Below are 140,762 nucleotides of genomic sequence, written 5' to 3'. Positions count from 1 at the left end.
GGAGGACAGGGATGAAGTTCAGTGACAGAACACATGCTTTGCATGTGTGAGACCCTGGATTCCATCCATGGCACTGCATGGCCCTCCCTGACCCAGTGGGTATGTCTCTGGTCTGTCTCTACCCACATGTCACAGGCTGAAGCATGGAACCTTGAAGCATGCACAGCTGTGCCAAGCTGGGAGTGGCACAGGCCACCCCTCACCCCCAGCAACACAGGATGAGGCCGCTACATAAAAATTGAGTGTAAGCCAGGGGATGAGATACATAGACTGACTCCAGGAGAAAACCCTACATGAAATGTCCAATTTCCTCTCATGAGGCAAATGAGAGGACAGCATTGTGTCCCCAGTGTCAAAGTATGACAATGTATTAGGGGTATGTACAGGGATGCACATGGGACCTTGTGTCCAGAGTCTTTACTGGCTTTCTGTCACGGTCTGCCTGGTTGCCTGTGTGGCCCATCTCAGTCTCTAGCCCATCCTGACGTCTATGACTCCTGACTGTCCTTAAAGACCCCACACAAAAATCACATTGTTGGTCTTTCCAGTCAGGCCCACCTGCATACTCTTTGATGTAGCTAGCTCCCACCCTAAATCATGCTGTTAAACTATCTGGTTAGTTCAGGCTTCAAGGCAAACACATATTCCTATTAGTGATGACATTTTGGAGCTTATCTCCCCAAAGCTAAGGCTAAAGGCCAGATCTCTGTTGGGGGAAGGTTAAATTCTTTACTACAGAGACTTGAAAGCACGAAGAGAGTGGAAGAAGCCAGTGGCAAAAGGCCAGATACTATATGATTCCATTTCTATAAAACTTTCAGAAGAGACAAATCCACAGAGAGAAAAATACATTAACATTTATCTAGGGTTTGGTTGGTTGGGGATGAGAGAGCTGAAAGCTTGCTAATGGGCACAGGGATTCTTTTGAAATGTTGATTTTTAGGTATTTCATTCCTTTGGTGTCAGAAATGCAATCTTTTTTTATATTATTGTTGAATATCACGAATCACAAAATTCCGTTAATCACCAATTTCTCGGGCGGGCTCAGTAACATCTCATTTTGTCCTTTCCCTGAGATCTTAGAAGTCTCTCTCGACTTGGCCCTCCTAACAATGTTGCACTGGGGGCTCTTCAGGGTCAGGGGAATGAGATCCAGCTTGTTACTGGATTTTGCATATGAATACACCATGGGAAGCTTGCAAGGCTGTCCCATGTGGGCAGGAAACTCTCAGAAGACTGCCAGTTTCTCCCAGAGGGAGAAGTAGGCTAAAGATATTGCATCTGGGAGCTTGCTTTTAAGTCTCTCTCTGGATGTTGGCCGTTGATGGGATTACACAAACCTGGGTTCCTCTGCCAGTACCTTCATGCATGAGGCCTGTCTGAATGTGTGGAGAGGGGCCTCCAGCATGGCTGTAGCTAGGTTCCAGTGGTTTTCGGCTGCTGGGAGCTCTGCCTGGGGTGGGGAGGGAAGCTGGAGCCCATCCCTCCGAGGGGCCCTGGGGAAGACAGCCAGGCATGCGGGCAAGAGACTGTCTGCTATTGTTGAATATAATAGTAATATTTGTTATTTATTTGTTTGGTTGGGGGCCACAGCTGGCTCTGCTCAGGAGCTACTCCTGGTCTGGTGCTCAAGCTCTAGCCTTTTGGGCTATTGCCTGGTCAATGACAGTACTTTTAATTTAAGCATGTAAAACTTGTTTGGAAATGTGTTATCATTTGTTGTTTGATCACCGTCCAGCAATTACCAGGACCCCTTGTGTATTTGGAACTGATAGCCAACTCCCCTGGCTAATGAATGAAGGAACAAGTCCATAGGCTGGTGACCAGTTTGACTTTATTCAAACCAATCAGGATTATTATAGAGAAATCGTGAAGACCTGTCAGCAACTACAAAAAGGTGTGACTGAACATTAACATAAACATGAACTGAATGCAGAGACAGGAGTAACCCCTGAACATTGCCGAATATAGCCTAAAATGTAGGATAAAATAAAACCCCACAAAAGCCAAAAACTAAAAAACCAAAACAAGAACAAAAAACAATTAAGAGGGGCCGGAGTGATAGCACAGTGGGCAGGGCATTTGTCTTGCATGCAGCCGACCTGGGTTAAATCCCCCCGGTATCCCATATGGTCACCCAAGCACCACCAGGGATAATTCCTGAGTGCAGAGCCAGGAGTAACCCCTGAGCAACATGGGGTGTGACCTAAAAAGCAAAAATAAAACAACAACAACAACAACAAAAAATAAAAACAAACAATTACGAGAGTTGCTGTCGGTCATTATTGTCAGTAGCAACTGTGGCTGACCTCATCCAAGGATGCAGCCTCACGGTGCGTATAAGGCTCCCAAGCTATTAAGGTTACTGTGCATGTTTTTTCTTAGGTTTCGAGAATCATGATGCTTCATGTATCTAGGATGTTCCACCACCAAAAATCCCAGCATACCCCCCTCCCACTCCCCCTCTGCCTGTGTGGCAGATGATTTTCACTTTACTGTTTCCTTACTTTGATTACATTCAATTTTCAACAGGAAACTCACTCTCATTATTTGGAGTTTTTCCTCCAACAGTCAGACCTGTCAGAACGGCATCATTAGATTGTATGTTTTCTATTTCAGGAAAGGTCGTGCGCAACTGTGTAAGTGCGGGTTGGAGATGTCCCAGTCACACATAGGGGAGCCGTGTTAGTAGAAGCTCAGTGTCGCCAGGGCTCCATCTGGAGAAGGCATCCAGCCCTGAGATTTTAGCAGCCTCTTCTTACTCGTCTTTCCCAACAACTGGAGACTCTTTCAGGGCCAGGGGAATGAAACCTATTGTTATTGTTTTTGGCATCTCAAATACACCATGGGTAGCTTGCCAGGCTCTGCCCGTGTGGCGGGATACTCTCGGTAGCTTGCTGGGCTCTCTGAGAGGTGTGTGTGTATATATATAATATACATATGTATAATATATGTGTGTATGTATATATGTATATGATTTTTGGTTATTGTCTGAACTCCGTCAAATATAGTGTGGTAATTGGGTAGGAAGTGTCTTATAAAGGAGCAGTTTTGTATTTTTGTTTAAAGGCCACATGAATCTCACGTCTGACCACCTCTCTTGTTGCTTTTCTCTTCCTGGCTTCCACAGATACTTGACTTTGCAGTCTTGGTGTAAAAGGCAACCTTGGGTTGGAGAAATAATATAGATGGCAGGGTGCTTGCCTTGCACACAGCCAACCTGGGTTTGATACCCCACATGGCCCCCCAAGCCCTGCCAGGAGTTATTCCTGAGTACAGAACCAGGAATAAGCTCTGAGCATTGTCAGGTGTGGCTCAATTTTTTTTTTTAAGAAAATGGCAATCCCATCTTGATGAATAAGTGCCATTCTGGGTGGAGGTAATCCTGAGAAGCTTTGGCTGTCCCAAGGTGTGGCACTCAGTCACACCGAAGGAGTCAGAGGATGCTTCCTGCACTGGTCCCTGACTTCAGTCTGGGAGGCCCAGGCAATGGCAGAAGTTTGGGTGGGGGATGCAGTGACATGTTTAAGCACAGGGAACAGAATGAACAAGTGTTCAGAGGCAGCGGCTGTCAGTCTCTTCTTGGATCTATTGACCCAGAAGGAAAAGGAAACTGTTGGACTAGGCAGAACCAGGCTCCTCTCACAGGAAAAGTCACTTTCCTCAGAGTTGACAGACTCTGAAGTCTTCATTTCTTCTGTAAATCGAGGGCATCCAGCAAGGGAGCTAGATGGCTGAGCTGTGACTGGTGGAAAGGTCAACTGTGAAGTGAGGGACTGACGCTTGCTCTTACTCATAGGCAGGAGTCCCTCTGTGCCAGGGCTCTGAGAGACTTGGCAGAGACAGGGTGGAGACCAACGACAGAAGAGGCTTCCCCATGGAGTTCAAGGTCAAGTCCAATGCACAGCCAAGAAACTCTTTTCCAAACCGCAGTGTGAGACCACATCACATCGCTGGGATGGCTATAATAACCAAGACAGGAGTAAGAGTCAGTGAGGAAATAGAGACATCGGAACCCTTGCACACTGCTGGCGGGAAAGGAAAATGCAGGCATTGTGGAAAATAGCTTGGCACTGTCACAAAAATACTAAACTTAGTTACCATATGGCTCAGAAATTTCACTCCTGGATATACACCCTAGAGAAATAAGACATTTTCCACATAGAAATGTGTACACATTGTTTGCAGAAGCATTATTCATAATAATGTGAAAACAACCCAAGTGTGACATAATGGAATTAATTCAGAAATAGGAAAAAATTCAATCCCAGTGCATGACACAACACACATGAAGTTTGAAAATATCATGCTAAGTGAAAGAAGACAGTAAGAAAGTCTGCATGTTATATGAGTTGTGTATATGAAATGTCCATAAGTGATATTGATAGTGTACCATTATCGATACAGAATGATGCTGCTTACAACAGTACCTGGTACTCAATAAATCCTGTAATAGCACTATAATGATTACTTAAACTCCCTCTTGGAGAACCTGGCAAGGTACTGAGAGCATCCTGCCCACACGGCAGAGCCTGGCGAGCTCTCCGTGGTGTATTCGAGATGCCAAATCCAGTAACAATGATGGGTCTCATTCCCCTTACCCTGAAAGGGCCTTCAATGTGGTACCACTGGGAAGAATGAGTAAAGAGAGGCTGCTAAAATCTCAAGGCTAGGATGAATGGAGATGTTACTGGCGCCTGCTCGAGCAAATCGATGATCAATGAGATTACAGTGATAACAGTGATACTTAAACTCTTGGGATTGTTGCTTTTATTTTTTGTCACACTTGGAAGTGCTCGGAGATTACTCCTGGTTCTATGCTCAAGGATCACTCCTAGCAGTGCCTGAGGGAGCATGTATGATACTCAGAATCATACCAGGGTTGGCTATCTACAAGGCAAGTGCCTTAACTCCTGTAATATCTCTTCTCCTGCCCTGAAAGTTTTTTATTTGTTTGTTTGTTTTTGGGTCACACCTGGCTACTTCTGGCTTTGCACTCAGGAATTACTCCTGGTGGTGCTCTGGGGACCATATGAGATGCTGAGGATTGAATTCAGGTCGGCCAGCCACATGCAAGGCAAAAACACCCTACCTGCTATACGATCACTCCGGCCCAGCCCTACAACAAATTTTAAGACCCACTAAGAACCCTGTATTTGTCAGTTTATAATAACTAGTATTATTGCTATAATTTTTATTGGGGAGATAATGCTTAACTTGTCTGAGACTCCAGCTGTTCTGCTGTTGAACATTTGAGCTGTTTCATTTTGGGGTTATTATAAATAACACAGTGTTAAAATTTGTGTGTCAATTTCCCAAGGGTTTACACATAGGAGTGGATTGCTGAGGCCTGGGTAGGTGGCTCTTCCCATTTCCAGATAATGCCATACCATTTTCCAAAGTGGTTGATTTAGTTTATTTTTCCACTTCAACTCTTGACCTGCCCATCTTTCAGATGTTTGCATTTGCATGTAATGATGACCTTCACTTTAAGACGTATTTCTTTGCTTACTAAGGAGGGGCGCGCCTTGAGTTCTGTTTTGGTGAAGTTCCTGTTCATGTCTCTTGTCCATTTCTTACTGGGTTTTATGTCCTCCCCCTGTCTACTTGTGAGAAATCTTCCTTCTATTTGGATACTTGTCCTTCGTGAGTTGCAAGTACTTTCCGCTAACATGCTTCTCTTTTTGTTCTAAATAATGGTACTCTTTTGACAAACATAAAAATTTTAATTATTAAATTTATTATGGCCATATAAATTTATTTTGGTTATAAATCAAGTGCTCTTTTATGTCTGTGGGAAATTCTTCCCTAGCTTAAGGTCTCGAGCACATTTTTTTGTATTGCAAAAGCTTTATAGTTGATGTCAGAATTTCTCAACCAGTTGTTATCTGGCTTTCTGTGGTCCCTTGGCGTATTTCAAGGGGGTCACACGTAAAAATCTCATAAACGGGGGGCATGAGGCTAGGGGACCGACCACTAGGACAGGGAGTTCATAGAGAATAAAACAAGGTTGGCCGGGGGCCACGTTTGGAAAAAGATCAAGAAATCCTGGCTTACATCAGTTTCTCATGGAACCTGCTATCATGAATGATGTGAAATGAAAGTACGGTTTTGGGGGTGTATTCACAGTACTTTGTAAATATTATTAGCACTGTTTATTAAAAAGTTTGCTCTTCTCTCAACTCTCTGTAGGCTAGAGAGATCTCTGTCATGTTGCAAGGATCCATCCCTATGTATCAATTTAGGAGTCTTTATTCTGTTCCTGTTTCCACAAGCCCTCTGGGTTTGATCTTGTACGACAGTATTTCATTTGATCCTTCATCTCCAGAATCAGCTTATCAAGTTCTACCAAATAAACACAGCAAAAACAATTAACAAAACCAAACCATTTTTTCTAGTCACTATATGCAATAAGTTGGGTGGTTGTGAACAGGAACCACAAACCAACCAACCTTCCTTCCTCCCTTCCTTCTTTCCTCCCTTCTTTCTTCCTTTCCTTCCACCCATTCTCCTTCCTTCCTTCCCTCCCTCCTTCCTTCCTAGGTCCATGCTAGGCAAGCTCCTTAACCTCTCTGTTATCTCTCTGGCCCAGGAGTACAGCAGGTAGGGCGTTTGCCTTGCACGAAGCCCACCCGGGTTCGATTCCTCTGTCCCTCTCAGAGAGCCTGGCAAACTACTGAGTGGAGTATTCGATATGCCAAAAGCAGTTACAAGTCTCACAATGAGACATTATTGGTGGCCCCTCGAGCAAATTGATGAACAACGGGACTACAGTGTTACAGGGCTACCTATAAACAAACCATTCGTTCAAGACCCTGAAGGAATGGTGACCTTCCCTTCATCATTGTCTCTAGTTTTCCATCTATCCCCTGAGCCTGTCCATTTAGCAGGCACAAAATAATTTATTTTATATTGCTTATTACAACAAAATAGCTAATGGAATTATAAAAGAGTATTCCAGAAAGAAAAAGTATTCCAGAAAGAAATTTTGTGAAAATTTTTATATCACACTCCTCCTCCTCCTCATCATCCTGTTGATCATTGAATTTCTCGAGTGGTCTCAGTAATGTCTCCATTTGTCCTAGCTCTTAGACTTTAGAACCCTCTCTTTACTCGTCCTTCCCAATGATGCCGCATTGGAGGCTCTTTCAGGGTCAGGGGAATGAGACCCAGCATTGTTATATCACACTACGGGGTCATTTAAGCTCATTGTCTGAGGGTTTACTTAAGCTATTTGTTGCTAGGTGAGCCTTCTGTATTATTGTGAGCTTTTTTTTTTTTTTTTTTTTTTTTTTTTAGTTTCTTTGGAGTCAATGCTACTTTCTCACTAAATTTGGTGTTACCGGGCTGTCAGTATTGTGGGATCTGGAGGTGTCTGGGAACTCCAGAATCTGTAGAACTGGGCAGATCAGATGAGCTCCAGAGGTTTGGCTTGTCTTGCATCTCTTCTGAGATGAGCGGCAAGACAGAGGAGCTGGGTGGCTGTTTATGTGGAAGCAACTGTGGGATGTGGGAGTGGTTGCTGGGGCTTCTGGCAGCAGAGTGGGGTGGGGTGTGATGGCGTGGGGTGGAGGAGGTTGCCCGCCCCCATTCTGAGAAGACAGATTTGGGGGTTCTTTTGGCAACCAAGAGCATCCTGACTTATCCAAAGGCTGTAATAAACACAGAGCTGACTGCAAATGCAGCTGAAAAGGTTATTTGTGAAAAAAAAATTAGCCATCTCATAAACTATGCATTTTATTCTTTAGGAAAGCAATAGAAAATAATAATAATGATGATAAGGAGGATAGTTAGAGCGGACGTTTGCTGAGCTGGACACTGTGCTTAGAGTGTCTTAGACAGCCTTACATTTATGATCTTGAATACCCAGTGTCTCTCCTGTCCAGTGTTCGTCTTTCTTCATACCTGAGTGTGTGGTGACTGTCACAGTGGCATGTCAACTGGGATTTAAAGGTGTGTCTCTGTGGCTGCAGCAAACTTGCAAATAGTTTTATTTTTTTCTTTTTTAACTAAGAAGTCTTTGTAAAATAAGGGGAAAAAATGCACTAGAAGAATAAGCTGTTCGGGAAAAGGGGAATTATTGTCCCCAGCACTATTGCTGGGGACAAAAATGGGTATACCCTACATCAAGAACAGTTTGACAGACTTCTTAGAAACTCAAAAGAATTAGATAATCTAAACTGCAAGCTTCTACTTCTTTGGGGTGAGGTTTGGCTTTGGGACTCATCTTGCAGTGCTCAGGGGCTACTCCAGGTTCGTGCTTGGGGCTCACTCCTGGTGGTACTGGGGTGCTGGTGATCAAACCCAGGGTTCGAGCTGATAAAGCCTGTGCTTTATCCCTATGAACCATCTCCCCAGTCTTGATTTTAGTTTCTTGAAACAGTGGCATCAGGGGCCAGAGAGATAGTACAGTGGGTAGGCTGCTTGCCTTGCACACAGATGACCTGGGTTCTATCCCCAGCACCACATAGGGTTCTCCTAGCCTGCCAGGAGTGACCCCTGAGTGTGGAGTCAGGAGTAATCCCTGAGCACTGCTGGGTATGATCTCCAAATAGAAAACATTAAAAACCAAAAAATAATAATATTGGTCAAAAACCTCAGTGAGGGGCTGGAGCAATAGCACAGTGGGTAGGGCATTTGCCTTGCACGAGGCCAACCCGGGTTCGAATCCCAGCATCCCATATGGTCCCCTGAGCACCGCCAGGGTTAATTCCTGAGTGCAGAGCCAGGAGTAACCCCTGTGCATTGCCGGGTGTGACCCAAAAAGCAAAAAACAAAACAAAACAAAACAAACAAACAAACAAACAAAACCTCAGTGAGATTCACAGTCAAGTACTGTGAGCACCATAGGCTGATGTACACCCCCTGGGGAGCACTGAGCTAACAACGTGCGGGCTCTTCAGCCAGGCGGGTGTCAGATCCCTGTCACCACCACTGTAACGAAGGAAAGGGTGGGGAGGGATAGAATAAGTACGTAAACAGACGATAAATATTAAAAACAGACTGATATCTCGAAAGAAAGATTCTCAAAGGTGATCCCAGCATCACAAAGAGAGTTCTGATTAAATTAATATGGGGAACTAAAAATTGCTACTGTTGAGAGTAATGTTTTGGAATTTTTAATAACAAGGAAAACATATGATCTTAAATTAAAAAGCAGAATCCAAAATAATATTCACAGCAGGGGTTCTGTGATATGTATTTTTTTTTAAAGGCTAGAACAATATACTGTAAAATGATAGTGGTGATTATCTCCGCAGGGTAAGATTATGGATAATTAAATTTTTCTTTCTTTTCTGAAAATTTCAACTTTCAACCATGAACTTGCAGATCATCTTGTTTCTAAAAATTTCAAAGCTATTCAAGAGCAGGGAAAAAAGAAAAAGAAACCGACTTACTGATTTAACCCACTCCCTCTCAGATCATTTAAAGTAAATATCCAACTTTATAGTACATTTGTAAGGATTTGTGCATGTTTTTCTTTTTTTTTTTTCAAAGAACTCCTATTTAAAAACCAAGCAATGATATTACCACACAAAGTTAAACAAGTTCCCCTCCCTCAGATACCCTCCTTTGGGATATCCTTCAGATATTCTTTTGGTATTGATATTTTATTTTCTTTATTGTCTTGACATTTTCATACATAGATTTTTTTTCTTTTTGGGTCACACCCGGTGATGCACAGGAGTTACTCCTGGCTCTGCACTCAGGAATTACCCCTGGCGGTGCTTGGGGGACCATATGGGATGCTGGGAATTGAACCCAGGTGGGTCGTGTGCAAGGCAAATGCCCTACCCGCTTTGCTATCGCTCCAGCCCCAACATTTTTAATTTTTTAAATTTATTTATATGTCAATAAATGTGAATATTTTATTGCATGTTTAAATATTTTAGTGGGGGGGGCACACCTGACTGTACTCAGGGCTTACTCCAGGCAGGGTTTGGGGACAATATGCAGTGCCGGAATAGAATCCTGGGGGTCTGAAAACAAGGCAAATGGCTTACCTCCTGTTATCTCCCTGGCCTGGAATATATATTTTTATCTTATTTTAATTAAGTCAAATAAAGTTTATCCATTTGACTGGTTGATATGTCTCATACTTCTTTTATTTATAGGTCCCTTCTCTAAGCCCATCATTCCCTTTTAATTTCTTAAGCTGGAATACCTCTCTGAGAATTTTTTTTTTATCTTATCCACTCTATGATTACCCTTTGGAATAGATATCAACGGTATGAGTAGCCTTTGATAATTTCCACTTTTTATGGTATGACAAGATATCCAAGGATCAACACTTTTCATTCAAAAATGTTTAAAATTTTAATTTTATAAAATTTTAATTGAATTCAAGAATTAAATTTACTGTTATTGGTAGATGAGTTTTAGGCATATAATGTTCGAGCACCAAACCCACCACTGTAGTCTGGGATATATAGTGAGATGTTCCTTAAAGAGCCACTCTTTAAGCTAAATATATCTCTTATAGTGTTCATACAAAATGACTAGAAAGGTTAGTAAGAAGTAAATATTTTTAAATTTGCTTTTTGGGTCACACCCAGCAATGATCAAGGGTGTCTTCTGGCTCTGCACTCAGGCATCACTCCTGGCAGTACTCAGGGCAACATATGGGATGCCAAGAATTGAACTCAGGTTGGCCACATGCAAGGCAAACATCCTACCTGCTGTACTATCGTGCTGGCCCAGTAAGAAGTAAACTTATGATTGTTGTTTAAACGGATTATTAGCTAAGCAAAGGAGAAAGCAACACGTCCTAGATGGGATCCCTTGAGCAGACCTCCTGTTAATCTGGAGTGCTGAACCCGTAGATGAGATTATGTCTTTGAGTTAATCTCCTAGAAGAACTTCCCCTGAAGAAGGGGCTTTATATCTGTTTGTTGTTATGATAATGTTCAACCCCACCTATGTGTACCCCCTCCCTTCATGATTTCTACATAACTATGCTATAAGAGAGAAGTAGGGGGAAGAGGAGGAAAAAGAAATAATTACGCTGTAAGAGAGAAGTAGAGAGAATGAAGCTTTAAGGATGAGGATGAAAATGAAATAAATGGTCACTGACTACCAACCAGACTGGGGACCGGTTCCTCCATTTCCCCATTCCTCCGTTTCTTCATCCATCCATCACTGTCGGCTGGCCTCGGGAGGGGACTCTCGGCCACTGAATGCACGTGTCCTGCATGCCTACGCTTTTTGAACTCACACTTGTTATCTGGAAAATTAATGCAAATATAATGATTATTTACCATAGTAGTAAATCTCAGACTTATGGTGCTCAAAAGAATCATTTGAGGATCTTGTCTAATACAACCCTATGGCACTATGGAACTAACTCAGATGATTAGAGCACCTGTCTAGAATTTATGAGACCCCAAATTCCATCTCTGGCACCACATAGCTCCCCAAGAAATGCACGATGGTTCTGATGTAGGCAGGTAGACAGGGAAGGGCCCTTGGCTATAAAACTTAGGTCAACAGAACTTCTGGGAGGAAAATCCTAAAACCGATCCACCCTGTGGATACAGAAAACAGTCCTGATAAGATAGACCTTCAGCAGACCCTGAGGATGATTGGACCCCTCTCCGTGAAGTTCCTCTCCTCGAAAACCCTTGGACCTCTTCCTTAATCTGATTAAAATGCGATCCAGCCCCGAGAAGACTCCATAACTTCCGGATCTAGACATCCCGAGAAGAGCCTATAAAAGACACCTTGAACAAAGGGAGGGTGTGCATATGCTGCCCGAGCCCGGGTGCTGCTTGCGCCCACCCACATGGTGGTGCCTGAGCACATGTGTCATCCGCACATGTAACCCTGGGTCCCAGTGGCAGAGGCGGATGGGGAGAAAATGACGGTCTTTCTCCTCCCAACTCAGGTGAGCCACCCGTAGGTCCACCAACATCAGTTCCCTGAACCACCATTGAGCACCACTGGTGGAGAAATGGCCCTTATTAAAAAACAGACATGCTGGACCCCATTTCTGGTGCTCTAAATTTGGGTGTAGGGCTTGGTATTTATATTTTAGGAAGCCTTTGGAGCGATTTGAAGCAGGTGGTAATCGAGATGACCCTGGGAAGATCACTGCCATGTGACAGACAAAGCAGGGTTGGGGAGAGGAGGGGGGAGCGAACAGTCTCCAGAGTATACCTTGGAGCATACTTCTGAAAATTAACCCACGCTTTAAATTTTAGTGATTATCTTCTTCTGATTTCTAAAGGCTTCTATAATTTTTTTCCTGTGGAAAATTAAACAAATAGAAAAGCAAACAGAAGATAATTAAAACCACCTGCAAGCAATCCTGTTCTCCAGAAAAAAAAAAAAAAGTCCAAATTGCCAGAAACAGAATCTCTTCCAAAAAGCAGTTGTGGAAATGTGCAAGGGTGTTGCCTTCCAGATGTTTCCAGGTGAGGTGACCTCCAGCAACTCCATGCCCTTCCCAGACTAGGGGAGCTGTGAGCAACTAGCCTCTTCGGGGAAGCTGCTGGATGTGGGTTCTGGCCCCGGGAAGGGGACGGAGGAGGGACACAGCCCCCGTGACCTAATCCACCACCAGCGGCACTTACCACAGCTCCCAAGTCCCTGTGTAGCATGGCATTGAGAGTGGAGAGTGTCAGGTGGGGCTAGAGGAAATGTCTGTGAGGGGAGGAGACCCAACAAGAGACCTGACAGAACACTGGACATCCATGCCGGGGTGCTGGACTGGACTATGGGGCGGGAAGAGGATACAGAGGAGGACAGCCTCTGCATCAAATCTCCGGGGAAGTGCCCATAAACTGAATGATGTGGGATTGAGGAGAAAAAAGAAAAGACAGTGGCCTGGGAATGGAACTGGAGCCTGGGATAAAGCATTTGGGCAAGCACTGAGATTTGGGGGAGGAAGTTGGTTTGGTCTTGCGATCAGGACTGAAGTCGGTGGGCCCTGAGGCTAGTGACAGGTATGAGGTGGAGAGGAGAGAGACGGTCACTTTCTCCCAATTCACCTCTGCCACCCTGAGACTGGCTGGGAAGACTAGGACTGGTAAAGTCCACCATTAGCCCCAGTGCGGCATCGACCTTGAGTTCTGACAGCCCCATGTGGCAGCTATCAAGTCACACCTGATAAAGTGTGCTCAGCATGGGAGTTAACCCCCACTAACTGCTCAGCATGGGAGTTAACCCCCACTAACTCAATTTCTTGGGAAGCCATGGACTCAGGCTGAAGCAAGGACTTGCTCTGTGCAGGAAAAGAAAGCCAGTCCGAGGCCTTACACAGGGCTTCCAGGTCCTTGTCCTTGTTACAGAAAAGAATTTCAGGAGGGGCTGGAGTGATAGCACAGCGGGTAGGGCGTTTGCCTTGTACTCGGCCAACCCGGGTTCAATTCCCAGCATCCTATATGGTCCCCTGAGCATGGCCAGGGGTAATTCCTGAGTGCAGAGCCAGGAGTTACCCCTGAGCATCACTGGGTGTGACCCAAAAAGCAAAAAAAAAAAAAATTTTAGGAGGAGACGAGCAGTGAAGTAAAAACAGATTTTATTTGGAGGTTTTTAAGGAAGGGGATGGAGGGAGGGAAAGAGAGAGCAACATACTCAAGGAGAATGCAGGCTACTCCACAGGCAGAGTCCTGAATGCCTTTTAAGATCAGGTTCTGGTGTCGGTGGATCCCACGGGTGGCTTACATAAGTCAAGAGGAGAAAGACGGTGACTTTCTCCCAATTCGCCTCTGCCACCCGGGACCTGGGGTTACTGGGTTCTTGTCTTGCTTACAGAAAAGAATTTCAGGAGTAGACAAGCAGTGAAGTAAAACAGATTTTATTTGGAGGGTTTTTTGAAAGTGTCAAGGGGCAGAGAATGAGATAGATAGATAGATAGATAGATAGATAGATAGATAGATAGATAGATAGATATAGAGAGAGATAGAGAGAGAGAGAGTAACGTGCTTAAAAGAGAATATGGGATTCTCCAAGCATGGAGAGAGAGCCGTTACACACATCCCAGCATTTGATGGGAAAGCATGAAAGTACATATCTCAAGAGGGGAGATGTGAGTGACACAAGTGCTCAGGCACCGCCATGTACTTAGCCACATGGGCACAAGCAGCACATGGGCTTGGACCACATATGTGTGCTGTTCTTTTGTTCAATGTGTCTTTTATAGGCTTTTCTCGGGTTGTCTTGATCCGGAACATTTATGGAGTTTTCTTGGGGCTGAATCACTAAAATTAATTAAGGGAGAGGTCTGAGGGTTTGAGGAACTTCATGAGAAGGGGTACAATCTCCTCAGAGTCCACTGCTGAAGGTCTTATCAGGTCTGTTTTCCTATCCATCGGGTGGATCAGTCTCAGAATTTTCCTCCCAGAAGTTCTGTTGACCTAAGTTTTATCGTCAAGGGCCTTTCCCTGTATACCTGCCTACATCATATTTCACTGTTTCACTGTATCACTGTCATCCCATTGTTTATCGATTTACTCGAGTGGGCACCTGTAACGTCTCCATTAGTCCCAGTCCTGAGATTTTAGCAGCCTCTCCTTACTCATCTTTTGAAACGATTGGAGGCTTCTTGCAGGGTCAGGGGGATGAGACCTGTTATTGTTACTGTTTCTGGCATATCGAATACACCACGGGAAGCTTGCTAGGCTCTGCCGTGCGGGTGGGATACTCTCAGTAGCTTGCCGGGCTCTCTGATAGGTATATATATCTATTTCCCTCTATGATGATGTATCGTGGCTGCGTGGTCCGGAATATGTTTGTGTGTGAGGCTCACTCATGTGTGCGGTCCGGAATATGTTTGTGTGTGAGCCTCAGCCTGAGCGTGTGGAAAGTGGCCTGGAGCATGGCAGTGGTTGGGTAGTGGAGGTTGGCTGCTGGGGCTGGGTCCCTTGGGGCGGGAGGGCTCTTACCTGCCCCCCTCTGGGGCGCCCCGAGTGAAAACAGCCTGGTGCGGAGTCCAGTTGCGTGTTATGAGAGCCTCATTTTATGCTCTCTTCTGGAAGAAGCAGCCGTGAGTTCTGGAGGGTGTTGGATGAGCCTGTGGGTCACACCCATAAGCCACCTCCTGCCGAAGCCAGATAATCTCCTCAATGGCCACATCATATATATATGAATAGACTCTTCAGGTTGCCTCAGCCTAGAGTTATTTGCAGGCTGGGCTGGGAAGGTTTATTCAATTAAGGAAAATAATTGGGAGCTCTGGAGAAATTTCCTTCAGGCCCTTCTTCAGGTCCTTCTCAAAGTTTTTTGTCTCCTCTGGTTTGTCCTTTCTGTAGGAAGGACTCCAGCCTCCTCAGGGTCTGGTGCTGGTGAAGGTCTTATGAGGTCTTGATTCCTGTATCCACAAGGTGGTCCGGACAGCCTTAGGATCAAGGCTTTATTACTTCCCAGGAATTCCATTGTCACGGGGGCCCTTCCCTGTCTACATCAAAGACCAAAAGTCTGACAATAATGTTTTGGTAGAAAACAACACACTCTGCATTTTTTTTGTGGAAGTTTCATGTCCCCCTCCCCTCCCGGGGGGTGGGGTCACATCTGGCAATGCTCAGGGGTTACTCCTAACTCTGTGTTCAGAAATGACTTCTGGCGCCGTTCAAGGGATGCTGGAGATTGAACCCAGGTTGACTGCGTGCAAGGTAAGTGCCTTACTTGTGGTGCTATTGCTTCAGCCTGGAAGCTTCCTTGTTAAAGATATTCTTTGCTCAGATGTTAGCAAAAGGGATCTGACCAGTGATACCAATGCGCACTGCTTCCTCTTCCTACAGAAATGCTAACCACCCACCAGCCTCTCATCAGGTGTCGGCCTAAAAATGTCAGTAGGCTCCCTAGGGAAGCTGGGAGACCCGCTTGTCTTTGGGGGAGTCCATTGATCCCTATGAGTCGCATTTCCAGTTGCCTTTCTTTTTGGGTGAGAGGGCTCTCTCCGCCGCCTTTGTCCCCCTTCCCTGGCAACAGTAGGGTGGGGTAAGATTTAATTTCTCAAGAAAATTAAAAAAGACAAAAGCTCTCAGTCTCCATCTCACGTTGAGCCAAGTTCTCCTTCGGGTGCTGAGGGTCAGCGCAGACAAAGCCTCCCTGATCACTCGAAATGGTTCTCGCTCTAATTATAGAGACTATTGAGCTATTGTTCCCTAATTGCCTGCTGCAGTTGGGCCTGAGCATTGTGGGTGTTTTTCTTTCTTTTTTTTTTTTTTTTTTGGTTTGTTTGCTTTTTTCTTTTTGACAAAAGCCTTGGTTTCTGAGGAATTGTTCTTTTCTTTTCTGCCTGCCTTGGTCTGATGCCATACCAGCCCATGGCTGTTCCACGGAAGAGCTGAAGGAGGCGCTATGGCATTTCAAGGGAAGCCTTTTACCATCTCCAGCCTTCCCAGTGGCCTAAAAGAGGAAGGGAATTAATGTGGATTTACTGAGCACCTATTTAACACATGTTAAACTTTTTACCAGCCCTCACCTGGTTGTTTTCCTTGATCTCTGCTGCACTGTGCCCCAGAGGCAGATGGTATCCTCACATAACAGCTAGAAGATGATCCCCAAGGACAGGTGAGAAGTCCAAGGCACAGGAAGCCCTTTTACAGATTTCCTGTGCCTGAACCAGGATCCCCAAACCAGGATCCAAACCCTTCTAACTCCTGGATTCAAACTCCACTTAAATCCTTGTCGGTTCTCCCAGAAGAGCTATAAGAGTTGGTTTGTTTGCTTAAAATAGAAGTTTGGCTCAGAGAACATGGGCATTGCTAGCCTTCATATAGGAGGATTCTGGACTCCTGCTCCCGCACTGGCAAGCGCCTCCTTGTACATTCCCTGCTAGTCTAGGACTGGGTGGGTTGCCCCAGGGAACTCTGAAAGGAGGGGAGGGTTTCTGTGTTGACTCCGGGCATGTGGAGGGGTTTCCAGTGCCCAGCAGCAGGGGCAGGAGGAGGGGGACCCTGCCACCAGAGAACTGAATCAGGCAGGTTACACAGGAAGCTGCAGACATGGGGGCTGGAGAGATAGTACAGCAGGTAGAGTGTTTGTCTTGCACATGGCCTACCCAGGTCCGATCCCTGGTACCCCCCCTTATGGTTTCCCAAGTCCTGCCAGGAGTGATCCCTGAGCACAGAGCCAGGAGTAAGCCCTGAACACTGCTGGGTGGGCTCAAAAACTACACACACACACACACACACACACACACATGCACGCGCGCACATATGGAAACTGAGGTGGTAAAGCCCTGGGTTGTAATGCAGAGTGTTGAACGGGCCACTGCTTAGAAGAGTTAGGGCCATTCGTTGAGCTGAAATGAGTGCAAGTTCCCAGGCATGGGCACAGCCGAAAGCATCCTCAACTCTACTTCTTAAAGAAAACCTGGTTTCAGGGTGATGGACCCGCAGCCCACTGGGAGCTGGTGGCAGGACAAAGGGATCCAGCAGAGACCAGGGAGGTGGTGCAAAGGGCTGGGCTGTAAATCGTCTATGGGAGCTCTGGATTTGGTTTCTGGCTCCACATGGTTCCTTAACACCGCCAGATGTGGCTCCAGAGCACCTCCAAGTACAAATCCTCCCCGTTCCTCCCTCGAAAGTGCCCCACGGGAGCTTCGGCCACAGAGGCACCGAGCCTCGCTTCCCACGGGACAGGCAGGCACACACAGGGCGAAGTCTGTGCCTGTCTCTTCTGCCTCCCCACCTGCTTTTTCTTTCTTCTTTGTTGTTATGACCAGAGCTCACACACCCTGGGTGGGTCACTGGAGATACCAAATGACAGTGCCAACAAATAGCACCTGGCATGTGGGGGTGTACCAGGGACCAAATGACCAGCCTCATGCCTACAGGGCAGTCGCTGGACCACTGGCCATATCCTGGCTCCTGGTTCCTGGCACCCATCTTCAACTCATACCGGTCACAGAGACAGGGGCCCGGGGAGTGCTGGACAGGCTTTTGGATCTTGGGTGATAGGAGACCCCTCAAAAGGAGTAATTTGTGGGCGCTCCCTCAGTCTATGGGATGGTGCCAACAGATCTGGGAACCACAGACTGAGAATGCCCAACGTCTATGCCTTTACTTACCAGTTCTGCCCACACTGTAGCTTTACTTTGCAAAAGGGGATCCCTGAGGTGGGAGAATGATCCAAGTTCCAAGTGCAGCCACGTGTATGGGGGTGTGTGATGGGGTGGGGGTTCCCGGGGGCTCAGAATGGCAGAAGGAGGCAGGCCCAGCTGTACCCTCTTCAGACTCTTTTTGCTGAAAAGAATTTCTAGAGAAGATGGACAGAGAAGTAAAACCCTTTAGTTAAGGAAATGTGAGAGAGGAGAGAGAAAGAAGAGAGACCCCCCCTGTGCCCCTCCCCCGCCCTCCACATAAAGACACATCTGCAAGAAGGATGTGGGAAACTCCAGAGGAAAATGTGGTTAAGGAGATATTCACTGCCAGAGTTGGGTGTGGGTTTCTCCACCGCCAACTGTTCATGTAGCTTGGTAAGTAGATTTTATGCTCTTTCATTTTCTTTTCTTTTTTTTTTTTATGGGACACACCCAGCGATGCTCAGGGGTTACTCCTGGCTCTGCACTTAGGACTTACTCCTGCTCGGGGACTATATATGGGGTCCAGGGATCAAACCTGGGTAGGCCGCATGCAAGGCCAGTGCCTTACTCACTGTGCTATCGCTCCAGCTCCAATACCCTTCTTGGTTCCTCCTATATCAAAGTGCCTCCGTTTAGGCTGAGAGTTGTCAAGAGGATGCGTCACATTGGATCTCTCTTTGCTCTCCTCAGCCTTAAGAGAACCATCAGGGATTTCAGGACAGGGAACACACTGGCCATAGCTGAATCTCAGAATCTTTTACCTCGCTCTTCAAGAATTCTTTGGTTTTTTTTTTTTTTTTTTTTTTTTGCTTTTTGGGTCACACCCGGCGATGCACAGGGGTTACTCCTGGCTCCTGGCTCTGCACTCAGGAATCACCCCTGGCAGGGGACCATATGGGATGCTGGGTCAGCCACGTGCAAGGCAAATGTCCTACCCGCTGTGCTATTCCTCCAGCCCCTCTTTGGTTGTTTTGTGGCCTGATGTTTCTTGCCGAAATTCACTCCTTCAGGGCCCCTACCTGGCCGCCTCCCTCCATGCACAGCCAGTCCTTCCAAACCAGAACCTGTCTTGGAAGTGCCTGGGCCCTGGCCTAGCCCTAGCGCTGGGTTGGCTGCCTTCTCCAGCTGGGTCAGTCTGCCTTGCACTGGTGCTAACAAAGACTCTCCCTTGGCAGCCTTTCAGCCTGTGCTTTCTTGTACCCTTGCCTCTGTGGCCCAGTCGGGCCTCACCCACCCTGGAATAACGCTGGTACCAGATAGGTTTTTCTGTCTCTCTTGCCATTGGTCTTCTGGCTGCTCTTTTTTTTTTTTTTTTTGCTTTTTGGGTCACACCTGGAGATGCTCAGGGGTTACTCCTGGCTTTGGAATGACTGTAATTTGGTAACTACTTTGGAATAACTCAGGAATTACTCCTGGTAGTGCTCAGGGGACCATATGGGATGCTGGGAATCAAACCCGGGTTGGCCGTGTGCAAGGCAAACGCCCTACCCGTTGTGCTATCGCTCCAGCCCCATCTTCTAATGTTTTTATTTTGGCCACACCTAGTGGTGTTCACGGCTTACTTTGGGCTCTATTCTCAGGAATCACTCCGGGTGGGGCCGGGGAGGAGGCATATACTAGGGATCAAACCCAGGTTGGCTGCACGCAAGACAAGTGCCCTGCCTGCTGTACTATAGCTCTGGCCTTTGTCTTATCATATTAACTCTTCATCAGCACAAAAAATTCCGTCAAGTTAAAACATTTGTTGTAAGTCATACCATTCGAATCTGGTTCCTAAGATGTTAAATCAGACATTTTTACCTTCACTGTGCATTGGATACCCTGGAGAGTTCTACCAAAAACCACTGTGTGGGGCTGGAGCGATAGCACAGTGGGTAGGACGTTTGCCTTGTACTCGGCCGACCAGGGCTCGATTCCCAGCATCCCATATGGTCCCCTGAGCACCGCCAGGAGTAATTCCTGAGTGCAGAGCCAGGAGGAACCCCTGTGCATCACCAGGTGTGACCCCCCCCCCAAAAAAAAGCAAAAAAAAATACCCAAAAAAACAAAAACCACTGTGTGGGAAACCCAGAAAGAGGATCTGGAAGGTCCAGGTGTGGCCCAGGAGGCTTGTCAAAGTCCAGCAGGTGATTCTGACAGAACCTGGGCTTGCTATGAACAGCTTCCTTGTGCTAACCGTTAAACCGCCAGGGCACCTGTGGAACGAGGGAGGTCAGACCCCCCCCCACTAGACTCTGAGATCAGACTTTGTGGCACTGGGGCACAGGCACTGACTTCACTGGTCTCTCTTGGAGCATCCCACAGTTACCTTTTGATTCTTCCCATAGACTGTTATCTACTCTTCTGCCCTTTGGATTATATCTCCTTTTTCATTTCTTTTCTGTGATTTTCTTCAGATTTCTGGAGAGAGTGGATTTATATGAGTCTATTCAACACAGAGAGCCTGGCAAGCTACCGAGAGTATCCCACCTGCACGGAAGAGTCTGACAAGCTCCCCGTGGCATATTCGATATGCCAAATACAGTAACAATAACAGGTCTCATTTCCCTGACCCTGAAAAGAGCCTCCAATCATTGGGAAAAACGAGTAAGGAGAGACTGCTAAAATCTCAGGGCTGGGATGAATGGAGACATTACTGGTACCCTCTCACGTAAACTGATGAACAATGGGATGACAGTAATACGGTGATATTCAACATACCATGTAAACCCCAAAGTCTGCAAAATTGAGGTTTTTAAAGGATTACTTTTTTTTTTTTTTTGCTTTTTGGGTCATACCCAACGATGCTCAGGGGTTCCTCCTGGCTTTGCACTCAGGAATTACTTGGGGTGTGCTTGGGGGACCATATGGGATGCCGGGGATCGAACCCGGGTCGGCCGCGTGCAAGGCAAATGCCCTACCCGCTGTGCTATGGCTCCGGCCCCTACTTTAATATTATAAAATGATATATATTTATCGTAAAAGATCAAATACTACACCAGGGCATTAGGTGTAGAGTAAAATACTCTGACCATACCCCACCCTCTTCCTAGTAAATTTATAGTTTAATTTAAGGTTCAATTGTGAAAAAGATACTATGTTTTTAATATATTCATTATTTTTTTTTGCTTTTTGGGTCACAGCTGGCAATGCTCAGGAGTTACTCCTGGCTTTGCACTCAGGAATTACTCCTGGCGGTGCTCAGGGGACTATATGGGTTCCTGTGACTGAACGCAGGTCATGCAGGAAAACACCTTACCCACTGTATTATCATCACTCCAGCCCCTCTTTCTGGCATTTCTCTGTGGTTTTATACTGTTCATTTTGGGGGGTGCTGTGGGACCACACCTGATGGTGCACAGGGGCTGTTCCTGGCTCTATGTACAGAAGTAATCTCTGACAGTGCTCAGGGGAACCACACGTGGTGCTGCTGGGATTTGAACCAGGTTGACTGCAATCAAGACAAGCACTTTACCTCCTGTACTCTCTCCAGCCCCATTTCCCAGTTTTAACCAGTCCGTCTTTATCTGCTACTGTCTTCTCACACAACTTTAAGTTGGTTTTTTTTTTTTTTTATGATGTTCCCTATGTCCGGGCTATTCCCCAACATTGTTCTGAAGATCCCTAATATAGTCTTGAATTATTTGCATGCAAGTCAGTTTCTAGTTAACACAGCATCTCAAAATCTGTGCAAAATTAATATTCCATTATTTGTGTTTCTATGCCTTCTCTGTTCAGATCTCTTGTAATGCTCCTCACACTACTTGGAAGTTGTCCAATCTTTACAAATCTTGACAACTATATGTTGTAAATTAGAGATGGTGAAGGCTGTGATTAAACTCTGGACAACTGTTTTCTTTGTCCTGCCTTAGGAATCCTAGTTTGTCTTTGTTTTAAACAGTTTTTAGTGAAAATAAACTTAAATTTAATATTGCCCAATTTTTTCAAAGTTTTTTCCAGATTTACCAAAGTGTGAAAATTAATTTTAAAATTTAATTTAATTAAAAAAAAATCTTAGGTTACACCTGGCAGTACTCAGAGCCGACTTTTGACTTTGTGCTCAGGGACTATTCCTGGTGGTGCCAGGGGACCACATGTGGAGCTGGATCTAGTCCACATCTGCTGTGTGCAAGGTAAGCGCCTTACACACTATACACACTATGCTGTCTCTCTGGCTCCTTTTTATGAGTTTTTACACAGTTTTTTAAGTGTCATTTGGCAAGACCTAATCTGCGATCAAAAGGTCAACGAATGAATGTAAAAGACAAGAAAGACTAACACTTCAGCACATTTGATCTTGCTTTGGGGGAGACAGAGGGACATGGGACGTGTCCAGGGCTTATTCCTGATGCTCAGGTATCACTTCTTGTAGTCTTTGGAGGATCTCATACAGTGCTAAGAATCAAACGTGGATCAGCGATGTGGAAGCCAAGCAACTCACCTGCTGTACTATCTCTTTGACTCCAAATTAGTACACTTTTACTGTTACTGGAGAACAGACTGTACTGGGAGACCCGAGAAAATTACATGAGCTAGTCAATATTTTATGATATTAATATATTAATTAATTAACATATCAATACTAATATATTATGATTAGCATATTAATGTCAATATATTAGGATATTAAATAAAGCTTTATGTTACATGCTTTCTTCTAGCTGTAGGCTGATACAAGGATTCTGTAATTACACATTTAATGAAGGTAAGGCTGAAGCTACCCTGTTCAGTAGTTCTGTCACTGTCATCCCGTTGTTCATCGATTTGCTTGAGCAGGCACCAGTAAAGTCTCCATTGTGAAACCTGTTGCTACTGTTTTTGGCATATCGAATACGCCACAGGTAGCTTGCCAGGCTCTGCTGTGCCAGCGAGATACTCTCGGTAGCTTGCCAGGCTCTCCGAGAGGGACAGAGGAATCGAACCCCGCTCGGCTGTGTGCAAGGCAAACGCCCTACCCGCTGTGCTGTCGCTCCGTGTTCAGTAGTTGAGGTCTATTTAATGTGTTTTCAACTTAAGATATTTTAAATTCACGCTGTATTTACTGGTATTCCATTATAAGATGAAGCCAACCTGCGTGTCCTTTGCACACATACATTTTTCACGATGTCGCTTCGCACATTTCTCCTCCTCCTAATCACAATATATGTCCAATTAGTTTTTATTTATTTATTTATTTATTTAAATAAATAAATTTATTTGTTCCGTCGAGTGGTTCTTGCCGTTATTGTTGTTCTGGGCCACACCGGGCAGTAGCAACGCACAAGGGCCATTCCTGGCTCTGCACTCAGGGGCCATATGGGATGCCAGGGATGGAGCCCGGGTCTGGGGCGTGCAAGGCAAACGCCCTACCCACGTACTCGTCTATGACCCCCGCCACTCCTTCAGCACTATTCCTCTCCTGCAACAGGACCCAGAGCCGTCGGCAAGTTTTCTTCCTCCCTTCTCTGTGCCAGTGCTTCCCCCAAAGCACGCAAACCTACCACTCTCCCACCGACCCGACCCGTTTGGAAAGCCTCTTGGAATCAACGTCATGGAAAGCCCGGGTATCCGCCGTCCCTGCAGAGAAACAAGCCCCCGCCCCGGGACAAGGCAAAAGGGGCGCCAGCGGGTGGGAGGTGGTGGTGCTGGGGCGGGGGTGGGGGTGGGGGGGAAAGTGTCAGCGTCCGCTCTAACGGCCGCCGGCGGACCCACAGCAACCCAGCCCGGGGGTGGGGGCGGGGAGCCCGGCCGGACTACAAGTCCCGGCAGCCCCCGCGGCGCCCGGCCCCGCCCCGGCCTCGCGGGTGGCGACGAGCCGAGTTCCCGGCGAATCCCCGGCTGCCCGGCCGGCCTCGGGGTGAGTAGGGGGGCCGCGGCGCGGAGGGAGCCGGCGTGGTCGCTCCGTGTAGACGCCGGGGATCCCCGCCGGCCCCTGCCCCCTGGCCGGCCTGTGACCGACCGACCTTGTCACCCCGCACGTGTTCCGCCCGCGGGCGGCGCCCCGCCCCCTCCGCGCGCCCTCCGGCCGGCCTCCCCCGGGCCCACGCGTGCCGGCCGGTGCGGCGGGACCTAGAGGAGGGCGGCAGGGGAGCTGCCCAGAAGCGCCCCCGAGGGAAGGCCGGGGCGGGGTCGTGGTCTGGGCCAGGGCAGGGGGCCACCGATCACCTTTCTTGTCCTCTGCCTACGCACCTGCTCGCTCTCTCTCTCTCTCTCTCTCTCTCTCTCTCTCTCTCTCTCTCTGTGTCTCTCTGTGTCTCTCTGTGTCTCTCTGTCTCTCTCTCTCTGTCTCTCTCTCTCTGTCTCTGTCTCTGTCTCTCTCTCTCTCTCTCTCTCTCTCTCTCTCTCTCTCCCCCTCTCCCCGGCAGCCCTCAGGTCGCACCTGTCCCAGATCCTCTCCCCAGGTTCAGTGGCATTTCCCTTTCTAATGAGGTGGGTACCCCTTCCACCTGCAGGATTTCTTTGCCCACCTCCCCGATGTTTGGCGCTTTGGTGGGTGCATGAGACATCGCTGCCTTGTTTGAAGTGAATCCCACTTCACGTGTGCTTTCACACATTCTCTTAATCGTGTTTTTTTTTTTTTTTTTTTTTTTTTGCTTTTTGGGTCACACCTGGCAATGCTCAGGGCTGACTCCTGGCTCTGCACTCAGGAATTACTCCTGGCGGTGCTCTGGGTACCATATGGGATGTTGGGACTCGAACCCTGGTCGGCTGCGTGCAAGGCAAATGCCCTACCTGCTGTGCTATCGCTCCAGCCCCTCTCTTAGCCTTTTTGCATTTTGGGCTTCTGCAGTGGGAACTGGGGCACGCCCAAACTATACCTGGCAGTGCTTAAGAGACCATATGATGCCAGGGATTGAATCTCCCGTGCGTGCTCTCTCTCCCTCTCTCTGGCCCTTTACACGCGATCTTTAAGCAGTTTCTCACTGCAGTAGCTCTCAAACTTTTTCAGAGGCAGCTCCAACAGCAGGCGCTTTATCCCCTCCTCGGACCCCACTCCCCAAGCTTGCTAGTCAGGAGGGATGTGGTGGGGAGCAAGGCTGCGTTTTTCTGCCTCGCTCCTAGGCCTTATGATAGCTGCTGGCCAGTTGCAGAGAGTTGACTGTTAACTGTTTCACAGGAAAACATTCTGTGAACTTAAAGCACCCACTCGTCCCTGGTTGTGTGTCGTCCCTGGTTGTGTGTTGGCTTGTTTGTTTCGTGGTTTGGTTCAGCCTGTGCCTTCCTGGCGCTCATGCTGGTCTGTAGGTCTGTGCGTTGCCTACGCAAAACCCTTTGCTTGGGTTAGGACACATTCTATGTTGGGTCATATTCACTCGACCATTTCTCAGATCGGATCTGTTGGGAGGGTTGGCTTTTTGTCTTTCGTTTTTTTTTTTTTTTTTTGATTCACACTGATTTTCTTGTTGGACAGGGGACTCATAAGCTAATAGTTTCTGCTTTGGACGCTTCCTCCTGGGACTCTAACCTCCTGGGACTCCGGTGACCCAGCTGAGGGCCCAGTGAATCCGATGTTTTTTGCTGTGTGTTCTCTAGATTCGTTTCTAGTCCAGGTGGGGGGTGCGGTCTATACCTGGTGGTGCTCAGGGCTTACTCCTGGCTCTATGCTAAGGGGTCATCACTCCTGGCACCATAGGTAGTGCTCCAGATCGAACCTGATGGCCGCATGCAAGGCACGTGCCTTTTATTGTCTCTAAGGCCCTTTTCTGTGGCTTTTGTTAAATCCATGTCAGTCACCAGGTTTCCCTGAAAACCCGATCACTGTCTCCATGGGGATTTTTTTTTTAATTTAATTTTTATTGTTTGGAACACATGTTTACAATAATGTTGGCTCTTGTAGGCTTATTTTATTTTATTATTTTTTTATATTCTGATTTCTGGGTTACTCCTGGCTCTGCACTCAGGAATTACTCCTGGCAGTGTTCAGGGGACCATGTGGGGTGCTGGGAATTGAACCCGGGTCGGCTGTGTGCAAGGCAAACACCCAACCCGCTGTGCTATCACTCCAGCCCCCTCCATGGGACTTGTTGAGTCTGTGCTAGTTTTATTTATTTATTTATTTATTGCTTTTTGGGTCACACCTGGCGATGCACAGGGGTTACTCCTGGCTGTGCACTCAGGAATTATTCCTGGTGGTGCTCAGGGGACCATATGGGATGCTGGGAATTGAACCCGGGTCGGCCGCAAGCAAGGCAAACGCCCTACCCGCTGTGCTATCGCTCCAGCCTCTTTATTTATTTATTTATTATTTTTTTATTTGCATTTTATTGAATCACAGGGAGGTACAATTACAAAGTTGTTCATGATTGGGCTTCAGTCGCATAATGTTCCAAGAGTGTGCTAGTTTTAGGAGAAGGAGCAGCCATGCCCGTTTTTCTAATAGTCTGGAGGAGCAGGGCGGTGTTTGTGCTCACTCTGCCGCTTAGGGGACTCCCAGCTCAGTGGAATCAGCTGGGGGAGCGGGGATGGACAGGCGGCAGGTGAAGGGTACCTGCCAAGGCTGTGCATTAGCAGTGATTAGCAGTGAGGGCTTGCCTCCCTCCCGCCCTCCAACCCAGCCCTGTGCGTGGGATGGATGCATCACTTGACCGTCATCTCCCTGTGGGTAGAACTCCCAGACTCCCCTGGCACCTTGTTTCATGACCCGCTGTGCTTTCTCTTTGGTCGAGGGCGACCATTCCAGCCTTCTCAGTAACTTGACAGTCAGAACCCTCCTGCCTGGCTCACTCAGTCGAGCCTCTTGTTTCTGGAACCTTGGGACACGTGGCTGCCTTGCTCTGAGCAGGGTCTTCGTGCCTGGGACTGTTTGGACATGCCGGAGGGTCATCCCTGCCGACAGACACTGCTGCGGGTCCTTGAGAACAGTAGGCAGAGAGCTGGGAGCCCCTGTTCAGGAGGGCTGGGTTCAAGTCCTTCCTCTGTCCTGTGCAGGCTCAGCGGCCGGGGTTAGATGACTCACGCTCTCCCTTCCTTGCTGGGGAAACGCGCGCCTCTCCCTGGGCTGCGTGGACTCAGGCTCTGAGGGCAAAGTGCTTTTGACCTAGTGATCCTGTTGCTGGGTGCTGGTGGCCTGAACTCTGCTCCCGTCCCCGAGGTCCTTGCAGTGGGCTGTGTGGACCGCCGGAGAGGCGGGAACAGTGGTGGGGGTTCATTAGGGAAGCGGTGGCAGTGGATGGTGTTTTTCATCGACAGCCATATTTCACAGCTGCCAGGGTCTCTTAAAATACCCCCAGGGAAGCGCCTCATTTGCATGTTAAAGACGCCCGGACACCTAACGGACAGCTCCAGCTCTGTTCAGACACAGTTTGGCTCCTCTGTCATCGACTTGAGGTCCTTTAGCATCTTCAGCGCTTTCAGTGCTGAGGACCGTCACTGTCACTGTCATCCCATTGCTCATCGATTCGTTCGAGCGGGCACCAGTAACGTCTCTCATTGAGACTTATTGTTACTGTTTTTGGCATATCCAATACGCACGGGTAGCTTGCCAGGCTCTGCCGCACGGGCTCGATATTCTCAGTAGCTTAGAGGGGCGGAGGAATCGAACATGGGTCGGCCGCGTGAAAGGCAAATGCCCAACCGCTGTGCTATCTCTCCAGCCCTAGTGCTGAGGACATTTGCGTGAAATACCCAGACTGGGAGATGCCTGCCTAGCCGGGCCACTTTCGCCCTTGGGGTGGCCTGGAGGGGGAGGGGCTGGGTGGCCTCAGAGCTTCCAGGGAAGGGTCTGGGGCAGCTTTTCTCCCAGAGTGGCTGGTCCCTCCCTTGCTCGGGGGCTAGAATAGTCCAGGGGTGCAGGAGTGGCCTCAGGTGCAATTGGCCCAGGGCAGTTTCTGTTTGTCCACTTACGGTAGGTTTCCAGGGGAGCTGAGTGATTTTCTGAGAATGGGGCCATAGTTTGGGGACCTCTGGTCTTGAAGATGGTGCCTTGGGAGGATGGGGTTCGGGGACAGTGGGACTGGGAGGTGGTGATGGGGTGAGGATGGCCAGAAGACCGCCGGCCTGGGCATGTGATTCCCTCCTGGGCACTAGAGGTAGAGTTTACATAATTCAGTAAATTCCTGAGGAGCACCTGCCTGTGGTCAGCTGGGGCTCAGCCAAATGTGGCCCAAACATTCACTTTCTGAATTTATTTTTGTTTCTGGGCCATACCAGGGTTACTCCTGGTGGTGCCCGGGGGGGACCACGTGGGATGCTGGGGATTGAACCTGGGTGAGCTATGTGCAGGAAAGGTCTTGCCCACTGTACTATCTCTCTGACCCCCCCACCCTTCACTTAAGGTGTCATCTGTGGGTGCCTCTGACCTTGTCTGTGATGGTGAGTGATCACAACAGTTGTGGGCAATCCCCTCCCCCAAAACAAATCCTGGATTAGGGAAGAAAGGGAAAGAATGTACCAAGTCCAGAAAGAAAGGGAGAAAGAAGCAGAACAGTGGGAAGAATACAAAGTATAGAGGACGGTAAAATAGAATCTAAGCTAGTACGTCACTTAAATGCATGCTTCACAGGTGACGGTCACTGGGCTCGAACCTGCACCCCCCCTCCAGCACTGTTGTGATTTGTCTGTTTGCTTGTGACCTGTCTTGTCTCCTGGAGTGTAAGTAGGGTTCGGCATGGACCTGGTTCCGTTCCCTTTCTTCCCCGTGCCTAGAACAGTGCCTGGCACTGTTGGAGAATGAATCCCCTGGAGAGCGGGCGTGTGCTAAGCGTTCTGTAAAACTGATCTCATTTGATCCCAGCAGCGTTTGAAGAATCATCTAGTTTTCCAAAGGAGGAAACTGAGGCACACGAGGGTCAGAAGACAGCCCAGGATCAGGCAGTTTATTAAGCGGCAGAATTGGGGTCTGAAGCCCTCTTTATTGTTCTAACGAGGAAACTGTTTTGGGGGTGGGGATGCGGGTCACATTTGCTGCTGCTCAGTGGCTGTCGCTGGCTCTGTGTTCGGAGTGACCCTGGTGGGGCTCAGGGGACCATATGGTACAAGGCGGGCAGGGTCTGCGGGATCCAAGGCCCATGCCATAGCCCCTGTACTGTCTCTCCAGCCTGGGCAGCTCTTGTGAAAGTGAATTTTCTCTGGGCCTGGCCAGCAGTTCCGTGCTTGGGCTCACTGCACAGGGTCCCACTCGGATCACCTGCAGCGGTGCTGACGGGCTGGGCGTCAGACTCAGGCACCTTAGACACAGGCTCCTTCCTGGACCCTGACAGGAAGTTAGTTCTTTAACTGTTGTTTATGTTTGGGGCTGCTGCTGGCAGTGCTCTGGGTTACTCCTTACTCAGTGCTCAGGGGTCACTCTGGTGGTGCTTCGGGGCTGAGGGGGACCCTGCAGTGCTCACGATCCCACCCAGGCCTCCTTCCCGGGAGACAGGTGCTCCTTTGGACACTCCTAACCACTCCTCTCTCCTGTCCTGCCGCAGGGGCTGGGGTCATGGCCAGAAGGGCCGTCAAGCTCGCTTCGTGGACCGGCGTGGCTCTTGCCACCTCTGGCTTCTACTACTACGGCAACAAGTACTTGGACCCTAACGACTTCGGCGCCGTCAGGGTGGGCAGGGCCATCGCCACGGTAGGTGTCTCTCGTCTGGGGGTGGCAGAGAAACTGCTGGTCGTGTGTTCAGACACCTGGTGGCCGGATGGGCCACGGCCCCACGTGGCCTGCACCACAGACCCATGTGCACCCTTTCCGTTGGGGCGTCTCTGGTGGAGATGGTGGGGATGCCGTGCGCAGGCTCCCTGTGCCGTCGGGTGTCAGGGTCCACCTCAGACTCCAGCAGCAGACCCCAGCCCCGGGCGCCAAGCAAGAGGCCTTGATGCAGCTTGGCTTGATTCTGCCCCAGTCCCCGGACTCTGCCCTGGGAACTGGGGGGGAACTGTTTCTGCCTGGCCCATACTCACACCATCAGGGGCTTCGAGAACTTTGGGAATTGCTTCAGCCTCCCCCGAACTGAGAATCTGAGCTGAATATTTGACCATTTGAGTTTTCCTTTTCCCCCTGTGACTCATGAACATTGTTGGGTGTGATCGTTTCTCTTTCTCTTTGGTTGTTATGTGTGGGGGTGTCACACCGGTTGGTCCTTGGGGGGCGACCTGGACAGTACCTGGGGAGGGGCGGCGAGGGGCTTGCAGTGCCGGGGACGGAACCTGGAGCTTGGCACATATTTTGCCACTAGAGTCACATCCCATATCCTAGCCCACTCCTTTAATTTTGCTGACAGTGATAACCCCAGACATTCCCATGTAATGGCCTTCGGGTGGCTAGATGGTCACAGGCTTCCCCTCTGCTTTTTATTTATTTATTTATTTATTTATTTATTTATTTATTTATTTATTTATTTATTTATTTATTTCCTTTTGGGTCACACCTGGCAATGCACAGGGGTTACCTCCTGGCTTTGCACTCAGGAGTTACTCCTGGCAGTGCTCAGGGGACCATATGGGATGCTGGGAATTGAACCTGGGTCGGCCGCGTGCAAGGCAAACGCTCTACCCGCTGTGCTATTGCTCTAGCCCCGCCTCTGCCTTTTATTTTATTTATTTATTTGTTTATTTCGATCACACCTGCTGTACTTGGGGGCCCATGCAGTGCCGGAGATTGAACCCGGGCCTCCTGCCTGCAAAGCACGGGCTTAGCTCTTGACCTGTCTCTCTGGCCCCTTGGCCTCACCTTTGTGTTCAGGATGAGCTCATCCGTCCTTCCCCCCAGTGGAGGTACTCAGATGCACAGTCCGTTGGGTGGTTCCCTAACCCTTTCCTTGGTATTGTCAAGTCTTCCTCCAATTCTGACCCGGAGGGGAGGCCTGTGCCATGTTACCTGAACCTTTAGGGTAAGCTGAGTAGAGGCCCACGAGGACAAATAGGTAAACAGGTATCAGTGTAGGATTCTCAAGTATTGACTGAGGACTTTCGGGAGGTCCGGTATGGCCCTGTGGTCTTCTGTGATACGAGAGTAGAGATGATTCGACTCACCTGAACTCAGCGTTAATGGAGTCGTGCCTGCTCGACTTGGTCAGAAAGCAATCTATTATTCTTCTGATTAAATTTTTTTTTTTGAGTTTTGGGGCCATTACCCAGTGGTGCTCAGGCCTTCTTCCTGGCTCTGTGCTCAGAGATGTCTCCTGGCGGGGCTCCGGAGACCATCTGGGGTACCAGGGTTTGGTCTGGGATCAGCCACGTGCAAGGCCAGCACCTTACCTGCTGTTCTCTCCAGCTCCCGAAGAACAGTCCAAGTGGGCGATTGTGTGGCTCAGGTGACGGGGGACCCTCAGCAGGAGAAGCCCTGTGAGAAGTGGCCAGGTGTCGTGTGGAGTTGGGAAGGAAGGAGGGAGTCGTAACCACTGCTTCCCAGTGAGCACTGGGCTCGTGTTCTTCCGGGGCGGGCACTGCTCAGTGGCCAGGCCTTGCTGTGGCAGGGCCCGGACCCACGGTCTGTGAATGGAGGCCGGCAAGAATCTTTCAGGTGGAAGGAAGCTCTCGGGCAGAGGTTGGGAAGGGCCGTCTCTCCCTCTTCATCTGTTGGTCTTAACGTACCCTCAACTTTCAGGGGCCTCAGTTGTTCGGTTATTAACAAAGCGAGGTTGGGACTAGGTCACCCCCGAGGGTCCTCCAAGGAAAGGACCAGAACATACGCTCTTAGAGCAAACAGGCCTGTCCCACGTTCACGGTGATATGGGAGGGGGCTTGGGTTCACCCTCAGCGTCCCTCCCGGCACTGCGTGTCTGCTGTGAGGAGGATCAGGAAGGACGGTCCTGCGGAGATTCCAGCCTAGACCCTCAGCGAATGAACGAGGCGGTGTCCTGCTTGTCTCGACAACTGAGTTTTGGACGTGGGTCAACTTGAGAGGGACTGTCTTCTGTGGCATTTCCAAAACCCTGATGGGCAGGGAGAAGCCAGCCAGGCCGAGAACGGGGCAGAGTCCCCTCGGGATGGGCCCTCCCCTCAGGAGACATGTCCCGGGCAGGAGGGATTCCCTTATCTGGTGCTAACCACCGTCTTCCTTGGCTCACAGACAGCTGTCATCAGTTACGACTACCTCACCTCCCTGAGGAGCGTCCCCTATGGCTCTGAGGAGTACGAGCAGCTGCGATCTCAGGTAAGGGACCGGTGGGAACCAGCTGGGCCAGTGCTTGCGAATGTGTGTGTGTGTGTGTGTGTGAGTGTGTGTGTGAGTGTGTGTATGTGTGTGCACATGCCATGTGCTCCTCCACTACCATGTGCTGGGAACCAGCTTGGCTGTGTGTGTGTATGTGTGTTCCATGTGTCTCTCCTCTACTGTTTGCCGTGTGTGTGTGTGCGTGTGTGTGTGTGTGTGTGTGTGTATGTGTATGTTCCATGTGTCTCTCCTCTACTGTTAGCCGTGTGTGTGTGCTGGGCCGGGCATGTGGAGAGTGTATATGTGTGTGCGTGCACGCACACACGCCATGTGCCTCTCCTCTATCATTTGCCGGGAACCAGCTGGGCCGGGCTTGTGTGTGTGTGTATGTGTGTGTGTGTGCCTCACCTCTACCATTTGCAGTTTTCCTGCGGGAGGGCTGGGCTGTGAGACTGACATCTTGCTGGATCTGGGGCCCTGAGGTCCTGGGCCTCTGCAGGACTGGGCTGGGGAGGCCGCTGTGTTGTGTGCATGGGGGTTGCAAGTGTCTGGGGGGCCTCAGGAGAGGAGATTGTGTCCCTGAGGAATGAGGCCGGCTCCCAGGCTGCCGTGTCCGGCTGAACCCCACAGACAGCCCAGCAGGAAGAGGCTTATTGCTTTCCTGTCCCGAAGGCCGAGCAGGGCCTTGCACAGGGCTGCCGGCCCCACACCCCGGCCTCACCCTCCACACGGTGCCTGATTCCAATGCCCTGATCCCGGAGAACGGACACATCCACAGGAGAGTTTTGTTCCATGCAAGTGGTGAGGAGTCTGGCGACCTTGGCTATCTCCGTAGAGACATCTAAGGTGTTTGTGCTCAGTTTGGAATGCTCTTGGCCTCTGAGATTATTCCCAGCCCTAGGGCGGTGGGAGATAGCTCAGATAGCTCAAGTGTTAGAACTCGTACCCGAGGTCTCGTCCAGACACTGCGTGACCCCTGTCCTCGCGCTGCCCAGTGCAGCCCTGCTGGCCCCCAGGTGCAGCAGAGCGGTGCTCTGCCAGCTCACATCGGGCCCAGTCCTGCCAGGGACGAGCCCGCAACAAAAGCAACGGAAGGAAGAAAACTCCCGGTTGCCTTCTCGCCGTCAGCCCACACATCTCCCCCCATCCTGTGGGTAATGTTCTCCTCCACTGTCCTCTGCAGGTGGGATAATTAATTTCCAAACTCTTACTTAAACTTTCCATGATTGAAATCTTGCCCATTAGCAGGGAGAGAGAATAGTCTGACGAACCCCTCTGGAACTGTCACGCAGCTTTGGAAATGTATCCAGACCGCCATCCTTGCTTCCTCTGCTCCTCCGTTTCCTTCCTTCCTTCCTTCCTTCATTTTATCTTAATTTACTGGGTGCCAGAATACTTCAAAAGCAAATCTCATGCATCACAGCAAAGACCTGAGTCTGTGTCACTAACAAGTATTGACCCTTAAAAGGAATGTAACTACAATACTGTGCTGCTTCTCCCCCCTCCTCTTTTGTGGGGGGACCACTCCTGGTGATTCTCGGGGATCCCCAGGGCCACACTTTCTGGGGATAAAACCAGGGTCTTGGACATGTGTGGCATGTACTTGACTACTTGGCCCATACCCCCAGCTCTGATTTTTGGATTTCATGTTTTTTTTTTGTTGTTGTTTTGTTTTGGGGCCACAGCTGCTGGTGCTTGGGGGCTACTCCTGGCTCTGTGTGTCCTGGGACATGTGTGTTCCTGGGAATTGAACCTGGGTTTCCATCATGCAACGCATGGGTTCAGCCCATTCAGCTTTCTCTCTGTCAGTCTACTGTGATGATTCTTTGCCAAACTAGCTAAAATTCCTTAGTCATCTCTAATAGCAACTCCAATATCCAGATTTTCTTTACTATCTCAAAAATGGGCTGGAGCGATATCACAGCAGGTAGGGCATTCGTTTGCCTTGCACGCGGCCGACCCGGGTTCGATTCCTCCATCCCTCTCAGAGAGCCCGGCAAGCTACTGAGAGTATCCCGCCCGCACGGCAGAGCCTGGCAAGCTCCCCGGGGCGTATTCGATATGCCAACCACAGTCACAACAAGTCTCACCGTGGAGACGTGATTGGTGCCTGCTCTAGCAAATCTCAAAAATACCTTTTTACAGTTACTTGTTCAAATATGGATCCAAGTAGAGCACAAACCCTGTGTTTAGTTGACATGTCCTAAATCTTTGAAAAATATCTCATACTTCCCCCTACTTCCCTCTGTTTTTTTTTTCCTCTCAAAGCTGTTTGCTTGTTGAAGAAACTGGCTCATTTATCCTGTAGAATTTACCACGTTCAAGATTTGGCTGATTGCATCCTCAGAGTGTCATTTAATGGGAAATTGATTCACATGGTCCACAATTCAAAATATGTAATATCTGAACATACAGCTGGGACCTCCCCTCTCTGTCTTGCAGGCACCCAATTTTCCTGCCTGGAGGAGATCATTATTTCTTGTTTGCTTCTAGAGATAGCTTCCTATTTGATTTAATCACTCATCTTTATTCCTGCCATAAATGATAGTTGGATGCATGTCTTTCTCTCTCTGTAGACTGTCGATGCCATTAGATCAGGATTGGGTTTGCTGTGGATTCTCCCCCGCCCCCCACCCCACTTTCGTCTATCTTGAGTGCAGTGCGGGCTCCAGGGGGAAGGAGTGCATTCTAGGGTCCCACTGGCACTTGGCTGGGCTATTGAGGGGGTGGGGTGGTCAGATGGTTTGGACAACAGACCAAACCCTGGTACCCAGGATACTTATACACAGGCAGGCATGAACTGGCTTGTCCATAATGTGTAAAGGAGTCTTGGCTAGTGCTCAGTCTTGGCTACTGCTCATCGGGCAGTGCTCAGCACTGACTCCCACGGAGAATCAACTAGTAGTAGACACACACGAGCTTTCTGGTTTTTTTTTTTTTTGCTTTTTGGGTCACACCCGGCGATGCACAGGGGCTACTCCTGGCTCTTCACTCAGGAATTACCCCTGGCGGTGCTCAGGGGACCATATGGGATGCTGGGATTAGAACCCCGGGTCGGCCGCGTGCAAGGCAAATGCCCTACCCGCTGTACTATCGCTCCAGCCCCTGTTTTTTTTTTTTTTTAAGCTAACCTCAGGTCAGGACTCCAGGTCACTCCTCACAGGTGCTCAGGGGCCAGGGATGGAACCTGGGCCTCCAGCATGCACTCAGTCCCCTGAGCACTCTCTCAGGAGAGTCCATACATTTTGCAGCGCAGACGCCAGTCTTGCTTTGGGGTGCAGCGTCCCAAGCTGGCCTTTTTGGGAAGCACCCCTACCTTAACATGCACACCATGGCGTCTGAGCGGGGCTCACCCCCAGTCCCCTCAGCTTGGAGGGCGAACATGGTACTGGGACCCTCACTGGAGTTCCTTATTCTGGCCCTTGAGATCAATTCAGGGGTGGTTGAGCTCCTGCCGGCCGAGTAAGTATCACACCCAGGACTTCTGGGGGGGTGTTGGCAGCTTTGTCTTTTCTGCCGCAATAACTGACAGTGTGGGATGATGGCTTTGCGCAGTTGGCAGCCGTCTTGCCATCCCGAGGGGGATCCCATCTGTGAACAGAGTCAGCAGCGTGGAGGGACGTATCGTTCGAGGGCCCTGATGGAGCCGGGCCTGAAGCTCAGCCACCTCCAGGCTTTTCAGTTATGTGAGCAGGAGCGCCTCTGTTTTTTTCTCTCTTTTTTTTTTTGCCCCAGATGGGTTTCAGTCCAGTTCTCTCTTCCTTGTGATCAAATGAGCACCGACACTCGGGGCTCCGGATCTTGAAGCGAAATTGGAATTTTGATAATTCATTCGAGGGCCCTGGTCACTGGGTGGAAGAATCGAAACCCAGAAGTTCTAAAGCACAGTGAGAACGAGGAGCACTGTGAATGGTTCAGGATCGAGTTGGGTTCTCTCTGCCCCGGGAGCCAGGTCCCGAGCCACCCGCACACCCCCGAGCTCCTCCTCTTCCGGTCTGGGAAGCGGCTGCGGCCTTTGCCCCAGTAGCGTCTGCGTCAGCGGAGAGGAGCAGCTTTATTTAGTTGGGCGCTGCCGGTTCTTTCGTGCAGCCGAGACCTGCAAGCACGGGGCTTGCCCAGGCGACCCCTTATCCTTTTCGAGAGCTGGGCATTGACCTCGGGCCGCGTATGCTTGAGGCTTGCCCTCTGCCGCTGACCCACGTTGTCGGCCAGCTTTTAGCGTTTGAACAAACAAGTTAGTATTTTCTGTTTCCCTTATTTCTGCTTTTACTAGTTGGAACACTTCGGTAAGAACTAGCTGTACCAGAGCCAAAGAGATAGCACGGCGGGTGAGAGTTGCACTTAGCTGACCCTGGCGGGATCCCAGGCACTGCGGATGATTCCCGTCCCCGCCCCCTCCCCTCCCGAGTGAACCCTGAGGCCAGAGCCAGGAGCAAGCCCCGAGGACTGCTGGATGTGACCCAAGCACCTCCCCCTTCCACCCCCTCCAAATAAGTCAAAAAAACTATTTTCACTTGGTTATTTATTTTATGAGTCTGAACTCCGTGGATTTGTATTTTAGCCAATCATTATTCTTTTTTTAAAAAATAATTTTTAATTAATTTTTAAAAATGGAATCACCGTAAGATACACAGCTACCAAGTTGTTCATGATTGGATTTCAGTCTTACAGTGTTCAAATACCTGTCCCTTCACCGGTGTACATTTCCCACCACCAGTGTCCTCAGTTTCCCTCCCCACCCCTGCCTCTAGTAGTCAATCATTATCCATTCTTTGGGGACCTCCCAAGCAGTGTATTAGCGGGGGAGGCAGCCACTCCTGGTGATGCTTGGCCAACTGGACCAGATGGTTCCATGCTGGGGTCCAAGGAAGTGGTGCTCCTTGGGCCTTCAGTTGCCTGGGACCCCTAGAGCCATCCCTGGCAGTAGTTGGGGCCTCCCGCACTACACCCAGTGCTGTTGAGGGAGCCACACAGTGCTGGCCACCACACTGGGGTTCCACGCATGCAGGACACGCGTGGAACAGGGAGAGAATACATGTCAGAATACCCTGACATGTATTCTCTCCCCGCTCCACTGTTCTTTTTTTCCTGTTCCTTAAATTCTTCCCACCATGGCCATTGGGAATGCCTTCAGGTTGATTCCTTGTGACCCTTTGACATCTCCCTCCCAGTTTTTGAGTCTATTTTAACTTTACGGAACCATAAAATGATTCACATTCATTTGTGTTTCTTTTGCCCATGACCTTGGAGTCAGTCTCTTCTCCTAGGAATCCTGATTCTTGGTATTTAAAAACCAAGATGGAGGTACTGGATATGCCCCTTGCTCCGGGGATGCCTTGGTTATTTATTTATTTATTTATTTGCTGTTTTTTTAAATTTTTGGGTCACACCCAGCATTGCTTAGTGGTTACTCCTGGCTCTGCTTTCAGGAATTACTTCTGGAGGTGCTTGGGGGACCATATGGGATGCCGGGGATTGAATTCAGGTCTGCCGCTTGCAAGGCAAACGCCCTACCCGCTGTGCTATCACTCCGGCCCTTTACTGTTTATTCTATTTATTTATTTAATTTTTTTGGGGGGGTCATACCTGGCGGTGCACAGGGGTTACTCCTGGCTCTGCACTCAGGAATCACCCCTGGCGGTGCTCAGGGGACCATATGGGATGCTGGGAATTGAACCCAGATTGGTTGCATGCAAGGCAAACGCCCTACCCGCTGTGCTATTGCTCCAGCCCCTATTTATTTAATTTGATGCATTGGTTCTAGGCCCTTGCAGGAGAGTGCAGGGGAAATTCTGCATGTCTTGTTATTCATTTCCACTTTTCTACCCATTAAAAATCCATGACTTCATACTGCGCTCTCTGATTCCAATCTAATGTAACAGTTTGCTCTTGCCTTTCTCTCATTCCTTAGAGGTAACATCCCTAACAGTGAGAAACCTGCCTCATGGGGCTGGAGCGATAGCACAGTGGGGAAGGCGTTTGCTTTGCATGCGGCCGACCTGGGTTCGATTCCCAGCATCCCACAGTGTCCCCCGAGCACCGCCATGAGTCATTCCTGAGTACATGAGCCAGGAGGAACCCCTGTGCATTGCCGGGTGTGACCCAAAAAGGAAAAAAAAAAAAGAAACCTGCCTCATATATTTATTTGTTCAACCTTGGTGGACCTCCCCTCCTCCCCCCACTCCCCACCATTCCCCCCCGCCCCCCCCACACACACCCAATTGTGATTCCCTCAGCTGGTTAGGAGCAGAGAGTGTGGCCTGGGATGGTCTGGATTGGATTTGGATGTCTGGGTCAGATGGAAACATGGAGTGGTGGGCTCAGGTGATTTTGGCTAAGGTCAGTGGGTAAAATTCCGAGGCTGGTTCATTCTGTGTTGTTAGAGACTCAGGTGTGGGCACGTGAAGGGGAGCGGTGGCAGACAGAATGAGAGCTGGGTCACGTTTCCAATCAGCGGCAGCAGGGAGCCACAGAAGGTTTCCGTAAGCCCTCGACGATGAGAATGCTGCCACACGGGTTGGGGTGGGGTGGGGGACGGGGGCAGGGGGGCGTTTCCTTCCTGGCTCTGGTGGAGATCTCCCAGGGGCCGGGTTGCTGCTGCTCTGGCGCACGAGCTAGGGGCTTGTGGCTCTTCCCCTCTGGATCTGAGAGCTGCCCAGGCAGACACGCACCGGGGCTCTCTCCACGGGGGGCACATCTCTCCCGGCGAGGAGAAACTGAGTCCAGTCTGCTGCGGGCGCGCAGGTCCCGGAGGGAGCAGTGCTGAAGGGGTGAGCTGAGTGTGCTAACTTTCTCTCTTCCTTGTTTTTTCTTTTCCATTCGGGGTGGGTGGGCGTAGGTTTGGGTCACGCCCTGTGGAGCTCAGGCGCTGTTAAGGGCCTTCAGTGCTCCGGGGGTGGCGGGGGGGGGGGCATCCTGCCGGGCAAGCACCTCCACCCCTCCAGACAGGAGCAGAGAGAGGCCCAGGTCTCTGTCTGAACCCCACCAGCCAGCTGGCAGTTCCCTCTCCCACAGGCGGTCGTGGAGGGAAGGGAGATGTTGCATCAGGGCCCGTGGACCCCTGATGGGGCCCTCCGCTGGGGGCCCCGGGATTGCAGGGCGGGCTGCTCACCTGCAGTGCTGACGCTCAGGTGGATGGGGGCTAACTGTGCCTCGGGAGCTTCCTGTGCCCAGTTGGGGCTCCTGCCCTTTGTCTCCAGTTCCATCGAGGATTCGCCTGATCCTTCCCACCCTCCCGTGTAGCGTTGGAAATGTGGCAGGGACACAGGCCGCTCCAGACAAGATGACAGGGTGCCAGTCGGGCTTCTTTCCCTGAAGCGTGCTTCGAGGGAGGCGGTGTCACATACTGCCAAACTTTCGAACCAGGGCCTGTGGTGAGGCGTTTTGGTGGGGCAGGGGCTTTGCGTTTGCTTGCTGGATGTTGGTTAGTGAGAGAAAGGGGTGAAGGTCGGGTCATGACTACGTTAACCTGCTGCCCCTGGATCTGAGAAAGACGTCCTGGGCAGCACCTGGCCAGGCCCCCACGCAGAGCTTTGGCCCCAGGAGTGCGGGCGAGGAAGGCGGCGTGCTCAGCCGCTCCTCCCACTATGCGCAGGTCGGCGACTTGGTCCCCGAGACCCACCAGTTACCCTGTCTCATGCTCTGGGCACTCTGCACCCGCTGGTCTCAATGCCAGGAATACCAGGTGGTTCCCAAGGTGCCAGCTGCTGCCCGGCTCCCGGTGCTCCTCCTGCTGGTGCGATCATCCTCCCCGAGCTTGTGGCATGGCCTGGAGCAGGGGTGGGAGGCCAGGGGAGGAGGGGCAGGAAGGAAACAGACTTGTCCCTGGAATTCCTTTACTCATGTCACCAACAGACCAGACAGCAGCAGCAGCAGCAGCAAACTCAACAGCTGTTGGGAACTTGTGCCCCTTCTCGGAGGGACCTGGAGACCCTCCAAGGGAATTGGAGATGTAGCTGTTGATTTTGGGAAAGGGTTTCAACTCCTCTGTCTCTCTCTCCCCCTCTCCCTCTCTCTCCTCTCTTTCTCCCTCTCTCTCCGCTCTTTCTCCCTTCCCTCCCTCCCTCCCTCCCTCCCTCCCTCCCTCCCTCCCTCCCTCCCTCCCTCCCTCCCTCCCTCCCTCCCTCCTTCTCTTTCTCTCTGTCCTCTCTGTTTGGGGCCACACCCAGTGGTCCTCAGGGCTTACTCTTGACTCTGTGCTCAGGGATCACTCCTGATGCTAGCGTTGAAGCTAGACTCGACCTCTGCCCTCCAGCCGCTCACAGTCCAGCGAAGGGCGGCGGGGGGGGGGGGGGGTGTGGTGTGTGGGCGGGAATGGATGGGGTCGACAGTGGCAGAAGGATCGGTTTGTCCAGCCGTGAGGAGACAGGGCGACTCCTAACTCAGCCCAGACAGAGCCTGAGTAGTGGGTTCTGACAGCGATGGGGCCTGACTGCCCTTCAGGCACGGAGCCCCCCCGCTGGTGGTTTCCCCAGACCCCCTTTACTGCTTTCCTTTGTTCTCCCAGAACATTTGTCTGAGTGTGAGTGCAGAGACAAACTCAGGTGTGCCCCCCCACCCCCAAAAAAAAGTTAAAAGGAAAGAAAATAATTTCAGGACAGGGGCTGGAGATGTGGCTCAGGTGGTAACCACAGGCCTCACTGTGGGGACCCAGGGCCACTCCTGGCTCTGTGCTCCGGGGGTGACGTGTGGTGCCAGGGATCCAACCTGGGGCCACTGCTTCCAAGGCAAGTGCTGTGCCGGCTGGACTCTCTCTCTGGCCCTTCAGACTACTGGGAATAAATGTTTTGGTGTTTAGGCCACACTTGCTGGTGCTCAGGGATCCCTCCTGGTGTGACTTGGGGGATTTGGTGCGGGGATTGAACCCGTGTCAGCTGTATGCAGGGCAAGCCTCTTACCTGCGGTACTCTCTCCCCAACCCCTAATTCTTAATCATCTTGATTTTTTTTTTTTTTTTGGTATTGCTGGGGGTGGGAGCATTGCAGCCTCGCCTGGCAGTGCTCAAGGCAGCTCCTGGCGCTCAGCAGTGGTGCTCCATTGCTGGTCCTCAGGCCAGTGCTGGTCTGTGGAAATTTCCAGCCGGTCCGAGAAAAAGTTCAGCTGTGTGGCTCTTGGCCGCCGACTTCCAGGTGTCGGAAGGCTGAAAGCCAGCGTTCCCGTGGGCTCTACTGCAGGGAGGCCCACACTCTCCGTCTCCAGGTGGCTCCGCTGCCCGATTTCAGTCTGCAGCTGGACTCTCGGGTGTAGCCAGGCTCAGGTTGCAGGGGGGAGGTGCAGGGGGCATCCTCTCGGGCAGGGCAGGGCACATTATTCTGTTTCCCACATGAGGCCGGGAGTGTCTGACCCCACAAAGTGACCACACTGGACGCAGGCCCACCGGTTGGGTCTGGGAGGAGGAAAGGCTGAACTGCCTGAGATGGGGAAGCCCGTGCTGTGAGAGGAGGCCCAGCCCACATGGTGCAGCCCAGGGGATCGTAACAGCCAGGCGTGTGGCACAGAGTGTGGCCAGAGAGGCTGGGGGAGGCTTGGGAGCAGCAGGCTGGACCTTTGCATCTTTTTTTCTTCTTCTTCCGGTGTGTGTGTATGTGTGTGTGGATATCACGCCATACTTCTCTGGGCTTATTTCTGGCTCTGCACTTGTGGATCACTCTCAGCAGGGCTCAGGGGACCATAAGGGGTGCCGGGGATCGAACCTAGGTGGGCCGTGTGCAAGACAGGCACCCTACCTGCTGGGTATCTCTCTCGACCCTGGGCCTTTGAATGTTTGAGGAAAGCTCCAGTCTAAAATATCCCTCAGTGATGGAGCTCTTGCTTGGCAAGCGTGAGACGCTGGTTTGATTCCCGGCACCACCCCCCCCTTAATAAAATAAAAAATAAAAGCTATGCAATATCAAAAATCTCTAGGGCAGTGAAAAAGTAGACTGAGCTGATGAATCTTCTATACCTGGCACCTCCAACTGAACTATGTTGCCAAAATTCTTTTGTTTGCTTTTTGGGTCACACCCGGTGATGCACAGGGGTTACTCCTGGCTCTGCACTCAGGAATTACCTCTGGCAGTGCTCGAGGGACCATATGGGATGCTGGGAATCAAACCCAGGTCGGCTGTGTGCAAGCAAATGCCCTACCTGCTGTGCTATCGCTCCAGCCCCACCATAATTCTTTCTTTCGTGTCTTTTTTCTGCTGAAGAATCCAAGATGAGGGGCACCATGGCCTTCCACCTGTCGCTACAGCGTGCATCTTCCAGAACTAACACAAGTGGCGTTAGCCTGAGTCCTTCTTGGTCTGCTTCCTTCCTGGGGCCCATAGTTCCCCCAAGTCCCTTCCTGCCGACTGTCCTTTTGCCGCTGAACTTTACGGCTACCATAGTTCACTGCATAATCATCACAGATTTCATGCCAGCCTTTTTTTAGGGGGGCAAAAACCTAGGGTGTGACCATTATGGGAACCTCTAAGAAAATCGTGCTGGTTTTACTGCAAGAAAATCAAAACAAAATGGGGCGTGTCGATGTGGTGGAAGATGCTTTTCTCTCTGAGGGAAGTAGGTGCCCCTCATCTCTGAAGCTTGCACCCCTTTTCATATTCCCTTCAGCTGCCCCCCCACCACCCCCAGATCCCAGGGCAGGGAGAGAAGGGAAAGGGCTCCGTTCCACACCCAGCTGGAGGGTGGCCACCCCCTCGGAGCGGGGCTGCGCGTGGCGGCCTGACCGTGGCGTTCCGTCCCCATCATTATCATTCCGGAACTGCCCTCCCTCCCGCAGCCACAGAGCAACTGTTGAGAACAAATTAATTACGCGTCTTCCCAGCGTGTGTGATTACGGGGCAGATGGAGGGAAGGGGTCTCTTCGGTCTTTCTGGCGACGAGCTCCCCGAATGGACGCTTTCCAGACCCAAGGCTGCACGTCCCCGGCCACTTCGGGCATCTGGGCTCACGTGCGTGATGGCCGTGAGCATAGGAATAGGAGGAGCCCTCACACTGGCACCGTCCTGACCGTTTGCTGGGGGCCTGTGCATGCATATTAGCTCCCGTGCTGGGATTTCAGGGACGCTGAAATGACTTGCTTGACTTTAATTGATTAATTAGTTATTCTTCTAATAAAGTTGTTCCTGATGATTTGTCACATGCAGTATTCCAGCGCCACTCCCACCGCCATGATTTCCAGGCTCCCCCACCCTCCCCCTGAGCCTGCCCCTACTCTTGCTTGTCTTTAATACCTTCTTCAGTCATTGCTGGTGCTTGTGATTCCACCATTAGCCGCGAGTTCCCTTGGCCCGAAACCCTGTGCCCTATTAAAATGCAAGTATCCTTGGCAGCTGCACAGCATGTTTTATTCAGACGCTTTCTCAGCCACCAGCAGCTGCCCTCCCCGAATGCCCTCTCTTGCAGCTTTCTTTGTCGGACGGCCTGCTCCGAAACAGACCCCGTATTTGGAACCCATCCCATTCCACAGAATTCGCCTCTCAGCTAACGACCGAGGCTAGAAAAAACAGCTCAAGAAAATCCTGGCCAGGTGTCAATGACCGACGATTATTTCCTGTGTTCCCGCTTCTGGGAAGAACGTGCATCTTAACTGGAACTTTCTGGAAACACCCCTGGTTCTTGCGAAGGAATTTCCTTCCTTCCTTCCTTCCTTCCTTCCTTCCTTCCTTCCTTCCTTCCTTCCTTCCTTCCTTCCTTCCTTCCTTCCTTCCTTCCTTCCTTCCTCCCTCCCTCCCTCCCTCCCTCCCTCCCTCCCTCCCTCCTCCCTCCCTGCCAGTGTCTTTGGCCTTAGCTCTCTGTGTTGGGTTCCCTTTGCCATCTCACAGAAGACAGGACCCAGCAGGGCTGTCTGCGGGGGGAGCAGATCCAGTTTGAACATCTCAGATTGGGCTTGGGTTTGAGTGTGGCTTCTCGTGGTGCTGACCTCAAGGGGCGCTGACCTCGAGGGGCCTAATGCCCACGTCGTGGAAGGAGTGTTGAGGTGTGAGGACACAGGTTCAGCCGTTGTGGGATTGACAGCTCTGTGTGCCGAGCCTCAGGGGCACAGCGTTGCACTTGGAGAATCAGATGCGGTGGCTGCGCTCTGGGAGGGCGGGTGCACTGTTGGGTCTCAGTTCCAGCGGGTAAGTGGAGACTGTCCTAGTGCAGGGGAGAGAAGAGAAAGGGGTGGTTGCCCTGGTACGGGCGGGGCAAGTTGTGGTTGAGTTGCGAAGCCAGATGGGGCCTGGTGTTGGAAGCTCGCGTGCGCGCGCGCGTGCACACACACACACACACACACACACACACTTTCAGCCTTTCCTGAGTCTTGAGTAGTGAGGGGAGGGCAGGCACATGCATGCATTCTCTCTCTCTCTCTCTTACACACACACACACACACACACACACAGGTGTGCGTAGACACACACAACACACACACACTCGCTCTTTCTGAGTCTTGAGTAGTGAGGGGAGGGCAGGGACACATATTCTCTCTCTCTCTCTCTTCTCTTTCTTTCTTTCTTTCTTTCTTTCTTTCTTTCTTTCTTTCTTTCTTTCTTTCTTTCTTTCTTTCTTTCTTTCTTTCTTTCTTTCTTTCTTTCTTTCTTTCTCTCTTTCTCTCTCTCACACACGTACACACAGGTGCTTGCAGACACACGTACACACGGCTTTTCATGAGTCTTGAATAGGGAGAGGAGGGCAGGCACATACATGCATTCTCTCTCCCTCCTTTCCTCCCTCCCTCCCTTCCTCCCTCCCTCCCCCCCCCCCTCTCTCTCTCTCTCACACACACACACACACACACACACACACACACACACACACACACACACTTTCTCTGTCTTCCTGTGTCTGCCCAGCCCCTTGAGGTTTGGAGGGTTCAGACGATTTGCTCGGGATCTCACGAGGCAGGAAGTTTGGGCTGACCTGGCCCGGAATCTTGGTCTCTCAAGCCCTGTGGGCTCGCTGCCTTAGCTTTGGGCCATACAGGTCTTCTAAGAAGCATCCACTCACTGGGTGCTGTGTCAGGAGCTCAGCCCTCGGCCAAGCTATTGAACCGCTCTAAGCCACGCTTTCTTCATCTGTCAAATAGGAGGAAGGACCGCGTCTCCCCGCGAGGGTGGCCAGGGAGTGGGCATGGGGATATCGTTCTGCGGGCTTCTGTGGGGGCCCGACAGTAAGCATTTGATAGTCGTACTTCAGCTAACTGTGACTTAGGCTTTCTTAGAGGCCACATCTAAGAAAATGGGAGGGGATCCCCAAGGCCCTTCCTGGCAGAGCTCGGCCGGGCCAGCTGGCCGTGATGGGCACTGCTGAGGTATCCCGGGGAGGACTCAGGCCTGGGCTCAGCCACTTGCGCGCTCTCCTGCCCATGAACATGCTCCATTTTATTATTTCATTTCCTCATATGCATATTTTTAACGGAGGCATCGTGATTTAGAAAGTTACTTGTCATTTCATCAATGTTTCAACCCCAGTCCCACCACTAGTGTTCACTTCCCTCCTCCAGTGTCCCCACTTTCCCTCTCACACCTAAAATGATCCGTTTAATCTCCCCCTCCTAGATGCTCTCTGGACACAAAACCATCCCACCCGGATGCCCGGAGGCCCTTCCTGTACCTCCCCCCCCCCCGCCCCCACTCCTCTCTTCCTTCTCTGGCGAGAGTCTCTGGTGTCTCTGGGCTTTGAAGTGCCCTGGAATGTGTGACGTGGGAGGGAAGCCCCCAGCATTTGATGACCCAGTGATGTGGTTCTGTCTCTGGGGGTGCTTCTGGTTCCTTTTGTTTAGGGGCCTGGGCCCTGGGTCTCAGCCCTGGTGCCCTGTGGGGCCACAGGGCCTGCACTGTGTCTGACCGTGCACGGCGGTTCCCCCGCTAGCCCGGTTGCTCCCAGCCAGTGTCTCCCCTGCACCCCCGCACCCCCGCCAGCCCCTCTTGTGTGCAGAGTCCCTGTCCCTGTGCCCGACCCTTCCAGCCTGCCCATCTCCTCTCCCCTGGGCGGGGCCTGCCAGAACCCAAGCCCTAGCCCCGGCCTTCCCCCTCTTCCTGCAGCCAGGTGGCCTTGGCAGGTGACAGGTCAGGAGGGGGCCACTCTCCCCAGCCCTCCCCTAGAGAGGCCTTCTTCTGGAAGACATTTGCACCTTTGTCCCTAGTATTTGGGAGTTCTGTGGTCTGGACCTTTTGCATGGAGGGTGGTTGCATCCTACGGCAGGGGTCGCATGCCTGCTCCTCGCCCCTGGGCTTGGAGTAGAGGGAGGGAAGCTCAGAGCAGCATCCGGGGCTGGAGCTCTGGGTAAGTTCAGTGCTTACCGAGGTGAGCGCCTTGCTTCCTGCTGACCCTCCTTTGGTCCCTGGCACCATGTGCTCCCCAGAGCACGGGTGGCGTGTCCCCAGAGGCCCCGAGCACTGCCAGGGAACCCCGGGGGAATCCTGGCATGCCAGGGCCCAGGTGGCACGGCATCCTCGGCCCTGCCTTGAGTCACAGAATTACCAGGAGGGGCCCTGGGTCCTCCCGAGCACCAGCTGGAGGCCCCCACCGAAGCGTCTCACCTAACAGAGCAAGGTGGAGAGTCAAGAAAAATCACCTTATAATTTCCGCAACTTAAACGCATTGTGATTTTGATAGCGCTCTTTGAAGACCGCCTTTCCTGTTTTACCTGTGATAGTCTATCAGTCTAATGAGTTGTTTTCCTCACTTGAGATCTTGAGCATTTTTCACTGTTGGTGCACCATTGTCACTTAAAATGATTACTTAATGCTCTGCTTGTGTGCCTTTCCTCCTGATTCATTAACTCCTTCCTCTCTCCGCTTCTGGGGTGCAGCTCCACATCTGTTTTTCCGTTACAGCCGAAACTGGGTCAAACACAGGGTTTATTTCACATCTCTCTTTCTTTATAGATAGGGCTTTTGCAAGACTTTTAAGTTTTTTTTCCTTAGGAGCCATTTCTAAAGTGGCTTATACATCTGAACAAAACATTGCTGTGAGAAATTAAAGAAGACCCCAGTCAGCGGAGAGATCTCCCATGTTCATAGATTCAGAAACTCAATATTGCTCAGATGTTTGTTCTTCCCAAATAGATAGCTAGATTCATGGCAATCCCAATCAAATTCCCAGCAGGCTCTTTTGTAGAAATTGACATGCTGATTCTAAAATTCATTTGGGAATGCAGAAGGCCTAGAAAATAACACTTAAAATGGGGGAAAAAAAAAGTTGTAGAAATAGTAAGTACTGGGTTTCAAGATTTATTATAAAGCAAGTAATTAGAAAATTATTATAATTACTAAATAAAACTGGTATCAAGACAGTGTGATATTGGCATAAAGAGAGACAAACTGATCTCTGAGTGGATTAGAAATTCCAGAAATAGACCCCAGGCGCCTGGGCAGTTAATTTTTAACAGTAAAAAGGATTTCAAGACAGGAAGGTTTATGTTTTCAGAAAAAGTGCTGGAACAATTCAGTTCATAGGTTGTTAACCGTAAAAACTTTGAGGAAAAAAATGGTTGTGGCCACAACTGGTGATGCCTGGACCCCACCCGTGCTTGCCCGGAGCCCAGGGACTGGCGGTGCTGGGGACTGAAACCTGGGCTGGCCCGGGGAGGGAATGCTGAGGCTCCACCCCTGGAACCACATCTCTGACCTCTGAGTCGATTATTTTGATGACTCATTTGACCGCTACTGCTGACTTAGGAACTACCATTCGTTTTATTTTTGTCATTGCTTCAGTTCCTGGTGTCCATATTTACTTTGTTACAGTATGTGTTCAGGTGACAATATACCACTTCAGTTTAAGGAATTTGAGAGTATTTTCACTTTTACAGTTGTTATAAACTCTACATTATTTTTGTTTAAGCAGCCACTTTTTTTTTTCTGCAAATGCATGGGGTTTATTTAAGCCAATATAGCTATATTGGGACCTTCAATTGTGCCTCAATAGCGTAAGCAGCCACTTTTTAAAAAAAAATTCTTTTATTGAATTACCGTGAGAACAGCTAAAAAGGTTTCAGGATTAAGTCTCAGTCATACAATGATCCAACACCCATCCCTTCACCAGTGCACGTGTTCCACCACCAAGAACCCCAGTATACCCCCATCCCACTCCCCACCCTGCCTGTGTGGCAGATGATTTTCACTTTACTCTCTCTTTACTTTGATTACAGTCGGTTTTCGCCAGAAAACCCACTATTATTATTTGGAGTTTCCCCCCCAATAATCAGACCTGCCTAAAAGGCATCATTAGATCATTTGTTTTCTATTGCTGATAATGAAGAGCATATGATGTTGCATGGCTGCACGGCTTTGGAATTCTGGTATTTTAGTAATTAAGTCCAGAGGTATTTCTGCCAGCAGCTGCTGCGTTCTGAGATTGGTTTGTGTGCCTCTGGGATCATGGCTGTTAGGAGTGGAGGAGCTATTCGTGGGCAGCTGCTCAGGGTCTCATTTGTGCGGGGAGCAGGGCTGGTTCTGCCCCCCCGCCACCCCCACACATAGTGAGATTTCCTGTGCGCCCCATCACTACAAGTCCTACCTCTCTGTCCAATTGGTTCTGAACGGTGGCAGTTGCCATGCTGCTGCAAAGGGGAAAAAGCCGAGGGACAAAAACCCTTCCCCTCCCGGGGCTGCACAGGGCCATAGCTTAGTCCACAGTCCAGGAGTATATCTGCCAGCAGCCGCTGCGTTCCGAGATTGGTTTGTGTGCCTCTGGGATCATGGCCACTCAGGGGCGGAGGAGCCGTTCCTGAGTGTTTTTTTTTTGTATATCAGGAAAGGATGTGCGGCCGCATAAGTGGCCGCACGATTTGGAGAAATAGTCCCGGTCCCACATACCGGAGCCGTGTTAGTAGAAGCTCAGTGTTGCCGGAATTCCATCTGGAGAAGGTGGGGACTCTGCACCTTCTCCATCTGGGGCACCCCGGTGTTTTTTGCCTGGTCTGGGGTCCGGAGCATTCTCCGGCTTGCTTGCAGTGCCTGCTGGCCTGGATTCTTCACTCTTAAACAGCCACTTTCAAAGAGGTACAGGACAGAAAAAACATTTTTTGTTTACTGTAGTTACTCCATCTCATTTCTTCATTTCTGAGTATCCACATTTTCATCCGGTTTTGTCTGACTTCTGCCCCAAAGCGTCCTCCAACAATTCTTCTTCTTGTTCTTCTTCTCCTTCTTCTGCTTCTTTTGTTCTTCTTCTTGTTCTTCTTCCTCCTCCTCGTCCTCGTCCTCCTCCTCCTTTTTGGGTCACACCCAGCGATGCTCAGGGGTTACTCCTGGCTCTGCACTCAGGAATCACTCCTGGCGGTGTTTGGGGGACCGTATGGGATGCTGGGAATTGAACCCGGATTGGCCGTGTGCAAGACAAATGCCCTCCCCGCTGTGCTATTGCTCCAGCCCCCTTCAGCAATTCTTGATATCGAATTGCCCCATACCCTATTGCAGTGCTGGCCTTGCTGGGAGCATCATGCCATACCTGGGCGTAGTGGCCAAGGCTCCACCTGACCTCGGTTACGGGCCAGGTATGGGCTCTGCCACCTCAGCGTCTCTTGGCCCTAGCCGTTGATAAAGAGCTAGTGATTTTTCCTTTCTCTGTTTTTTTTTTTTGAAAGCTCTTTTGCTGGGTGTAGGTTTTCATTTGGTGATTTTTGAGATGTCCTTCCCTCCTTTCCTTTCCCCTCCCTCCCTCCTTACCTCCTCCCTACCTTTTCTTTCCTTCTCTCCCTTTTCCTTCCTTCCAACCTTCCCTTTCTTTCCCTCCCCCTTCTCTCTCCCTTCTCTTTTCTTTATTCCTCCCTTTCTCCTTCCTCCCATCTTCTTCCCTCCCTCCACCTTCCCTCCCTCCCTTTCCTTACATCCCCCCTTTCCCTTCCTTCCATCCTTCCCTCTCTTTCTCCCTCCCCTTCTCCTTCCCTTATTCTTCTCTTCTCCTCCCTCCCTTCTCTCTCCTGTTTCCCTCCCTCTCGTTTCCTTCCCTCTTCCTCCCTCCCTTCCTTCTCCCTCCTTCCATCTTCCCTTCCTCTCTCCTCCCCCCTCCCCTGCCTCCCTTCCTGGCAGTGCTTAGGGGCCCCTGCTGGGTGGTGCCTCAGGGCCACTTCCAGTGGGCTCTCAACCGTCATTCTTTTCTTTATTCTTCTGTCCATAAAGTGTCTTTCCCCCCCCTCTGAGTAGTGTAAAGATTTCTCTCTCTCTCTCTCTCTCTCTCTCTTCCTCCCTCCATCCCCCCACATCCACCCCCCTTCTCCTGCCCAGGTAAGGTGTAAGCAGTTCTATGCTCAGAAATCACTTCTGATGGGCTCAGGGTCTATATGGGGTGTCAGGATTGAACCCGAATTGGCCCCGTGCAGGGCTAGCACCCTCCCTATATCCTATCTCTGCCCCCCACTCATTTTTCTCTTTATAACTGATTTTGAATAATTTTTTTGGGGGGTGGAGCTGATCCCTTGGGGTAGGGGGGGCGTCCCGCCATCCTGTGTCTGCAGAGGAAACCCCCAGGGCTGGGCCCCAGTGGACTGTGCAGGTGGGAGGGGGTAGTCCCGTCTGGGCTCAGAGTTTTGCGTGCTTCAGAGGGGGGAGCAAACCCACTGCATGGCCCCATTTCCCGGAGACAGTAAAGGAAGTATGAAAGTTCCCCCACAGTCATCAATGTCGCTCTCTGCTGTGCTCTCTTGGACTTGTGTTCCTGATTCTTCTCTTTCCCTTCCCTTCTCTCTCACTCCTCCTAAATTTCCTTCACTGTCACTGTCATCCTGTTGCTCATCGATTTGCTCGAGTGGGCACCAGTAATGTCTCCATTTTTGAGACTTTTTGTTACTGTTTTTGGCATATTGAATACGCCACGGGTAGCTTGCCAGACTCTGCTATGTGGGTGAGATACTCTCGGTAGCTTGCTGGGCTCTCGAGAGGGGCAGAGGAATTGAACCCGGGTCGGCCAAGTGCAAGGCAAATGCCCTACCCGCTGTGCTATAGCTCTTTTAAGTGAACCACATTTTTTCAGGAAATGAAGAGAAGAAAGGCGGGAGGCAGAGAGAGAACACGGGCTTCTCAGGAGTGGGAAAAGGCACAAACGGTACATCACAAGCACAGATGTGCGGGCCATTTCTCGAGGGTGGGGAAGTGTCCCTGAAGTAGGGCAGCGAGTGGCACAGGCAGTATGGCCGAGGGGCAAGGCCTAGAGGGGTTTTCTGCTTTTGTGTGTTTTTATTTTAGGGCCATACCCGTCTGGGCTCAAGGCTCTCTCTGGGCTCAGGGGATCACGTGTGGTGCCAGGGACTGAACCTAGGCGGGCTGCACGCAAGACAAGCTCCTGCTTTGCTCCAGCCCTATAGGAAAATGCTTTTTTAAGCTTTTCTTTTTGTTTTTTGGGCCACACCCGGTGATGCACAGGGGTTACTCCTGGCTCTTCACTCAGGAATTAATTCCGGTGATGCTCAGGGGACCATAAGGGATGCTGGGAATGGATCCCGGGCTGACCCCATGCAAGGCAAATGCCCTCCCCGCTGTGCTATCACTCAAGCCCCCAAATCTGAAAAAATTCAGAAACACTAAAAAGAGGAAGGAATACTTCACACCTGACAGACCAGAGAGCTGCGTCTCCGTGGGGGCCTGAGGCTCTGGCTAGTAGAGTCTGGCGGGGACTGAGGGAGGTGGCATTGGTGTCTCCCTGGGGGCTGGGGAGATGGGGCAGGGGGGCCTGGCATTCTGTGGACAGAGTTTCCATCCCTGGAACCCCGGCCCTGCCAGGAGTGATCCCCGAGTGCCGCCAGAGGTGGCCCTCAGCCCCACCCCGGAAAAGAATTGGTGCCGCTCATCAGATATTTTTGGACATCTTTTCACACCTCCAAAGCAAGTTGTGTCCCCCGCCCCCCCTACATACAGAAGTGCCCCTCCCGCCCATGATATCTGCTCCTGCTCCAGTACTGCCCGTTCTGCCGTCCAACTCCGAGGGAGACTTGACGAGTTTTGAGCTCTTTGTTCTGGAATTCTGTCGGTCCTCTTTCACGGTCTCTCTCCCCAGGTTATGTGGGGTGTGTCTGTGTGTCTGTGTCTTTCCTCTCTGCCCGCTTGACATCCTCCCCATCCTTCCCCCCAGGCCTCAGCAGAGGTTGGACCCTGGTCTCGGGGTTCTGAGAGGCCCTGAAGGCTCGGTTGGACTGGGAGGACTTTCGGCTGAGAGAGAGGGTCCTGCCTCCCCTGCGTTGGGGGCACTTGGACTTCAGTGAAGAACGACCCTCGTCGGGGCCGATGCATCCCCCTCGATCAATAAGTAATCAGCCCTGAGTTGATCTTGTTAGCTATTCACTACCCCCTCCCCAGGCTAACGACCGTGCTTTTAATTATTATGAGGCAGATTAAAACTCATTACAGCAAGGTTATTGGTAATGAGACCATCAAAAGGCAAGTTATGGCGCTGGGAGTGAGAGAGGGGGGCGGGGGGCCGGGCAGGAGGCCACGCTGGCTGCCGGTGGGCACGGGAAGGGGTGAGGAGGGCTCCATGGCAGTCAGGCAGTGTGTAGGACTGGGCTCCAGGGAGCCCCCGGGGGTTAAGGCCCTAAGGGAGGACTCTGGGAAAGAGTCCTCGTGTTTGGAATCAAGGCTCTGGGTTTCTCACACGTGGGTGCTTTCTGGTTTCAGTGATGTATCCTGGAGTCGGCTTCCGTTTCCGCCCCTTCGACTGTGGCCCCCCACCTGCTGGGCCAAGTGCAGTGTAAGGGGTGGATGCGCCCGGAGGGGCTTGTGTTCACTCTCATTGGTCTAGGAGGTCTGATTGTCACCCGCCTTGCTTACTTACTGAGCACTGACCCCTTGCTTACTTACTGAGCACTGACCCCTTGCTTACTTACTGAGCACTGACCCCTTGCTTACTTACTGAGCACTGACCCCTTGCTTACTTACTGAGCTCTGACCCTGCCCTCTGCTCCTGGGTTTCACAGTGCTTCACTTGAGTGTCCCAGCCACCAGGATCCGCTGAGCCAACAGAGGCCCCAAAGCCCATTGGCTTGGCCATGGATTCAGGACAAAAAAAAAAGCCACCACCAACAACAACCCAGAGTCCTTGAACCCAGGTCTCTGGCGGCAAAGCCACTGCTGCTGACCTCTGTGCGCCTGGCCTCTTGTGTTCAGGGCTGGCCCTGCTCACTTTGGAGCCACACGTACTTGGTGGGACTTCCCAGGCCACCCTGAGTGGCCCCGCTGGGTGACCTTCCTCCCGTCGTGCACCCCTGGGTGTGACAGGCACTTCCCTGCCCGCCAGCAAGAGTCTAGTCACAAGTGCCCACTGCTCATCCCCCTTGCAGCTGTCTTGCACCCAGGTCGCATGCGCTGTGTCTGCCAGGACCACAGGAGGTTGGGAATGCCCGCCACTAAATAAGTGATCATTTGTTACAGCGGTTGCCTTTATTATTTATTATTAAAAATAATTTTTTGTAGAGTTGTTCACAATAATTTATTGCATTAAGTATTCCAACACCAATTCTACCACTGTTGCACGTCCCACCACCATTGTTTTGGATTTTCCCACCCCCATCCAAGCCTGCCTCAAGGGCAGATCCTGACTAATTTATTTTGTATTGCTTATTATGAGCAACCTGCTAAAAATGATCCAGAAAAACTTTCCTTAGAGGAAAGTGTATGAAGATTATTGTGTCCCACCCTGGAGATATTAGGCCCTTCTGTAAGAGATCACTAACATGTTGTGACAGGTTGAGCCTTGTGTGCTAATCTGTTGTTTTTGATTGAGATCCATTGCCTCCTACTTTTGACCCCATCAAGTGAGGTGTGTTACTCCCGGTACATCAGTGGCTTAGAGAATGAGATGTCACCCCAGGAATTCTAAACTTTTAAATGGGTGATGGAGTTATTTTTTTAACTGGATGGTGACTCTGGGGTCCAAAGTTTATTTGTGAGTCTCTGAGTCATGTCCACTAATGAGCTTATGTGGCGCCAGAGGCAGTCTGTGGGCATGACTGCCTGGCTCCTGGAAGCACAGGGAGACGGGAGGAGGTGGCCCATTCCTTTATTCCATGAGAGCATGGAGATCTCAGTCACACACCTGGTTTTTCAGCAGATTCGTTCTCATGCCTGAGGCTCAGTCCGAGCCTGTGGAGATTGGCCGAGAGCACGGCAGCGATTGGTTCCTGGAAGTTTTAGGCTGCCGTGGCTCTTTTGGGGCGGGTGCTGGGCTCACCCACCCCCGATAGCGGTTGGCCCTAAACCCCAGCTGTCCAGTATGGTAGCTGCTACCCAATGTGGCCATTGAAAGGAAAACGGTTTAAAAGGAAGATGAAAAAAAAAGTTTTTGTGTTTTGGGCCACACCTCGTGTTGCTCAGGGACGGCACCTGGCTCTGTGCTCGGGAGTGACCTCTGGTGGTGCTGGGGACGGACTCAGGGTCTGCTGCATGCAGGGCAAGAGCCTTGGTCCCTGTACTGTTTCTCCAGGCCCTGACGATGGAGTACTACTAGTCCTAGCATCCTTGAGCGTGGCTGGTGGTTACGGAGCGTGGCTGTAGAAGACACCATTGGGCGGCACTGTGACAAAACGCTCTCACTTCCCAGCAAGGTCCTCCTGGTCAGTCTGAAGCACTGGGCTCAGGGAAGCGCAGAGGCTGGGAGGGTCTAGAAGCTTCCCAGTGCATGGGGTGGTTGAGGAAGAGTTTTGGGCAGGAGGGAGGATGAGGTCCCGTGTGTGTTCTCTGCTGCTGTCAGCCTTGGCCCCCGCAACCAAGGAAGTAAATGTGCAAAGGGAATTTCTTTTTTTAAATTGAGTCACCATGAGATCGAGCATTACAAAGCTGTCCGTGATTGGGTTTCAGTCATATTCTGACACCCCTCCCTCCACCAGTATAATTTCTCAGTACCAGTGTCCAGTTTCTCTTCTGCCCCTTCAAGCCAGTCCCCACCCCAACCTGCCTCTAGAACAGGCACCTCTCCTCTCTCTCTCTCTCTCTCAGAAAGGGAATTTCTACTAAGCCAACAGTTATTGAAGTTGTGAGTGGGATTTGCCGTCTGATCCCCAAGGGCTGTGTGGTGGGCCAGGGAGAAGACCCTCAGGCCAGGTGTTCTGTTATCCAGCATCTAGGTCATTTCTCCTGGAATGAGCCTTTGAGGGGCCGGAGAGCGAGTGCAGGGGCTCAGGGCCATGCCAGGCAGGTGGCTGATGCAGCAGACCTCTGCCATCTCCTCTCTGGAGGCCCCTGAGCACAGCGGGGGGCACCTGAGCGATCCTGAGGGCATCAGGGCCCGAGCAGCACCAGAACCCTGGGCCGGCCTGGGCAGTGGCTGGGAGTCAGCGGGAAGACCCCAGGGCCTCCCGGGCACCACTCGGGCAGCTCCCCACAAGCCGCGCGTCTCCTGGAGAGTGCAAGCGTCTGAGCATGTGACCGAGTGCGTGAGCGTGGCCGGGTGCTGATCTGGAAGCTGCTTCAAGGTGACTTCGGGGCTTCCTCCGTGGAAGCGCCATTTGCAGGAGCTGCTGACTCAGTCTCGTGGGTGACTCAGTCTGTGCGCGTGGAGCCGATGGTTGTCATCAATCTACATTTATGGTGAACGACTCTGTTGTCCCGAGGGCCTGAGAACGTACGGGGACACACACTCCATCCCCCGCCCCGAAGTGCCACCTGGCAGGGGGCGTGGTCCTGTGTGGCCAGAGAGGGCCACCCCTGAGGGTCTGGACGGGTGGGCACCGCCTAGCCTGGCTGCTCCCTGCTGCGGGCACTCGGCTGGGGAAGGAGGTGTCTTCTGACGGCTTCCAGGGACAGCCCCCAGTCCAGCCTGCAGAAGGTGGTGGGTGCCTTCGGCAGCGGGTGCCTGCTCTGGGTGCTGCAACGGCCCTTTGCCTCCTCTCTGTCCACTGGCAGCCCCAGGGGTGGGCGGGGTCAGCAGAGGCCAGTCCGCTTGATTAGAAGCCACATCAGCTCGTTGCAGTAGGTGAACTCCTCAGTGGCATAAGGTTCTTGGGGGCACAGAAGCGGTGAGTACAAGAAGTACATCCCTTCCCGGGGCCGGGGGTCGTATTAAACGCTGTGCCGCTGGTGGTGAGTCGTGTGCAGGGGCGGCCAGCTGGGTGGTCAGCACACACACTGGGGAGTGGCTGGAGCTGGTCACTACGGGGGCTCACTAGGCAGTGGGGGAATGTGAGGGTTGAGGCGTCCCCAAGCCACTGCTGAAAACGGTGTCTCGGGTTGGGCTGGGCTGGGCAGGGGGTAGCGTAAGCGATTGTGCGTCCTTGAGGCCCTGCCTTCAAGCCCCAGCAGAGGTGCTGCCCCTCTGCCATGGCATTGCTGGGGTAGCCCTGGTGGCACCGTCCCATTGCTGCGAGTGTCTGGTGGCTCTCGAGCTCCACCGGGCCCCAGTGCCTTCAGGTGTAGCTGGGCTGGATGCCAGTCGTGGCCCCAGGGGGCCCCAGCACCACAGGCCTAAAATCGTCCCGTATAGAAAAATACAAGGAAAAGCAAACTGCGTGCTGGGCTCGCAAGGACCCACTTGCTTCTGCTCTGTCTGCCCCCTGCAGGGGACGCGTTCCCGGTGGAGGAGCCACGCGCCCCAGGTGTGGCTCCAGGGTCGCCCCAGGGCAGACGGGGGGGGCCACTGGCAGCCGAGAGCCGAGGCCTGTGCTCAGGTGGAGCTCCCGATTTCCTCCATCGTGGGCTCCCCGGTGCTCAGGGTGCAGAGCTGTGAGTGACCCTGGACAGTGCAGGAGGCCCCGGGGCAGCCCAGGTGGGGCGTGGGAGAAAGCGGGTGTGTCTGCTGGCCCTCAGCTTCCCTGTGGCCAGCCTTGGGGCAGGGGCCTCCCTGGAGCACCAGCCGGGTCTTAGTACCAGGGGGTGGGGCCTTGGACTGCTGGACAGGGACTGCCCCTCTGATGCCCTCGTGTCTGCTCGGTGTGGCTGTGGGGGGTGGGGGGTGATCACCTGAGCTGTACGCGTGTTTGTCCCGGTAGCTGGAGGCCTCAGCCCAGCAGGGCGGGGTTGTGTGCAGCCCAGTTCCCACGGGGGGGAGGGGAGACAGGGGGGTGGCCGCCCCAGGGCACAGCCTGCTAGAGCCGGAGTCGGGTGCCCTTTCCGCGGAGCGAGGGGCATGAGGGGTGCAGGACTGTAGCTGACTTATGGGTTACCTTCTCCTCCTCCCCCTGCCTTCTTGGAGTCCACACCCTGGGGTGCCCAGGGCTGACCCTGGCTCTGTGCTTGGGGGGTCACTCCTGGGGGTGCTGGGGGACCCTCTGGTATCAGGATGACAGCGGACACCCTGCATGTGAAGCCTGCGCTCGGCTCACTCTCTGCTGCCCTCCACCTTTCCTCAGGGCCTTACCTGGCCGCTGAGAGGAGCAGCTCCTTTAGACAAGTCCTCTCTTTTTGATGCCCACTGCCACTGAACTTTTTTTTTTTTAATATATATATTTTTAATGGAATCACCATGAGATACACAGTGACCAAGCTGTTCACTGTTGGGTTTCAGTCATAGTGTGCCAGCAACCATCCCTCCACCATGACTGAACTTGTCACATGGCTTGTTGTCTCCACGTTGGTCTTTGCCTTGGCCACATCCTTGGGGGTGTCATGGAGGCCGTGCCAGAGATGCCCGTCTGCTCGTCTGCTCCTGGTCAACTCCGTGGGCAGCTGGAGCTCGGAGCCTGTTTCTCTCTCTCTCTCTCTCTCTCTCTCTCTCTCTCTGACTCTGTGTCTTTCTGACTGTGTGTCTGTCTCTGTCTCTGTCGCTGTCTCTCTGCTTCTCTTCCTCCCTCCACCCAGAGCTGCTCAGGGATCACTCCTGGCAGTGCTCGGGGGACCATATGGGGTGCCTGGGATTGGCCCCGGGTGGCCCTACCTGCTGTACCGCCTGGCCCAGCTCTGGGCTCCCTTGCTCCTGCATGTCCCCCTGACCCCATCCTGCTGCAGTTGTTGGGGCTTCAGGAAAGCGTGGCTGGGGTGGCTCACTGCAGGGGGCGGGGAGGGAGTGGGCGGGGCCCCCACCCAGCAATAGGGGCCAGGACAGACACACACAGACTCCTCCTGGGAGCAGGCGGGCCGCCAGCAGGGCTGCAGCATTCCCCATACAGTCCTGCCCATTTATCAGGTGTCTCAGCAACACATCCACGTGTCTCCTTGCTGAAGATCCCCGGACCGAGCCGCTGTCAGGGAGGAACAAGCCACACATGTCACTGTGTTTCCCGACTTGGCAGCCCTGCGTAGCGCTGGCCTCAGGGTGGGGGGCAGCTATCTCGGACCCAGGATGCTTCCTGAGCAAGTGGGTCCGTCCTGCGCTAGAAGCCCTGAGGACGTGTGGCCATGGCCAGGTGGGGTGGCTTCACTGCTGAGGGCCCAGAGGCAGGAAAGGTGGGCGGACAGATGGTTGGGCAGACAGACAGGCCGATGTGTGAGCACGAGTGTGGGTCTGATTGTGTGTATGAGCATAGTCTGAGTGTGAGTGAGAGCGTGGATCTGAGTGTGTGCGAGAGCGAACATGGGTTTGATTGTGTGTGTGAATGTGGGTCTGAGTGTGTCTGTGAGCATGGGTCTGAGGGTGTGTGAGGGCAAGCGTGGGTCTGAGTGCATGAATGTGAGCATATATCTGAGTGTGTGTGTGTGTGTGCGCCAAGGGCCCGGGGAATGGGGCGTGGCGCTCACCCTCGGGCTCCCCCTTGTCTCTGCAGGTGCACCTGCGCTCTGCCCGGCGCCTGCGCGAGCTCTGCCGTGCCAACCGGGGCACCTTCATCAAGGTGGGCCAGCACCTGGGCTCCCTGGACTACCTGCTGCCCGAGGAGTACACCAGCACGCTGCGGGTGCTGCACAGCCAGGCCCCGCAGAGCAGCCTGCGCGAGGTCTGCCAGGTCATCCGCGAGGAGCTGGGCAAAGAGGTAGCCGGGGAGCACCGGGGCCGGGGAGGCTGTGATGTGCGTGGGGGGCCGGCAGAACCCCATGCGGAGGGGGCTGCGTCACAGGGCGGCACTTCGGCGGTCCCCCCCAGAGCATCCTTTCCCTCGTCCCTCAGTGGGAGATTCTTCTCCTCTCGGAGAACCTTCTGGATTCTTTTCCCAAACAAAATCATCTTCCAGCGGAGCTCAGAGGAGTGGAGGCCCTTCCCCGAGGCCAGTTGGCAGCCTCTGAGGGTCTCCAGATCCTCGGCCCGGTGGTGACCCCTGTCTGCGCCCCACTGCCACCGACTCTGGGCCTTGTCACGCCCTGATCTCGGCTCTTGGTCCCCTCCTCCCTTTGCTGCCCTGTAGGCTGGGGGCACGTCCCCCTCTGCGGCTTAGAGAGAGAGTGGCAGGACAGGAAGTTCCTCACGCAGAACCTGCTCTGAGCAGCAGCTCCCCCAGGCCCCCCGCAGCTGCCCCATGGCCGTGTTGGGACACCCCCCCAGTCTCAGGGTCCCGGCATCCATCGTGCTCCCCCATGCGCCTGCAGTGCCGGAGTCCTGCCCTTCCATGTTGAGCGATTCTGTGGGTGGCATTGAGTGTGACACTCAGCTGTCACCAGGGGCTGGGTGCTGTGTGAGGGGCGGGTCATTGGCCACTCCCCCACTCTTCTGGAAGTCTCCCCTGGGTGGCCGTGGCTCCCCTGCTGGGCGTCGGTCTGGGTGGTGTCCCCGCAGCCCCGTGACGCTGGGGGCTGAAGGCCAGGCCGGGTTTCACCGTCCGTTGAGAAGCGGGGCATTTGGGGGTGTTGGGAAGGGAGGGGTGCGGGACCGGTCACAGCCGAGGGTGAGTAGGGACCGTGACCGTGGTCTGCCCGGGCACTGAGGGGCTGGGGGGGGGCCTGTCCGTCTGCAGGAAGTGGGCCCAGGCTGCGCAGAGCGGCTTGCAGATACTCACACTCAGCACCTCCCCCGCCCCCCAGAGACCCCGTGACCCGGTGGGGCCTGGATCCTGCCCCCTGCCCAGGAGGTGGGCCCACAGAAAGCCCTCGAGGTACCCTCAACCCTCCCCCGGGACCAGCTCCCAGGTGGGGGAGATAGAACAAACTGCAAACGCCACATCAGGCACAGCCCCAGGGACCCCGGGGGTGGGGGGTGGGGGTGACGGGACTGGGCAGGGCCTGGGCCTGGCAGGAGGCTTTGCTCTTTGTCAAGACTCTTGGCCCCTGCTTCCTGAAGCACGAGATTCACCCCCAGATTCCAGCGAGATAAATCGCTGTAATAACAGTGTGAAACGTGTGGGAAGGGGGGTGGCTGCTTAACCCAGGGGCGCCCCGAGTCAGGGTGGGGCAGGAGTCGGGGTGGAGGTGGGGCTGGGGGGAGGCAGGGTCTGCGGCCTCCGGCCGCCTCTTCCCCACATAGTCATTGGTGGGTGGGGCCCTGGGAGGAGGGGAGGTGGGGGCCAAACGCACAGTCCTGGGGGGCTTCCCGCAGCTGGCGTCTCCCACCCAGACCTCCCTGGGCCCCTCGTGGAGGAGCCGTGTCTGTCCCCGTGACTCGTTCCGGGCTGTGGGTGGAGGGCGGGCCTGGGGCTGAGTGGGAGTGAGGGTGGGAGTTAGTCACTCTCTCCTCCCCAAAGCCCACCTCCTGTCACGCCCACCCGCCCCTCACTGCTGTCTCCTTCCCAGTGCTCGTCCTTGGAGGCCTCCGGGGCCTGTGCTGCCCCCAGATGGCTGACTCAGGGCGAGGGGAGGGCGAACCGGCTGGGGGAGCCGGGTGCCGGGCTGTCCAGTCCCTGTAGGGCCACTGTGTGTGTGTCCTGGGGGTGCCTCCCCGGGTCCTGGCATCAGGCAGCAGAGGCCTTGCGCACTCCCTGGTGTCCTGGGGCCTGTGTCCCTGGAAGAGGGGCCTGCTCTGGGGGTATGAGAAGGAGGTTGCGGCTCCTTAAGGTCCCCCCACTCCTGATGTGCTTGGGTTTGGGGCAGCCCAGTGTGTGGGTGAGTAGAAGGGGTCCCCTGGGGGGTGGGGGCAGGGCTGCAGCCCAGGGAGGGACACGCAGTGGCAAGAAGCAGCCTCAGGTCTGTCTGTTCCTCCTCCCTCCCTCCTTCCTTCCTTCCTTCCTTCCTTCCTTCCTTCCTTCCTTCCTTCCTTCCTTCCTTCCTTCCTTCCTTCCTTCCTTCCTTCCTTCCTTCCTTCCTTCCTTCCTTCCTTCCTTCCTTCCTTTCCTTTCCCTTCCTTCCTCCCTCCCTCCCTCCCTTCCTTCCTTCCTTCCTTCCTTCCTTCCTTCCTTCCTTCCTTCCTTCCTTCCTTCCTTCCTTCCTTCCTTCCTTCCTTCCTTCCCTCCCTCCCTCCCTCCCTCCCTCCCTCCCTCCCTCCCTCCCTCCCTCCCTTCTTTCCCCCACTCAGGTATGTTGCTCTTCACTCAGGAATCACTCCTGGCAGTGCTTAGGGGACCATATAGGATTCCTGGGGTTGAACCCAGGTCTGCTGTGTGCCCACTGTACTATTGCTCTGGCCCCAGGCCCTGATTTTCTGTCATTTTTTTCCCCAGTCGAGGCTGCGTGATCTACAGTTACTCATCGCTGAGTCTCAGGCGGTGCAGCTTCCTGTCACCAGTGTCAGCGCCCTCCGCCGTGGCACTCTCCTCCCCCACCCCTAGCCTGCCTCTTGTCTTTTTCTTTTTTTGATGTAGGAGTACTCCTGCCTCCTTCTCAGCAGGCACTTCTTTTATACTTGTTTTTGCGCCACACCCAGCGGTGCTCAGGGCTGACTCCTGGCGGGGCTCGGGGGACCCTGGGCAGTGCCGGGGATTGAACCGTGTCAGCTGTGTGCAAGGCAGGTGCCCTGCTGCTGTCCTCTCTGCTCGGTGCGGTTTTCAGTTTTCAGTTTGGTTGCGGGTGTTGGGTCGGCCGCGGTCCGTGCTGTGGGCTCTGTGGCTCAGACCCGCAGGTGTCTCACACCTCTTCACGGCCAGCGTGTCTGGGCATCACCGCCCATCTGCCTCTTCCTCCAGCTTCTCCCGCGGGCGCCTTGTTCTCTGCAGCAGCGTCTCTGCTCCTTTTCCTGACTCTTGCCCCTCCCCCCTCCCCCCCAACCTCCAGCCACATATGGTTGGTGCTCTAGACTCGTGCTGCCCCGTTTATGTGACTTTACTCTTTGGGAGGCTGGACGGCCCCGGGCTGAGAACCGTGGTCAGCACTTCCCGTTTGCTTGAGATGCTTTTGGAACCCGGGAGCTTCTGAAGGACAGCTTCTGGGAGGCAAGCACAAGCCTGAGCTCTTGGGGACCGCGTCCTTCCCTGCTGTCACCAGATCCACAGGGGTGGGGTGGGGAGGGGGGGGGAGGAAGGCATCCGGCTGGGTCCAGCTGGCGGCCCCTGGGGCTGTAGGTCCAGATGTAGTGTTGATCTTGGCCAGCAGATGGCGCTGGAGCTCACGCGTCAGGGAGGGTCCTGGGAGGCCTGGCTGGTGGGCTTGGCCGGGGCTGTGGAAGGAGCCTGGACTGGCCCCTCTGCGTGCAGCACTGAGACTACTGACCGCCCCAGGCCCCAGGGAGCTTTGCTTCACACGGTGGGCCTAGGGTGCTGGGTTGTCCCCGATGAGCGCTGGCACAGCCCTGCCCCTTCCTCCTCGCACTGTCCCTCAGGCTGTGCTGCCTCCTCCTTCCTTCCTCACGGCCCTCTCCTGCTGGTCTGCGAGGCTGCTGGGGGCTCAGTATGCGACACTTGTGCAGTGTCTGGGTCACTTTGTGTGTGTGTGTGTGTGTGTGTGTGTGTGTGTGTGTGTGTGTCCATCGTTGATAGCCTTGTAGTGTCTGGACTGGGGGGAGGCATGGGGAGAGGAGGGACGGGAGAGGGAATATGGCCTCGAGGTGGATGGCGGCTTCTGGCCCAGGCTCCTGCCTAGGGTGGGAGGAGGGAGGAAGCCAGGAGTGGGTGGGGCACATCCGAGGCACAGAATGTGGGAGAGTGGCCGTGGGGGTGGGCTGAGCCCACACTGTGAAGGGTCCGGACTGTTCTCCCTCCACGCAGTGAGAGGGCTCAGAGAGGGGGGCAGGGTGGTCTCAGGAAGCGGGCAGCTCAGCTTGTCGTCTGCAGATGGACTCGGAGTTAGAGAGGACCGAGCACGGGGAATTGGCACCTGTATCAACCCGGTGACCTCAGAACACACACACACACACACACACACACACACAGAAACACACACACACAAACATACAAACACACACACATCTGCATACACGCACAGCGCACTCACTTACCTGCATATTCAGACATATCTGACCTCATAGTAGTTTATTTCCAGAATTGATGTAGTTTTGTGTTCTGGAACATTCTTGCAGCAGGTGAGGACTCTCCAGCTCTGAAATTCTCAGAAAAATGGAAGCACACAAGGCAGCTGCTGGCCCTGGCTGCAGACAGAGCCACACTGGTGCTGCGGTCAGGGGCGGGTTTGGCTTGGGTTTCTGATAGGGTTTTTTTTTTTAAATTTAAATTTTATTTTATTGAATCACTGTGAGAAAGAACATTACAAAGCTGTTCACGATTGGGTTTCAGTCCTACAGTGTTCCAACACCCATCCCTCCACCAGTGTGCAGTTTCCCAGCACCAGTGTCCCCAGTTTCCCTCTGTCTCCCAAACTACCCCTCACCTCAGCCTGCCTCTATGGCAGGTACCTCTCCTCTCTCTCTCTCTCTCTCTCGCTCGCTCGCTCTCTCGCTCTTGCTCTCTCTCTCGCTCTCGTTTTAGGTATTATGGTTTGCAGTGCAGATGCTGAAAGGTTACGTATATCCCTTTGCCTACTTTCAGCCCTCAGTTCTTGTCCATAGAGGTCATTTCCAACTGATATTGTCATAATATAGGGTCAGAGTGGTAGCACAGCGGGTAGGGCGTTTGCCTTGCACATGGCTGACCTGGGTTCGATTTCTTTGTCCCTCTCGGAGAGCCCAGCAAGCTACCGAGAGTATCCCGCCCGCACGGCAGAACCTGGCAAGTTCCCCATTGTTGGATATCATTGGTTTGTCCTGCTCCCTTTGCCACTAGGAGCTTAGGTTTATCAGTCACACCCATCAAAGTGCTCCTGAGTCACTCTCATTCCTTTGTTTATCTGTAACCACTTCTACCAGTTTATCTGCTCTTCCTCTAATCAAACTCCTAATTTGTAAGGTCAGACCTTGCTAGGACAGTGTAAGTTAATATTGTCTTTCTCCTCTCTTGTGTCTTTTGAATAGTTTACTTTAAAACAATATCCTTTTTGTATGGACAAAGAAAGACATTTATTAATATGCTTTGGTAACATGGGATTTAATTGGCTTCAAATATTATTCATTCCCGGGCATCTGCTTTCTTGACTTAAGCCTCAACTGGCCTTACTTCCTAGCACCCTCAAAAGCAGGGTCCCAACGGGGGACGGGATGGACCCAGGGCAAGCGATGAGTTGTGTGCTACCCTGGCATCGAGATGGGCCTGGCCAAAGCGCCTAATGCTTAACTATATGTTAAGAGCTTGGTCATGGGCTGTCATGTCATGATCCAAAAGCAACGACGAGACTAGAGCCCTGTTAGGGCTAGGAAAGACTAATCTGGCCTGAGCGCTATAGTCTGAGATCGAGGTGACCTCCAGAGAGCATTTCTATAAGCTTAATGCGTCTCTTGCTATGTCCTTACAAAATGATCTATAATATGGGGGGGAGATTTAAGGTGGCTGTGAGAGGGGGCTGGGGGGAGTGCTGAGTGCTGGCAAGTGGGAGAGGAGCAGAGAAGGAGAAGGAGAATGAAGTAGGATGGGGGAGGAAGAAGCAGGAGGAGAATCAGAGGAGAATGGAGAAAGAAATTTGGAATAAACTGCGAGTGAGACCAACCATCTTGGCTCCGTTCCTTCCTTCACCTGCCTCGTCATCGCCATTCAACCTCCCTGGTGTGGCGCCCCTTTCTTTTCTTTTTGTGTTTTTTACACACCCCATGGCGTATTCGATATGCCAAAAATAGTAACAAGTCTCACAGTGGAGATGTTACTGGTGCCCGCCCGAGCAAATCGATGAACAACAGGATGACAGCGCTACAGTGCTACAGTTGTCATAACGGCCCATTCTCTATCTTAACTACCTTCTCCCACACACACGCCCTTGTGGTAATCCCCAACCACTGACCAGTCCTTCTGGCTCGCTTCCCTTGGCCTTGGATATTAGTTTCATACTATTTTTATTTATATATCCTACAAATGAATGCATCTGATACAGGTTTGATTGGTCTTTCACCTGAACTCCCACGGCGGGGTTGGGGTGGGGGGGAGTTTGAACTCGGCCGTGTCTTTTGCATAGTTCCAGGGACTGGGGGGCCTCAGTGCGGCGTGCTGGACGGATGAGCTGGCACACGGGGACATGCAGAGGTCCACAGTGCAGGCAGAGGTGAGGACACCCCCTTGCTCGGGATGAAACACGGCCCGTTCCCTCATGGTTGCAGGAGGGGCCCGACCTTCCCCCCCCCCCACTCCACTCCACTCCACTCAGGGTTTCAGGGGAGGTTCAGAAAGATAAAGCAGCTTTCCTACCAAGAGCACTGGTGGTCTTCCAGCTTGGTGGGGGTGGCCGAGAATAGGGCAGCAGCGGTAACTCTGGAAGGCAGTGGTGAGCTTGGGGGCTCTTGGAGGTGGGCGCACCCAGGGGGGCAGCTGTAGAGACGGTGGGGGTGGTTGGGAGGCAGGGAATGGTGATGGGCACGGATGGGACTGACAGACTCCAGGGTGTCCTGACCGTTTCTGCGTGCCTGCACGTAGGAGCTGCTGGACTGTGGGCACCAGTGGGAGCAGGAGGAAGTGGTGCCTTTCCGGCATCCTTTCCTCAGGGCCGTGGTAGCTGGGGCTGGAGTTCATTTCTTGTTAGTGTTTTCCAGAGAACTACAACCAGTAGCTTGTGTGTGTGTGTGTGTGTGTGTGTGTGTGTGTGTGTGTGTGTGACAGAATTTGATTGCTCTGAAAGGATGGCCTTGAGGGGCCAAGCGATAGTACAGCAGGTAGGGTCCTTTCCTTGCATGCGGCTGACCCGGGTTTGATCCCTGGTATCCTATATAGTCCCTGGAGTCAGCCAGGAGTAATAATTCCTAAGTGCAGAGCCAGGAGTAAGTCCTGAGCACTTATAGGTGTGGCCCCAACACCAAAACCAAAGCCAAAAAACAAAACAAACCCCCACAAAAAAAACCAAACACACCAAAAACCCACCAAACAAAAAAAAAACCCCAAACCAAAACAAACTCAATTAAAAAAACAAACTCAGACAGGCTGAGTGGCCCGGAGAGGCTGGGAAGGTGAGGCCGGGCTGTAGTTCCAGTCTGAAGTCTGGCTGCTGGCCCAGTTTCCACGCGGAGCCACGCGGAGGGGTCTTTGGGCAGCCCTGGACGGGGACGAGCACCTGCACTCCCGATCCTGCTTCCCTACTACTACGCCCGGGCTTCACGCCGAGTGCTGGGTACGGGCAGTTCCCCTCCCCCCTCGCCGTGGGACCTCGGCTCCTTAGCTTCTCCACCCCACCCCCCCTTGGGTGTGTGCCGGGCGCTTGGCTCGCTTGGCTCAGGTGGTGGCGGAGCCGGATCGTCAGCCAGGCTGTCCCATGTCTCCTCGGCTCGAGGACTCCTCCCCCAGAGTCCCGTGTTCCTGCTGGTGGTCAGCCCACAGACGGGCCCCCAAGCCTGACCCCCGGGCCTTTTGAGCACCCCACCTCCTGGCGGCAGGAAGCTCAGCCAGGCTCTGGAAACTGCAGCTCCCCCGAGGCCCCTCGGCAGCACCCCTTTTGGGTTCCTGGTCCCCGGCCTGCCGTCCCACGGGAGCAAGTTGGGGGCAGGTCTGGCCAGGGGCGAGCCCAGCTGTCCCAAGCTGGTGGCTGTGCTGTGTGCAGGACCCGCCCCAGGACTCTTGCAAGCCGGCAGCTGGATTTCCCTCCTGGGGGCGCCCGGTGTCGGGGGTCAGCGGGGACGGGGGAGGACGGGCTTCCTCGGAGCCTGGTGCCTTGGCTCCGTGCGTGACCCCGACTGCTGCCTGTCTGCCCGTGGGACTGACCACTGGCTGACCGCTGCTCCGTGCCAGTCTGTGGGGGGCGCTGCCTCCTGCCCCCTCCCCTCGAGCCGGGACCCGGTCTGCATGCCCCGGGCCTGCCCCTGTGTTTTGCTTTGTTGTTGTTTCTTCATTTTCTTCCCGCCGTGCTGGGGCTGGAAACCAGGCCTTCGGCGGGTGAGGCGTGAGCTCTGCCAGCCGCTCTGGCCGGTGGCCGTGGCCCCCTTTGGCCGGCGTCCGCTCTCCTCGGACTCGCTGCTCTTGGTCCCCAGCCCCGCCTTTGTTTGCGCTGGCGTCTGCGTGCTTGTCTCTGCCACCGGCCCAGGAGGCTGCGGGGTTGGCGTGGGCATGTCACCCGCGGCCGCAGAGGGGGCTGTGGGGAGCACGCTTCGGGGCGCCGGGCGGAGAGAGAGCCACCCCTCCATGCGCCTTGGCCTGTCCCCCTTCCAGCCTTCCCGGCGGCGCCCCATAAGAAAGACATTTCTACTAAAGACCATCATGGAGAGCACCCTCCCCCCAATGCTGAGCGTCAGAAGGAGATTCCTCTCAGTTCCGAGGGAGCGTCAACCAGAGGGAGACGGAGGGCGGGAAGCAGGCCTGTGCGCGGGGTGGGACGGGGTGTCACCTGCCCCGTGAGCCTGTGTGCTGCCTTCTTCCTGCACAGCTCCCCCGGGCCGGTTATTCTGGCATTGCCGAGAGAATCTTTCCCGCCCTGGGCTACGTCTTCTCCTGTCCGTGGCACAGAGACCCCAGCAAGCCTTTTGCCCCCCATCCCCAGTGCCTTCCCCCCACCTCACTGGGGCTGCACCATCTCCGTCTCTGTCCCCTGCACAGTTTGGGGGAGGGGGCTCTGAGAGCTGACCCTGTCCTTGATCCCTGACATCTGCCACAGCAGCCTGAGCATAGGCGGGGACTTCCCAGACTCCTGGCTGGCGGCCACGGTGTGTGCAGAGTGGTGCGTGCAAACCCCCGATGGCCAGTGGAGGCTGAGGGAGGGCCAGTCGGGTCCAGGCGCAGTGGGAGGCTCTCGGGGACAGAGCGGCGACCTAAGTGTGTGTGCAGAGGGCGTGGCCGGCAGAGGCCCCGCACATGGCCCCGACCCCCCACCCCCAGGTTATAGCTCTGGGGCCTTCCTTTGCCAGCGGGGATGCACTCGCAGCCTTTGTGTTAACAGGGTCGGACCCGCGGAGTGCAGTGGGGTGACTGCTCAGTCCCATGGTGGGGTGGGGATGGTGGCGTTCTGAGCTGAGAAGTTTGGAAGAGGGGAGGGGCGTGAAGCCGGATCCCCGGATTGTATCCAGCCCTGCAGCCCCAGGTGTGACTGCAGACCCCCGTGTGTCAGTCTCTGCACCCCGGCTCGTGCTGGAGATGGGTGCCTTTTCAGAAGAACCTCACACCCGTGGGCTCCCAGAAACCAGCTCTCCCTGCCCCGGGGGCTTGAGGGGGCGGGAAAGAGCTCCCAGAGAGGAGCTGCTTGCCCAGAGAGGCACAGCTGGGCCCTGACTCCTAGTGCTCGTCCTGCCAGCCGTGTGTGCGTGTGCGTGTGTGTGTTTGTGAGTGTGTGTGCATGTGTATGCATGTTTGTGTGTATGCATGTATGTACATGCATGCGTGTATGTGTGTGCGTGTGTATTTGTGAGTGTGTTTGTGTGCATGTGTATGCATGTTTGTGTGTATGCATGTATGTACATGCATGCGTGTATGTGTGTGCGTGTGTATTTGTGAGTGTGTTTGTGTGCATGTGTATGCATGTTTGTGTGTATGCATGTATGTACATGCATGCGTGTATGTGTGTGCGTGTGTATTTGTGAGTGTGTTTGTGTGCATGTGTATGCATGTTTGTGTGTATGCATGTATGTACATGCATGCGTGTATGTGTGTGCGTGTGTGTATTTGTGAGTGTGTTTGTGTGCATGTGTATGCATGTTTGTGTGTATGCATGTATGTACATGCATGCGTGTATGTGTGTGCGTGTGCGTGTGTGTATTTGTGAGTGTGTGTGTTTGTGTGCATGTGTATGCATGTTTGTGTGTATGCATGTATGTACATGCATGCGTGTATGTGTGTGCGTGTGCATGTGTGTGCATGCATACGCATGTGTGTGCATGTGTGTTTGTGTGTGTGTGTGTGTCCTAGGACCTCCCAGTCTTGGGGGCTTTGAGAAAGCCATCTTGAATTCATTTCTTCCCTTACGGGGTCGGGATTCGAGGACGGCCATTCTTGGGCTCCCCCTGCCCGCCTCCTTCCTCGCCGCACTGGTCTGGGGCGATGACCCTCAGGTGCTGACCAGCCCATCTGCATCCTGCAGGCCCCGCTTGGTGCACTCCCCCTTTGGGGTCTGCCGTATCCATGGTCCTCAGACCCGCCACAGTGTCTGGGCTTGGTGTTGGCCCCTGGGTCCCCCTCGGGTGGTTGGGGTCCACTGCTGGCCCCTCTGTGCTCCCAGAACCCAGGGATTGGCGGGGCAGCTGATGATCCCCCCTCCACGTGCGAGCACTGCGGGGGACATGGGAAATGTCAGCGCCCGGCCCTCCCCCCAGAGCCGCCAGCCAGAACAATGCATCGAGGGAATCATTAGAGAGCTATTACGCACTCAGCCGCAGGTGCAGGCGGGCCGGGTCAGGGGGAGTGCAGGAAGGGGTGCCAGGAGGAGGTGGGCCTCGGGCTGCCCGCCAGGGGAGAGGAGGACTCAGCACCGCTCCTGAGGGCAGAGCAGTGGACGCGGCCCTCTCCGGCTGCTGGCGCCTCGCGCTCTGTGGCTTGTAAACAGGGTCTCCCCCCCCCACCCAACTCTCTTCTTCTCTCCGCGTGTCTATCTTGGTAGTCCAGCAGGGAGGACGACCTCCCTGCCATGGCCTCCGGGTTCAGGCCCTGGCACCCCGTAAGGTGCCCTGAGCATCCCCAGGAATGATCCCTGATCTCTGATCCTCCTACACACACACACACACACACACACACACACACACACACACACACACAAAAAAAAAAACCAACACCAAAAAACCCAAAATAAACCCCAAACAAGAAAACACCCCCAAATTGTGACAGCAGTGCTGGAGACTGGAGTCCAGGGATCAAGGCCTGCATCCCACTGAACCCGGTTTGTATCCCTGGCACCACACATGTTCCCCTGGGCACCTAGTGCAGAGCAGGGAGTAGTCGCAGGTGTGAGAGCAGCAGAATCCGCCTGGGGCCTGTGCTGCCCCGGGAGGGGTGGAGCTCTGGGTCAGGGGTAGGGTATGAAGTGGGCCCTGTTGCCAGGTTCTGGGGAGTCACTGTAGACCTCAGGTCTTCGTTTGCTAAGTTTTTACTGAGGTAACATGACTGACCCACGTGCCTGGCTGTCTTCCCCGGGCCCCCTTGGAGGGGATGGGCTCCAGCTTCCCTCCCCGACCCGAGCAGAGCTCCCGTGGCCGAAGACCTCCGGAACCTAGCTACAGCCATGCTCAAGGCCCTCTCCACACGTTTGGACGAGCCTCATGCGTGAAGGAACAGGCAGGGCAGAGGGACCAAGGGGTGTGGGACCTGGGACTGAGACCTCCAAGCCTGTTTGATTGAGACTGGGCCTCTTCCACCCAGATTTCCCATTTCCCAGAAGCTAGGTGGTCACACCCAGAGACTCCCCCGCCCTCCCCACACGCTATAATCCCATCAACGGCCAACATCCAGAGACTATAACACCAACCTCCTGGAAGCGACATCTTATAGCCTAGTTCTCCCTCTGGGAGAACCAGCAGGCTCCTGAGAGTTTCCTGCCCACATGGGAGAGCCTGGCAAGCTCCCCGTGGTATATTCATATGCCAAAATCAGTGACAATGCTGGGTCTCATTCCCCTGACCCTGAAAGAGCCTCCAATGCGGCACCATTTGAAAGGATGAGTAAAGAGAGGCTGCTAAAATCTCAGGGTTAAGATGAACGGAGATGTTGCCAGACCGCTCGAGAAATTCGACGATCAGCGGGATGATAATGATGATGATGATGACCATGACTAAGATCTTTGTTATTTTCTGGCCACCCCTGGCGGTGCTCAGGGCTGACTCCTGGCTCTGTGGTCAGGGATGCCTTCTGGTGGGTCCGGGGGACCATGTGTGATGCTGGGGATTGAACCTGGGCAGGCCGTGTCAAGGAAAGTACCCTAGCTGGGTCTGGCTATGTTTTCTCTCTTCTGCACCTCCTGCAGCCTGGCACTGGGCAGTGATCCAGGAGGCCAGTGGCCAGAGCCAGGAAGCTCTGGCCTCTGCTCCCAAAGGGCGCTGACCCCTGGGACTGCAGGGCTCTGGCTCCCTGGCTTTGTTAGTGGATTGTGGAGAGCTTGGCCTGCTTCCTCCCCAGAGAGTGGGCTGGGTGGGCATAGGAGGAGGGGCTGACCAGTGGGCACAGGCAGGTGTTTGTGTGTGTGTGTGTGTGTAGGTGGGAATACAGGTGTGTGTGTGCAGGTGAGCACGGGCATGCGCATGTGTGGAAGTGCAGGGCAGGTGTGTGTGTGCAGGTGGGCGGGGCATTGCGTGTGTGCAGGTGGGCAGGGCAGGTGTGTGCAGGTGGGTGGGGCATTGCATGTGTGCAGGTGGGCATGCAGGTGCGTGTGTGGTCAGCAGTGCAGGAGCTGTCTTCTATGTAATGAGCAGACCGGAAGTGCTTTGGGGGCTCCCAGTAGCCCCTCCCGCTGTGATCAGGCCTCCAGCCCGGCCCTGTCCAGGCCGCCCAGAAGCCCACCCAGTCCGAGCAGCACAGTGCCGTGGTTGCCCGTGTCTGCGCTTTCAATACCCTTTGGGGAGACTGGGGTGGCACCACACTGGCCTTCAGACCATGCCAGCCACGGGCCTCACTCGTCATGGATGAGGGGGACCTGTGGCAGGCCCCATGCAGATCCCAGGAGCCACAGCTGGCGTCTCCCCTGGGCCCCGTTCTCATCCTCTCCCTGAGGAGAGGGCCTCGGCCCAGGCTGGAGGGGCCGGCCCATGCCTGAGGTCACGCGGTGAGTGTGAGGCGGGATCGTGGCACAGCCCCATGCCCTGCTGTTGGTGGTGTCTGGGCGTTCCTGGGTGGACCCCGGAGGTGAGGGACGGGGGGGTACGGCTCAGCATTGGCAGCACAGGGGCAGTGGGGGCTGGGCGCTGCTCCCCGTCCTTGTCTCCTCTGGGGAGAAGCAGATTCGAGACACCCGGTACCCACATGGGACGGCCAGTGGACAGCCGGCAGGTGGCCAGCTGCGGGGCTCAGCTGACTCACTCGCTCACGGCAGGCCCATGGACACCGGGGCCTGGCTTGAAGGCTGTGAACGGGGGCCATGGAGACCGGGGGGCCACGCGCTTGCCTGGAGCCTGCCCGCCGACTCTCTGACCTTCTGCTTCTGGCTGGCCTGGGCCTCTGAGGTCTGGAGACGCGAGCGGTGACCTTGTCAGTGTCCCCTCTTCCTGCTCGCCTCTGGGGGAGGCACTAGACTGGCCGGTGAAAGCTGGTGATGGGGGCGGGGTCCCCCACAGGGTGGGGCCCTGCTCCAGGCCGGAGCCTCCCCTCCTTGCCGCCCCCTCCTCCCCCTCCCCATTCCTGTCAACCTGGGCTGTGCCCACCCCGTCGCACTGATTTATGTTCATCGTCGAAACAATAATGTTTAATCTGGAAAGGGCTAATCAATTTTTCATGCTGATTATGAAAAGGCCAGCTGTGCCTGCTTCTTTATTCATGGAGCTCTGGGCACGTGCCCCCCGTCCCAGGCCAGGCCCCCCTAGCAGCTCTGCCTGCGTCAGGGAGACCCCCTTGGTGGCCTAGTCTGGGCCACTTTGGAGGCCACTGCTGGTGTGTGTTCCTGTCTGTTCGAGTCTCGGCACGTGTGCATGTGTTCATGTGTGTGAATGTATGAGCATGTGTGTGATGTGTGCACATGCCTGCGTGCATGTGCATGTACACATACATGCATTTGCTTGTGTGCATATATGTGTTTGTGTGTATGTGTATCTGTGTGTATGTGTGCGTGTATGTTTTTGTGTGCGTGAAGTACCGGGGCTAGAGCTTGATTAGTGGAGTGTCGGCAGCCAGTGGGAGTTACGGGGTCGCAGAGGATGCTGAGAATCAGGCGCTGGGCCCGGCTATGGCTCCTCTCGTGCAGTTCATGCCTCGGGCTTCACTGACCCCATCGGGCGCCCTAGACCCCGTCACTAGGAGGAGGACCCTGAGCACTTCAGGTGCACAACACCCTCCTTTACAATGAGGATTTAGAGACGAGGCAGTTGTCCTGAGGTCACACGCTGGGAGTTGAGAGGCCTGAGGGGCTCCGGGGCTGGGGAGGGGCAGGACTGTCCTCCATGGCCCCCGCCCGGAGCTGCAGGCAGGCCTGGGTTTGGCGCAGGCCGGGCTCGCGTACCTCTGGCCCCCAGTAGCCTCCGGGAGGGGGGGAAGGGGGGGAGCTGCCCAGCCCTGCTGCCTATTGTCATCTCACTGGGGGGCAGTGGCAGAGGTCACACAGTGTCCTGAGAGATGAGACTCTCACCCGTGTGCGGGGGGGGGGCCGGGGGGGCCCCCCGAGGGCCTCTGTGAGTGGAGGCCAGGGCGAAGGTCAGACGGGACACACAGGGCCTGAGTGGGGGGCACAGAGACAGGAAGGGCGTGGCGGAGGCAGGAGAGGGGCCCGGGTGTGGTGGGGAGCCGGGTCAGGGGCCACTGGGCGGGGCTTCTGGACTTCTGGGCTTCTGAGTAGGGGGCGCGGGTGGCTTGGGTGGGGAGCGGGTGAAGGATTTTGGAATCAATCCTTCAGACTCAAGGATGGAGGCTCTGGTCTGAACCCGCAGCCTGAGGTGGGCAGCGTGCAGGGGTGGGGGGAGGGGGCACGTGCTCGGTTCCCTGCTGATGGTTGGGCTCACAGTGGCCCCCACTCCTGGGCTGGGGTGCCTGTTGGTCGGGGCCTGAGCACCTCGCTTCCCGCCCTGAGAGCTGGGGACCCGGCCTTGGGTTTCCAGGCCACATGTCACAAAAACCCACCAGCGCCCAGTGCCCGGGAGCTCCAGGGCCGTGTGCGTAGTGTGTGGACGTGTGTGGAGCTGTGTTGGTTTGCGTCAGTCGTGGGTATTGAGGCTGTGTGGTGGTGTGTGGTGTATGTGTATCATGATGTGTGTTATTGGTTTGTGTGGTGGTAATGTACGTTGTGTGTTGGTGTCTGTTAGTGTGTGTCTGTTGTGTTGCATTGGCGTGGTGTATGTAGTGTCTGTTGGTGGGTGTTAGGTAGGTGTTGGTGATGTGTGTGGTGTGTGTTGGTGATGTATGTTACGTGTGTTGGTGTGTATATTGGTATGTGTTGGTGTGTGTGTTGTTGAGGTGTGTGGTGTGTGTTGGTATGTGTTGGTATGTATTGCGTGTATTGGTGGCATGTGTGTTGTTCATGTGTATGTGTGTTAGTGGTATGTGTGTGTGTGTCTCCTGCGACCAGCCTGTGGGCAGCAGCAGCTGCTCCTGCCGTCCAGGCTCCTGTGACGGCCCTGGCGCCCCAGGGTGTGAGCCAAGCAGGAGGCCCCACACCTCTTTGGGCCTTTCCGTGCCCGTTCAGGGGGGCGGGCGGGGGGCAGGCGGGCGGTGTCGGGACTGGCTCTTGTTCAGACACGGGCCGCCTGAGGAGTGGGTCAGACACGGGCTGCCTGCAGGGTGGGTCAGACACGGGCCGCCTGCGGAGTGGGTCAGTCAGACACGGGCCGCCTGAGGAGTGGGTCAGACACGGGCCGCCTGCGGAGTGGGTCAGACACGGGCCGCCTGAGGAGTGGCTCAGACACGGGCTGCCTGCAGGGTGGGTCAGACACGCTCCCCTGTGCCTCCGCCCACAGCCCGGTAGCCACAGACTGTCCCGGGCGGGCCGTGGGTCAGGCGCGGGTGCTGCTGCAGCACGGCCGGAGATGTTGTGGTGGCCGTAGGTCGGCACCTGATAGTGCTGGGCTGCTCTCCCCGGGGAGCCTCTGTCCCGGCCTTCCCCAGAGGCCGCCCATGGCCCCACCCCATGGTCAGGCCCCCACCCTGCTCCCCTCCTGCTCCCCCTCCCGCTCCCCCTCCTGCCCTGCCGCTGCCCCGCTGCCCCTTGGTGGTGACTCGGCCCATGGCGCATCCAGGATGGCACGTGCCATCGTGTTCCCTCGTGTGTGTGTGTGTGTGTGTGCGCGTGCGTGCAGAGGAGTATATGTTCTGTCCTCGTGGTCATGATCTCCGCTTCTGTCGCTGGCCCTTCTCTGTTGCATCCGCTTCACTGCAGCGCAGCTGGAGAAACTGCTGGTGGCACCAGGCCTGCTGCGTCACCGGGAGACTGAGCGGACGGGAGAGCAGTCTTTGTACGGCCTCCTCCTCCTCCTCCTCCTCCTCCTCCTCCCCCTCCTCCCCCTCCTCCTCCCCCTCCTCCTCCCCCTCCTCTTCCTCGTCGTCGTCCTCCTCCTCCTCCTCCTCCTCCTCCCCCTCCTCCCCCTCCTCCTCCCCCTCCTCCTCCCCCTCCTCTTTCTCGTCGTCGTCCTCCTCCTCCTCCTCCTCCTCCTCCTCCCCATCCTCCTCCTTCTCCTCCTCGTCCTCCTCGTCCTCCCCTCCTCCTCCTCCTCCTCCTTCTCCTCTTCCACCTTGCTCCTCCTCTTTCATGTCTTCCTCCTCCTTCTCTTCCTCCTCCTCTTTCTCTTCCTGCCCCTTCCTCTCTCCTCCTCCCCCCTCCTCCCCAGTCTCTCCCTCCCCCTCCTCCTCCTCCTCTTCCCCTTCTCTTCCTTCTATTCAAACATTTGGAAATCCCAAATCATTCTGAGCCACTGAGTTGTCCAGAATCAGGCAGTGGCCAGCACTTGGTGGCCTGCTCTGGCCCCCAGGCTAGGGTTGGCCTCTGCTCTAGCCGTCCCCTGGCCTCTGTCCGGCTCTCGTCCCGTGGGCCCAGGTGCGCGTGTGCGTGAAGCAGAGCAGCTGGCAGAGAGCAGGGCCTCGGGGCTGGTGCTAGACCTGCTCTCCGGCTGCTCTGGGTCCTGGGAGGGGGCGGGACTGTGCCGCCCGGACTCCCTTCAGGGGCGCTGGGTGTGGGCGCAGGCGAGGCCGGGTGCCTGTCCAGAGGACGGGGTGTCCTGCACGGTGGCCGCCGGAGGCTGAGGACATGTCTGCTTGCTCTCGCTCGCCCTTGCATCCTCGGAGCCGCCTGGGTTCCTGCTGGGCATCGCTGGCCTCTTCTCGCCTCTCGCCTGATGTCGTGCCTCAGCCCCCTGCTTGTGGCTCCTGTGAGTTGTTCCCGCTGCTGAGGCCTGTCCTTCCTTCCTCCAGCCTTGCGCTGGCTTCCTGTCGCCGCCCCTGAGAATGTCATTGGTAAATGAGGCGCGGGGTTTACCTGGTGACATTGAGCACTGACTTCTCTCTCCCCCCATCTCTTTCCAGAGACACACCCTGTGCTGTTCTGGGGCTCAGTGGTTGGGGCATGGCGGTGCTTGGGGGACCATGTGGTACCCAGGATGGAGCCCTGGGCTCCCTCATGCTAACCACGTGCCCTTTGCCCCATCTCCCCATCCCTGGCCAAGACTCTGACAGACACCAGCCGCACCTGCCCATAATGCCCAGATTCCGTGGTCCAGAGGAAGGACTCTGCCAGCCTTCCACAGCCCTCCCCCGGCCACCTCAGCCCGCCCACAGCCCTCCCCCGGCCACCTCAGCCCATCCACAGCCCTCCCCCGGCCACCTCAGCCCATCCACAGCCCTCCCCCGGCCCACATCTGCCCGTCCACCAGCCTCTTCCAGCTGGGCCTGAGCTTTTGCCGCCGTGAGTCTCCTGGTCCTGGGATAGGGTGAGCCCCCGCCCCAGGTCGCTGCAGCTGCAAGGGCATCTCGTTCCTCTCTGACACCCCCACCCGAGGGCTCCTGCCAGGGCCCGGCCCGTCTGGGTTCCCAGGCCTCCTGTCTCTCCTACCCCAGAGATCTCGGTCCCAGGCAGAGACCAGCGCGTCACCCGCGAGCCTGCCCGCGTTATTAAGATGGGGATGTTGAAAGATTAGATTTATGACAGTCAACGGTGGATTATGAAGAATAATTTATCAAGTGTCAGCGCCCGCAGCCTACAATTTACAGAAGGTTTGCTTAAGCCGAAGGGATATGGTTGGCCCGGCCCTCCCCCACTGCTAACGAACAGCGCGTCTGACGGATGGCGTCCCGGGCCGGCCGGCCACACTGGGTGTTTATCTGCTTTTATTAATCATCATTATCACAACACTTCCGCGCGGCCCCTCCACCCACCCACCGCTGGAAAGGGCCTGGCACCAAGGGGGCTTCCTCGGCCACCTTGAAGGATCCAGAGCCCCACCTGCATGGCGTTCGGCGACTCCAGACCAGCCGGAAGGCCCCGTGTCCCCCCGGTAGACAGAACTCCCCACATTCACCCCTTAGGAACTGCTTTGCCACATGCCACTTTGAGTCAGGCGCCCTTGATATGGTGCTGAGCCCCAGTGGACTCTCCTCTCCTCTCCCCTCCCCTCTCCCCTTCCCTCTCCCCTCCCCTTTTTTTCCCTACCTGCTATACTATTCTCTAACCCTCGCACCCCGAGTGGTATAATTGAGAAGGCAGATGTGAACCGTCGCTGAAATTCGGCTGCAGGAGGGCAGAGGGAAGCAGCGCTGAGAGGTGGCAGCTGGACTGACCATTGACGGATGCGGAGAGGCCAGGGAGCCCTCTGAGCAGATGGGCAGTGGCATGTGCAAAGTCCCTGCGGTAGACAGAGGGGCTTGCCGGCCACGGAACGGGGCCCTCTGGTCGGGCAGAAGGAGGAGATGGGCGGAAGGGAGCTGGGTCAGTCCCATTGGTGCTGGGAAGGATTTGGACCCCGGAACGCTGAGAGGGGCGGTGCAGGCAATGAAGCACGTTTGGCAGGTTCTGCCCCACTGCCGCTGGGTGGGAGGAGGAAGGAAGGTCAGTGGGCGGCCAGCTGGGAGGCCCTGCATGTCCCTGTCCGTGCCGGGACCAGTTCCTGAGGCAGAGCCAGGAGTGAGTCCTGAGCGTCGCGTGACCCGGCCACTCCCCCTGCAGAAATGTCTGTGGGCTCGGAGGCGGCTTCCTGAGGCGGCTCCGTGAGGTGGGCGCTGACCCTCCCGCCGCGCAGACACGGAAGCGGGGCGCAGAGCTGCCTCTCAGGGCTGGCTGTCCCGGAGCCTCTCAGCGGGCTGTCCGCGTGCTGCGGGGAGAAGGCTGCTGCGTCTGAGGTGGACGCGTCCGGCAGGCCCACTGCGGGGTGACGCGGGGCCTCGGGGTCTGCCGTGGACTTCCGTTCCCGCCTCCCGGCCGGCAGAGCACTAGTGATGGCTCTGTGGGCCTGACCCCAAAGAGAACACAGCCTCCTGCCCCCCCACAGGGATGGGGTCTGTGCGCCCTGGAGCCGTCACTGCCGCTACAATGTTTCACACTGATAGATCCCAGGTGGAGGGCCCGGGGTGGGGGACTCCAGCCTTGAGAAGGGCAGCTGTGCGGTGCAGAGAGGGAGGGGAGGCCCTCTCCTGCCTCCCCAGGGCCCTCAGGGGCACTTTGGGGCCCCCTCTGTTTGCCTTGGGGCCCTCAGGATTGGGGCAGGGAGGGGCGCCTGCCTCCCGTGGGCCCTACTCAAAGGGTCCTAGTGTGTGTTTGTTCTTGTCTTGGGGCCACACCACAGCGCTTATTCCTGGCTCTGCATTCAGGGATGACTCCTGGCGGTGCTCCAGGGACTGTGTGGGATGCTGGGATCGACACGGGTGGGCTGCATGGACAGCAAGCGCCCTCCCTACCGGGCTGTTGCTCCGGCCCAAGACTCTTGCCTTGTTACGTTCAGGCTGTCTCCAGCCCCGTCGGGAGAGTGCTGCAGGGTGGACACAAGCCCTGCAGGAGCAGATGCGATGCCTGCCCCCACGTTGGTCTCCTACAGGAGTGTCCCCGAGCACTGAGCCAGAGTAACTCTGAGCACCCACTCCACCCCCTTTCCCAACACGCACAGACGTGCGCACACACATGCACAAGTGCTCACACATGCATGTGCACACACGCACACAAATGCATATGCATACACATAACGTATGCACACTCACACATGCACACACAGACACACAGGCATGGACACACAAGAATATGCAACATATGCACGCACATGTACATGCATGCACACACAGACATGTGCACACACATCCACGTACACGCACACATGCATGAATACGCACACATGCAAGTACACATGCGCACACACAGGCATACACGTGCACACATACATGAACACACAAGCATTCATACACACAGCACAGACCTTCTGTGCCTCTGCATGCCCATGAGCCCTGCACCGTCCCTGCCAGGCCAGGAGCCTGCAGCACTGTTCCCGTGGCGGGGAGAGGGCCGCTGTCCCCTGTACCGAGCCTGGCCAGTCTGCACTGACGGCCTCTGAGGCCGCGAGGGCTGGGGCATGTGACACTGACCAGTGAGGTCTGGCGTGGCTGTGCTGGGGTGTTGGCGGCGTCCGCCTGGCCAATCTCCCCCGAGTGGCTTCTGGGGGGCAGACGGTGGGCGTTGGGGATGCTTCCAGTCCGGAGTCTCGGGGTGGGACACGAAGGCCTGAGGGGGAGGAGCCCGGACGCCTCCCCATGTGGTGACTCAGAGCTGCCACCCGGAGGGCAGGGCCGTGCCATGGGGGTGGCAAGAGGCTCCCACTTCCTCCTCTTGCCATCTGCCATGCCCCAGCTAGGTGCCGCCCAGCGGGAGGCCCTGGGGCCCGTCTCCTGCCACTCCGAAAACAAGCACATGTGCACACCCCCACACGACCAGCCTGGGGGTGGGGCACGGGCGCATCCGGGTGCCACCCCGCAGGGTGGGATGCTGGTAGGCAAGGCAGCAGTTGGGGTTGCAGGGGCGCCGGCAGAGGGCAGTGTCCAGTGGGGCTCAGAGGGCGGCATCCTCACCAGCACGCCTCACACTAACACGTACCAACACACTGACACCAGCACACTCCACTGCCACACGCAGTAACACAGACGCACACACACCCACACCCACACACACCCAGCGCATCTCCCCCCAGACCTTACGGACCCAGAGAAGCTTCTTTTCCCGAGTATTTTCCCTTTTCCAGACAAGGCCATCGATATATTTGAATCGTGGGCCGACAGTAATTAAAAAGCACATAACTAGTCATTTGAAAACGCAGTTGTTTTACTTAATTGATTTTGCAGCTCGCCCCGGAGGGCATGGTGGGGGGGCAGGAAGGGGAGCCTCAGAAGGGGCCAGAGCCTCCGAGGACCCTGCCTGGCTTGGGTGGGCGGGCGGCTGCCGCCCTGGTTTCCTGCCATAAACCCGCCTGACGGGCTGGGGGCTGGCGCTTGTTTTCGCTGCATGGGGACGATGGAGGGGGGTGGGCGGGGGGGCTCTCCTGCTTGGGGGACAGGGCCTGTTTTTCCTTCCTGTCAGCAGAAAGTCCCTTCACTGCACACGGTGATGCGAGGCCCCATTCGGAGATGCTCTGTTCATATTTGATTACTGGCTGCAGCTCCTCTTTAATTACCTTCTTCATAAGCGAGCTCCAAGCGTCAGTGGCAGTCAGTTACTGAGTGTGTGTGTGTGTGTGTGTGAGAGTGTGTGTGTGTGTGTGTGTGTGTGTATGTGTGTGTGAGCATGTGAGCGAAGGAGCACAGGAGCACAGGAGGGTGTGGGCAGGCGACTGGCTTCCTGAAGGGCAGGGGTGGCCGCCGGGGCGCCGTGGGTGAGGGAGCTGCAAGCCGGACTAGGGACCTGGGCAGCTCACCGCCGGGCCCCCTCGCTGGCTGCTGGGGGAAGCCCCTCTGCTCCTCCCTGGGATGTGGCACCTGGTGTCCTTTGACCCCAGAGACTGGTAGGGTCTCCAGGGCGTTTCCTTTCTTTCCCTCCCCTCAGCCTTGGCCTCTGTTCTCGCCATACCGCCCTGGGGACGCCCTTTGCTCCCCTGGCTCTGCTGCTCTCCGCAGGGAGCCGCCCGCTGGGGCTTGGGACTGGAAATGTAGTCCGGTGGCCGTTAACTCCCTTGGCAGTGGGACGGCGGGGCCACCTAAGCCACCGGGGAGACTTGGTCTAGCTCCCCAGCGCAGCCCTGGAAAGCATTCTCCTCAGAGAATGCCCCTGCAGCTGCCGAAGGACTTAGTGTTGGTCTTGTGATGGAGCATCAGGGAATGTTACAGAAACCCTTCCTTCCTTCTGTTCCTGGACCTCTGTCCCAGCCAGGAGGTGGGGTGGAGTTAGAAGTTGTGTTTATGGTGGTGTGGACCCCCTGCCCATAGTTTTGTCACCTATCTCAACTGGGTACCCAAGAGTATGCAGTGTCGGTGAGCGATCGATCCTTCAGTTGCGGATGGCAGGAAATAACCCAGACTGACTTGAACAAATAAAGGAATTATAGGAAGGGCATTCAGGCATGGCTTGATCAAGGGGTTCACCATTGTGACCTCTCTCTCCCTCTCTCTTTCTCTCTCTCCTTCTCTCTCTCCCTCCCTCCCTTCCTCCCTCCCTCTCTCCCTCTTTCTCTCCCTCTCTCCCTCCCTCTTTCTCTCTCTCTCTCCCTCCTTCTCTCTCTCCCTCTCTCTCTCCCTCTCTGTCTCTCTCTCCCTCTCTCTGCCGTGGGGGTAGGTTAGCAGAAACAATTCCTTTTCCTGTGATTCTCCCAAAGCAAAACAACTGTTAGGGCAAGGGCAGGAGAGGTAGTACAGGGGTTAAGGGACTTTTCTTGTATGTCAGCAACCCTGGTTTGATCCCTCGCGGTACATATGGTCCCGTGAGCATGCCAGGAGTGAGCACAGAAGCAGCCTCTGAGCATCACTGGGTGTGGCCCCGAAAAAGCCACCCCCTACACCCCTCACCCCCCAAAGTGAGGCATTTGTATCTAACTAGACCAGTTGGGTCACACCTCTGTCTTTGAGGGAATCAAAGACAGAGGTGTTTGTGTGTGTTAGTGTGTGTGTGTATGTTCAGGGTTTACTGTGCTCAGAGTTCTCCTGGCAGTGCCCAGAGGACCATCTGTGGTGTTGGGGATGGAACCCAGAGGCCATGGGCAAGGCTAGTGCCCAGTACTCTCACTCTGGCCCCGTTTCTGGCATTTTGGTGGGCCAGGTAGGGATTCATCCTTCCATGACATACGCATTCACGTCTGAGGCCTTCGGATTAGGAGTTTGCAAGGAGGAAAGGCCGGAGGCTTCCCAGGAAAGTCCGAGCTGTGGTGGGGACAGTGGGATCAACCCTTCCCCAGGTCTCTGGCACCGACTCGCCCCAACTCTGTTCTGGGTTCAGGGACGGCAGCACCCAACACACAGAACTCTGTGCCCACTTGGCACCGGGAGTCCGGAGTCCCGTGGCTACGTTCTCCTGCTCTCGGCCCAGGTCCAGCATAAAGGGCGCGTGCCCAGGGATACCAGGGTGGTCGAGTGGCGTGGAAGCTGGCCAGCCCCCAGGGAGCCCAGAGCTTCCCAGAGAGGGAGAAAGGCCGTGTGCCATTGCGGGAAAGGGGCGTGGGCTGGGGAGGGGCACGGGGCCAGTCGGCTAGAAAGGAGGACAGGGGACCCAGCTGCTCCCTTCTGGGTGGGGACACACAGCCCTGCCGTGCTGCCTGGGCCGCCGCCGCGAAGGGTGTTGATAAATGAGATGGAATTTAGGTGGAAGCTGCAAAAATGACGACAGGGCTGGGGGGAGTGATTTATGGGATGTGATTAGCCGAGCGATGGTGCAGCCTCGCAACCCGGGTGGGGGGGGGGTCACGTGACCAGGGAGAGGAGGGTGCTGTGGTGGGGCAGCCGAGGGGGGCAAACGGGAGGAAGTGGGGAGGCAGGGGAGTAGAGGCCCGCGACCCAGTAAATACCGCGTGCATGTACGTGTGTTTGCATGAGAGAGAGGGGGAGAGAGAGACAGCGAGTGTGTGTGCGTCAGTCTGCATCCTGGGGCTTTTGGAAACGTTGGGGTGAGAATTTCAGCCTCGGCCAGCCTTGCTAAAGGCTTCTGAGGGCCTCCGCATCTGCTGGACTCTAGCTGGACCCTGCAGGGGTGGCCACTCGAGTGAGAAAGCGGCTCTGCTGGGCGCGTGGCACTTCCAAGAGGGAGGAGGGCCGGGTGAGGGGATGAGAAGAGTAAGGGCCGTTTCTCAGGGGAATCGTGTGAAACCCGGCAGGGCAGGGGAGGGGAGGGGGGTCTCTGGGGGCTGCCTCTGGGGTGAGGCAGGGCCAGGCGGGGCTCGGGATTGCTCACTGAGGCTGTGCCACGCGGGAACGGGAACGAGGGAGCGGAGGGTGGTGGCGTTTGGAGCAGCAGCCCGAGCTCCTGGCGCCCTGCAGGTGCAGGTGCAGGGAAGGGCCGTGCCTCCGGCCGCCCCTTCGCCTGTGTGAGCCCCCAAGACACGTGTGCGCGTGAGCCCCTCACACACGCGCTGCCCGTTTGTGGGCCTGACGTGGAGGCCCTCGAGGCCCGCCTGGGCATCTGCACACGTCCCTTCAGATGCCCTTGAGTCTCCAAGGCCGCAGTGGCCAGTTGAAAGGCTGTGTCCAGCTGAGGAAGTCAAAAGTCTGCCCCCCCCCACCGCCACCCCCGGGTGCGCCTGGGACCGTCCGTCCTTCCGGCTCCTCCTCGCCCGTCTGTGCCGCCGTCTCAGCTGCTCTGTCCCCTCTCTGCTCTCGACAGATCCACGACTTGTTCGTGAGCTTCGATGACACCCCGCTGGGGGCGGCCTCGCTGGCGCAGGTCCACAAGGCGGTGATGCATGACGGGCGGACGGTGGCCGTGAAGGTGCAGCACCCGAAGGTGCAGACGCAGAGCCTGACGGACATCCTGCTCATGGAGGTGAGCGCCTTCCCGTGGTGGGGGGTCCGCCCTGCTGGCTTTCTCCCGTGCGGGCTGCGGGTCGGGTCGGGGGGCCAGCCCAGGTCTAGTGGCCGCTGGGCTCTAGTGAGCTTCCAACAAGGGACGTTGTGGCATGCGTGACCTAGCGGGGCTGGGCAGCGGGCCCTGGGGGTGGGGCCGGCTGGGGGCCGCAGTGAGTGTCCGAGGGGATCTGGGTGCCGCTGCTGTGCAGGAACCCCCGGAGAATGCCAGTCGGGAACGTCACGGTCAGATATGCGTCAGAATCCTTCTGCGGGCGGAAGGCCTGCCTCGGCTGCCTGCCCAGCTCACCGTGGGCTCACTGCATCAGTCTGAGACAGGAATAATGATGTCGGGGCGCGGGCGAGACCTGGGAGCTCAAGGAAGAGCTGGGCCCGAAGGGGCTGCCTGGAACCCGAGACCCGCCTCGAGGAGGGCTTGGTGCCTGGTGCCAGCTGATACCCGGGAGCTTTCCGTGGAGCTGCGCCCACAGCGTGGCAGCCGGGCTCCAAGCGCAGGTGCCCAGGGAGAGTGGTGGGAATCCACCGCGGGTTTAGGGTGGCCCTGGGGCCCTGGCACCGAGACCTCCTGCTGACTGCGGTAGCCCCCCTAGCGCCCACCCCTTGGGGCAGCAGTGGACTTGGGCCTTGGGGCATACAGAACCACCAGCGCTCTGCATGGGAGAGCGTGTTCGTACTGCTGAAAGGGATATGTAGGGTTTAGGAATGGGGGCTCTGGGAAGGAGGGGGCGAGAGAGAGAGAGGGAGAGAGACAGAGAGAGAGAGAGACAGACAGACAGAGACAGAGACAGAGAGAGACAGAGAGACAGAGAGAAAGAGAGAGAGAAAGAGAAAGAGAGAGAGAGAAAGAGGGAAGGAGGGAGAGAGGGGGCGGGAGGGAGGGAGGGAGGGAGGGGGAGAGAGAGAGAGGAAAAGAGGGAAAGAGAGAGGGAGAGAGGGAAGGAGGCAGAGAGGGGTCCCCTGGTGGGGACTTTGGGTAGTGGTTAGAGCGGAACCCGGGGTCAGAGCTGAGGGGGATGCCGGGGTGGGCCTGTACCTGGTCTGGGAGGTGAAGTGGGTGAGTGGGGGTTCAGGGGGAGAAGTGAGGGCCCAAGCAGGAGGGCTTTGGTGGGTGTCAGGCTTTGATCAGCCTTCCTTTGGAGTGGGGGGGAAGGAGGTAAGGCTTGGGGGTACAGGTGAGTGAGGGGGGCCGTGGGGGGAGGGAGGGGAAGGGGGAGTGGGCAGCCGTGTCCTTCCAGCCTGAGCGCCTCTATTTTCTCTCTGCAGTAGGAGGCAGGCCCATCTGCCGAGAGCGAGAGCGAGGGGGTAGGAGGTGGTGCTGGAGGCAGGTGGGGGTGGGGTGGGTTTGGAGGAGCTGCTCTCGGCCTGGCCCCTTGGACCTCCCGGCTGGGGCTGGGCGTGCCCCGGAAGTCTCTGAGGGTCCCCCAGCTCCTCCGGCCTTCACAGGGAGGGGAGCCTGGCATTGCCCAGCCCCTCTCGCAGGACCTCCCCGGCCGACAGCTGACCCCCAGCTGGCCCCCAGGTCCCCAGCAGTGATCGCTGTAACCAGGTCTTGGCTTCCAGCGTCAGAGGCCTTTCCCAGGTGGCTCCGTCTGTGGCTGCAGGCGGAGTCCACGGCGGCTTCTTGGCGGTAGCGCAGGCGGAGCTGGGGCTGGGGGCCACGCCGAGCAGAGACCTGCTCTCACGGCCTTCAGGAGGAGCCCGGAAGGGGTCCGGGGCACCCCCCTCTGTGGGCCGTCTGTGTGAATAGCTGCATGGGGGGGGTACACTGTCCTGTCTCAGGGCACGGACAGCCTGTCTCCAGGGCCACCTGGTCTCCTGCGCTCCCTGGCCTCCCTAGCCCATGGTTTCCCCGCCTGCCCGGCCTCTCTGGCGTGCCTGGTCTCCTGGTCTCCGCTCCGCCCGCTCTGCCTGGCCCCCCCCAGTCTGCCGGCCCTGCCCGTCTCCTGGTTTCCCGGGCTTCCTCTCCCGCCCTCTGGGTCTCCTGGTCTCCGACCTCCCTTTTCTGATCCATTCTCCCCAGTTTCTCACCCTCCACCCCCCCACCCCGCCCCCAAGCCTGCCTCCTTAGCGGGCACAAAACAGTTTATTTAATGTTGCTTGTTACGACAAATGGTAAGTGGAATTATAAAGAAAAAATAGTTCAGAAAATGTGCGGGAGTGGTGATACCTCACGGTGGTGTTATCAGAGTCGTGTCTGAGGAGGCCCTGTGCCGCCCGCTGCCCACTGAGCTTCCCGGGCCGTTGTTTCTGTCTATCGAGCTGACTTGGCTTCTGTGCCACTTTCCCGCCCAATTCGCTGTGCTCCCACTGGGCTCTCAGTGCCGGGGGACTGGGAGGTATCGTGCACAGCAGCCGTGCGTTCCAGAAGCTGTGGAATTCCGACGATTCTTTGCCTTGGCATCTCTCGAGACTATAGTCGTGAAGCCGGGACGTTTACACGGCGGAGGGTGTGGGTGTGGCTGCTGAGGCTGGGGGAGGGGAGGAGGGGAGGCTGCTTGCCCCTGCTCTGAGAAGCTCCCAGAATTTTCCACCTGAAGGCCAGTGTACCTGTGAGTTTGCGAGGCTTGGCGTCTCCTTGGAGGTTGTTTGTGAAGCGGGGCCTGTGTCTGTGGCGGAGGCTCAGGAAAGGGCTGTTGGTTGGCCGTGTCGGTTAAGATGCTTTTGGCTTTGGGTAGCAGGCCATCCCATTTAGAGGGGTAGCAATAGCTGTAACCCAGATCAACTCACATTTTTGGAACAGCTGAAAGTAGCAATGACGGTTCCATCACTTGATGGTGGTTTTTGTTTCCTGGGTGTGCTGACTTGCTGGGGCCAGACCCAGGGCCTCAGACAAGCATGTGTTCGCCCACTTGGGTCACATTCCAAGCCCCTTGGTTGCTTTTTGAATTGTGTTTGTTTGGGGGCCTCACCTAGTGGTGCTCAGGCTCCACCCAGGAATCCCTCCTGGTGGGGGTCAGGGGACCATATGGGGTGTTGGGGATTGGAACTGGCTTGGCTGTGTGCAAGGCAAGTGTCCTCCTTGCTGTACTATCTCTTTGGCCCTTGATTTTGTTTATTTGTTTGTTTGTTTATTTATTTATTTATTGCTTCTTTTGGGCCACGACCAGCGATGCTCAGGGGTTACTCTTGGCTCATGCACTCAGGAATCACTCCCGGCGGTGCTCAAGGGACCATATGGGATGTTGGAAACCGAACCCAGGTCGGCTGCCTGCAAGGCAAACACCCTACCGGCTGTGCTATCGCTCCCGCCCCTATTTTTTTCTTTTTTAAGGATATAGGTTCCTTTTGACTTCCTGGTTTCTCCTTCCAAGGCAGCAGCCCCTCCTAGGCCCCCACTAGCTGCGGGGCTCATGCTATCGTAGGTAGATGTGGCTCCCAGATGCCAGAGAGGACCGATTTCTTCCCTCACCTCCCTGTCAGAATGGAATGCCCCAAGAGAATCTCCATCACTTCTCATTGACCAGAAAAAGCTGCCTTCCCGAGCCTTCGTCAGTCTTGGTGTGTGAAAAATGAAATATCTTTGGTTTAGACGAATTGTGACTCATCTTCTTGGGCGAAGGTCTTTTTTGAAGGATCGGGGAGGTACACAAAGTCAGTATTCTCTGGCCAGGGAGGGGGCATGAGGGACAGTGGCTTCTGGGTTAGTGTTACTGTAGAGCTTGATGCCATCTGCTCACCCAGCCGTGCTCTGAGGGCAGGACAGCCGTCTCCAGGGCAGGCTGCAGGTTGCTGGCAGCTTAACGGGGACCCACTTTCTGTGACCGGCGTTGGTTGTTTGGGTGAACCTCTTGGCATTGGAAGCTTTGCATGAGAGAGAAAGGGCACAGCGAAGGACATTTTTTAGCGTTGTCATTATCACCTGATCGTGTCCCTTTAATAGCTGGGCAACTCTGCTCCTCGGTGCATAGCCAGTGACTTTTATTGATCTGAGTGGCGGTCCAGGGTAATTGGGCCCTGAGACGGGGACAGTGGTTCCGCAGGAGGGCGGGAACGGATGAGGCAGAGCCCGTTCGTCTGCTGGCAGGCTGGCCTCGCAGCAGGCTGAACGAGCTGCATCTGTCAGATTATTCGGGAGCCCAGGACGCCATCGGCCTGGGAGTGAGAAGTCCAGGTTTGTCCCCGGGGGCCAGCACCCCTCCTGTATCAGTGACCGACTGCCCCTCTCCGGCCACTTGGACTCAGGGCCAGGAGCCTCACCCGCCTGTCCCCAAGGTGCTTTGCAGAACGGGGAGTTTCCGGCCCGAGCACCAGAAACCGGGCCACCCTTTGATATCATCCCAAGAAGCTCTAAAAATAAAGACCTGTGACGGTTGTGTTTCTGACTCGTTTGAGCAAAATTTTCAGTGCATTGCTGTCTGTCATCTTGTTTCTTTTCTGAATGTGTTGATTGAACAGTGGGTGGCTAGGTAATGTTTGTGTTGGCACAGACGCTGAAAACTGATTTCAGTTTTTAAAATATACTTTAAAAAAATCCCATCGATGTAGACCATTCCAAGGAAACTTTCTCTCTCTCTCTCTCTCTCTCTCTCTCTCTCTCTCTCTCTCTCTCTCTCTCTCTCTGTTTTCTAAAAAGTGTGAACCTTAATAATGCATCTGAACAGAGCAGAGATAAGTCTGTGAAGGCCAAGCTATTTACATCATTTGGAATTGATTTTCGATCACTGTCGACCCTCCATTCTCACTAGTTTGGATCCATGCAGACTTTCTATTTAGGCTGCTGTTTCCTGATAGAGCATTATTTCTTCTATAACATGTAATAACTCGATAACAGTCGCTTGCATTTCAGGTGCATTTTGTAGTTTACAAAGCTCTTTCTCTGCCTTATCTCAGGCTTCCTGTTGTATTGTCCTGTAAGGTATTGCACAAGTTCAATAGAACTACCTAAAGAAAATCAACCCCAACCCCGGGCCTGGTCCTGCATTTTGAAAAGACAAGTATGTGACCTTGGGAAGTGGTTTTCCTCCTGGAACTGGGCGGGGGATGGGGTGGGGGATGAGACCAGAGCATGGAGGTGCAGTGCCCTGGGGCTCCGTGATACCATGCAATTGTTACTGACCCCAGGAATTCCCTTTTATTCTTTTTTAAAAAATACTGTCATCCCATTGCTCATCGATTTGTTTGAGCGGGCACCAGTAACGTCTCTCATCGAGAGACTTATTGTTACTGTTTTTGGCATATCCAATACGCACGGGTAGCTTGCCAGGCTCTGCCGTGAGGGCTTGATCTCTCGGTAGCTTGCCAGGCTCTGCCATGAGGGTTCGATACTCTCGGTAGCTTGCCGGGCTCTCAGAGAGGGCACAGGAATCGAACTCGGGTCGGCCGCGTGAAAGGCAAACGCCCAACCGCTGTACTATCACTTCAGCCCAAATTAAATTAAATTTTTTTGATTGAATCACCATGAGGTACAGTTGCAAAGCTTTCATGATTGAGTTTCAGTCATACAATAATCGAATACCCAATAATCGAATACTCCACCATGTACATTTTATACCACCAGTGTCCCTGTTTTCCTTCCCACCACCCCACCCCACCCTCTGCCTTTATGGCAGGCACTTTTCTTCTTACTCTCTCTCTACTTTTGGACATTTGTATTTGGTTTGCAATACAGATACTAAGAGGCCATCATGTTTGGTCCTTTGTCTACTTTCAGCACACATCTCCCATCCTGAGTGATCCCTCCAAACATCATTGACTTAATGGTCCCTTCTCTATCCCAGATGCCTTCTCCCCCAGCACATGAGGCAGGATTCCAACTGTGGAGCAATCCTCTTAGCTCATCTCTACCATCCTTGGGTGTTAGTCCCATTCTGTGTTATTTCATATTCCACAAATGAGTGCAGTCATTCTATGTATCTCTCTTTCTCTGACTCATTTCATTTAGCATGATACTCTCCATGTCCATCTACTTATAAGCAAATTTCATGACTTCATCTTTCCTAACAGCTGCATAGTATTCCATTGTGTAGATGTACCATTGTTTCTTTAACCAGTCGTCTGTTCTCGGAGACTTGGGTTGTTTCCAGATTCTGGCTGTTGTGAACAGTGCTGCAATGAACATACAGGTACAGATGTCATTCCTACTGTGCTTTTTTGCACCTCTGGGATATATTCCCAGAAGTGGTATTGTTGGGTCATATGGAAACTCAATTTCTTGTTTTTTGACCAATATCCATATTGTTTTCCAAAATGGCTGGACCAGTTGGCATTCCTAGAAACAAGGAAGAGGCCCTAGAGTCCCTTTCTCCCCACATCTGCGCCAGCACTGGTTGTTCTTGTTCTTTTTTTTTTTTCTTTTTTTTTGCTTTTTGGGTCACACCCAGCGATGCTCAGGGGTTACTTCTGGTTTTGCACTCAGGAATTACCCCTGGCCATGCTCAGGGGACCATATGGGATGCTGGGAATCAAACCCGGGTCGGCCGTGTGCAAGGCAAATACCCTACCCACTGTGCTATCATATCACTCCAGCCCCTCGTGTTCTTTTTTTGATGTGTGCCAGTCTCTGTAATGCTTCCATCACAATGTGATGTCTCATTGTTGTTTTTATTTGCATCTCCCTGATGGTTAGTGATGTGGAACATTTTTTCATCTGCCTTTGACCATTTGTATTTATTTTATTTTATTTTTTTTTTGTGTGTGTGGAAGTTTTCGTTCATTTCCTCTCCCCATTATTTGATAGGATTGGAAGTTTTTTTTTTTTCTTGTAAAGTTCTACCAGTGTCTTATATATCCCAGATATTAATCCCTTATCTGATGGGTATTGGGTAAATAATTTTTCCCATTCAGTGGGCTCTTTCTGCATCTTGGTCACTGTTTCTTTCGAAGTGCAGAAGCTTCTTAGTTTAATGTAGTCCCATTGGTTTATATTTGTTTCCAGTTGCTTGGACAGTGGTGTTTCATCCTTGAAGATGCCTTTAGCTTCAGTGTCCTGGAGAGTTCTGCCTATATTTTCCTCCATGTACATTATGGATTCAGGTCTGATATTGAGGTCCTTAATCCATTTGATCTGACTTTTGTGCCTGGCGTTAGACAGAGGTCTGGGTTCATCATTTTGCATGTCGCTGACCAGTTTAGGAAAGGATTTCCTAAGGAGAGAATTAACTGAGAACAGAAGGTAGCTTGAGCTTTATTTCCATTGCCTTAGCCAAGAGACATTGCACATGGCAAAAACTCAGGGCATTTTTTTAATTAATTAATTAATTAATTAATTAATTAATTTCTGGCTACACCCAGTGATGCACAGGGTTTACTCCTGGGTCTGTACTCCTGACTCCTGGTGGGGATTGGGGGACCATATGGATACTGGGGATCGGACCTGCACCAGCCATGTGCAAGGCAGGTACCCTACCTGCTGTACTAGGCTCTGACCCCTTTTTCATTTTATTTTATTTTATTTTTTTTTTATTGTGGAAAGTTACAAAGTTACAAAGTTTTCAGGTTTAAATCTCAGTTATACAATGCTCGAATACCCATCCCTTCACCAGTGCTCATATTCCACCACCAAGAATCCCAGTATAGCTCCACCCCGCCCCCTCACACCCCAAACACCCCCACGCCCCTAGCCCCCCCACCCTAAGCCCCCCCTGCCTGTGTTCATTTTATTTTAATTAAAAAATTTGGGGGGCCTCTTAACCAGTGCACTGGGATTCCAGGGCCACCCCCTGTGATAATCAGCCAACCCGGCAGTGGTTCAGTGTTGGGGACCAAGGATGCGGGACTGCTTTAAGCCTGAGGTGCGGGGACCACCAGGGTACACTGGCAGGGCTGGGGCACCCCCAGGGCTACACCCAGGGATTCTCAGGAGACCAATTGAGCCTGTGTCCAGCACATGCCAAACCTACCCTCTAACCACTGGACTAACTCCAGGTCCAGACAAACCATTTTTGACTTAGACTTGGTAAATCTTTTCTGCCCTTTTCCTGACCACCTTGAAATTCTTGGGGTCGGTACACCTTCTGAATTATTGGTGAACTGATGTGCATTTTTTGGTCTTCATAGCTGGCATTAGAATATCCAGTTGGCATTGCCCTATAAAGACCCCATTTAGACATAGCCTTGCATTTGATGTTCTTGTTTGTTTTGGGGCCACACCTGGCTGTGCTCAGGGCTTACTCTTGGCTCTGTGCTCTGGGATCACTCCTGAAGGGCTCAGGGGAAGTGCCAGGAATTGAACCCGGGTCGGCTGTGTGCCAGGCAAATGCCCTCTCTGCTGTACTCTTCCTCCGGCCCCTGGCATTTGCAGGAGACCCCCTTGCACCCACTCACCCGAGTGCTGCAGAAACCAGTTGGACGAGTGAAGTCAAGGCTTAGTGGTTATGAATTAGTTCAGTAATTGGTTATTAAATCTAGTATAAGTCAATAAAATCTTTGCTTTTATGATTAATGACAGTAGGTATCCATAATGACTTATCACTGATGAGTAACAGAAAAATCTTTAAAATGCCTGTTGGTGCTGCTCGGACATCTATGATCATTAAAGTCTTCGTAAGTAGTCGCACCCAGACAACTGATGATGAGGCCGTATTGTTTGGACAGAAGCCACATCCCCTAGCACAGGCCCCGCTCCTCTCCTGGTGGTACACGGAGGTGGCTGAAGGTGATTACGAGAAGGTGGGCGGTCACTCCTGATGGAACACATGCGTGACCCTCACTGTGGACCCGGCCTTGTCCCTCTGCACCGGGAACTTCTGAATTTCTGGCATGTAGCAGGGCCACAGACCACAGGGTTCGCTGTCCTGGCCTTGGGGCCCGGAGGGTGGAATGTGGGTACCTCAGGTCTCCCGGATGCTCGGGTCAGCTTAGGAAGGTCCTTCTGTCTGCTGGGCATTTTCCCTGCATCCCCAGGAGGTCCATCTGAGGACACGGGGACAGCTGCAGGGCCTGGAGGTACGGACCCCCCATGCCTGGGCCTGGCGGTCACCATCTCCCCCCTTCCAGTTCCACGTGACTGGACCAGAAGCAAAATGTAAGCGAAATTGATTATCACAAGGTCCCAGGGCCAACCCATGAAGAGCTCGACAAGACTTAAAAGAAATTAGACTGCAGCCGAAGGTGATTAAAATGGGTTTGGGGAGAAATTGAGTATAATAACCCCGTGTGATGATTCTTCCAGAATGGCGTCTGGTACATTGCCGAGGACACAGGGTTTGAAAACAAAGCTGTAAATGCCTTGTAGTTAATGGCCCTGCTTTGGATTTATTTCTTTTGATGGAACATGCCTAGCAGCGTGGGGCACGCTAACCATCGGCGGGGCAGAGAGCAGCGGAGGGCAGGGCTGCCCTCTGGGGTGCAGGAGTTTAGGGTTCGGGCTGCTGAAACCACAGCGCTGTAGATGGTGTGTGTGGGGGGGCGGGGAGGGCACTGACCCAGCAGATACTCATTTCTCAGCATGGTGCCGACCTGCCAGTTCCCGGTGAGGACTTTCTCCCAGGGCCAAGATAACTCCCCCCCTTCTCCTCTGGTGCTGCCCAGAGCGAGCTCAGTCTTCTTTCCAAAGACATCTTGTCACCGGGGTCCTGCATTCAAGCCTTATTTACTTTGGTTTGGTTTTACTTTGGGGCCACACTTGGCGGTGCTCGGGGCGTCCTCCTGACTCGACACTCAGGGATCACTTGTGGTGGGCTGGGGAGACCATAAGGGGGGTGGGGGGTTGAATCCGGGTCTGCCTTGAACCCAGTGTGCAAGGCAGGCACTCTACCCACCGTATTGTTGCTCCAGCCCTGGATTTATATGGGGGGAGGGGGTGTTGTGTTATACGTGGAGGTTGTGTTATACACGGAAGTTGTGTTATACACAGAGGTTGTGTTATTCACAGAAGTTGTGTTATACACGGAGGTTGTGTTATACACAGAAGTTGTGTTATACACGGAGGTTGTGTAATTCATGGAAGTTGTGTTATACACGGAGGTTGTGTTATACACAGAAGTTGTGTTATACACGGAGGTTGTGTTATTCATGGAAGTTGTGTTATACATGGAGGTTGTGTTATACATGGAGGTTGTGTTATACATGGAGGTGCTCAGGGCTTATTTCTGTGCTCTGTGATCACCCCGGACTGTGCTCAGGGTACCCCATAAGGGGTGCTGGCGCTGGGGACGGAATCTGGGTAAGCAGCATGCAAAGCAGGTGCCCTACCCACTGTATTATTTCTCTGGGCCAGATCATTCATTCACTTATTCATACATTCATTCATTTATTCATTCATGTTTTTCCATGTTTGGGGTGGACTGAGGATCTCACAAGGCAAGTGTTCTGCCACTGGGCCTATCCCTCATGTAAATCTCATGGCCACCCCCACCCTGCAGCGAAAAAGAAGGTGAAGAGGCGGCAGGGGGTTGTCCACCGTAGAGGGGGTGGCTCTCTCCGGCACCAGTGGCCTCCCGCTTCTTGGACTCTTGTGCGTTGTTGCCCAGCTGATGTCGGCAGGGGTCGGGGTGGCGGTTCTTGGAGCTCTGGGACTGTGCATGCTGCAGAGAACAACTGCAGGGGCAGGTCGGGTCCCCGGGGACAGACTTCAGCACCAGCGCTTTCAGGAGAGCGGGCCGCTGTCTTCTGTGTTCCCCTCCCAGGATGCTGCTCCGTGGCCCACGTCCCCCGCATCCGCCTTGCTCCCCGTCCCGAGCCTCTGGCCATCGGCCTGGGACCTGCCGCTGCCGAGCCCTGAGTCTCTGGCCTCTGAGGGCGCTGCTGGGTGCTTTGCAGATGCCATAGGGCTCCTGCGCTCTGCTCCCATGTAGGGTCTAGTTAACCAGTTGTTAGCTATTATAGTTAACCAATTGCTAACTGTTATAGTAATTATTAAGTATTTTGGGGGGCCACACCCAGGGGTGCTCAGAGGTCACTCCGGATTATATGCTGGGAATAGAGCTAAGGTTTGCGGGAAGAAACCCCATGGAAGACGGGCACCTTTACCTCCTAACGCTGGCTCTGATGCCCCTGACCTCTCACCGTGAAACTGACCCTGAACGGCCGGAATAGTCTCCAAAACAGCCCTTCTCTCGGCCTCACTCACGAGCCCGTGGAGGGTCTGAGCTTCCTGTGCAGCTGCCCTAGGCCTGATGCCTCTCTTCTCCAATTTTACTGTGTCCCATCTTTAGAATTTTCCCATTCTGGAAGATCCCAGGAATACAAAAGTGAGGGGAGGGGTCGGAGTGATAGCACAGCGGGTAGGGCGTTTGCCTTGCACTCGGCCAACCCGGGTTCGATCCCCGGCATCCCATATGGTCCCCCAAGCACTGCCAGGAGTAATTCCTGAGTGCAGAGCCAGGAGCAACCCCTGAGCATTGCTGGATGTGACCCAAAAAGCAAAAAAAAAAAAAAAAAGTGAGGGGAAAAGCATCAGTGTTGTGAATGTTCAGGTGCTAAACACACAGCTTAACACTTGGCCGTCAGAGGGACTGGAGGGATGGTACAGTGGACAGGGGCGGGGGGTGGGTGGGCCTTGCCTTGCGTGATGCCAATATAGGTTCGATTCCCAGCTCGCCATATGGTCCTCAGAGCCACGTCAGGAAGTGACCCCTGAGCGCAGAGCCAGGAGTAAGTCTTGAGCACTGCCAGATGTGTCCCCTAAAAAGAAATAGCTTCTGGGAAGCAGTTGTGAGGCAGTGCCCTCCCACCCATCTCTGTACCCAGGGAGGTGGAGGGAAACTGAGTGGGGGCCGGGGAGGGGCTGCACGGGCAGCACCTCAGCCTGGTGCTGCCGAGCCAAGGTCGTGGGATTCCAGCTTGGTGCCGCCTTGCCAGGCAGAGTCAGGGACTTCACACACTGCCGTATCTGTCAGACGGGGCGGGCTGGAAGGACGGGGGCGTGATCCAAGTCCCCGCCAAACTAGCGGGCAGGGAAGCCCCAGTTCCCATGAAACGAGAGGAGGGAACTGGCCTGCCCAGGCGCGGGTTGGAGTAAGCAAGAGCGAGGTCCCTGCGGCATGCCTGTGCGCCCAGGCACCCCACCGGGCTTCTACGGACCCCAGACTCCACACTTGGTGTTTGTTCGCTCGTTTCCAGGGTAGGGCGCCACGCCAGAGCCTGCCCCGGCAGGGAGAGTACGAGGCCAGGGACAGCTCGGACCGGGTTGTCCTTCTATTGCTGGCCACATTTCAGACACACACTGTCCACGCTTGCCCCCCGTGGACAGCCTCAGCACTTCGGTGGGCAGTAGGCTGACACCCGCAGCCCCCCCACAGACCGTGGACCCCGCCGGGTGTGCAGTGAGCGTTGTTTCTCTGCTTCGCATTCTCCCAACATGACCGTCGGGGAACCGAGGTTCTGTGAGGACCAGCCGGGAAGCTGAGCAGGTGCTGGGCCCGGGGCGAGCTCGGAGGTGGTCACTGTTCCTGCTGCAGCTGGTGGGTGGTGTTCGTCACCCCCGAACCTGATGGCGGACACCGGCCCAGCGAGTGTGGCTTCCCACCCAGCCCACTCGGAGCTGCGGGAGGGAGGGCGGGGTTTGTCCTCCCTGCCCGGGTGGTGGGGTGCTGGGGGTTTCAGATGGACTGACGGGGAGCTTGCCGGGTTTGCAGATGCTCGTCCTGGCCGTGAAGAAGCTGTTTCCCGAGTTTGAGTTCATGTGGCTGGTGGACGAAGCCAAGAAGAACCTGCCTTTGGAGCTGGACTTCCTCAATGAAGGGAGGAACGCCGAGAAAGTAGCCCAGATGCTCAAGCACTTTGACTTCTTGAAGGTAAGCGGGGCAGGGTGCTGGCGCTGGGCGCTGGGCGCAGGCATACACGACGCCCTCAGCACCCGAAAGGCCAGCGCCTTCCCGGGTCAGCTTTCTGAGGCCACGTGACCACCAATCAGGGCGCGTGATACAGAAATGCAGGTGTCATTGCTGGCCTGACTATCAGCTGGACAGAGGTTTTCGGTTTTTTGGTTTTTCTTTTTTCTTTTTCTTATTTTTCTTTCTTTTTTTTTTTAGTTTCAGGTATATGTTGTTTCAACACCAGTCCCTTCCCCAGTGCCCACTATCCTCCGCCAATGTCCAGTGTCCTCAGTTTCCCTCCCTCTCCCCAGCCAGCCTCTGTGGCAGGCACTTTCCCCCTCCCCCATTGTTCCCTTCCGTAACTCCCCCTACCCCCCGCCCCACCACACCCCTGCCCCAGTGCCAGGCTTCCTACTGGAGACCAGTTCTCCAGCATCTGATACTCCCTTAGGACGTTTCTTTCTGTCCCGCACGTGAGAGAGACCCTTCCGAGCCTGGTCCTCTGCCTCTGACTCATTTCACTCAACATGACACTTTCCGGATCCATCCACGTTGCAGCAGATTGCACGACTTGATCTTCTCTTTAGGCTGCGTGGAATTCCGTTGTGCATACACACCCTAGTTTCTCAGTCCGTTCAACCGAGCGGAGGTTTATTGAGTGATCTCCAGTCTCAGGACACTGGGCACTCCCCAAGGGCATCACGCCGAGGTCTCTGGCTCCCTGACGCCTGGCCGCCGGCACAAGCAGCTCACACGGCTGTCCTCTGGCTCCTCCTACTCTGTCAGCTCATGTAATACGCAGTTGGTTCTGCCGTGACACTGCGTGTGTGTCTGGGAAATCATCACCATGTGCACTTGTGTGCAGTAGACATGACAGGGCTTGTGGGGAAAGGGGGTTAAGCTCCCAGCACTTATAATTACATCACCAGGGCGCACGCAAGAGAGAGGCAGAGAGACAGAGAGAGACAGAAAGACAGAGAGACAGAGAGAGAGAGAGAGACAGAGACAGATCTTTTGCCCATTTTTTTGGGTTGGATTGGTGTGTTTTCTTGTTAAGTTGTATGAGTTCTGTATATACTTTGGTTATTAACCCCTTCCTGGATGTAGGATGTACTTCCATTCAGTCAGCTGTCGTTTCATTCTTTAGATATTTTTTTAGGCTATGCTAAAAGCATTTAAATTTAATGTAGGTCCCTCTTGTTTAGCTCTGCTTTCATTTCCCTTCCTGTTGGGGGTCAAACGCCCCCTACACATGTCAAATGCCACTGTCATGCTCTGTCTCCCCCGGCACCTTCTGTGTGTGCCCTGGTTTTGGGACCCAGACTTTTCATGACAACCCGATGCTCGTCTTCGAAGGTTCTGCTGCCTCTTCCCAGGCTGGGGTGCTCCTCCGAGCCAGAGCCAAGAGCCAGGCAAACAGAGCCAGCATCTCCCCCGTGCGTTCCCATGGCAACAGCAGAATGGTCCCCTTGCTGGGGCCAGCCAGCATCTGCCAGACCAAGACATGTAACAGTAATAATAACAAGACACGTTTTGGAGATGAGGATGCCAAATGGGTAAATAATTAATGGAACGATCTGACCCGCTGCTCGCAAACCCACGCGCCGTTTCCCCAGGCAGCAGTGGGGTTCAGGCTCCCGAGTCAGTAATTCTGCCCTAACACAGACCATGCGGTAAGCGAATTTTGCACCACGCACCCAGTTGAGCTTGTAACTCCGGAAATGGAGTTTCCGTATCTGCACACGGGCGCCCCTTCCAGCGCCTGTGCCTGGAGAGGCCGCAGCGCAGGGTCTGCTTCTCAGGGCGGGGGATGCCTTCCAGAGTGGTTCTGCGCATTTCGCCCCCGAAGTCCCGATCTTCTCCCCCCGCTTATTGTGTGGGGAAAGCGCCCCTCAGCGCAGGGCGCTGTCCTCCTGTTGCGAGTAGGAGGGGCCCTGGGCCGCGCGCCTCCCTCCGCTGTTGCCGGGGAGAGTGTGTGCTGCTGTCGGTCCCCGTCCCGTGTCCACCCCGCTGTCCCACCGCAGGTGCCCCGCATCTACTGGGAGCTGTCCACCAAGCGGGTGCTGCTGATGGAGTTCGTGGACGGTGGGCAGGTCAATGACCGGGACTACATGGAGAGAAACAAGATCGACGTCAATGAGGTGAGGGCCGGCCGGCATGGGCGGGGGTCCCGCTGTCCACCCACCCACCCACCCCTACCCGGAGACCCCTCCAGTCTCTGACACAGAGGGTCCTGCCCGGGCCAGCGTGGCCGTCTGTCCCCTCTCGGACAGTGGGTCTGAGCCTGCCTTGGAGACACGTGCAGACCGTCTCCCTGCGGCTCCTCCCGGGCAAGTGGGGGGCCGCAGCCGCCGCCTTCTGTGCCCTCCCGGCCCCATCGTGCAGAGCTGCCAGGGGGTCGGTGGTGCCACAGCGGGGGAAAAGCCCTTCTGCCCTGCAGCGGGGGGCGGGGGGCATGGCCTCCTGCCCACTCCTCTGGGTCCTGGTCACTCCGCAGAACGCTGGGGGTCAGGCCATTGTTGCCCACTATCGTGTTCACACAGCTGGGGAAAGGGGGGGCTCCTGTCTTGGGGCTCCCACCTCATTGGTCTTGGGAAAAGCTGGTCACTAGGGGCTGCCTGCACCCCATTTTCATTCACAAGGTCTCACAGGTAGAGGTGGACTTATACTTTTGTTTTTTGCTTTTTGGCTCACACCTGATGACGCACAGGGGTCACTCCTGGCTCTGCACTCAGGAATTACCCCTAGTGGTGCTCAGGGGACCATATGGGATGCTGGGAATCGAACCCAGGTCATCCAGGTGCAAGGCAAACACCCTACCCGCTGTGCTATCGCTCCAGCCCCCAGATTTGTGCTGTTTTTTTAAGCCAAGTCCATTTGCGGGTTTTCGGGCAGTTTTGCAGCAGTACTTAGGGGCTACTCAGCCTATGCTCAGGGCACTGTGTGGTGTTGGGGGTCAAATCTGAGCCTCCTACAGGCAAAGTGTGTGCCCCGGCCTTGACCCACCCTCGCCGTGCTCGCAGTTTTGCCGCTGCTCGCCGTGGGGGCGGGGGCTCCACACACCGTTCTCTTCCGGTTTGTTCTTAATTGACTCACCAGGAGATACACAGAGCTGATTGTGATTGGGTGTCAGTCACACAGGGTGCCCCAACCTGCCCCTTCACCAATACACATTTCCCACCACCAGTGTCCCCTTCCTGCCTGCCACCTGGCTCTATGGCAGGCATTTTCCTTCTCCCTCTCTCTCTCTCTCTCTCTCTCTCTCTGTGTCTCTCTCTCTCCCTCTCCCTCTCTCTCACCTCTCCCTCCCTCTCTCTCTCTCTCTCTCTCTCTCTCTCTCTCTCTCTCTCTCTCTCTCTCTCTCCTTTTGGGCATTATGGTCTGCGGTACAGGTACTGAAAGGTTATCATGTTTGTCCCTTTACCCACTTCCAACACTCACTTCCTGTCCAAAGTGATCGTTTCCAACTATCATTGTCATCGTGGTCCCTTTTCTATCCTTCTGCCCTCCCCCCATCCCTCCGACCCCCCGTGGCAAGCTTCCAACCATGGACCAGTTCTCCTAGCGCCTGTTTCTACTGTCCTTGGGTATTACTCTCATACTATGTTGCCTTTTATATCCCACAAGTGAGTCCAGTCATTCTATCTCTTTGTTCGTTTGTTTGGGGGGCGGGGGGACATATCCAGCAGTGCTCAGGGATCACTCCTGCCTCAGGGGACCACATGCGATGCCGAAGATCGAACCCAGGTCGACTGTGTGCAAGGCATGCGCCCTCCCCACTGCACCACTGCTTGGCTCCAGTCTAAATTCTTTAGTCCCTTGCTTGGTTCCTGGCTGTTGGCGTCCAGGGTCAGCCTGCACGGGAAGCCGTGGGGGTTTCTGCTGTGGAGACTCCGGCTGGACAGTGGGCCAGGGACGGAGGCTCTGCGGTGCCCTCGCGATGCCGGGAGTAGCCTGTGGGACTCCTGGCAGCCGGTGTGAGAGCCGCAGGCCTCAGTACGGGCAAGCGAGTCTGCGTTTCAAACAGTGCAGGGTGGGGGGTGGGGGGGCGCCGACACTCCCTGACGGTCAGCATCCGCCTGCCCAGTGGCCTGCCCAGGGCTGGACCCCAGTGTGTCTGTCTGGGATCCAGACACGGACCTGCACCCGGCGGCCTCAGCGGGCAGTTGGGTTTGCTAGTCGCTCTCCGAGCTGGCAGCAGTGGCGGCCATCGATTTCATTAGCGGAAAGGTCGCGTGGCGTGCGCTGCTGGCCGGCCGCTCGCCAGCCGCTCGCCTCCCCGCGACTCGGGACCTTTCTCGGAGGTTAATTGGATTCCGAGAGTGTGTGTCTCAGACCCCGCCCGCGCCCAGGCCAAATTGAATTTGCGTGAAATTAACTGGGAGAAGGGTGACAGAGTCCGTCCCTTTCAGGGAGGTGGACCAGTGACAGGCCCGGTGGAAGTGTCCCGCACCTGGCCTCTGGGACCCACTCATTCCCCAGGGACCCTGGCTGTGCCCCTGCCCTGGCTCTCGGGGATAAGATGAAGAGGTGGAGTCGGACAAACTCTGAGACGCTTTCTCCAGGGGCCCAGGAGCTCTGCAGCCAGCATACCCCCTGCTGGTTCCTGGAATTAGACCAGGCCCTCGGCTCTCCCTCTCTCCCTCTCCCTCTCTCCTGTTCCTCTCTCTTTCCTTCCCTCCCTCTCTCCCTCTTTCTCCTTCTCTCCCTCTCTCCCTCTCCCTCTCCCTCTCTCCTGTTCCTCTCTCTTTCCTTCCCTCCCTCTCTCCCTCTCTCTCTCCTGTTCCTCTCTCTCTCTCCCTCTCCTGTTCCTCTCTTTTCTCCCTCTCTCTCTCCTCTCCCTCTCTCCTTCTCTCCTTCTCTCCCTCTCTCTCTCCCTCCCTCTCTCCCTCCCCGCTCTCTCCTCTCCCTCTTTATCTCTCCTCCTCTCCCTCTCTCCCTCTCTCTTGTCTACTCTTTCTCTCCTTCCCTCTCTCTCCCTCTCCCTCTCTTTCTCTCCCACCCTCTCTCACCTGTTTCTCTCCCTCCCTCCCTCTCTCTCTCCCCCTTTCTCTCTCTCTCTCTCTCTCTCTCTCTCTCTCTCTCTCTCTCTCTCTCCCCCAAGCTCTCCTGGGGTTGGGGTTCATCACTTGCTCCTTCCTGCCCAGCTGGCTGCACCCCTCACACAGCTCCTGGTTTGGGGGCATTTGAGGAGCCCAATTTATTGTTTTTTTTTTTTTCCAGCTTCACTTAAGTTTTCTTTTCTTCTTTTTTTTAATTGAATCACCATGAGACACAGTTACAAAGCTTTCATGTTTTGAGTTTCAGTCCTACGATGATCAAACACCCATCCCTCCACCAATGCACATCCTCCGCCACCGATGTCCCCAGTATACTCCCCATTTCCAACCCTCCCCCTGCCTCTGTGGCAGACAGTTTTCCCCATACTCTCTCTCTACTTTTGGGCATTACGGTTTGCAATATAGATACTGAGAGGCTATCCCGTTTGGTCCTCTATCTACTTTCAGCACACATCTCCCATCCCTAACAATCCCTCCAACCATCTCTGACTTGGTGATCCCTTCTCTGTCCCAGCTGCCCTCTCCCCCAGCTCATGAGGCAGGCTTCCAACTATGGGGCAATATTCCTGGCCCTGTCTCTACTGGCGGATCCCACCTTGGTTCCTCTGTCTTGCTTTCGGGCCGTTGTTCTGCCTCCAGAAGCCTGGGCCGGACCTGGGAAGGCTGAAGAGAGTTTGAATTCTTAACCCTTCCTTCCTCTTCCTAGGGGGCCACTTAAGTGACTTTATTTTCATTTTTACTTTTTGGCTCTTTGTTTGTTTGGGGGCCATACCCGGTGATGCTCAGGGGTTACTCCTGACTCTACACAAAGGAATCACTCCTGGCAGTGCTTATGGACCCTGTGGGATGCCAGGGATCGAAACTGGATCAGTCGCAGGTGAGGCAGAGGCCGTCCCCTTGGTGCTGTCACTGCAGCCTCACTTAGGTGATTCTTAGTGACCGGCCATGGCCACCTCCTGCTTCTGCTGGATCTTGGCCTTGCCCCCGAATCGCCCGCCCCACCCACCAGAACATATAAATAGTCTCTCCCTTGGGGACAGGACTACACGAATCCAGGCAATTACAGAATAATTAAAGTACTTTCAGCCAATTCGAGTTGGGAGAAAAATCTAAAAATAACGCCTCGATTTAAATATTATTTACCAAATTAAGTCTCTCCCCAGCCTTTCGATAGTTGGCTGGCCCTCGCCGCCCTTCCCTCCTGGGGTAGCGTCGGGCCTGGCGTGACTACTGACCTTGCAGCGGGAGTGACTGCAGTGACCCTGCCGGGGTGGTGCAGACACGGGCCGGCGCTGGCCTGTCCAGGAACATTTCTCCAAGTGCACCAGTTTCTGGGTGCCCTGGGGACTCCCCAGCCCCGCCCGGGCAGAGAGGCAGGCTGACAGCGGTCGAGGCCTTCCTGCCAGCCCAGTGACCGCTGCTCCCTGCCTCCCAGCTTGCTCCCTGCAGCGCCCTGGGTGCCTCCAAGTTCCCTGGGACGGTGCCTGCACTCGCTCTTCCCATGAATTGGCACTTCCTGTCTCCAGGCAGGTGCCAGAGCGAACAGGGCTAGGGGTAGCCATGGAGGAACCGGGCATTTCCGCCCAGGAGACTTTCCCTCTTCCTCCGTGGAGACTGGGCCCCGCCTGTCCAGAACCACGTGGAGATTCCCCGACCTGCCCAGAGGACAGCTGTGGCCCAGAGGGCAGGAGGTGCCAGCCACCAAGAGCTCCCTCAGGACATCAGTGTAACTGAGTGTGTCCGACAGTCGGTGCCTCCTCACGGGGTGACGAGCAGCAGAGCGGGAGAGACAGGACAGGAGGGAGGTGCTGGCCTTGTAACCGCCCTAACCCTGGCTCAGATCCCTGGCACCCATAGATGGTCCCCTGAGCACCGCCAGGGGTCACTCCTGAGCACAGAGCCAGGAGTAGCCCCTGTGCACCTCTGGGTGTGTCCCAACCCCTCTTCCCCCAACCCCCACCCAATAAAATAAAACTCCCGACCTAGAGAAATAATACAGCAGGTGGGGTGCTTTCCTGGCATGCAGCCCACCCAGTTCACCCCCAGCACCCCACAGGGTGTGACCTCTTAGTGCAGAGCCAGGAGGAAGCTCTGAGCACAGCTGAGTTTGCACCCTCCCCTCTCCCAGTTTTTTTTTTTATGTGAACTCCCACGTGACCCTGTACTTGTGCTTCTGGGTGTTATCCAAGGGAAGTGGGGCCAGTGTTCCGAGGGACACCTGCTGCCATGTTTCCTCAGCCCTCGCTGGACCTTTACTCTCAGGCAGGGCCACGGCTGCAGTGTGGGGGTGGGGGCAGGGAAGAGCTGGGTGTGCCTGCTGGTGGTTTTGCTTCTCTGGGCCCTCTTTGCCTCGGGGAGTAGGGGGATCTGACTGCTGCCTTTGGAGCCCACCCGGGTTCAAACTCCCAGCACCCCATGGAGTCCCCTGGGCCCACCAGGAATGACCTCTTAGGGCAGAGCCAGGAGGAAGCCCTGAGCACAACTGGGTTTGCACCCTCGCCCTCAGCAATACAGCTTCCCAGGTGCTGCTGAGTTCCCCTCTGGTGGTGAGCAAGAACAATGACCCAAATCTGGGGCTGGAGTGATAGCACAGCGGGTAGGGCGTTTGCTTTGCACGCGGCCGACCCGGGTTCAAATCCCAGCATCCCATATGGTCCCCTGAGCACCGCCAGGGGGTAATTCCTGAGTAAAGAGCCAGGAGTAACCCCTGTGCATCGCCGGGTGTGACCCAAAAAGAAAATAATAATAATAATAATAATAATAAATAAAAAAGAAAAATGACCCAAATCAGAAATGAGGCCAGTGGTATCCGCTGTGCCCTTTCAGAGCCATCCTGGGGCTCAGTTGGGCTGGGCCCGTCCCCCCAGCGCCCCACGCAGGATGTCTCAGCGTTCTGGAGGGAACGCACTTTTCTTGGACTTTGCCATTGACACGGGTACATCATGGGCCGGCCTGTGCGTCTCATCTGGCAGGCCAGTAGTTTCTGCCCAGAAGAAAAAATAACCCCATGGTTATGCTTTCCTGCTGACCCTGTAGGACAACAGTCGGTTTTGTATTTAATCCAAATTAAATTTGGATTTAAAATTTTTTTTTTAAATTTTTGGGCGATACCCAGTGATACTCAGGGGTTACTCCTAGCTCTGCACTCAGAAACTACTCCTGGTGATGCTCAGGGGACCGTATGGGATGCTGGGGATGACACCTGAGTCAGCCGTGTGAAGGCAAACCGCCCTGCCTGCTGTACTATGTCTCTGGCCCCCGAATCCAGGAATCTTATTTTCTGATTCCTGCCTAAATGTCATATATATGCTGTCCCTCAAAATTTGAAAGTTCTCTTTGAGCCAGCCCTTACTTTTCTCTCTTGCTCCTCCAGTGATGATTTTGGCCGTCTTTGACATGTGCCCGTTCTGTATTGGCGTGAGGATTGTGCGTTTAGCTTTGCTAACACTTTCCTTTGATGGTGATGACGGGAGTATCCCTGTGAAGTGTGGGATAGAGGCACACACGCCGTGAGCAACCACAGCATGTAACAGCCACTGGCCACATCTGCGGGTCTGGTCTGATGCATAAGCACTTGCCACCAGGAATTCCTGTCTGCCCTTGAGTCTCTGAGGTGGCGCTGTGAGAAGGATGGGTGGGTGGGGATCGTCCCCAACAGCAGAGGAACCTAGAAGCAGGCAGAGAAGAGTGGTGCCTGTCGCCCGCCGCACCCCACCCCATGTCGCAGTACCAGGATGACCCCGGCCTGGAGCTGGTGGCAGAGGCTGCTTCTCTCTCCTGTCTCTGCCTCCCATAGCTGTCAGGGTGAAATCCGGTTAAAGCTGGTGACAAGGAGAGTCCCCAGATGCCGGGACCCCCAGGGAGGGGCAGCAGGCCGGGGAGCTGAGAGGTTGCTCGTGGCTTTGCCAGAGTCCCTGCCTTGTCGTTGGCAGCAGCTTCCTCCTCTGATGGCAGCTGCTCACTTCCGTGGGCAGCGGCTCCCCCGTCCCGAGTGCCCGGGCCCCCGGGGGCCATCTTTCACTGGACTCATGGGGGCCCAGAGCAATCAGCAATATTTCAGAAAGCTTCCAGGAGATCATCCATCTCCCCCTGACAGCTCTGCCCAGACTAAATGAAATGTCATTTCTCTGCTTCTGCCTGGAATTTTGTCGGCTCTGTCTGGCCGCTCTGCTTATCGTGGGCCGATCGGGGACCCTGATTGGCCCTGATAAGCGTCCCTGACAAATAACAATGAATTATTGCTTCATAAAGGCAATTGTCTGGGCCAACGCAGGTCTTCAGAGCACTGTCCATCCACCCCGCCCCCAACTCTGGGAGCGCCCGGGAACCTCACGGAAGGGGTCCGTGGTGGCACAGGGATGGGGACTTGCTGGCTTACCTCGGAAATAGCTCTCGTCAGGGACCCTGTCCAGGGAAACGGGAAACAGCGGGGAACCCAGGCCTCCCAGCCTGAGTCAGAGCTGCACACGGGCTTCCTGGTGCCAACTCTGAGCACTGTTTCACCGGGGCCATAGGCGAGAGTTTGGCGCGGGTAGAAATCGGGAGTCGGGGCAGTGTTCTTGAACCACAGGTGCCGGACAGCCGGTTGAGAGGGTCGAAGAGCGAGGTTTCCTCAGCGCTCCCCCCGGGCTGCCCCCGTGTCTTTGCCTCTTTGCCAGGTGCAGTGGAACCTCCGAGGCCCGTGGGAGTTGTGACCCGTGCCCGCCCGTGGGCCCCCTTCAGGGCCCTCGAGCCAGACCCTGCCATTAGTTCTTGTCTTTGGAGCTGGGCCCATCAGCCACTGCAGAGGCGCTGCCGCGGGCAGGGCAGAGGGGAGCGGCTGTGGGGGGGCACATGGGGTCTGAATCCTGCCTCCAGCCCTTCCCGAAGACTGCTTCAGGCAGGCTAACCTCCCCAAGTCCCACCTCCGCCTCTGCACAGCGGGCATCCGTTCTCGGGGCTGGGGTTCGGGATTCTGCTGCCTACTGATGATTGACCCCGGGGCCTCACTGAAGGGTGCGGGTGGGGTTCTGGAGGGGGTAGATGGGGTGAGAGTCAGCAGCGTGGGCGGGAACCAGCGCCTCTCCAGGGCCAGACAGAGTGGGCGGGGATGGGTCCCCGCACCGCTCACAGCCATGACGGAACCTCGGAGGGCTGACGGTGCCAGCCGAGGGTGCCAGGCACGTTGGAGACAGAGTTCTGTGTCCACACGCTGTCCGTCGCCCTCCATGAAGGCAGCTTCCGTCAAGCTGATTAACATGGCACAGATTCCCCGGACACCCTGGAGCGCGTGACAAGGAACATGTGGTCGTTCCACAGAGTGTACTAATGCCCGGAAATGCTCCTGAGCAGGAGACGGGCGAGGGCTGTCCCAGGGGGCGATGCCATGTGGGGACGGGGAGGGAGAGAGGACGGGACGGGGCGAGGCAGGGTGGCAGGTGTGCTCCCAGCAGAGACGGCATCCCGAGCAGAGACCCTGAGCTCAGGCAGAGCAGGGATGGTGGGAGAAGAGAAAGCAGAGGTGGCTGCAGGGGCTGTGAGCTGCATGGGGACACAGAGATGGAGGCGGGGCCCGACCCTGCAGGGGCAGGCAGAGAGCAATTGATCTGTTTGCTTTTGTCTGGAATTTGAGTCTATACCCGGGAGTGCTCATGGGCTACTCCTAGCCCTGTGCTCGGGCACTGCATGTGATGCTGGGACTTGAACCAGGGCCTGCAGCAGGCAGCACCAGCACCTTATCCCCAGTCCTCGGAAAGGGGTTGGGTGTTTCTGTTTGCTTTTGGGGCCACCCCCAGCAGTGCTCAGGGTTTGCTCCTGACCCTGGCTCAGGAATCTCTCCTGGCCTGGGGTCGGGGTCCCTGTGGGGTGCCAGGGATCGGACTCGGATGGGTCAGTCACGTGCAAAGCACGTGTCCTGCCTGCTGGACTCTCTCTCTCTCTCTCTCTCTTGCCCCTGGAGTTGGGTCTCTCTCTCCAGGCCCGGATTGATTCTGTGTTCCCCACCCCAGGAGCCCTGTGCCTCGCCCCCGTGGGTGGGTCTGCTGCTGGGCCGGGAGGAAGGCTGAGGGGAGCGTGTGTCCTGGGGCGTCCGCTGTCCCCCCTGAGCCTCCCTCTGGCAGCCCAAGGTCTGCGCTGCGGCAGCTGCTCCCGAGCGGGCAGAGGCGTTTAGCTTTAATAAACAGGCGCGGTAAGATGGGGAGAGGCTCCCTGACAGGGTGATTCAAGCCGCCTCTCCAGTGTCATTTCTCCGCGCAGACGTCATAAATCAGACTAGTGCTGGGTGCTGGCAGGCCGGGAGTCGGGGCAGCGGCCGGCCTGCAGGGCCAGGAGAAGGGACTGTGGCTCTGTGTCCCCCTGGGACTGGCCTGGAGCTGCAGGGGCCTCGTTGGGGTGGGCTGTGGGACCCCCACTGCCCCCTCCGCTTTCCACTCATCATCTGCTTTGTGGGGGGAAAACCCAAGAGGGAGCCGTAAGGGAAACTGGGGAGCGAGAAGTTGGGGGAAAGGGTGGTGGGGCGGGCTGGGGAAAGCTGGGGGCTGGGCTGCCCAGCCTCCTGTGCGGGAGTAAAACCACCGCAGAACACCTGGGTCCCGCCTCACCTGAGTTCCAGGTGACTCTCACCTGCAGCTCAGGTTAAGGACTGGGTTAGATGAGTGGCTAAGGCACTTGCCTTGCATGCAGCTGGCCCTGGTTCGACCCCCCAGCACCACACATGGCCCCCCGAGCCCCAAAACATAAAACCCAAAAATGAAAAAAGAATCAGAATCCCTCAAGGCTGGATTAGAGGGCTGAGGAGATGCCTCACGGGGCTGGGGCACCTGCTCTGGGAAGAATCCCGATTTGAAAATCCCCCAGCTTCCCACGGTCCCCTGAGTACCATGCCAGGAGGAACCCTGAGCACCTTGCCAGGAGGAACCCCTGAGCACCATGCCAGGAGTAACCCTGAGCACCATGCCAGGAGTAACCCCTGAGCACCGCAGGCTGTGCTCCCTCAGAAAGGAGAGATGAGAGCACAGGGTTGGAGTGGGGGCTGCAGCTCTCAGGCCCTGGCCCCTGGCCCCTGGCCCCTCGCGCCTTCCCGCTGGAGCCCCCAGAGCCCCGCCCTCCGCGCCGGGCCTCAGGGGTGCCTCCCGCCCTGCAGATCTCCCGGCACCTGGGCAGGATCTACAGCGAGATGATCTTCGTCAACGGCTTCGTGCACTGCGACCCCCACCCAGGCAACGTGCTGGTGCGGAAGCGCCCCGACACGGGGAGGGCCGAGGTCGTCCTGCTGGACCACGGGCTCTACCAGGTGCGAGAGGCCTTTCCAGGGCACGGAGCCGTGCAGCTCCCCCGCGGGCTGCAGACGCGGGCGCCCGGGCCTTGGGAAGCCAGGGCGCCTGGAGAGGGTCTCCCCACTCCTGAGGTCTCCGCAGTGGCCCCCTCTCAGGGCCCTGACCCCGCGCCCCCAAACCTCAGCTGCCCCCGGGTGCCTCAGTGACCTGGAAGGCCGCCTGGCTGCTGTTGCCCGCAGCACCCCTGGGGCACAGTGGCTGAGTCTCTGCCACAGCCTGAGTGCTCAGGTGCAAGGTGGACCCAGAGTCCAGAGGCTGGGGGCCAACCGGCTCTGTTCCCTGAGCGCCCTGGGGCGAGGGGTCGCACCCTCTGCCAGCTCTGGTGGGGGGCTGGGGAGCAAACATCCCGGGCCAGCCTGAGCACGGACCTGGTACCCAGGGCTGCATGCCGCGGGGAGGGAGGCCCAGAAGGGGCCTGGATGGGGAGGAGCTGGGTGGTCTGGGTGGTCTCTGCCCCACGGGCCCCAGGCCGACCAGGTGGGGCCTTGAACGTGGCCCTCCCGGGTCGGTGGTGCAGGGACCCCCCGCTGGCCGCAGCCTGGGCCGGGCCCTCCCTTGGGAGAGGAGGCTCAGGGGGCTGTGCCGCCCGCCCCAGGTGCTTTCCGAGGAGTTCCGCCTGGACTACTGCCACCTGTGGCAGGCGCTCATCTGGAGGGACATGAAGCAGGTGAAAGAGTACAGCCAGCGCCTGGGTGCCGGCGACCTCTACCCGCTCTTCGCCTGCATGCTGACCGCCCGCTCCTGGCACTCGGTCAAGAGGGGCATCGGCCAAGCTCCGGTCACTGCCTCGGAGGTAGGTGCTCCTCCTTCCGCGCCCTGCCAGCTCCCGGGAGCGAAGGACCAGGCCGGGGATGATGGTCCGGGTTTGAGAGTCGTGACCAGAGGGCTCTGGCTGGGCTAGGGGGCAGAACTGGAGAGAGGAGGCGGTAGCCGGGGAGGGGGGAGAAACCGTGTCGCCAGATGGAAGGAAGGACAGGGGGGTGTACCCCACCGGGCCCCTTCTGGCCAGCACTGCTCAGAGGGGCAGCCCGGTCAGCCCCACCGCACTGCTTGGCCTGGCCTTGCCGGCCTGGTGGGGAACCTGTTCCCCCGGACTCTAAAGATGCCTCATCTTCCAGGGCCAGAGGTAGCCCCAGGATGGAGGTGCTCGCCTTGCATGCGGCCGATCCTGGTTTGATCCCTGAGCACCCCTGGGCTGGCTCTGGGGGATGTTCTGAGTAACCCCCAGTACTGCAGGGCCTGAAGTGCAGTGCACCCTTCACCTGGTTTGCCGAGAAACCCGTGGGAGGGCCCCCACTCACCCACACCAGGAAGGAACAACCCTGCCCTGCGTGGGGCCGCGGCGCCCAGCCCACCCTTCTGAATGGGTCAGGTGCCACTCCGTTCTTCCCCGCTGCCAGAGCTCCGGCTTCCCTTCCTCCCCGGCTGCTCCAGCAGAGCAGCCGGACCCAGAGTTCTTGGTGACCCGGCCTGAGGTCTGCATTGTGTCACTGGACGGCGACGCCCGGGCAGTGCCTGCCCTGTTCATCTTTATTTTGTTGTTGTTGTTTGCGGGGGGCACACCTAGCAATACTCAGAGGGTTCCTCTTGGCTCTGCACTCAGGAGTTACTCCTGGCAGTGCTCGGGGGCTGTATGGGATGCCGGAGACGGAGCCTGGGTCGGATGCATGCAAGGCAAGTGCCCTACCTGCTCCGGCTCCTGCCCCGTGCATCTTTCTTATAAGGCCCAGCGCTGCTCTAGGACTGGACCCGGGAAGGGGCTTTCCCAATAGGTTCTGGAGGCCCTAAGTGGTGTGGTCATCTTGGAGAAGCTGGATAGGTTAGCCCCTCCAGGCCCGCCCAGTCTCAGCCCTCCTCCTTCACCTGCCCGCTGTGTCTCAGGGAGGATGTTTCCACTCAGGTTAATCCCTAAGGAAACGGTTTTCTCCCTATCGGAGCCCGGCATTAGGGAGAGGTAGCCCCAGGATGAAGGTGCTTGCCTTGCATGCGGCCGACCCTGGCTTGATCCCTGAGCACCACTGGGGTGGCTCTGGAGGTCCCCTGAGGGCCCTAACAGCCTGTGAGCACCCCCAGGCCTGGGGACTGTGCAGAGCAGCAAGTCTCCCCGCCCCCCCTCCTCCCTGGACTCTAGGCTTTCAGGATTCCAAGATGAGCAGAGCCAGGCAGTAAGGCTGACACCGTGGCTTCCCGGGGCGGTTTCTTCTTTCGAGAAGTCCCCTCCTCGCAGCTCGTGGGCTGCACTCACGCCACATGTCTAGTTCCAAACCAATCATGGGGCCGGGGCAGTGAGCACTGAGCTGCCTTGGCTGAGACCAGTTATGAGGCCCCATCCCGAGGCTTTGGGTGTGGGGTCCAGCCTGCCAGAAAATAGTGATCTCACGGGGCAGGTGAACAAAGGAGCATCGTGAACTGCGAGGCAGTGTACCTCAGAAGGGCTGCGCCATCCTGAGAGTGCAGGGCTGGGGGACATAGGCTGGGGTGGTGAGGGGGAGATCCGAGATTCATCCTTAGGGCTGAGACAGGCTCTCATCTGCCCAGTCCCCCCAGCCTTCGTGTGTGTGTGTGTGTGTGTGTGTGTGTGTGTGTGTGTGTAGAGGGGTTCCATGTTGAACGGAACCTTCAAGAAGGGCATCAGAGGGGCTGGAGCAATAGCATAGTGGGTAGGGCGTTTGCCTTGCACGCGGCTGACCCGGGTTCAATTCCCAGAATCCCATATGGTCCCCCGAACACCACCAGGAGTAATTCCTGAGTGCAGAGCCAGGAGTAACCCCTGAATATCGCAGGGTGTGACCCAAAAAGCCAAAAAAAAAAAAAAGAAGAAGAAGAAGGGCATCAGGCTGCCCCTGCAGTCAGTGGGGTCTGCAGTTAGTAGGTTTGGTGTTCCCCAGCACCTCAGTGAGCTGCCCCTGAGCCCCGCAAAGGGTGGGGCGTTGTGTAGAAAGCCTTGGTCTGCCAAAGGCTCCCGCTGCTCCCCACCTTATCCCTGACACCCCTTGGAATGTGGGAAGGGGCAGGAAGGCACTAGTTCCATTTCCAGTTCAGGGGAGAACATGGGTTCCGAAAGGGACTTATCCTGGTTCTCTGCCTCTCACTTGCTGGTGAGATCGTGGGGTCTCACCATATACTCACAGTGGACGTGGGCAGCTGACTGAACTGTCCAGTGCCTCTGTTTCCCCTCTCCCGGAAGGGAGTGGAACCCTCACCGGAGAGGGTAGTTGTGAGGATTAACACGTTGCCCTCATTGTTTTCGGAGACCCCGGGGTCAGGGGTGAGGGTTAGACTTCATGCTTGAGGTTCTGCTTGGGGGGCTCTCTGCCCAGTGCCAGGCAGCACTCGGGGGTGGGCAGGGGAGTTGGGCCCCAAACTCGAGCCCCAGGCGGGCATCAGGGCTAACTCTGGATCTCTACAGGGGTATGAACACTGGACAAGCTGAGACTGCCGATGGCTGGTGGCCAGCAGGGGCTGTGGTTGACCCTGGTGGGAGTGGGGTCTGGACTCTGAGGCTGGGCGAGTCTCAGGAGCTCTAACCTGTGTTCTGGCCCCCCCTGGACTTGGCTGAAGGGATGAAGGAACGAGCTTGCGCTCCCAGCGCCTCAGCCACTTCTGCCCGGAAGAGGGCAGAGGGTGAAAAGCTTTAGAGAGTAACAGGAGGGCAGAGCCCTGGGCAAAGGACCCTGTGTGCCCCAGTCGTCCTGGCGTGGGTGTTCTTGAACTTGAGCTGGGGTGGCAGTGGCGGACCGGCCCCTGTGGACGTGCTCTGGTACTGTACTTGGGTTTACGAAGCCCTGGATACCCCCCTTCTCTTTGGTGGTGTTGAGGCAACCGAGCCAGGATTCCCCCCCACACCTCCAGGGTCCTTGCAGCCCCCACCCCCAGGGTCCTTGCAGCCCCCCACCCCCCCAGGTCACAGGCGGCCTGGACACCCCCCTAGCCTTCCCTCCTACACCCACGGCCCGCTCCTCTCCCTCCTTGTGCTTCAGGACTTGGAGATCCGCAGCCACGCTGCCAACTACCTCCCCCAGATCAGCCAGCTGCTCAACCACGTGCCACGCCAGATGCTGCTCATCTTCAAGACCAATGACCTGCTGCGTGGCATCGAGGCCTCGCTGGGCACCCGCGCCAGCGCCAGCTCCTTCCTCAACATGTCGCGCTGCTGCGTCCGGGCGCTGACCCGGTGAGTGCGGGCCTCCACTGTCTCCCTCCAGTTCCTGGGGGGCGGGGAGGGGGGAGGGGGGTCCTTCCCCCACAAGCTCCCCCTGTAGGGAGCTCAGGGCAGAAGCATCCTGGACTCTGATGCCTGGGGCCACCGGAGGCTTCCCGCGAGTCGCCTCTGTTTGGTCAAGCAGTGGATTCTCGGTCCTCCATCCCTGGTCCGGCCTTCCAGGTGGTGCTGAGCCTCGGTGAAGTCTGAGACATTTCTTAGGGTCTCCGCTCCATCCCAAGCTCCCCCCGGAGGCCCCGAGCACAGTCGTCCGTGCGCTTGTGTCTCAGGCCCGGCCGGGCATCAAGGCCTGTTTTCTCTCGGTCCTCAGGACCAGTGCTGGGAAAGGGGGTCTGGGTGCTTCTTGCTGCCTCTGCACCCCTGGGTGATGGTGAGGAAGGCAAGGCCGCCCTTGTCCGTGGGGTTAGGGCGGAGGAGCAGGGTTCTAGGCTCTTCAGCCCGAGGGTGACTCATGCGTGGAAGAGACACGCTCTGCACCAACGCTCCCCTCCCACACTGGCATTGCCCAGAGGGGGCGATGCTGCCCCCTCCGAGGAACACGGGAGTGAGCAGGGGTCAGGGTAGCCCTGTGCAAATGGGGGTCCTTTGTCTCTGTTCATTTAAAGAAGTTAGATTCCCAGAGGAGCACCGGAGAGCTTTTGTTTTCCCTCAGAAGGGGGTGGTAGGTCAAATCAGTTTGGGAACTTCTACCCCGGACTGGGCCCATCCGTCCTAGGCAGGGACTGGGCACTTCCCCATTTGACTTTGAAAGGGTCCGACGCTGGGGGTGAGTTTATAGCGGGCACCTCCACGCTCCCAGACAGGACACGACACGATTGCTCTTCCCTGGTGGGGTCAGGAAGTGAAGTTTCAAACAGTTCGACACTGAAGAAAGCAGCCCCGCCGTGCTCCTTACCCTTGGCCCAGTGCTCAGGGATCACTCCCGGCTGGCTCGGGCATCCACACAGGGTAACGGGGATGGGACCCAGGTCAGCCGCACACTAGACAAGCGTCCTCCCTTCTGTACTGTTGCTCCGGCCCAAGAAACCGTCTCTCATCATGGCCTTTTGTTGGTGCAAGAGGGACTGAGCTGGCCTGACTTCCTGGGCCCTCTGGCGAGGTGTCTGGGTGACTCTCTCTCTCGTTTGGAGATGACTTTCCCCGTGTAAAGCGTAGGGGATCCTGGACTGGTACAGACCCCCTGTGCTTTGGGAAGAAGAGAGACATTGGAATGTTCCGCCCAGTGGGACCCTCAGCCTTGGATGCCCCCCTACCTTCCCCACTCCCCTGGAGAATTCCTCGGCCACCGTGGAGACCCGTGGTGGTCCCCGAGGGGGCGGTGGTGAGGCCGGGTAACGCGGCCGCGTCTTCCTGAGATGATGCCGTGCTTCTCGTCTCTTTCTCTCCTCCCCGCCCCCGCTGCAGACACAGGATGAAGACCACCCGCTCCCTCTTCAGGCGGGCCCAGATCCCCCTCAGCGAGGCCTTCCAGCTGTGGCAGATCAGCCTCCACGAACTTGTTCTGCACCTGAAGGGGCTGAGGCTGGCCAGCTGCCTCTGGGCCCTGCTTTCCTGGTTGCGCCTCACGCCCCACTGAGGGGACCTGCGGTCCGCCGAATTCTCTCCTCGCCTCACTCCTGCGTCCCCACTCCCCAGGTGACCTGGAGTGGCTCCACCCCCGAAACTCCCCTCCCACATGACTGCCGGCCAGGGTCTCGCCCCCGCAAGTCGTCCCGAGCCCTCCTCGGTGTCTCCCCTCACCCGGGGAGAAGGCGAGACGGGCTTGCTCACTCCCAGGTGTGCCTTTGGGCTGGACGTCTCCCCCCAGCACCACGAACCATCCCCGAGCCCCTTTGCAGGCGCGTTGGAATGATGGGAAGTTTGGTTCTCTTGGCGGGGGTCGGAGGCGGGGGAGCATGGTCTGGCATTTGCTGGTGACCTGCGCCTCCACTTGCCCTGTCCCTCCCCAGCAGTGAGTGTCCCTCCCTCACCACCTGCGGGGCTGACTCAGCAGCAGAGGATCACAGCGACCCTGCTGGGGTTTCTTGTCCATGTTTTAATGGAAACTCCTCCCGGGTCGCTGAGCAGAGCTGGGTTGGTGGGAGTTTTGTTCCTGTCACCTGGTTGCCGCCCGCCACTGTCATCTGCCTGACTTCCTGTGCCCTAAGCCTCGCCCCTTCCCACGGTGCAGCCGCTCCCTGCTTCCAGAGGCTTCGACCTGGCTTGGAGGAGTCAGGGAGCCCAGGGCCAGGAATGCAGAGACCCGGAGTGCTAAAGCCCGGTGCTCAGCTTGGGGAGTGGTCCAGCTCCCGCCTCCTCCTACTGCTGGCTCCCAGGGTTGGCTGGTGACCCTAGCCCAGAAGACTCTGCTTCCACCCTGGGCTGGTGTTCAGGGCCCTGAGTCTGGTTTCTCCCTGACTCTCTTCTTCCCCTGCCCGCACCGCCCCTTTCCACCTCTTCACCCGCTCCTGACTCGGGGCACTTCTGCCGCCTGTGTCCGTGCCATCTCCAAGTCCCCCACGCCCCAGATTTGGCAGGTTCTGGCGCTCACCACATGCTCGCAGGCAGCCATTATATTTGAGTCTCTCTGATTTTCCTGTGTCCCCCCTGCCCCACACTCCCCCCCCCACACACCCGTTCCTAACACAGGAAGCTGATTTCCCACTACCCAGAGATGATTTGCACTTCCGTTGTTCCCTGAAAGAATTCATTGTTCTTAGTGACCAGCTAGAGGCACCCGGGGACCCGGAGAGTGATTTTCAAGATCTGTTATTAATCATGAGAATGCCTACTGCATATTCTATTTTATGATGTCTTTTATAGCCAACGGAGTAAATATAAATGTCCTTTTGGTTCAAGGTAACGGTTGCGTGCTTTTCACTTGGGGTATAACGGTTGACCTCCTGCCGCTCTGGGATGGTCAGCACGTTGCTGGTGGGCCCGGCACTCAGAGAAGTTCTCCAGGGAGAGCAGAGATGGGGGGGGGGCGGGGAGCAGGGAGGTGTGCAGATGGGAAGGTGTAGGCCGTGTCCTGATGCCTGTCCCAAGCGAGAGGCCACATGAGGCTCTTTGTAAACAGGTCGCATCAGTGGATTGTCCTGTGGGTTCTAGGGGGCCAAGCAGGGCCCTTCCCCTTAATGATGGGCACTCAGAGAGGGGCGGGAACTTGCCTGAAGCCACACAGCCACCAGATAATGGTCCTGCTTTGCCTTGATTTCCCAGGGCTGTAGCTCCAGATCGCACGTGTTCCTTGGGCAGTTCCCGTGTGCCTGGATGGCTCTCACACCCCCTGACTTTAGAGGAAAGTGGGCTGTAATTGAATAATGGGGGAGGGCTAGGTAAAGGAGACGGGAAGCCCTGGGGAGTGCAGGGCCACAGGCTGCATCATCATCATCATACAGGCATGCAATTCTCACTGCAGGGCCCCCCTGCCCCAGGGCCAGCTGCATTTCTGACCAACCAACTCCAGACTTGGGTGGGTGGGTTTGCAGTTCCCTTAGATTCATTTGCTATGATGTCCCAGAACTCGGGGGTCCACTACTCTCCCCTGACAGTTACTTATTGTAAAGGACACAGATCAGATCTCACCAAGGGAAAGACACTGGGAGCTCCGGTGTCCTCACGGCCGGCCGGGACCCCCCTCCCCTGTCCCAGCACAGGCTTGGAGAGGGGCTTGGTCTCCGGACACAGGGACCGCATGTTTGAAGTCCAGCTCCTGGAACACCCCCGTCCCCAGGGAAAGGGGGCCGGGTGTCAGGCTGTCCCGAGCATCATAAACTCAGGTGCACGCAGGAGCTGCCGAGATGCCCTGCACCCCCGGGACGTCCACAGTGACCAGACAGATTCTTCATGGTACGACGGTCACTCTGGGGTCTTCTCAGACATGCCAGAGAGTGTGTCCTGTCTCCTGCCACTGACCTGTGCCTGGCCTTGACCTGGGTGGCACCCGGAGTGTGGCCGGCCGGGTTGGAGGTGCCCTTCCATCCCAGCTGCTAGTGAAAGTGAACCGTCCCCTCCTTATCTGGGAAACACCAATGCCCTGCACCCCCGGGCGGTGGGTCTCACAGACTGGGGTGGTGGGGAGGTTGCTACTAGAGAGAGGGGGGTTCCGGAAAGAAACCGGACAGAACCACCTTATGCCAACACAGACCTCATGTTGATCCCTCAAAGACATTTTCTCATTTATTTATTTATTAATCAGTAGGGCTGGAGTGATAGCACAGCAGTAGGGCGTTTGCCTTGCACACGGCCGACCCGGGTTCAATTCTTCCACCCCTCTCAGAGAGCCCGGCAAGCTACCGAGAGTATCTCGAGAGTATCAAGCTACCCGTGGTGTATTCATTATGCCAAAATCAGTTACAAGTCTCACAGTGAAGACGTTACTGGTGCCTGCTTGAGCAAATCGAAGAGCAACGGGATGACAGTGACAGTGACACAAATCACTGAATGACATAGTTATGAAGATATTTATGATTGGGTTTCAGGTGTACATTGTTCACCTGAAACAATGTACAGTAAAGTAAACAATGTACAGTAAAACAATGTACAATAAGCTACAAAATATCTTGTAGATATTCCTCTACAAAGTTTCTTCATATCCCACATACGTATTCTCATTTCAATACTGGAAACCACACCCATTTACATCTGATGAAACAGGTGACCCACGTCAGGGTGTGAATTTATCCTGCACTTGCGTGGAAAGAAGATACCGTATCCCCCTCCCCTCCCTTCTCTGCTCCTGCGACTCCCCGTGCTTCCTGGAGGGGTCCAGCAGGAAAGCTGCCTCCAGCACAGGGAACCAGAGCTTTATGTGAACCCATATTTGCTTTTTTCCTCTCCTTTCTGATTTCCACTGCAGAAACACCCTCCCCCCCCCACCCCACCTGTGACATAACAGGAAGTGGTTGCTCTGTTGAGTGTCTCCCTAGGCCTTAGCCATGGTCCAGCCTTGGGTCCCTTCTCTGCTCTGGGCTGTGCTCCTCCATCAAACTCTGGCTCTGGGCCAGGAGAGGCTGAAGGGCTGGAGTAGGGGCCCTCTGCTCCCGTGGCACCCCTGGGAGCCGCTCCTGAGAACCTCAGCATGTAGTCACACCCGCTCCTCCAAGAATCCTGGGCCCTTTTCAAATTCCACTGGCAGCTGTGTGTCCAGAAGGTGCCCCACTGTATCCTGAAGATGGTTTCCTCCTGTCGCACTTGCACACTTACTCAGTTGGTTCTTTGGGTGCTGTGATCATTTTTTCCCTCCTCAAGGGAGGGAGAAAGAAGAGTCCAGCTGTGCCAGGGGCCTGTTCTACTCCCCGGGAGTTCTCTTGGCCATGTGATAAGTGCTCAGTGAGCAAGCACACACACACACACACACACACACACACACACACACACACACATCCTGTCCATCTGGAGCGATAGCACAATGGGTAGGGCATTTGCCTTGCACGCGGCCAACCCAGGTTTGATTCCTCCATCCCTCTCGGAGAGCCCGGCAAGCTACCGAGAGTATCCCGCCCGCACGGCAGGGCCTCGCAAGCTCCCTGTGGCATATTCGATATGCCAAAAACAGTAACAAGTCTCACAATGGAGATGTTAGTGGTGCCCGCTCAAGCAAATCGATGAGCAACTGGATGACAGTGACAGTGATACAGTGATATATCCTGTCAGGCGTCTTCAGTGGGGTATCGAAATCTGCATTTTTAAAGCTAGCCCTGGTGTTCTAGCATGGGGTACTGTGATCTGCTAGGTAAGTGTAGGCAAAGGTCCCAGAACCGCCCTCCAGGACCAGAGGTCACTTCCATCCTCGATGTCCAGGGACCATCCTGCCGCAGGTGAGCGCCTCAGTGCATCTCAGGAAACAGTGTGACTCCCCAAGGCGCCCACACAGAGCCTCAGGGTGGGGTTGGGTGAAACACGCTGAGTCGGTGAGCGCAGAGTCCCCACCTGGCCTGGTGTTGGCGTGTCCTAGTGGGCTACAGAGATGGCATGTTCCTGGCGCTGGCCGGAGAGCTGGGCTGTGTGTTGGGTTGGAAGGGGAGGGCCTAGGCTGACTTCACCTGGGTGCCTCAGACGGGAGCAGGCATCTTCCCTCCACCTGCCCCCTAAAGACCCCGGTGGCTGCCAACATCCAGAACCCAATTAGAAGCACAGGTATGCGTGGATCAGCATGGAAACTATCATGTTGAGTGAAATGAGTCAGAAAGAGACAGACATAGAGAGATTGTGCTCATATGTGGAATATAAAGTAGCAGAGAGGTACGAGCTAGCAATGATGCAACTTCTGGCAGAAATTTCTCTGGACTTAGTTATTAAAATACTGTCATCTCGTTGCTCATTGATTTGTTCGAGCGGGCACCAGTAATGTCTCTCATTGAGAGACTTATTGTTACTATCTTTGGCATATCCAATATACCACGGGTAGCTTGCCAGGCTCTGCTGTGCGGGCGCAATATTCTCGGTAGCCTGCCAGGCTCTCCGACAGGGGCGGAGGAATCAAACATGGGTTGGCCACGTGAAAGGCGAACACCCTACCGCTGTGCTATCGCAATACTAAAATACAGAAATCCAAAACCGCGCAGCCACTATTGTGGCCACACGACCTCATATCTCTTCATTCTCAGCAATGGAAAACAAATTATCAAATGCTTCCTTTCCAGCAGGTCTGACTTTGTGGGGTGGGGGGCGGGGGAAACTCTAAACAATAATAGTGAGTTTTTTGTTGAAATATTGAATGTAATCAAAGTAAAGTGAAATTTATCAGCTACACAGGTGGGGTGGGGGGCTGGGGGGTAGGGGGGTGGAGGGAAAGTTTACTGTGGTTCTTGGTGGTGGAATATGTGCACTGGTGAAGGGATGGATGTTTGAGTATTGTGTAACTGAGGCTTAAGCCTGAAAGCTTTGTAACTTTCCACATGGTGATTCAATAAAAAAAAAAAAAGAAAGAAAGAAAGAAAGAAAGAAAGAAAGAAAGAAAGAAAGAAAGAAAGAAAGAAAGAAAGAAAGAAAGAAAGAAAAAGAAGCACAGGTATGCAGGTTTAGTGATGGCAAACTCCAGGCCTCAAGAGATAGGAAATGGGCTGGTCCCTCTCACCTCCCGTCCCCATGGGACCCTGGAGGTCACACCCACAAACTGCCTCCCGCTGCTACTTAAGCTCCTTGACGGCCATGATCCAGAGACACACAAAAGAATCTTTGAACCAAGCAGCTCGCTGCAGAGATTTTTCCAGATCGTAATTATCTAAAATTTTAGAGTTCTGGGAGCACGCGGCTTCGAGAGTGGCTATGCAACATCTTATGCTCTTCCTAACAAGCAATACAAAATAAAAGACCTAGCATCTGCCTTTTTGGCAGGTTCGAGTGGTGGCGGGAGAATTCAGAATAATGGCGGTGGGAAGGTGTAATGGTGGTGGGACTGGTGTTGAAATAGTGAACGTAATCCATTATTGCGAACAACTTTTTTAAAATGCAAAAAAGAGAAAGGGGAGGGTTTGCAGTTCATGAAGGGCCTCCTGCCGGTGTGTGTGTGTGTGTGTGTGTGTGTGTTTGTGTGTCTGTGTGTGTGTGTGTGTGTGTGTGTGGAGGGGCGTGGCGAGGGAACTGACTCCCTGAAACAGCGCGGGCTGAAGTCTAGGCTTAAGCCTGCAGACATTTTTATAGAAGATGGCTGGTTTAGAAAGACTCGCTTTTTTTTCTCTCTCTTTATATGTTTTTCATTTTTGGGGGCCATTCCTTGCAGTGCTCAGGGCTTTCTCCTGGTTCTGTGCTCAGGGATCACTCCTGGCAGGGCTGGGGCTTCTTCCCTAGGGGGTACCAAGTCAGCCATGTGCATGGCAGGTGCCTACCCGCTGTACTATCTCACCGGTCCCATCTCACCCCCTTTCCTCGCTTCCCTCCTTCCCGGAGAATGTGTTGTGGAGCTGCCCAGGCTGGCTTGGCCATGGGCCTGCAGCAGAGTGAATCTGAAACCCCCCCCCACACACACAGCTGGTCCCCACTGTGGCGCCCTGGGACCCGGCTGGCTGCATGTCCGCTGTTGGCTGCTCTTCCAGGCTGCTCACCCCTTCCCTGGGCAGCCCTGCCAGGCCAGGGCACTCTGTGCCCAGTTCTGCCGCCAGCTGAATAGTTTCCCAGCACATCCATTGGACTGGAGCCATAGCATAGCGGGTAGGGCGTTTGTCTTGCACACGGCCGACCCAGGTTCGACTCCTCCGTCCTTCTCAGAGAGCCCAGCAAGCTACCGAGAGTATCCCGCCCACACGGCAGAGCCTGGCAACCTACCTGTGGCGTATTTGATATGCCCAAAACAGTAACAACAAGTCTCACAATGGAGACGTTACTGGTGCCCGCTCGAGCAAATGGATGCACAACGGGATGGGACGAGAGTGCTACAGACAGTGCACATCCACAGAAACATCCTCTGTTGCTTCTCCCGGGTTTCCCCTTCTGCATGAGAGAGGGCGGGCAGGGCTAGAGCAGGGGTGGAGGGGTGAAGGGTGTGAAGCCCCTGCCTGGCCCCCCCAGTTCAGCTCTCACACTCCAGGAGAGCATTTCCCAACCTTTCCTGTCTCAGGGAATAACCTGGGTGTGAGTCAGACCCCCATGGGACTCAGGGTCTCAGAGATTCTGCCTCTCGAAAGCCCCCAGGGAGTGCCGGTGGTGGGGGTCCGCAAGGGTCTAGAAGGGTGCTTCGTGAGGTATCACTCAGGACTGGCGCCTGGGTAGAAATGCAGATCTCTGTTCGGGATGGGAGATGTGTGCTGGAAGTAAACAAAGGACCAAACACGGTGGCCTCTCAGTATCTGTATGTAAGCCATAATGCCCCAGAGTAGAAAGAAGGAAACTGCCTGCCACAGAGACAGGGGGTGGGGTGGAGTGGGGTTGGCAGAAGGGATACTGGGGACATTGGTGATGGGAAAGCTACACTGGTGGAGGGATGGGTGTTCAATCATTGTATGACCCAAACTCGATCATGAAAGCTTTGTAAGTGTATCTCACTGTGATTCAATAAGATAAAAATTTAAAATAATTTTAATAAATGCAGAGCCCAGGACAGGGAGATAGTTTAGCAGGTGGGGTGTCCCGTCCCACGGGACTTGGTCAACGTGGGTAGCCGGGAGAAGGTGCGAGAGTGAAAAGGAGACAGACACAAGGAGAAAGAGACAGACACAGACAGACACAAGAATGGGAGCAAGCTCCAACTTTAGTTCTCCTAAGCTAGTCTTTTATAATTGATTCTATGAGGAAGTGGGCAGAATGGGAGAATAGCAAAGAATGCAAACGTTTAACGAAACTGGATGTGGGCCCTGATGGCAGTTTCCCTGGGCATTGTTCTGCAACCTTTCCCAAGAAGCGGTTGTTCCTAGTTACAGGTCAGTTTGTACTGACATATTGGTGCCCAGGCATGGGTTTCTGGCCATTCCCGGACATTGGTTCCCGTTAGTGGGGCACTTGCCTTGCGTGCATCTGACCTGAGTTAGACCCCCAGCATCGCTTCCCGTGTGGTCCCTGGAGCACAACCAGGAGTGATTCCTGAGCACAGAACCAGGAGGAAACCCTGAGCACTGTGGGCTGTGCCCGGCCTCAGTCTCTCTGGAGCTGTGCAGACTCTGCACAGCTCCAGAGAGTGCAGAGGGGGGCAGTTGGGGGGCAGAGGGCTGGTTTGGATGAGCCCTGCAGTGCCTCCCTTGCAGCCGACACCCCTGCCTTCTGCTTCTGTCCCTTCCTGCACGCGGGAATCACCAGGAGCGCTTCCGACGCCAGAGTCTGACCTCACGGTTCCCGTGAGCGAGTGCTGGTGTGGGAAATGAGGCCCGGGGACTTGGGGCCCTACTTGGTACTCAGAGGTCACTCTGGACCGTATGTGGGGCTGGGGAGTGTCTCAGGCCAGACGTGCGCATGGCAAGTACTTTCTTAATCATACTCTCTTTGCTCCTAAAGTGAAGTTATTTTTGTTTCATTTTGAGCTGTGTATTTTGACATGGCTTTAGATGTATATTCAAGTTGCAAAGGTAGTACATGGGAGGTGGCCCACATACCCTTCACCTCGCTTTTTCTAATGTTTATATATATATTTTTCTTTTTTGGGTCACACCTGGCAATGCTCAGTGGTTACTCCTGACTCTGCACTCAGGAATTACTCCTGGTGGTGCTCAGAGTACCATATGGGATGCTGGGAATCGAACCTGGGTCGGCCTCGTGCAAGGCAAACGCCCTTCTCCTATGGGGAGTACAACATCGCATGCGCCTCCTGGTTATGTCCAATTCTGTTAACTGCACATTTCCCCACTGCCTGCGTCCACTCCCTCCCAACCCCCGTGTCCCTCCTGTGTTCCAGGGGCCATATCCCACTCTACACAGCCCTTGAGTCACCTCGACTCTGGAGGGAGGCTGAGACATCCCTTATTTGCCCTCACCTTGACACTTTGGAAAGTACTGATTGGCTTTGTCTGTCAGAGGGCATCTGCCCACTGGGCTTACTCCATGTTTTCTTCTGATTTACAGAGGGCTCTGGGCTTGGGGAAGAAGACCGTGTCCTCACATCCAGTCCAGAGAAGCAGGGGGTCTCCTCGTGACTGGGCCCCTGTCCTGGGAACCTCCCTAGCCAGGGCAGGGGCCCCTGCTTTAGGTCTAGACACTTTCAGGTCTTTTCTGGGACAGGGAGCACAGCTGAGGAACTCCACACGTGGCTGGGAGATAGTCTCTGTGAAACTAGCATTTTCCAGATGAAAGGATTCCCTGGAGGGGCCGGAGCAATAGTACAGCAGGTAGGTTGGGCACTTGCCTTGCACGCGGCTCATCCAGGTTTGTTCCCCAGCATCCCATATGGTCCCCCGAGCACTGCCAGGAGTGATTCCTGAGTGCAGAGCCAGGAGTAACCCCTGAGCATCACCCTAAAACTGAAACCAAAACTGAAAAAAAAATAAAAGCTCTCAGGAAACCAACATGTAAAGGCACTTTTAGGCCTGTGCTTGGGAATGAAGAAGACGGTTGGGTTCTGATGGTCCCATTTGCCACAGACTAACTTGTGATGCACACAAATGTGACGACAAATGTTTGTGATGTCAGAGGCAGGAGCATCCACCCCCGGCTGCTGGGGTGGGTCAGCTCGGAGGCTTTTTGATGGGGCATGTTTGTATTTCCTGAGGTCACCAGTAGGGGGCGACAAGGATCCCTCTGGCCAATGCCCCCATCGGAGGTGGACTGGTACCCTCTGCACCAGTCTGCCCTGGTAGCCCCCTCCTGGTCCTGATAGAGCAAGTCTGTCTCACCGGGGCTGGGGCCAACTGGTTCAAGCTGTGCGCCTTGGCCACGCGTGGTGGAAGTGGTTGGTGGCCCTTTCTGTGGTGTGTGTCCTGGTCTGTGAAGGCTGGAGGGGCAGCATGGACTTTGCTCTTCCCAAGACTCATGCCGGGTGGGCCATGAGGTCGGTCCAGGCCCCTCAGGCTGATGAATTGGGGCCAGGGGCCAAGGCCCTGGTGGAGCTGCCAGGGCTGTAGAGAGTTGGCAGGGAGGGACTCCTTCCTGGGACCCCTGCTTGCTTGCTCCCTTTTGCATGGCATATGAGCATGTGCACATCAGAGCAGCTACCCGGCCTCCCCAACACACACACACACACACACACACACACACACACACACACACACACACCGGGGAGATGGCTGCCCCCATCGTGAGGCAGCTGGGAAGAAGGGCTCAAGACCTACAGTTGCCTGAGTTCAAATCCTGCTCCCCCCAGGTTCTGTGTGATCTTGGGTGAGTGACCCGGCCTCTCTGCTCCTTGGGCGTGAGAGCACCACCATTCAGGGGCCAAGCCTGTGGCTCTGTGACATGCATATATGAGGCCCTGAGTTCGATTCTTTGCACAGCCCCCAAATCAAGAGCTCCTCCTTCTAAGGGATGATGTTAGAGAACGGATACAGCGGACTGCAGGGATGCTTGGAGGAGAGAAACCAGGACAGGTGCTCTGCAAATGTTTATATTTTGTTATTGCTGCTGTGGCAACCTGTGTTGCCCCCGCTAGCCACCTGAGAGGCTGCAAAGGTGCAATTTTCCTTCCTGGGGGCTCTTACCCTCACGTGGAGGAGTGGAGGGGCACGATGGGGGCTTCTGCAGAGGCCTTGTCTAGAACTTGCTATGGGCATAACTTACTAGTGTGTCCCCGGCTCCCTACGGCAGGAGAGCCTAGAGTGGGACTTAGGATGCTGAGCTGTGGCCCATGTGGATTTTGAAGGACTAAGCATGGGTCATTCTTATTTGGGCAACAGGCCTCTCCCTTGTGTCCTTCCCCCTCACTCCCCACCTTGCCCAGGTACTAATGGGAGTGGGCAGGACTGGCAGACAGGCATCAATGACTGAAGTAAAATGGGTTACTCAGTAACTAGCAAAAGATATGCCAAGGAGAAGGAAGCAGGTTCTGCCTAGAGCAAAACACAAAGAGTGTCCCCTTACGAGTAAACTGAGGCAAAAGGGGGTTGAAGAGGACGTGAATATGGTGTCACAAAGGCCATGAATGGCGAGCCGTGCTTTTAGCCACGGTGGTCTGCAGCCCATGTGGGGGCTCCCGTGCCTGGCAGTGGTGATTTCTTCACCCTGAGTGGACAGGAGCGACATAGCCTGCCAGAGTTGGCCACTCCCACCCCCTCCAGCTGCCTCTGTCTGAGGCTGGGGGTTTCTGCAGGGTGGGATTCTGTCTCCTGCGGTGGGGCTGGCCGGACAGGGCCTCCCAGGAGTGACCGTCCCTTGCAGAGCATGGGCCTGGCTGGTCCAGAGTGCCACTGGCCCATGGGCCCTTGGGTTATGCTCTGGCTACTGCTATAGACCATCTCCTCGGGAGCCCCCTGCCAGGGAAGCTGGTGCTGGCAGAGTCCCAGTCGCCCTCTGCGAGGTGGGCAGGGGTCTAGAGGAGGGCCGGTCTCCCCACTTCCCGCCCCCTCATCCCCACCCCCACAAGTTCAGGGACAATGAATAGGCAGAACTGATCAGAAGCGAGTCCTGCCCCACCGCCGGTGAGTGAGGGCAGTCGGTGTCCAGAGGAATCCAGAACCCTACCTCGGGCCCAGGCTGGGTTCTCCGGGCAGGGAACAGTGTTGCCACAGGGGGCCGGCAGCTGGAGGGCAGCCCAGGACCCTCTCCCTGCTCTCTTGGCTGGTGGCTGTGGTCTCTGAGCCTCATTGTCCCGGCGTCCAGTGGGCTGGGTGACCCTATGCTGTCTTCCTTGGAGGGCTACGGCAACCAGGAGTGGACAGTGGCCGTAGAAGTGACAAAGAGGACCAACACAAAAATCTAACGCGCAGCCTGGGAGCTGACAGGGTGTCTTCCCAGCACCCCTGAAGCTTTGGCAGGACTCCTGCCAGGGTGCTCATTCAGCGTCTCTTACCCGCTGTGAGGGTACGCTTGGTGCTCTCGCCATCCAGACTGTGTGGGCTCCTAAGCCAAACCCAGAGGCCTGCCCGTGGCTTTCAGCCAGAGCTTCCTTTGCAGGCCGCTAAGCAACTGAGGCTATTGGGGTATTGCTTCCTTTAAGCTCCTGGGTCTGGCCATTCCTGCAGGAAAGATGATTTTTTTTTTTCAATTGCAAGACTAATTAATATTCTGCTTCCTCTGCTCCCTTTTTTTCTATTCCAAATCAAGGTTTTGTATTTTTTTTTCCAGCGGGGCACATACCTGGTGGTGCTCAGGGATCCATATGTGGTGCTGGGATTGGCGCCCTGGCTGCAGCCGCATACAAGGCAAATGCCTTCACCTCTGTACTACCTCTGCAGTCCAGGTACTTGATTTTCCTTGTCTTTTTTAAAAATTTTTTTCTTTTTGGGTCATACTGGTGATGCTCAGGAGTTAGTCCTGGCTCTTCACTCAGGAACCACTCCCGGCAGTGCTTGGGGGACCATATGGGATGCCGGGGACCGAACCCGGCTTGGCCGCGTGCAAGGCAAACGCTCTCCCCGCTGTACTATCGCTCCGGCCCCAGACGTTTGATTTTTAAGCAGAGTTGTGTGGTAGGCTTTATCTGTAACGGCCCTGGTCCCTGTTTGGGGCCCATGAAGAGCCCAGAGGAGACCTGAGGGGAGTGATGGTGGAGTGTGCAGAGCGAGAGCACAGACATGGTAGACTCAACCGTCCCCCAGACTGAGCGGGGGAACCTCCAGTGGGATCTTGGTGATGCTGCCGTACGGAACGAGTTCAAGTAAGGGCTGTTGTCTGGTTGGTTACTTAATGGCATTTTCTGGTCAAAATCGACCCACAGTCCTGTGCCATTCTGGCTGGGGGTCTGAGGTGTGGATAGGCACTTAATTTTTTTATTAACTTTTTTTTTTAATCGAAGCACTGTGGTTTTCAGAGTTCATAGTTGAATTTTAGACATGCAGTGTTCCCACACCAGTCCCACCACCAGTGCCAACTTCCCTCCACGAGTGTTACCAGCTTCCGTCCCATTTCCCGGAACGCCAACCCTCCTCCCCTCACCCCCCCACTCCCCACCCCCGACCTGCCCTCTTCACTTTTCAGTCTGATTGTTAATTGAAATCCATGATTTCAGTGGCCTGGATATTCAGCTCTATCGTTTCTTCGCACCACTGATGTACCTAAATTCCCTTGACCCCTGGCTCCATTGCTTCTCATCTCTCTCTTCTCCCTTTCCCTTTCACTCTATTTCTTTCCTTCTCCTCCCTATACTCGGGAGCCAAGGGTAATCTAAGCACCCCTCCCCCAAAAAACTATTGCATGTCCTCATCTAGCTATTCTAAATTCCACATATAAGTGAGATCATCCTGTGTTTCTTCTTCTTCTGGCTTATTTCATTTAACATGGTGTCTTCCAATTCCATCCATGTTGCAGTGAATTTATTTATATTCAGTGAAGCAAGGAATTTTTTTAAATTGGAACTTATTTAGAAAGATGTGAGGGGAGAGAAAGGAAGAAGCACGTGTTCGAGAGAGAACGCAGGCCTCTTCAGGGTGAAAATCAGCAAGCCAAGGAACGGAGAGACAAGGAAGTGAGATGCGTGTTCAAGGGAGAACATGGGCATGCATGAGCCCGAATATGTGTTTCTCACAGTCCCGCTTGTTTCTGCTGAGCCGTGGGGGTCTTAGAAACGGCTCTTGGGCATAATAGGCTTAATTTCCCTGTTATTGATTCTGCTGGTTGCTGGCTGTAGAGATCACGTCCCCAGAGAGCTGGCGGGAGCACATCCTTAATCACAGGGTGAGTCTGATAGAGACATCTCAGGAGCATTTCTGATCAAGATGGCCTAGGAACCGGCTCCTAGAACTCACATTTATTTATTTATTTAGTTTGTTTGCTAGTCAAATTATAAATGTTTATTAGCTTTTCAGAGAGTGATTTTGAAGATTTAAAACCAACTGGATATAGTGTTATTTCAACAATCATTTCAGAACGTGGTGCCATCAATGACACTGGACGAAATAGAGATATTAAGTTATCTGGAAGTTCTCTTCTATCATTGCATCTAAGATGATAAGAAAAATGAAGAAACATAAAACACTACTTTTACATGAGCAGCCAGACAATATAATCCCCCCCAAATAGTACTATTTCCATTTGAGATTTATCTGAACACAGTATTTTATCCTTTTGGGGGTCATACTCAGAAGTGCTCAAAGGGCAACTCCCGACTCTCGTGAGCTCAGGGTGAATTCTGGCTTGGGGAACCACTTATGGTGGCAGGGATCAAACTGGTGTTGACTGATTAAGGCAAATATCTTAATCTCTGAACGCTCTCCAGTTCTCTGAGCACAATGTTATAAGATGGATCCTACTTTCATTTCACAAAACTCCCTCATTTATATTCTTTTCTTTTTTTAGGTTTTATTTTTATTTTATTTATTTTTTATTAATTTTATTCATTTTTTAAATTAATGAATCACCATGAGGGTACAGATACAGATTTACATATTTTCGTGCTTGTGTTTCAGTCATACAATGCTCTAGTACCCATCTCTCCACCAGTGCCCGTTCTCCTCCACCGATGACCCCAGCATCCCTCCCACTCCCCATCTCATCCCCCCACCCCACCCTGCCTCTGTGACAGGGCATTCCCTTCTATTCTCTCTCTCCTTTTGGGTGTTGTGGTTTGCAGTGGAGGTATTGGGTGGCCATCGTGTTCAATCTATAGTCTGTTTTTAGCACGCATCTCCCATCCCGAGCGGGTCCTCCAACCACACTTTACTTCGTGTTCCCTTCTCTATCTGAACTGCCTTTTCACCTCAATGTGAAGTCGGGTTCCAAGCCATGGAGCAAAGCTGGTACTTATTTCTACTATTCTTGGGTGTTAGTCTCCTATTCTGTTGTTTTATATTCCACAGATGAGTGCAATCTTTCTATGTCTATCTCTCTCTTTCTGACTCATTTCACTTAGCATGATACTTTTCGTGTTGATCCACTTATTTGCAAAGTTCATGACTTCATCTTTTCTGACAGCTGCATAGTATTCCATTGTGTAGATGTACCAAAGTTTCTTTAACAAGTCATCTGTTCTCGGGCACTCGGGTTTTTTCCAAATTCTGGCTATTGTAAACAGTGTTGTGATGAACATACAGGTGCAGATACCTTTTTGCCTCTCCGGGATATATTCCAAGAAGTGGTATTGCTGGGTCATATGGGAGCTCAATTTCTAATTTTTTGAGAAGCGACCATATTGTTTTCCAAAAGGGCTGAACCAGTTGGCATTCCCACCAGCAATGTAGAAGGGTCCCTTTCTCCCCACATCCATGCCAACAGCAGTTGCTTTTGTTCTTTTGGATGTGTGCCAGTCTCTGTGGTATGAGGTGGTATCTCATAGTTGTTTTGATCTGCATCCCCCTGATGATTAGTGATGAAGAGCATTTTTTCATGTGCCTTTTGGCCATTTGTATCTCTTCCTTGAGATACAAATGTTTATTTGTATTAAATAAACTTAATTTATTTGTTTATTTCTTCGCCCCATTTTCTGATGGGGTTGGATGTTTTCTTCTTGTAGAGTTCAACCAGCACCTTATATACCTTTGATATCAACCCCTTATTGCCTGGGTTTTGGGTAAATATCCTTTCCCATTCTGTAGATTGTCTTTGTATTCTGGTCACTGTATCTTTTGCGATGCAGAAGTTTCTTAGTTTAATATAGTCCCATTTGTTTAGTTGCGTGTCATCTTTGAAGATACTTTTAGCTTCAATATCGTGGAGGATTTTGCCGACCTTGTCTTCAATGTACCGTATGGACTGTGGTCTGATGTTGAGGTCTTTAATTCATTTTTTTTTTTATTTTCCCCGCACCTCTTTAATTCATTTTGATCTGACTTTTGTGCATGGTGTCAGGTCGAGGTCTAAGCCCATTCTTTTGCATGTGGTTGTCCAGTTATGCCAGCACCATTTGTTAAAGAGGCTTTCCTTGCTCCACTTTACATTTCTTGCTACCTTATCAAATATTAGATGATCATACATTTAGGGTTGTGTGTAGGGATATTCCACCCTGTTCCATTGGCTCTGCCTTTGTAGAACTCACATTTAACCGATATGTTAGGTCACTTTTTTTTCAGGTCTCATTCTCCTGACCCTGAAAAAGTCTCCAATCATTGGAATAGACGAGTAAGGAGAAGCTACTAAAATCTCAGGGCTGGGATGAATGGAGACGTTACTGGCACCCACTCGAGTAAATCGATGAACAACAGGATGACAGTGATACAGTGATATGTTAGGGCACTGGACTCGGGGGTGGAAGTTTCCCTCTCCTCTGCTCCCCTTAATCCCCCCACACCTAATGGAGCAAAAGCTGAGCACCCATGAAAGTGACCCCATTTTTCCCTGTTCGAGCTGTGACATTCCTCAGTGGGCTGATTTTGAGGTTTTGGGGGATGTGTGGAGCAATGCTCAGAGGCCCGGAGGTCTCTCCTACGAACCCTAACATTTGGGGGCTCCTCCAGGATCTGAAAGGCTACTGGTATCCTGATGTGGTACTGAGATCCCGGATTCTGATGTGGTTCCAGAATCGGAGAATTTAGTCTCTCACCAATGTTCCTCTGGAGGTAGGTTCTGTCTGTCGGGGAAGGGGCCCCCGTCAGTGGCCAATGAGCAGGGAGAAACTGGATGCAGCATCACTCCCTGAGGCCAGACTGACTGAGGGATGCCCTACTCATCCACTGGTTCTCCTTCAGAGGAGACCGGGTCTGAGACTTCCTTCGGGACCTCTTTCTTTCTGTCTTTCCTCGGATTGTCTTTTGTTTTGGCCCTTGGTCCTGGTTCGTGGCTGGTCTTCTCACCTTTTCTCTTTGCCTCTATTCTTCTCCCATCCAACTGGCTCGTGTTCAAGCCACCCAAAGCCAATTTGCCTTCTGTCACATCAATTCACCCAAAGGTCAGTTTCCCTCAAGCATTTGTGAATGTTTTCAGATACCTTCGTCTTCTTACTGTTTCTTGTATTGCTTATACTTGACAGATTTTAAAGAACTGGGCTGGAGCAATAGCACAGTGGGTAGAGTGTTTGCCTTGCATGTGGCTGACCCAGGTTCAATCCCCAGCATCCCACATGGTCCCCCGAGCACTGCTAGGAGTAATTCCTGAGTGCAGAGCCAGGACTAATCGCTGTGCATCTCTGGGTGTGACCCAAGAAGAAAAAAAAAAGATTTTAAAGAACCAATCAGTGCAAGAGTATTTGACCCATTTTTAAATTCTAAAATGTTTTTCCCATGGATGCCGCATTGGAGGCTCTTTCAGGGTCAGGGGAATGAGACCCAGCATTGTTAACTGGTTTTGGCATATGAATGCGATGCGGCAATGTGGCATCGCTGGGAAGGAAGAGTAAAGAGAGGCTTCTAAAATCTCAGGGCTAGGATGAATGAAGATGTTACTGAGACCACTCAAGAAATTCGACGATCAACGGGATGATGATGATGATGATGAAGAAGAAGAAGAAGAAGAAGAAGAAGAAGAAGAAGAAGAAGAAGAAGAAGAAGAAGAAGAAGAAGAAGAAGAAGAAGAAGAAGAAGAAGAAGAAGAAGAAGAAGAAGAAGAAGAAAATGTTTTTATTTTGTTCTTGGAGGTTGTTTTATTTTGGGTCATAGTCCTCAGAAATTATTCCCAGATGATCTGTGATTTTGAGGTCATCCCCACGGTGCTTGGGGACTCTGCGGATTAAACCCAGACCTCCAGCATGCAAAGTAGGTGCTTAGTCTGTTGAGTTCTCTCTCCATCCCTTCTGAAAATTATTAAGTGACTATTTTTGAATGATTATTTGTATTCTTAAGGATGTCTTTCTCTAGGTTACCTACTTTCATTAACTTTAAAGATAACCAATATTTTGTGATTTTGTCTAAAGACACTTTTTCTCCAAATATAGCTGTCCTAGCAAGAACTATTCAAGGCACTAATTACGATCAATTGTTCTGCACTGTATCATTTTGCTCCCTTAACTTAGGGCACATCAATTTCAGATGGAAAGTGGTCAGGATAAATGTTGAGCTTGGTATGATGCATATTATTCTATAAATTAGGAAGCACAAGAAAGGGTGATTCTTAGCACAGTAGGCTTGCCAGTGATGGTATCTAATGGGCTCAGCCCTTGTCCTGAGGGAGTGAGTGAGAGTCTGAGCACTGCCATTGTGGCAAAGCAATTTATCTCACTATTGAACTGTGTCACCCACCTGGAAGGAGATATTTGCCTCAAACTTTAAGTAAGCAAAGAAACCAGAGGAATGAAATAGACTGAATAGGCTGTCATTGGCAAAAACTAGTGAGCTTTTGATTTAGAGATGTAGAGTGGATTTGTCTGGGACACTAAACCAGAGAGGGCAAATAGCTGGCATTATGCTGTCCACCCCTACCTACTAGAGTCAGTGCAAACTCTAGTATGGGATGACCATGTCCTTTCTGCTGGGGCTCGGGTGTGACCCCAGAATCCTTTTATTTTTTTTTAATTTTTTTTTTTTTGCTTTTTAGGTCACACCTGGCTCTGCACAGGGGTTACTCCTGGCTCTGCACTCAGTCCCTGGCGGTGCTCAGGGGACCATATGGGATGCTGGGAATCGAACCCGGGTCGGCCGTGTGCAGGGCAAATGCCCTACCCGCTGTGCTATCGCTCCAGCCCCCCCAGAATCCTTTTAAACAGTGCTAAGTAGCTGCTGATTGAGCCACGTTGATATGTCATACTCCATTGCCATTTTTTTTTTTTTGCTCTCAAGTTGGATTATTTCTTGACTGGAGGAAGTTTCAAGGCTTTGCAAATGAAGTTACAGGCTGGACACATTAACTTCTCCACCAAGATCTGACATTTCTAGTTGTCTGGTGGCATGGATGAGACATCCAGGGCTCCCTGAGCAGATTAAGTCATCATGATGCCATTTCCGAGCTGGTGGCCGTGCTTTATAACTAGGGAGTTCAATCTTCTCAGGTGAGGGGACCTAGTGTGAGTCTGGACTTTGGGACCCAAAGGAATCCTGAGCAAGGGCTGGACTCCTCTCTCAGGGCTGAGCTTTCTCCCTGCCCACAAACTAAGGAGATTGGGTATGTCAGTGGGGCTCAGTGGAGGGTGCGCGCCCAGGAGGGTAACCAGCACCTTGACTGCTTCCACTCAGAGAGGCAGTGATACATGTCACTTCCCTGTGACCATGTTTCCAGGAAGCGCTGGGGTGAGTGGCATCTCTGGATCATATTGGAATTCTATTCCTGACTTTTGGAGAGATCTCCATATTGGTTTTCATGGAGGCTGAGCTAGATGCCATTCCCACCCACAGTGGGTTGAGGGTTCCCTTTTCACCACAATCCTACCAAAGGCAGGAATTTTCCCAGTGTGTCATCTCTGCCCATCCCTGACCTCCACCCCACAAGATTTATTTTAACTTTTTATTCTTTTATTTATTTATTTTGCTTTTTGGTTCATCACACCCGGCGATGCTCAGGGGTTACTTCTGCACCTGCGCTCAGGAATTACTCCTGCTGGTGCGTTGGAGACCCTGTGGGATGCTGGGGATTGAACCCGGGTCGGCTGCGTGCAAGGCGGAGTCCCTGCTCACTGTACTATCACTCCAGCCCCGGCTTTTACATTCTGAGTCCAGGAGAGTCGAGAAGTGCTTGATAGATAATGCAAGATGTGGAGTAGCAGGAATAGATCAAAACGCAAGAATGCCCCTAACTGGAAAAGTCCACAGCTGCTCACACCGGGGTCAAGGGTCAGGTCCTGGATTCCCGACTCCTTGTCCAAATGGGGCCTGGGTCAAACCATGGAGGTGTGGGGCCTCACCTGTATCGGCCAGGGATCCCACTCAGCCATGCACCTTCTTCTCACGGAAGCCTTCTCCTCGCCTTCCTGCAGCCCTTCCCAGGGCCCCGCTTTCATGATGCAATTTTAGTAGAATTAAACTTGAGCAGCCCCAAATTATATAATTAATTATATTCGGCTTCAATTACAATCCCTAATTGATCCAAGCCTGCTAGCGCAACACTGCTGTTGTTTGGCACACAATTATTGAGCGCCTGCCCTGCCAGGAAGGAAGTAGGAAATGGTCCATTTCTCCCGAGGAGGTAGAGGAGAAGACCGGGGAGGGGCCCCAGGATGTTTGGCGGAGGATGTGGCCGGGGCTGCGTCCCGCTGCTTCTGGTCACCTCTAAGATGTCGGCGAGCGGGGAAACCTCCAGGTTCCCCAACTCGGTTTCTCTGCTTTTCTTTGTTTGACTGTCAGCTGGTCATGACGGAGGAAACCCAGAGATCCCAGAAGCCCAGCTGTCCAGAGGCTCCCTGATCCACTCCCTAATCCAAGACCCTGATCCCCAGATGCAGAGCCAGGATTTGGCGGGGGGCGGGGCTGTGGCTGAGAGCTTTGTTAAGGTGTCCGGTGGTTCCGAGGCCCTGGTTGCAGGGCCAGTGCTTTGAGTCCTGAGTGGCTGGGCTTGGGAGGGGAGAGTGGAAGTATGGTGGTACCGGGGCAGACACCCCCGAGGGCAGGAGCCAGTGAGTCTCTGCTTCCCCAGTCCCTCCTGCCCTGCCTGTCTTCCCTGGACCGTGTGGTTGCACTCCGACCCCAGCCCACTGGCCAGGCGAGAGCGGCTACACCGGAATGGTCCTTGCTCTTTTCCTGAGAAGGGGATGTCTGTGGGGGTCCCTGGAGGCCCTGCTGGGGACTGTGCAGGTGTCCTTGGAGTGCCCGGAGCCACAGCATTGCCCCTTCCTGAGGGACAGTGACCGTGTGACCCTCTGCAGGGCAGGAGGGCCTCCTTCCTCTCGGCTGCACGTCAGGTGTGTCATCCCCGGGCCGCTAGGGAATCCCGTGCACAGTGGTCTCGAGCCACTCCCCCACCCGGGACAGCCGATGTCACGGGCAGACGAAGGAAGTTGGTGGTCAGTTGCCGTTTGTTCCTTTATTCCTTTCTCCCCAGGCGCCTGTTCCAGTCTCACTGAGCTCCCCGTTCTCGTCTCACACTGCCCCTCGTTCCCGTCCACTCCTGTCTCTCCCGCTCATCTCTCCGCGCTCCCTCTCTCGGCCGTGTCTCTCGTCTCTCCACACACCTGCTCCTGCATTCTTCCCCCTACCTTCTTCTCCCTCTGTCCCCCTTGTTAGTCTCTCCGCACTCCATCTTGCTGCCCGGGGAGTGGGGGTCTCTCTCTGGTCTCTCTCCAACTCCCCACATTGTCCTGTAGCACAGTCAACATATGAAAGCCCGTCCTAACTGCTCAAGGGGAAAATATCAGCCAGGGGTGTTTGTTTCTCCTCTCCTTAGTTCCATAACTTAATTAACATCTTAATTCTACTTCTATTTAATATTCGTTATTTTGCGTGGACACAGTAAGAGATATATCGAGCTTGTAGAGTGGCTCTCCTGGGGACAAGGTGCCGGAAAGGGGGCGCCTTCAAGGAACCCAAGCCAGGCCTCAGCTTTCCAGCTGTTCCCTGACTCTCCCCACTGTTCTTCGCTTCCTCCAGCCTGGAAAGGCACTTTCTGGGGAGAGGCAGGTGGTTGGGGTGTAGCGGTGGCTGGTGGGCACAGCAGGGTGGGGGTGGGGGGGACGTGACCTCTGCCCCCGCTTTCCCTCCACAGCCGTGGCTTGGGTTTGGGGCCTGCCCCCCCATTCCTGAAGGAGGAGCCCCGCTCTGGCAGCTCCCGTCCCTCCCCCTGCACCTCCCCTCTCCCCCCCCCTCCGCAGGAAGCACAGGGGGGCCTGGTGGCGGCTTGGCTGGGAGAAATGGGGGGCGGGCAGGGAGAGGAGGTGATCACGGCAAAGATCACGTGTTGCTAATAAGCAGAAAAAATCTTTGTTCTTAAAATTTCCCTTTTCTAGGTTTTTTTTTTTTTGTGTGTGTGTGTTTTTAAGGAGGTGGGTGGGGCACACCTGGCAGTGCTCAGTCTTCCTCCTGTTTCTGTGCTCAGAGATCGCTCCTGGAGTGTCTTTATCACTGAAGCAACTTCCTTTACTAAACTTGTGCTCTGATACACAAACATTTTCCCCTTGTCTCTTCTGTGTGTGTGTGTGTGTGTAGGTGGGGGGTACAGGGCACACCCAGCAGTGCTCAGGGCTGACTCCTGGTCCTGTGCTCAGGGATCGCTCCTGGCAGGGCTCAGGGGACCATATGGGGGGCAGGGATGGAGCCCAGGCTGGCTATGTATAAAGCACGGGCCCCCTTCGTGTGGCCCTGGGAATCAGAGCGCAGAGCTGCCAGGGCGGCACACGAAGCATGTATGTTTCCTGAGAGTGGGACTGCGGTTCTACCTCGTGAGCCCTGGGCCAGTCACTCACCTTTCCAGGTCCCCTTCATACCGTGCAAATGGTGACGATGCCAGCATCGTCCTCGGTGTGGTCAGGGGGATCAAATGAGGAGTGACGCATGAGTGCTGAACCTTGCCTGGCCTGGCTGAGCCCTTACTGTTACCACACTTGCTGTTATTATCGCTGCTGATATGTTATTATTGCGGTGAACTACAATAGCCACTGTTGTCATTCACCGTCTCAAACTCATTCACCATGAGCATAAGCGTGAGCAGAGCAGTTTAAAGTGGCTTTATGGTTCAGTATTAACCACTTCCTCTGGAGTCTTTTTTTAATTAATATTTTTGTTTTCCAGTGTACATTTCCTATCACAGATACTGCCTCTCTCTCGCCACCTGACTTGATGTTGGGCACTTTTATTTTCTTTTCATTTTCTTTTCTTTTTTTGTGGGGGTCACACCTGGTGATGCTCCAGGGTTACTCCTGACTCTGCACTCAGGAATTACTTCTAGCAGTGCCCGGGGAACCCTACAGGAATGCTGGGGATTAAACCCAGATTGGCTGCATGCAAGGCAAACGCCCTCCCCTCTGTACTATCGCTCTGACCCCCAATGTCAGGCACCTTTCTCCTCCTTCCCTCCTGCTCCTCCTCCTCTTCTCTCTCTCCTCCTCTCCTTCCCCTCCTCCTCCCCCCTCCTCCTCCTCTTCTCCTTCCCCTCCTCCTCCCCCTCCTCCTCCTCCCCTCCTCCTCCTCCTCTTCTCTCTCCTCCTCTTCTCCTTCCCCTCCTCCTCCTCCTCCCCTCCTCCTCCTCTTCCTCCTCCCTCACTCGCTTTCCTTTGGGGCATTATAGTTTGCAATACAGGTACTGAAAGGTTATCATGCATATCCCTTTACCTCCTTTCAGCACTCAGTTCTTGTCCAGAGTGACCATTTCCAGCTATTATTGTCATAGAGGTCCCTTCTGTACCCTAATTCTATCCCCCAGATTCTCTTAAAATTTTTTCCTTTTGTTTTTGATTCTTATGTAATCCCCATTTCCATCGAATGCATAGACATAAATAGATGCTCATCAAAACATCTGTTGAATGAAGAGCATCCCACATTCCTGATGACAATCTAAAACTAGTGGGCAATACCTTAACCTCCCTCCCCATGCCCCCTCGCCCCCAGGCTGCATACACCCTGTATTCAGACAGGGTTCAGCAAGGCACAGGCAGGCCTAGACTGTGTGCCAGTTCTCCATAGCAGCCTTAGCAAGGGCACTTGTTTATCTCACTCTCTGTGGATCTAGTCCCCGTTTAGCATCTCCTCAGGCAGGAGGCCGTGAGGCTACCGAGCACAGGGCCAAGCTGACTGATTCTGTCCCCTTCTGAGTTCATGTTCCTAGTCGGTGCGGGTTGTTGGCTTGTAGGGTTGGGGTTGTAGGGTTCAAGCCCTCGGATCCTAACAGCTGTCCTGCTTCAGCCGGGTCCTCTCAAGGCCCTCTCCAAGCTGGGGAAGAGTGCTGTGGCGCCCTCCGGCCACCACCACTGATGGCAGTGTTGCCTCTGCCTCCTCCTGTCACCAACACACACAGTGACATCCCAACACCTCAGTCTGCCCACAGTCATTGTTTTTACTTAAAAATTAAAATAATTATTTTAATGCTGTCTTCCCACATTTAAAACCTACCGGATATGTGTGTGTGTGTGTGTGTGTGTGTGTGAAGCTGTGGGTATCTTTTTTTTTTATTGAATCACTCAGGCAGAGTCTGGCAAACTACCCGTGGCGTATTCGATGTGCCAAAACCAGTAATAATAACAGGTCTCATTCTCCTGACCCTGAAAGAGCCTCCAATCATTGGGGAAGACGAGTAAGGAGAAACTGCTAAAATCTCAGGACTGGGAGGAATAGAGACGTTACTGGTGCCTGCTCGGGTAAATTGATGAACAACAGGATGACAGTGATACAGTGATACAGTGATGGAATCACCATTAGAAAAGTTACAAAGCTTTCAGGTTTGAGTCTCAGTCATACAATGATCAAACACCCATCCCTTCACTAGTGCACATGTTTCACCACCAAGAACCCCAGTATATCTCCCATCTCACCCCCTGTGTGGCTGATGATTTTCGCTTTACTTTCCCTTTACTTTGATTACATTCAATATTTCAACAGAAAACTCACTATTATTATTTGGAACTTTCCCCCAACAATCAGACCTGCCGTAAAGGCATCATTTGATAATTTGTTTTCCATTGCTGAGAATAAAGAGCATACGAGGTCATGTGGCCGCTCGGCTTTGCATTTCTGGTATTTTAGTAATTAAGTCCAGAGAAATTTCTGCCAGAAGTCATGTCACTGCAAGCTCGTACCTCTGTTTAATGGGCTGTATAAGATGGTGGTTGCCATGCCACTGCCACCACTGAAAGGAAAGGCTGAGAGAGAAAAACCTTCTCCCTCTTGGGGCGGCATGGGGCCATAGCTTAGTTCACAGTCTAGAAGCATTTCTTCAAGAAGCCGCTGGGTTCGGAAAGTAGTTAGTGGGCCTCTGGGATCATGGGCATTCAGGAACGGAGGAGCCATTTGGTGTGTGACACTCAGGGTCTTGTCTGGGTGGAGAGTGCGCCGGTAACACCCCCCATCCTGAGACCTCCCGCGTGCCCTGTCACTGCAAGCTCGTACCTCCGGTTAGTGGGAGCTGTGGGTATCTTGAGGCCTTCTTAGAATCCCACCTGCTGCCCCACTGCCATCTCAGCACTGAGCCAGCTGCAGATCCTTTGTGCCTAAAAGATCTGCACAAAAGGCAACCTTTGGCAACAGCTAAATCATGACCATCTCCGCTAAAAATACCTTCCCTGCACATCCCACATGGGCTACCCCTTGGCCTCTTGTGCTGACCCTAGGCAGGAGTGGTTTGGCTCTCTCCACCGACACGAGGCTAATAACATCCAGGCAACCCTAGCTCCAACCACGATCCCACAAGATCTTACGAAGGTAGTGATGGTCGCAGGGATCATGAAAACCTACAGCACAGACAGTGCGGGAGAGGGGCCAGTGAAAGAAACCGAATACCTGGGAACAGAGAACTGGGTTTCAGGGCTTTGTCTGCACCAAGAGGGCAGGCAGCACGCGGCTGCTTCCGCAGAGGGCTCCCCGGAGGTGGAAGGGTGGATAGATCCCACCCCAGACTGCAGCAGGCACAAGGGGAAAGCTGAGAACTGCACAGCGCTCAGTGGATGAAGGCAGGAGCCCGGAAGACTCAGCCAGCACTAAGCACCAGTACCACCCCACCTGTGCCATCTTGCCCCGCGTGCCCGTTCCAGTCCAATCGAGCCTGTGACAAGCCACAGCTCCGGGTGGATATGATTTTGAGTCAGTCTAAGCTCCGGGGAGACAGAGACCCGGCCAAGGGCCTTCGTGAAGCCAGCATCTTAAAGTCAAGGACAAGAAGAGTCTCTGCACATGGGCGCTGTTGGGGCCTCAGCCACCTGCGACTGGGTTTGGACGCGGCAGTGCGACAGAGGTGAGCTGGGTTGAGTCTTGCACGCACCCCTCCTTCCCACGTTGGGCGTAGAACTGAGAAGTCCATGCACGGACAAACGAGAGTGTGACCCAAAGTGAGAAATCGTGGGGCTGGAGCAATAGCACAGTGGGTAGGGCGTTTGCCTTGCACACGGCTGACTGGGTTCGATTCCCAGCATCCCATATGGTCCCCTGAGCACCGCCAGGAGCAATTCCTGAGTGCAGAGCCAGGAATAACCCCTGTGCATCGCCAGGTGTGACCCAAAAGCAAAAAAAAAAAAAAAAAAAAAGAGAGAAAGTGATAAATCGTGTGATGGCAAAGCCGGTGCCTGGGCTTGATTTCTCTCAGGCTCCGGCGCTCTTTCTCCCCTCCCCAACAGGAAGTGCCAGTTACCAGGAGCTGAGTACACAGCCATCCCTCCTTCTTCCCCAGACCAGGCAGCTCGACGGAGCATTGGGGAAGAAAGGCTCGCAGCCTCTCGGCCCCACAGCGGGGGCTGGTTGGAGATGCCTGGCCAGCCCCCCTCAGCGCTCAGTGGTGTATGTATCGGTGGGTACCGCAACTGGACTGTTCTTGCCAGGGGATATGCCAGCCTGCCCTGACC

The 140,762-nt window shown here is 54.5% G+C and overlaps 1 protein-coding gene across 2 annotated transcripts; it reads left to right on the top strand.

The window, feature by feature from the left end:
* Positions 1-23,731: 23,731 nt before the first annotated feature.
* Positions 23,732-115,831, top strand: ADCK1 (aarF domain containing kinase 1). 2 transcript variants are annotated; one of them, XM_055133448.1, is made up of 11 exons: positions 23,732-23,846; positions 29,398-29,543; positions 31,983-32,066; positions 58,654-58,857; positions 83,510-83,668; positions 96,225-96,383; positions 98,429-98,545; positions 108,585-108,734; positions 109,373-109,570; positions 112,758-112,951; positions 114,404-115,831. In XM_055133448.1, exons 2-11 carry the CDS (start codon positions 29,409-29,411, stop codon positions 114,573-114,575), a joined length of 1,572 nt encoding a protein of 523 aa, XP_054989423.1. In that variant the 5' UTR covers positions 23,732-23,846; positions 29,398-29,408; the 3' UTR covers positions 114,576-115,831. The 2 variants fall into 2 exon arrangements, with proteins under 2 accessions (XP_054989423.1, XP_054989424.1); XM_055133449.1 differs by lacking the exon at positions 23,732-23,846 and adding an exon at positions 24,333-24,418.
* The last annotated feature ends 24,931 nt before the right edge of the window (positions 115,832-140,762 follow it).

Source organism: Sorex araneus, chromosome 3 (genome assembly GCF_027595985.1).
Source record: "Sorex araneus isolate mSorAra2 chromosome 3, mSorAra2.pri, whole genome shotgun sequence".
Lineage (NCBI taxonomy): Eukaryota > Metazoa > Chordata > Mammalia > Eulipotyphla > Soricidae > Sorex > Sorex araneus.
This window is presented reverse-complemented; position numbering and strand designations above follow the sequence as displayed.

Excerpts from the sequence above, each read along its gene's own strand:
- ADCK1 (XM_055133448.1), top strand. The coding sequence starts at position 29,409 with ATGGCCAGAAGGGCCGTCAAGCTCGCTTCGTGGACCGGCGTGGCTCTT. Across the intron at positions 29,544-31,982 it reads TGGGCAGGGCCATCGCCACG|ACAGCTGTCATCAGTTACGA; the intron begins GTAGGTGTCTCT and ends CTTGGCTCACAG. Across the intron at positions 98,546-108,584 it reads ACAAGATCGACGTCAATGAG|ATCTCCCGGCACCTGGGCAG; the intron begins GTGAGGGCCGGC and ends CCCGCCCTGCAG.